Source organism: Thalassophryne amazonica, chromosome 19 (assembly GCF_902500255.1).
Source record: "Thalassophryne amazonica chromosome 19, fThaAma1.1, whole genome shotgun sequence".
Lineage (NCBI taxonomy): Eukaryota > Metazoa > Chordata > Actinopteri > Batrachoidiformes > Batrachoididae > Thalassophryne > Thalassophryne amazonica.
This window is the reverse complement of record NC_047121.1, coordinates 72,591,595-72,735,773: the sequence shown is the minus strand read 5'-3', so window position 1 is coordinate 72,735,773 and position 144,179 is coordinate 72,591,595. Positions and strand designations below refer to the sequence as shown.

Genomic DNA, 144,179 nt, shown 5'->3' with positions numbered 1-144,179 from the left:
CACTAGAAGTCTTTCAGAAAGCGCTGTAACTAGGTTTAAGGATATGATTCCTTCTTTATGTTCTCTAATGCCATATACCAACACAGTGCAGAGTAGCTGCCTAAACTCTGTGGGTGAGATAGAGTGTCTCGTCAATAGTTTTACATCCTCATTGAAGACAACTTTGGATGCTGTAGCTCCTCTAAAAAAGAGAGCTTTAGATCAGAAGTGCCTGACTCCGTGGTATAACTCACAAACTCGTAGCTTAAAGCAGATAACCCGTAAGTTGGAGAGGAAATGGCGTCTCACTAATTTAGAAGATCTTCACTTAGCCTGGAAAAAGAGTCTGTTGCTCTATAAAAAAGCCCTCCGTAAAGCTAGGACATCTTTCTACTCATCACTAATTGAAGAAAATAAGAACAACCCCAGGTTTCTTTTCAGCACTGTAGCCAGGCTGACAAAGAGTCAGAGCTCTATTGAGCTGAGTATTCCATTAACTTTAACTAGTAATGACTTCATGACTTTCTTTGCTAACAAAATTTTAACTATTAGAGAAAAAATTACTCATAACCATCCCAAAGACGTATCGTTATCTTTGGCTGCTTTCAGTGATGCCGGTATTTGGTTAGACTCTTTCTCTCCGATTGTTCTGTCTGAGTTATTTTCATTAGTTACTTCATCCAAACCATCAACATGTTTATTAGACCCCATTCCTACCAGGCTGCTCAAGGAAGCCCTACCATTATTTAATGCTTCGATCTTAAATATGATCAATCTATCTTTGTTAGTTGGCTATGTACCACAGGCTTTTAAGGTGGCAGTAATTAAACCATTACTTAAAAAGCCATCACTTGACCCAGCTATCTTAGCTAATTATAGGCCAATCTCCAACCTTCCTTTTCTCTCAAAAATTCTTGAAAGGGTAGTTGTAAAACAGCTAACTGATCATCTGCAGAGGAATGGTCTATTTGAAGAGTTTCAGTCAGGTTTTAGAATTCATCATAGTACAGAAACAGCATTAGTGAAGGTTACAAATGATCTTCTTATGGCCTCGGACAGTGGACTCATCTCTGTGCTTGTTCTGTTAGACCTCAGTGCTGCTTTTGATACTGTTGACCATAAAATTTTATTACAGAGATTAGAGCATGCCATAGGTATTAAAGGCACTGCGCTGCGGTGGTTTGAATCATATTTGTCTAATAGATTACAATTTGTTCATGTAAGTGGGGAATCTTCTTCACAGACTAAAGTTAATTATGGAGTTCCACAAGGTTCTGTGCTAGGACCAATTTTATTCACTTTATACATGCTTCCCTTAGGCAGTATTATTAGACGGTATTGCTTAAATTTTCATTGTTACGCAGATGATACCCAGCTTTATCTATCCATGAAGCCAGAGGACACACACCAATTAGCTAAACTGCAGGATTGTCTTACAGACATAAAGACATGGATGACCTCTAATTTCCTGCTTTTAAACTCAGATAAAACTGAAGTTATTGTACTTGGCCCCACAAATCTTAGAAACATGGTGTCTAACCAGATCCTTACTCTGGATGGCATTACCCTGACCTCTAGTAATACTGTGAGAAATCTTGGAGTCATTTTTGATCAGGATATGTCATTCAAAGCGCATATTAAACAAATATGTAGGACTGCTTTTTTGCATTTACACAATTAAAATCAGAAAGGTCTTGTCTCAGAGTGATGCTGAAAAACTAATTCATGCATTTATTTCCTCTAGGCTGGACTATTGTAATTCATTATTATCAGGTTGTCCTAAAAGTTCCCTAAAAAGCCTTCAGTTAATTCAAAATGCTGCAGCTAGAGTACTGACGGGGACTAGAAGGAGAGAGCATATCTCACCCATATTGGCCTCTCTTCATTGGCTTCCTGTTAATTCTAGAATAGAATTTAAAATTCTTCTTCTTACTTATAAGGTTTTGAATAATCAGGTCCCATCTTATCTTAGGGACCTCGTAGTACCATATCACCCCAATAGAGCGCTTCGCTCTCAGACTGCAGGCTTACTTGTAGTTCCTAGGGTTTGTAAGAGTAGAATGGGAGGCAGAGCCTTCAGCTTTCAGGCTCCTCTCCTGTGGAACCAGCTCCCAATTCAGATCAGGGAGACAGACACCCTCTCTACTTTTAAGATTAGGCTTAAAACTTTCCTTTTTGCTAAAGCTTATAGTTAGGGCTGGATCAGATGACCCTGAACCATCCCTTAGGTATGCTGCTATAGACGTAGACTGCTGAGGGGTTCCCATGATGCACTGTTTCTTTCTCTTTTTGCTCTGTATGCACCACTCTGCATTTAATCATTAGTGATCGATCTCTGCTCCCCTCCACAGCATGTATTTTTCCTGGTTCTCTCCCTCAGCCCCAACCAGTCCCAGCAGAAGACTGCCCCTCCCTGAGCCTGGTTCTGCTGGAGGTTTCTTCCTGTTAAAAGGGAGTTTTTCCTTCCCACTGTAGCCAAGTGCTTGCTCACAGGGGGTCGTTTTGACCGTTGGGGTTTTACATAATTATTGTATGGCCTTGCCTTACAATATAAAGCGCCTTGGGGCAACTGTTTGTTGTGATTTGGCACTATATAAAAAAATTGATTGATTGATTGATTGAAATAAACAGTCAGTCACAGATTTAATCTATCTGCTTCACTAATTCATTGTTTATTTATTATTCATTCATTCATTCATTGATTTTCTGTACCTGCTTCCATAGGGCGAGAGGCGGGGTACACCTTGGACAGGATGCCGGTCTATTGCAGCGCATTAACTTATTAATAATTTAAAATTAATAATAATTATATGATATTTTCTTAATAACATGAAATTCAACAAAATGCCTTCATATTTTTTTCCCCCCCACAAGTAATTTTAAATAAACATTTTTTGGATGAATTGTTGACTATCTGCCCGACTATTTGCTGTTATGCTAAAGTCCCCCTTTAGCCTGCTGGTCCATGAGGTGCTGTCAAACAGATTAAAGATTAATTTAGTACTGCAATGATGAGCTTGGGTACAGTTTGTAACAGGTAATGCTTCATGTCAGTCCAAGTGTGAATGTGACAGAATCTACATAACAACAAGATGTGCTTTTTGTCAGAAACGTGCACAAGTAGGTACCTGTAGGCTCTTGCATCATCCTGCAGACTGTTGTCTGTCTCACCAGGAGGAAAAGCCAGTGCTTAATTCAGACCGCGCCTGAGAGGTGACAAAGCATCCGTGTTGGCAGCAAGGATCATGTTACATGAAGAAATGGGTGACCGCTTCAGCATTTATTTTTTCCCCCCTGTCAGCATGATCCGTTTAGGGGTTGCTGATGTGTCGCCTCTGTCTGCAGAAGAATTTATGCATAAAGTGTTCAGCATTAGTCTGCAGTAAAATAAATAAATACATAAATAAAATAGATGTTTCTGGCAAAGTGACCCCAGCTCAGAGCTGACCAATCGGCACACGAGACTGCAGCAGCTGTTAAAATGTCAGTGTTGAAGAATTACAATTTTTAGCCCTCTCTTTGATGTCTAAAGAGGGCGGGTTTTTTGTTGTTGTTGTTTTTTTGGTGTTTCAGCTGTCTTTGACAGATGGGACTTTTGTTCATGGTGGTATGCAACTTTTTCTTTTCTTTTTTTTTTTCTTTTTTTTTTTTAAGGATGTACTGATCAGGTACTTTAGATCAGTATCTGCCCAATATTGACAAAAATGACTGGATTGGATATTGGAATTAAAAACCAAAACAAAATCTGATCCAGTCAGAGTCTTAATTTGCAGTTGTGGAGTCGTGTTGTGTTGTGTTGTGTATATTTTCCTTTAGTGGAGTAGAATATTTGTTCCATAGTTTCTGATGGCTTTTGCAGGGTGGCCAAATGGTTAGTGCGCATGGTTTTGGTGCAGAAGGTTCCCGGTTCAAATCCCACCCCTGCCATATTTGTCCATGTAATGTGGAGTTGCGTCAGGAAGGGCATCCAGCGTAAAACCCATGACAATTTAACATGCAGATCCACCTCGGATTTGCAGTGGCGACCCCACATGCAAAACAAGGGGCTTACTAGTTTCAGATGGCTTTTACTTTGGTCGCGAGATTAACAAAGTACATACAGATAAATATATTTTTGAACAAAATAGTTATTTCAAGATAGGGGAAAATGTATCAGAATGGTGTTGTATTAGTAGATACTGAAGGTTGCAGTGCTGGTATCGTATGAAACAGTGGTATCATGCTATTCCTAGTTTTATGACCCAGTTTAGAGCAATCTTAAACTTAAGTGCAGTTTAATTTGAAAAGAGTGATTATAAAGTGAGATTTTTACCCTCACCTAATCTAAATATTTCACTTTTAGCCAGCTCAACCTCACACCTTCATGATAGTTTCATCTATGGTATGCAAAATACTACTTGTCTCATCAAATATTGCTATTGTACTGTAGATTCTGTCACAACATTCAAGTTTTGGTTGGGGAAAGAGATCAAATATGAGCAACAAGGGTCTCTATGGAAACAACAGATTAGAAATGAAGCCAATCTGCATTTCTGTCGTCACAGTGGGCCTCATGTATCAACGTTGCGTACGGCGATATTTGAGCGTATATGGGGTGTACACCAAAATGGCTGCGCTACTTGGCATTTATCAATGTGGTCGTTGGCGTATGCTGCGCTGAAAATATACACCAGGTCGAGAGGTGGCGTAAATTATACACCAAAATGAACCAGCGCTGGAATCCACATAAAAATGAATATGATCAAAATGATAAACAGTGCCATCACACAAGTCAATGCATATGTTAAATAAATAACACTTTCTTGATTATACTACATAATAATTAATACAAATCCCGCTTTTGCGGGATTGTTGGTCTCGAGCACGATCCGTGACCACAGCGCTGACCGCAAAGAAAGCGCTGCTCGCCTTTTTCTCCAGACTTTGAGCCTGGAGCCAGAGCAGCGCTGAGCTTAACTTTATGTGGTGTGATCGTTTTAGACAATGGAATTGATAATTACAACTGTAGTGTTGTCATTCCCTTCGCCCGTGCTGCAGTCAGGTTTTGTTTTCTCCATTCGTTTGTTACAATAAAATAAATAAAGAAATACATTTTAAGAATAAAGAAATCTGAAAAATTAGGCGTGTCTTATTAATTGAGCGAGCAAATATCCACGTCAAGAATTATTGACATGAAAAGAATACAGTGGTCTCTCGCTATAACGAGGTTCACCTTTCGCGGCCTCGCAGTTTCGCGGATTTTTTTAGTCCAATTTTGCATGCTTTTTTTTACAGTGCATTGTGGTCTTCGTGTCTGTTTATAAGAATCTGCTCACCCAGAAGAAAAAAGAGCACCAACAACTACTCATAACTGTGTTCTTCACTCGGAAAAAGACACCTGCAGCGAGGTTTGACTCAGTGGAAAAAGGCGCGGCGTCAGGACGCAGAGATGCGATCTGTGAAATACTGGTCAGTCACTATTAATAATTTCTTATATGTGTCCAACCTCGTAGGTTTATCGTTAAAATTAAATTTGTTAGTTCTAAAAGCCATCATAATTATTTATAGGAAAACGTTCTATTTTTATTTCTCAAACAAATGTTTGGGCCTGAAAACAGGTTGGTCTTATTTTTCTACTAAGGTTTGAACTTTGAGAGTGTTTACACACGAGAGAAAAGTGAGAAAATGTTCATGCCTGATTGACAAAAGTGCCGCACCCGCCGCATTTATCAAGGTCACGTCGGGCGTACGCTGGAAATGGGCAGGTGCACACTGCTTGATACATGTCACGGCAGCTTTGGTGTACTTCAGATTTACACCGTAAATTTACGCCACAAGTGCGCAACATTGATACATGATGCCCAGTGCAACTATTCCAGTTTGTGTTATTGCTTTGATGGTTCTTTGTAGGCTCAAACCCCCTGACCCCTGACCTGCTCTCTCCCAATGACACAAGTATGAGCTTTTCTATGGCGCCCTTTGAGACGGCATCCTACCAGCCAGCTTCTACAGCTGCCGCGTCCTTTGTCATCAGTGATGTCACAGAAGAGGAGGAAGAAGAGGAGGAGGAGGAAGATGAGAAAGATGCGGTCTCAGTGGTGTCCGAGTTGGTCCCCGACCCTCTGCCGCCTGTCTCCATGACGGCATCAGCAACCTTTGACCTGGACAGGCCGAGCAAGGACTTCAAGCAGGCAGAGGAGGATACAGTGTCTCTGTCCAAGTCCACCAGCTTTGCTGACGTCATGGATATCCTGAAAGACATGAACCGCATGAAGATGAACAAAGACAGGTGAAAGACAGCAGTGGCCCAAACACGACACAGTGTTTCATCCAACGCAGATGTTCTTCTATACACTCTACTGGGCTTCCATACACAAGAGTATTCACAATTAAAGTTTAATTGTTTCCCTTTGGGAACTGCTTCATTGAGTGACAGGGTGCTTTCTTACGTTCTTTTGTTTCTGTAGGTATAACAGAGGCTGCATGTCTCTCAGAGAGGAAGACTCAGCCTCTCTGATATCTGAAGCTCTGAGAAAAAAGTTTGTCCTGAAGGAAGAAGATAGCGCCACTTTGAAAAGGAAGTAGTTTCAAAATGACCCAATCACCTGCTCCATGTAAGTGAAGACACAGATGATATTATTATTACTGCTTTTGTTATGTTAACAAATCAACATGGGGATCCATATCTGACCTGTTGGGGTGACCCTGTACAAAAAGAGAGAAGCCAAAAAAGCTGATTTTCTGTTGTGTGTACTTGTGGTTCTCTTGTTTACATTTTATAGAACATAACTGCTGTTAATAAGAAAACAGTGTTATTTCTGTTATTTAGTACATTTCTGTGTGGATGATCTCTTATCACAGACCCCATTAACTGTGCACATCGCTCCAACATCTGCCTCACTGGTTTGTTTTTTTTCAGTCACTGCTAAATTGATACAAAATTATTTTTGCAGCGTTTGTGTAGAGGTGTACGAGTATCATCGTATCATCATGTTATTTCAGTTTTAGTAAGTAATTGAAAATAACACCACTAGAATCTCGTGGCATTAATTCCAAAGTGTAGGGGGCCACAAAGATACACAGCAAGTGGGTCAGTGAGAGGTTGTTAATAAATGTTGAGTTCTTTTTTGGTTTGTCCCTTTTTGCTCAGGGTCACCACAGCGGATCCGACATGGATCTGGATTTTGATTTGGCACAAGTTTAATGCTATAATGCCCCGCCGGGTGCAACTTCACATTACATGGACAAAGGGCACAGGTGGTTTTGAACCCTGGATCCTTTAAAGTGAATGCTACGTTCTTGGAAATTGTTAATTTTCTGTTTCTGTCTATTTTTAGGCCTTTACCTGTGGAATTTGTCACCAAGGATCCCCAGCTTTGCTCCTTTGATCCAAATTAGAGAAAACGTGTTTTCTGAAAACCAAACATGAACTTGTTAGTGCCGGAGTGGTACAAGCAGGGAGCAACAAACGCCTGATGGTATTGTCATCACTGACCACATGTGATTTCTGGTTTTGTGAAAAAAGACTCTTATTCTTTTTGTGTGTGTGTGTGTGTGTGTCTTGACCGACTGTCCCACTGCTGTTCAGTCTGTTTGTGATGGCTGTTAAAGGTGCAGTTCTGTATTATGTTGCAGCATAGTGCTGAATGGGCTCACTTCCATAACATCACTACTATATGAATGCCCCTTTAAGGAACATTCATATAAAAACAAGTTTCCTGCCTAAATGCTTTTTTTTTTTTTTTTTTTTTCCTTCTGTTAAGTTTTCTTGAAAGGGGACAGAAGTCACCTCATGTACTTGAAAACCTCCAGGAAAGTGGAGTCGTGCAGATGCATTGTAGTTGTCGGTATGCATGAGCAAAATAACCTCAGAGCTTTGCCGTTAAATTTTCCACTACATCACTGAGAGTACAAATGTTCACAGCATCGTTTGCATAGTTTGCTCCGCCGTACCTGCAAAAGCTATGCCTGTCCTTCATTTGTGAGAAATGTGTATCGTCATCAAACAATGCAGTCATTTTAAAACCAGAACAATAAGTTTGACATGGTGTGAAGAGTGGATTTAGTGTTTTAGGAACTATGGAGTTGTTTTTTTTTTTTGTTTGTTTGTTTTTGGACATGTCATGATGTATGCAAGTAAAATGAGCATTTTGTTCTTTTTACAGCTGTTTTTCCCATGTGACTCTGTGCAGGTCTTTTAAAATGCAGATATTCCCGTGGTGTACAATGTGCCGCTTTATGATGGTGTGAGTTTAGTTAATGGAGAGATGTATAAATATCAGAACAGTTTAGGATTATTGTGTATGTGTGTGTGTGAGACTCGTGTTGAAACTTTTTTGACGCCTTACAGCGGATCTTGTTGCCTGATTTATTCCACACACTGTTTCACGTGCCATACGTTTGACCTCACCCCTGCTGCCTGTTCAGAATGTTTTTGTTTTTTAATTTGTTTTCTAATTGCATTCACCTTCCTCAGATTTAAGATTCCGATGTTTTCAGACATAAGTTAACCGTGTTCAATCTGTTGCTGAATGTGTGTTTAAAAAAACAAAACAAAATCCTCTTCAGAAGACTGTTTCCACAGCAAATGTGTAGTTGGTTTTCCAGAATAATTTACTGACTTTATTCTGAACTTCTCACATTACTACATGTAGGGTTTTTATTTTATTTTATATTACATCTTCTAAATAAAAGATGACCTGACAGTTTGAAGCCTTATCTTTTTTTTTTCTTTTTTTTTTTTTTTTGCTGCATGCCTTACAGTGCTCGATATCACCACATGGGGGTGCAACAGCTTCATGAAATCAATCGTGTTAGTTTATTTTATATTATAAGCTGGTACTGAATCCTCCTCGTCCACCCTTCATCACATTTCATCAAATGAACAGCATGTTTGCTAGTTAGTTTGAGTTATGAAGTTATGTAAGGGTTTATGTACCGTTACATTAGGCTGCTCCTACAGTTTAACATATGTTAGCCCTCACACAGTTGTTCAGGATAAACTAGCTTTCATGTCATCTGGTAGTTGTTTTATCTGGTAAGCAGAATAAGTGGAAGCTTTCAACCTTTTTTTTTGGGGGGGGGGGGGGTGCTTCACTTGTAGGTCTGTAGTTTTGAGGATCATTGTTAACCTACATTCTTTCCCATGGTGATCTGGCCCCTCGGTGACTCAGTCTATTTTCCATGTAGTCCTTGGCCTACTTTGTACCTCTTCACCTCCGCGGTGGACTTCCTGCCTATTTCAGAGACAGGAAGGTGTCTGTGGAGAGTTCAGTTAATAGGTCTCACTGTCATAATGGGGCTGTGTTAAATGTCCAAATATAGCTCTTTAGTTCCAATGATACTGACACGTGTTCTTAAGTCAGATTTGTTAAGCATAAAACATTTTCAAAGCAGGTTCATGTACTTGGGAATGATTAATTCCTGGAAGATCCCTGGAGTGCCTGAAGGAAGGTGTCTAACAACCAGACGAGTGCACTGTGCTGATTTAATAAAAAAGAAAAAAAAAAGCATTCACTCTGAACTTGTCTTTTTTTTAAACATGCTTTTTACCCGAGGCCAAAATATGACCATTGGGTATTGCAAAGGCTTTGCGTCTGTCTGTCTGTCGTCATATTGACAGAGAACATTCTTGGGACACAGACCTTGGACAAGTTCAAGATGGCTAAACCTGACCTATTTTAAGAGGTCAAAAGGTCACATTCTGTTTGCTGTTTTTATGCTCGTACGGCTGAGGGTATTTTAGCATTTCGTTATATTTTTTATTTTTAAACCTCCACTCCAAATTCTGACTTGAATTGGGACCTGAACTTGGCCACTTCAGGATATTAATGTTTGTTTCAACTATTCCTTTGTAAATTTAGCTTTTTTTCTTAGAACTATTGTTTTAGGATTATTTCAAGTTGCAGGTTCTTGCTGGCAGAATATATAAGGTTTACCATTGAGATTGCCATTGTTTTTTTTTTTTTGTTTTTTTTTCCTGCAATGGGTTTTTTCCCTTGATTCTGCAAATAGATTCTTTGAATCATTGTTAAAATAAAGAAATATTTTCATGGACCTTTAATGATTCTAAAGGCCCTCATGGCCCCCAGAAAAGGGGGGGGGGGGGGGTGGAAAGAATCACTGTCAATTTTGTCAAAAAGTATTCAACAAATTTGTCTGAAATTTGCTTCAGACATTCTTTGGGTGACTGACTGGCAAGTTGCATTTTCTGATTGAATCCCTGTGCCCCCCAGACAGCTAAGCAATTTCAGGAGGATGTATACAAATGAGTTACTTAATTCTACTTACCCATATCTGGTCAGAGTTATTCTTTGTCCAAAGGACCTCAAGGTTTCTTCACCCTGTTTGTAAGTAATTAGCCTAAATGAAATCTTTGTTGTTGCCTACATTCAGCGTTTGGTGATTCTTCATGAGGCACAGTGAAATCTGAGGAGCTGTGTCCACCAGCTCGCTATTCCACAGCCGAAAATGCTTAGACGCTTTGGTTGCTATGATACAGAATATCCACAAAAAGTAAAAATGAGTTGAAGCATGTGTTCTGGATGAATGAAAACAAGTTAATCCAAACAAAACGGAATGCAATGAACCCTGTAGATTGAGTGCAGTAAAGTGTTACCTCCATGTGCAGCTCCTCTCTGCCTGTGGTCACTCCACGGCTCCGTAGTGTCGAGTCTGATGATGAAAAAGGTCAAATTTGGTGTCATGGGACCAAAGTATCTTCCAGCTGACTTCAGAGCCTTCCCCATGCAGTTGGTTAATCTGAACCATCGAACCTCCTTTTGAATGTTTTTGTAGGTCTTTTCCACCAGAAAATGGGATGGACTCTCCCTTCTGGTTTGCACACCAAATTTTGAGCCGATCAAAGTGTTTTGACCAAAATTGTACTGAGTCTTAGTTGGTTTTTGTGTGCACAACATGACCCTCCTTTTGATGACATGCTTAATTACAATGGTTCTGCTCAAAAGGAGAAAAGCAGGGCACTTCCGCAGATGCTACCAAGGTTCGATTAACCCTGAACGACACCACTTCCAGATCTCATTTCCTATTGATGGAACAGGCCTATTGGTGACCTCCTTTTAGCAGATTATATGTATATTTAAATGAACTTTCAACAGGTTTTCACTGCACTGTAAGTTTTCTTGTGTCCATCCCCACTTAAAGGAGTTACATGTGATTTTGTTTTCTTTTTTATTGCACTGACTAGATTTATTTATACAGTACTACTGATGATAATTTCACTAATACTGACTTGTTAAATTCATTATACTCATTGCTATTGAGCTGATCAATGGGTGAGCCTTTGCCATTCTGGTTATTCTTCTACCCATTTTGATGGTTGTTTTCCATTTTCTTCCACGTGTCTCTTTTTTTTTTTTTTGTCCATTTTAAAGCATTGGAGATCATTGTAGATGAACAGCCTATAATTTTTTGCACCTGTGTATAAGTTTCAATCAACTTTTTAATCAAACTGAACACTCTGAACAATATCTTGAACGTCTCATTTTCCTCAGGCTTTCAAAGAGAAAAGCATGTTCAACAGGTGCTGGCTTCATCCTTAAATAGGGGACACCTGATTCACACCTGTTTGTTCCACAAAATTGATGAACTCACTGACTGAATGCCACACTACTATTATTGTGAACACCCCCTTTTCTACTTTTTTTTTTACTAATAGCCCAATTTCATAGTCTTAAGAGTGTGCATATCATGAATGCTTGGTCTTGTTGGATTTGTGAGAATCTACTGAATCTATTGGTACCTTGTTTCCCATGTAACAATAAGAAATATACTCAAAACCTGGATTAATCTTTTTAGTCAAATAGCACTACTATTATTCTGAACACTACTGTATGTACAGCTGTTACGTTTTGTAATTGCAATTCATTGAAATCACTTTTAAATAATACTCTGACATAATTTTTTTTCTGTTTCTCTTAAGTTGTGCATTTTGTGATGTACAGTAGCTTTGGCAAACCTTTCTTAATTGTCGCTTTAGGTTTGCTGGAAGCACTTCATAAAGAGACCTCCTGTTGAAAACATAAACATCATCTATACATGTTCTCTCTTGGTGCACATGTCCATTTATCACTTTCATATTTTTTAAATTGAAGAATGTGATGAAAGGAATTGCTTCCTTAGAGCAATAAGTATCTTATTCTGTGTAGGAATGTCAGAATGCGATGTGGATTCTTTACAAAAGTTGTCAAAGGTTTCTTTATGCACAGTGGCAAGTAAATCTGAATCATTTTATTTATTCATTTTTGTGAAACAAATAAGTTGACCCTAAGGGCAAGGGGCACAGCTGTAAATTGATATATTATTATTATTATTATTTTATTTATTTTTTATTTTTGGCTGCCAGCCAATCTTATTTTCACCAAAACTTCTCGAGTGAGTACCTTGCTGCACATTTGAGCAACGTTTGTCGCCATCTAGTGGGTGATGTGAGCATTTCAGGGGTTCTAGTACACTTGAAACACAAAATTTGGCTAAAAAACATTTATAAATGTCAGAAATGCATGATTTTTCAGCACGCTGAGCTATGATCACCCAGTATTAATGTACAAAAACTTTGTTTTTGAGAATTTTACGGTTCTTGAATTTTAAGTTACGAATGTTTGGCAGGACGGAGTTCCTCCTGACACACACAGCTTACAGTTGTAAATATGGCCTACCTTTAATATTTTTCCACATAGTAGGTGTGGGTAATATTCCCCCCCCCCACCTGCCCAAACCACCATATAAATAAGTAATGTTTGCAAGGAGGGAATAAATCCTCAAAATAGCAAGAATGCTTGTTAAATTTGAGCTTTGCTTCTCTCTCATTAATTATTCACCACTGTTACTGTGGAATTAATACATAAAACAAGAGCAAACAGAGATTTCTGACATCCGCCGATCCAGATTTGGATCGCATCCAAAATTCAGTAGAGTCTTCCATGACGTAATATCTATCTGTGGTGAAAATTTCATCAAACTCCATGCAGTAGTTTTGACATAATCCTGGTAACAGACAGACAAATAAATAAATGCAGGTGATTTTATTACATCCTTGGTGGATGTAAAAAAATTTCTATGATATGAATTTTTACGCTTGTGTGGTAGTGTATTTGCAGTGTATTTCAACTGCACCAGAGACTAAAACAGTTAATTGTGGTCTATTAAACATTAGATCTCTCTCTTCTAAGTCCCTGTTAGTAAATGATATAATAATTGATCAACATATTGATTTATTCTGCCTTACAGAAACCTGGTTACAGCAGGATGAATATGTTAGTTTAAATGAGTCAACACCCCCGAGTCACACTAACTGTCAGAATGCTCGAAGCACGGGCCGAGGCGGAGGATTAGCAGCAATCTTCCACTCCAGCTTATTAATTAATCAAAAACCCAGACAGAGCTTTAATTCATTTGAAAGTTTGACTCTTAGTCATCCATCCAAATTGGAAGTCCCAAAAACCAGTTTTATTTGTTGTTATCTATCGTCCACCTGGTCGTTACTGTGAGTTTCTCTGTGAATTTTCAGACCATTTGTGACTTAGTGCTTAGCTCAGATAAGATAATTATAGTGGGTGATTTTAACATCCACATAGATGCCGAGAATGACAGCCTCAACACTGCATTTAATCTATTGTTAGTTTCAGTTGGCTTCGCTCAAAATGTAAATGAGCCCACCCACCATTTTAACTACACTTTAGATCTTGTTCTGACATATGGCATAGAAATTGAAGACTTAACAGTATTCCCTGAAAACCCCCTGTTGTCTGATCATTTCTTAATAACATTTAAATTTACTTTAATGGACTACCCAGCAGTGGGGAATAAGTTTCATTACAGTAGAAGTCTTTCTGAAAGCGCTGCACTAGGTTTAAGGATATGATTCCTTCTTTATATTCTCCAATGCCATATACCAACACAGTGCAGAGTAGCTACCTAAACTCTGTGAGTGAGATAGATTATCTCATCAATAGCTTTACATCCTCATTGAGCACAACTTTGGATGCTATAGCTCTTCTGAAAAAGAGAGCCTTAAATCAGAAATGCTTGACTCCGTGGTATAACCCACAAACTCGCAGCTTAAAGCAGATAACCCGTAAGCTGGAGAGGAAATGGTGTCTCACTATTTTGGAAGATCTTCATTTAGCCTGGAAAAAGAGTCTGTTGCTTTATAAAAAAGCCCTTCGTAAAGCTAGGACATCTTACTATTCATCACTAATTGAAGAAAATAAGAACAACTCCAGGTTTCTTTTCAGCACTGTAGCCAGGCTGACAAAGAGTCAGCTGTATCGAGCCGAGTATTCCTTTAACTTTAACTAGTAATGACTTCATGACTTTCTTTGCAAATAAAATTTTAACTATTAGAGAAAAATTATTCATAACCATCCCAAAGACATATCGTTATCTTTGGCTGCTTTCAGTAATGCTGGTATTTGGTTAGACTCTTTCTCTCCGATTGTTCTGTCTGAGTTATTTTCATTAGTCACTTCCTCCAAACCATCAACATGTCTGTTAGACCCCATTCCTACCAGGCTGCTCAAGGAAGCCCTACCATTAATTAATGCTTCGATCTTAAATTTGATCAATCTATCTTTATTAGTTGGCTATGTACCACAGGCTTTTAAGGTGGCAGTAATTAAACCACTACTTAAAAAGCCATCACTTGACCCAGCTATCTTAGCTAATTGTAGGCCAATCTCCAACCTTCCTTTTCTCTCAAAAATTCTTGAAAGAGTAGTTGTAAAACAGCTAACTGATCATCTGCAGAGGAATGGTCTATTTGAAGAGTTTCAGTCAGGTTTTAGAATTCATCATAGTACAGAAACAGCATTAGTGAAGGTTACAAATGATCTTCTTATGGCCTCAGACAGTGGACTCATCTCTGTGCTCGTCCTGTTAGACCTCAGTGCAGCTTTTGATACTGTTGCCAATAAAATTTTATTACAGAGATTAGAGCATGCCATAGGTATTAAAGGCACTGCGCTGCAGTGGTTTGAATCATATTTATCTAATAGATTACAATTTGTTCATGTAAATGGTCTTAGTCTTCTTCACAGACTAAGGTTAATTATGGAGTTCCACAAGGTTCTGTGCTAGGACCAATTTTATTCACTTTATACATGCTTCCCTTAGGCGGTGTTATTAGAAAGCATTGCTTAAATTTTCATTGTTACACAGATGATACCCAGCTTTATCTATCCATGAAGCCAGAGGACACACACCAATTAGTTAAACTGCAGGAATGTCTTACAGACCTAAAGACATGGATGACCTCTAATTTCCTGCTTTTAAATTCAGATAAAACTGAAGTTATTGTACTTGGCCCCACAAATCTTAGAAACATGGTGTCTAACCAGATCCTTACTCTGGATGGCATTACCCTGACCTCCAGTAATACTGTGAGAAATCTTGGAGTCTCTGGTTTTTTGTCCATTTCAAAGCATTGGAGATCATTGTAGATGAACAGCCTATAATTTTTTGCACCTGTGTATAAGTTTTCCCCTCTCCAGTCAACTTTTTAATCAAACTACGCTGTTCTTCTGAACAGTGTCTTGAATGTCCCATTTTCCTCAGGCTTTCAAAGAGAAAAGCATGTTCAACAGGTGCTGGCTTCATCCTTAAATAAGGGACACCTGATTCACACCTGTTTGTTCCACAAAATTGACAAACTCACTGACTGAATGCCACACTACTATTCTTGTGAACACCCCATTTTCTACTTTTTTTTTTTACTAATAGTCCAATTTCATAGCCTTAAGAGTGTGCATATCATGAATGCTTGGTCTTGTTGGATTTGTGAGAATCTACTGAATCTACTGGTACCTTGTTTCCCATGTAACAGTAAGAAATATACTCAAAACCTGGATTAATCTTTTTAGTCACATAGCACTACTATTATTCTGAACACTATTGTAATTCAAACAGTTTGGTGTCTGTATGAATCAAAAATTATAGGTTGGGTTGTGTGCTGGTAAAGGGATGAAGTGATTTAATTTTGATCAATCAATCAATCAATCAATTTTTTTTTTATATAGCGCCAAATCACAACAAACAGTTGCCCCAAGGCGCTTTATATTGTAAGGCAAGGCCATACAATAATGATGTAAAACCCCAACGGTCAAAACGACCCCCTGTGAGCAAGCACTTGGCTACAGTGGGAAGGAAAAACTCCCTTTTAACAGGAAGAAACCTCCAGCAGAACCAGGCTCAGGGAGGGGCAGTCTTCTGCTGGGACTGGTTGGGGCTGAGGGAGAGAACCAGGAAAAAGACATGCTGTGGAGGGGAGCAGAGATCGATCACTAATGATTAAATGCAGAGTGGTGCATACAGAGCAAAAAGAGAAAGAAACAGTGCATCATGGGAACCCCCCAGCAGTCTACGTCTATAGCAGCATAACTAAGGGATGGTTCAGGGTCACCTGATCCAGCCCTAACTATAAGCTTTAGCAAAAAGGAAAGTTTTAAGCCTAATCTTAAAAGTAGAGAGGGTGTCTGTCTCCCTGATCTGAATTGGGAGCTGGTTCCACAGGAGAGGAGCCTGAAAGCTGAAGGCTCTGCCTCCCATTCTACTCTTACAAACCCTAGGAACTACAAGTAAGCCTGCAGTCTGAGAGCGAAGCGCTCTATTGGGGTGATATGGTACTACGAGGTCCCTAAGATAAGAAGGGACCTGATTATTCAAAACCTTATAAGTAAGAAGAAGAATTTTAAATTCTATTCTAGAATTAACAGGAAGCCAATGAAGAGAGGCCAATATGGGTGAGATATGCTCTCTCCTTCTAGTCCCCGTCAGCACTCTAGCTGCAGCATTTTGAATTAACTGAAGGCTTTTTAGGGAACTTTTAGGACAACCTGATAATAATGAATTACAATAGTCCAGCCTAGAGGAAATAAATGCATGAATTAGTTTTTCAGCATCACTCTGAGACAAGACCTTTCTGATTTTAGAGATATTGCGTAAATGCAAAAAAGCAGTCCTACATATTTGTTTAATATGCGCTTTGAATGACATATCCTGATCAAAAATGACTCCAAGATTTCTCACAGTATTACTAGAGGTCAGGGTAATGCCATCCAGAGTAAGAATCTGGTTAGACACCATGTTTCTAAGATTTGTGGGGCCAAGTACAATAACTTCAGTTTTATCTGAGTTTAAAAGCAGGAAATTAGAGGTCATCCATGTCTTTATGTCTGTAAGACAATCCTGCAGTTTAGCTAATTGGTGTGTGTCGTCTGGCTTCATGGATAGATAAAGCTGGGTATCATCTGCGTAACAATGAAAATTTAAGCAATACCGTCTAATAATACTGCCTAAGGGAAGCATATATAAAGTGAATAAAATTGGTCCTAGCACAGAACCTTGTGGAACTCCATAATTAACTTTAGTCTGTGAAGAAGATTCCCCATTTACATGAACAAATTGTAATCTATTAGACAAATATGATTCAAACCACCGCAGCGCAGTGCCTTTAATACCTATGGCATGCTCTAATCTCTGTAATAAAATTTTATGGTCAACAGTATCAAAAGCAGCACTGAGGTCTAACAGAACAAGCACAGAGATGAGTCCACTGTCCGAGGTCATAAGAAGATCATTTGTAACCTTCACTAATGCTGTTTCTGTACTATGATGAATTCTAAAACCTGACTGAAACTCTTCAAATAGACCATTCCTCTGCAGATGATCAGTTAGCTGTTTTACAACTACCCTTTCAAGAATTTTTGAGAGAAAAGGAAGGTTGGAGATTGGCCTATAATTAGCTAAGATAGCTGGGTCAAGTGATGGCTTTTTAAGTAATGGTTTAATTACTGCCACCTTAAAAGCCTGTGGTACATAGCCAACTAACAAAGATAGATTGATCATATTTAAGATCGAAGCATTAAATAATGGTAGGGCTTCCTTGAGCAGCCTGGTAGGAATGGGGTCTAATAAACATGTTGATGGTTTGGATGAAGTAACTAATGAAAATAACTCAGACAGAACAATCGGAGAGAAAGAGTCTAACCAAATACCGGCATCACTGAAAGCAGCCAAAGATAACGATACGTCTTTGGGATGGTTATGAGTAATTTTTTCTCTAATAGTTAAAATTTTGTTAGCAAAGAAAGTCATGAACTCATTACTAGTTAAAGTTAATGGAATACTCAGCTCAATAGAGCTCTGACTCTTTGTCAGCCTGGCTACAGTGCTGAAAAGAAACCTGGGGTTGTTCTTATTTTCTTCAATTAGTGATGAGTAGAAAGATGTCCTAGCTTTACGGAGGGCTTTTTTATAGAGCAACAGACTCTTTTTCCAGGCTAAGTGAAGATCTTCTAAATTAGTGAGACGCCATTTCCTCTCCAACTTACGGGTTATCTGCTTTAAGCTACGAGTTTGAGAGTTATACCATGGAGTCAGACACTTCTGATTTAAAGCTCTCTTTTTCAGAGGAGCTACAGCATCCAAAGCTGTCTTCAATGAGGATGTAAAACTATTGACGAGATACTCTATCTCCCTTACAGAGTTTAGGTAGCTATTCTGCACTGTGTTGTTATATGGCATTAGAGAACATAAAGAAGGAATCATATCCTTAAACCTAGTTACAGCGCTTTCTGAAAGACTTCTAGTGTAATGAAACTTATTCCCTACTGCTGGGTAGTCCATCAGAGTAAATGTAAATGTTATTAAAAAATGATCAGACAGAAGGGAGTTTTCAGGGAATACTGTTAAGTCTTCTATTTCCATACCATAAGTCAGAACAAGATCTAAGATATGATTAAAGTGGTGGGTGGACTCATTTACTTTTTGAGCAAAGCCAATAGAGTCTAATAATAGATTAAATGCAGTGTTGAGGCTGTCATTCTCAGCATCTGTGTGGATGTTAAAATCGCCCACTATAATTATCTTATCTGAGCTAAGCACTAAGTCAGACAAAAGGTCTGAAAATTCACAGAGAAACTCACAGTAACGACCAGGTGGACGATAGATAATAACAAATAAAACTGGTTTTTGGGACTTCCAATTTGGATGGACAAGACTAAGAGACAAGCTTTCAAATGAATTAAAGCTCTGTCTGGGTTTTTGATTAATTAATAAGCTGGAATGGAAGATTGCTGCTAATCCACCGCCCCGGCCCGTGCTACGAGCATTCTGACAGTTAGTGTGACTCGGGGGTGTTGACTCATTTAAACTAACATATTCATCCTGCTGTAACCAGGTTTCTGTTAGGCAGAATAAATCAATATGTTGATCAATTATTATATCATTTACCAACAGGGACTTAGAAGAGAGAGACCTAATGTTTAATAGACCACATTTAACTGTTTTAGTCTGTGGTGCAGTAGAAGGTGCTATATTATTTTTTCTTTTTGAATTTTTATGCTTAAATAGATTTTTGCTGGTTATTGGTAGTCTGGGAGCAGGCACCGTCTCTACGGGGATGGGGTAATGAGGGGATGGCAGGGGGAGTGAAGCTGCAGAGAGGTGTGTAAGACTACAACTCTGCTTCCTGGTCCCAACCCTGGATAGTCACGGTTTGGAGGATTTAAGAAAATTAGCCAGATTTCTAGAAATGAGAGCTGCTCCATCCAAAGTGGGATGGATGCCGTCTCTCCTAACAAGACCAGGTTTTCCCCAGAAGCTTTGCCAATTATCTATGAAGCCCACCTCATTTTTTGGACACCACTCAGACAGCCAGCAATTCAAGGAGAACATGCGGCTAAACATGTCACTCCCGGTCTGATTGGGGAGGGGCCCAGAGAAAACTACAGAGTCCGACATTGTTTTTGCAAAGTTACACACCGATTTAATGTTAATTTTAGTGACCTCCGATTGGCGTAACCGGGTGTCATTACTGCCGACGTGAATTACAATCTTACCAAATTTACGCTTAGCCTTAACCAGCAGTTTCAAATTTCCTTCAATGTCGCCTGCTCTGGCCCCCGGAAGACAATTGACTATGGTTGCTGGTGTCGCTAACTTCACATTTCTCAAAACAGAGTCGCCAATAACCAGAGTTTGATCCTCGGCGGGTGTGTCGTCGAGTGGGGAAAAACGGTTAGAGATGTGAACGGGTTGGCGGTGTACACGGGGCTTCTGTTTAGGGCTACGCTTCCTCCTCACAGTCACCCAGTCGGCCTGCTTTCCCGGCTGCTCGGGATCTGCCAGGGGGGAACTAACGGCGGCTAAGCTACCTTGGTCCGCACCGACTACAGGGGCCTGGCTAGCTGTAGAATTTTCCACGGTGCGGAGCCGAGTCTCCAATTCGCCCAGCCTGGCCTCCAAAGCTACGAATAAGCTACACTTATTACAAGTACCATTACTGCTAAAGGAGGCCGAGGAATAACTAAACATTTCACACCCAGAGCAGAAAAGTGCGGGAGAGACAGGAGAAGCCGCCATGCTAAATCGGCTAAGAGCTAGTAGCTACGCTAAGCTAGCGGATTCCTAAAAACACGCAAAGTGAATAATGTGTAAATAATTTAGAGGTGATTCAGCAGAAGGAGTGCTTTAGTTAAGGCACGTAAAGATTACACTGGGAAACAAATCGTAATCTAGATAACTAGATCAATCTAACTGCGCAGATTAAACAGCTAACAGATACAGAAAAACACCGCTGTGCTCCGGAACAGGAAGTGATACAATACCGCAGTGAGAGCCAACCACCAGTAGAGGCAAGCAAGCAAAGGAAAAGAAAATAATGATCAGAAATAATGGAATGTCAAGGCGCTATAATGGTATTACTTAATAGTGAAGAATGGCCAGATTCACTTGACTGTCAGGAAAAAAGGTTTTAGGGAATGTGTCACAGGGTAACACGTGAATGACAATGGAACACACATTTTGCAGCAGAATAATGTTTTCGGAAGCCACACGATCACTCAGGTTGCCAAACAGAAAGCATCAATTTTATTTTTAATATGTACACCATCCCACCCAAAAGCACCACAATCAAAAAGGGGAAAAAGAGAGAGAGAGAAGACATGCCAGAAGCTACACGACAACCTGAAGGAAGACTGTCTTAGGAATTAGTGCAAATATACAAAAGACCATCTTACAACAATGGTGCCACCATTATGCATATGTTGTGTGACGGTGTCTTTGTGACCACTGCGAAGTACTTATATATATATATATATATATATATATATATATATATATATATAGATAGATATATGTCTGCAACAGTTTTCTGTTTTATTTTTTTTGGGGGGGGGGGGACTGCGATGGGTGGAGACTGTCGGTGACTCTCCCAAATTGCCCACGGTTGCGGTGTGACTTGGCCTTAAATGAGCAAAATCTGGCAATGATAATAATGTGTTGTTGTTATACGAACTCTGCCTCTCGCCTAGTGACCACTGGGATACGTTCACAGAGCCATATACGACTCTGGATAGGCTCCAGCCCCCCCGTGATCATTAACTAGAATAAACAGGTTAAGAAAATCATTCGTTCACCATTCGTGGCTGCTATCGCCATACTTAAAAATAAGAAAAAAGTTACGTCATAACTATACACTGAACCAAAGTGAAAAAGAGCTGATGCCTCCATCCTTTCCGATTAGTAATAATAGTTTTTCTTGCCTGAGTGGTTTTTGCAGTTTGGAAGCATCTCAGGAAATACCAGAAGCAGAGTTCAGGCAGGAATATATTAAGTATCACGGCTCACATTTCTGTTTTCCTCATCAGCAACATCCTGAGAGCAAAGTGGGAACATAGCGCTCTCTCCACGATCGGTGACAATATAAATGCTGTCATTCCTTTTTTTTGATGTGAAAACACTGAATTAGTGACAGTGACACACTGCAGTCTGGGAAACAGATTACTTAAAAATGATCTGGTTTGACTTCATGAGCAATGTTGGCTTTGATATCGACAAAGATATCTGATCTCTTCTCCCCCCCCCCCCCAAAAAAAAAAAAAATAGAGAGTCTGCGCGTGTCTGGTTTAAGCATCATCCATGTTGTATCATAGCAACAGGAAGCCGAGGCTGAATGGGTGACACAGGGTCTAAGGGGAAACGAACCCATGCATCTGCTGCATCCACCCACCAACTTTCCCCCCAAGTGTCACCCACGAATCCGCCCACGTCATTAAGACACAAAACTAACACTTATGAGTCACAACAGGAACAGCTCGACAAGCGGCTGCAGCTCCGCAGAATTCACTCCGTCCTTTCTATTTTTAGGGCTCTGCCGTGTTCCTGCTTAGTTGCCGGGATTGCCCACTGCACCTCCAAGCATTTTGATGCAAATTAAATTGTGCACATAAGTGGGCCTGTTGATGGCACTTTTACGCTCAGTGTCATACTGCCTGTCTCCATGGCACTGAGGCAAACAGAACCTGGAGATGCTTTTCATGCAAAGCATCTCCAGCGCCACAGGTCAGCTGTCTGTGCCTGGAAACGGACAGATCGATCAACTCGGTATCATTAGCAGCTGGTTATCTGTTAACTTTGGGGTCAGTAGGTCAAAGATGCTGGAACTAGAAGCATTTTTAACCCCACCAAAAAACACAAAACAGCACAACCTCTACAAAGTTTCCAATTCCACAAATTTTTAACTCGGAAAAATTTTCAAGGCCAAAGTCCTGTTAGAAGTAGCTTTTCATAAGATAAATTATAAATCAAAAGGGCTTTTCAATGTTGAAATCAAATACTCGCTAAATCCGCAATACAGATAAGATGCGGCTCAACTCACTAAGAGTGCCAGTTTGCACCTCAGTGTCACAAATAAGAGTGATTGAGGCAGTTTTGATTGAGATATAATGCAAAATGTTCACCAAATGGACTTTTCAATATTAAATTCAAATGTCCACAATCTGGATCAGATCCAGATCAAACTTTGTTAGGTGCCAGTGCCAGTCTGCACCTCAATTTTAAATATGAGAGTGATTGGGGCACGTTTGTTTAAGATATAATGTAAAATATATATTAAATGGGGTTTTCAAGGTCAAATTTAAATGTAAAAGATGAAAATCAGTGAAAATATAAATGAATTTATTTTTCCAAAAATTGCTTGCAGATGTGATGAACTCAACTAGTCCAAGTCTAAAAACCAGAATGAGCTTGGGGTTATAAAGTCAAATACAAAGGCCACTGGAAGTATTTTAAATTTATCCAAACATTCCTTGTAGGAACAATAAGCTCTGCAGTACATGCGTAATAATACTGTTTTCCTAATGACTGATGTACATGAAGTCCAAGACATAGCCAGTGACTTGGAAATGCTCATGTATCGATCCCCTGACTTGTCTAAAGAAAACTGGCTGTAAAAGTGATGATTTACTTGTTATATTTAATGGTGTTCTTACTTTGTTTGACTTTTATAGTTTTATTTACATTCTGTCATGTTCTTGAGCTTTGTTGACACTGTGACTTTGAGAGGCCAAATTTTATAAATTTCAATATCAAGAAGCCAGAATTTAGTTTTTAAGCTCTGATGTTGTCAATAAATAAAAATGTGGAAAAGTCCAATGGTTCTCAAAGTATTGCATTTCACTGTGTGTGTGTGTTTATTTGTGAAGAACAGAAAAAAGCAGCATGCCATGTACAGCATGTCCTAAAAAAGACAAAAGTCTGGCTTTGACAGTGGGTCAGTAACTTTAAACCCGACTTGCTGTTCCTCTCACAGATGCCGTCTGAGATGCTCTCAGTGAGGCAGAGGATCAGCTGCTCTCTGCTGTTTTTAGACTCTATTGTCTCATTAGCCCCAACTGGCACATGTGCAGATTTAGAAATGACCAGCTGGAGACAAGCTGTGTGGTATGACACACAACTCACTAAACTATCCATAATTAGGTTTTAGACTGTGAGAAATGTGCATTGTGATTGGTCAAAATTACAACAGAACCAGCAAAAGAATAATTCAAGAGATTCACTGATATCAGGTTGGCGCTCACTATACACACAGGGAGCACCTCAGGGAGTAAGGACCTTGCCTAAGTGCCCTGAGTGATTGTTTGGTTGGGGTTTGAACTGAGCATCCTCTGGTCTCCAGCCCAATGCTTAATCACGAAACCATCACCTCTGACTAAACATATGGTCTTTGGTCCAACTGCTTAGGTATAGATCTCCACTATCATCATGAAAACAGTTATGAGGGGCTTCTTTTGGTTGAATGGTGTTTGTCAGTAGAGTTCCTGCCATGATGCCTTGATAATGGATTTTTGCCCTAAAAGTTCCTGTTTAAGCCCCATTCTTACTTTTCCAGATAAGTATCCAGGAAGCTCATGGTTTGAAACCTTGTTCTTAAGGTATAAAGCCTTAGATCAGAGCAGAAGTGTGCCATGAAGATCCAACACAATCCAGGTTTTCTGTATAACAGATCACATCAAAAGATAGTGTTGCTGATAAGCTTCTCCCTTAACTTAAAGTCCTGATTAACTGGAAAAGGTGATCAGTAGCAAGGAAAACCTGGACCATCTTGGACTTTCATGTCCGCCACTGCCTTAGAGGATCCAGGAGGGATGCTCCGTCATTGTGGCGTGGTTATGGTTTAACCATGACAGAATTTTCAAGACATTAGAAAGTTTATTTTTGTCCACTGTGAGTTTTGATGTACTTAAGGTTTTTTTTTAAGCCCATAGCATTGTCATACATTGTTGTACATACTGTATGATACCATGTAGTGTAACATTTTCTGCATATTCCTGTGAATGTCCACATACACCCGCAATACATGTTTTGCATTGCATACCTTTGTATTTTGGTTATGGCTCCTCCACAAAAGTGCTCAAAAACTGGCTTTTGTACTGTGTGACAACATTCAGCTGGTTGAACGAAGTCAACCGAAAGGCTAACGTTACAAAAACTAAGCAAACGATAAGCAACTGTCAAAAACGACAGCAAAACGAAATACGGATGAATTGAGATTGTCGTTGCCCTTCGTTCAAATTTTTCGAGAGTTTAAAAATCCTGACGAAGTGACCACTGCAGGAACGAAGCTGAGCGAAGGTTAAACGATGCCAATGAAAGTCCAGATTTTTTGTTTCTCTAGGGCTTCGTTAAGTGCCGTGTGACTGGGCCTCTTGGAATAGTAATTATTATAATAACTCTAAGTTAAAGACTATTCACCACATCCCCCCCCCCCCCCCCCCCCTCAGATAATCGGCCTCTTGTTGTCAGTGATGTCATCGCAACCTCCCAACTAAGAAATAGCTGGGATATGAATTTGACTGGAAAAAAAGTAGCAATGTGTACAAATGTGTGTATATTACTTTTTCACACCTTTTGCTATGAATTTGTCAGGATTAGAAAAAAATATAACCCCAAACGCTGTCATCATCTTTATCAAAAGCAGCAAACTGCAGTATTAGAAGTAACAGTTTATCTCTATATTATATATTTGTAAACTGTTAACGGAGCTACGGCTCACCCGTGTTGCGTTCACAAACACAAAACAAATGCACAAAAAGAAATAAATAAAAATACTGACTTTTGGAGAGGTGATGTCCTAGTGGTTAATCACTAAGGGCCCTTGGGCAAGGTCGTTAATCCGCAGTTGCTCCCGGTGTGTATGGCAGCACCCTCACATTGGGGTGAATGTGAGGCATTATTTGTAAAGCCCTTTGAGCGTCTGATGCAGATAGAAAAGCGCTATATAAATGTAGTCCATTTACTTTTGAGTTGCATACCGTTTTTGTCCACAGAGTAACTGCTTATCTTCTGACCAGTGCTTGTGTGCTTTGACCTGTGAACCCGAAGTGTTAGCTAGCTATCTGCGTTCATAAAGAGGAACTAACAGGAACAGGAAATAAACAGAAACTAACGTGTGATTTTAGGGTTTTTGTCTGTTAAATTTACTCCCTTTACAAGCAAAAAAAAAATGGACTGAAAGTTAGCAGAACTACATTTAGCAGAAGCTAATTCATCTGCTGATGGTTTTCAAAGTTAGCTGCAAAGTTAATCTGCTAACATAAACTTTAGCCTAACTAATTAGCAGTTAGCGGATTAGAACTGTGCCCACCACTGACTACATCACATCCTCGGATAGCCATGGCCTTCACACGCTGGTTTGTTATGGTTATAGGCCATAACCTTTTTTTGTTGTTGTTGTTCCATTGAATTTACATTCTTCTAGATGTGTGTTTACAATTATCAGTGGTAATCAACATCAAAAACCATTAATTTGTCCCGCAGTATACATGCCTCCAACATTCATTTTCATTCTTTATCATTTGTAGCTGCTCCAGACACCTTTATTGGTTAATTTGGAGTTAAATCTGTCCTCCTGTCTCTCATTACTTTGCGATGGACCCTGCAGAGACTATTCCTAGGATGTCTCATAATAAGACGGGCTAATTAGCCTTGGTTCTTGGGGAATCCATTTGCCCATTACTCCACGGCACGCTGTGACGCACCGCGTGTGTGTGAGCTCTGTAATGTCAGGTTGGGTCATTGCTAATTGCTAACATTTTCAGGTTTTGCTTTGAGCTGAAAGCAGAAAATAAATTGATGTTCTGTATCCATCTCAGTGACGGGGACATTTTAAACCATTAAATATAATTTTATACAGCCGTAATGTCAAAAATTGTGCTCCACTTTGCTCCAAAATGAATTTAAATTTACATAAAAATAGCTCACGACTCTTGATCCATATAAATGATGGAACAACTGCAATGTCCAAAGTATAGATTTCATTCAATTAATAACAATTTCCCCCCTCAAAGTAGGATTTTCCCCCCATTTTCCCTCGAGTGTTATTAAAATGTCACCGGGGTGCAATAATGACAAATATAGATGGGTCATTATTTCTAATGGCATCTGTTATGTCAGCTGGTCCATAACTTCTGTCCTGATTGTGAGAACACTGATGACAGGATTCAGCCCAGATCGTGTGTTCTAAAAAGGAAAACAAAGCATGCGCAGGAAACGCCACAAACAAGTGACTGACACATTTGTGCAGCCAGAGAAGCCGAGAACTAACCAGACAAAGATAAACGTGGAATCTGGCACGTGTGATAAAATTTGAAAGGGGGGTTGGCACTTGAGAAACAATGAGTGGAAGCAGCATGGATGCGCCTGAAAAACGTAGCCTAAATCAAGTCCCATCTGATGATATCTTTACAGCCCACATCAATGCCCTTCTTATGCAAATGACATCATTTGATGACAATGCTTCTGCAACTGCGATAGATCATAACTACAAAAGTGCAGATCTTAATCGTGAATGAACCAGCATTATTAGCACTGCACATCATCACCACGTCACATATCGAGAAAGCGATTAAGTTTCAAGATGCGTTTATGTGTGATAATTGGCTGAGACATTGTGGTGCGAGGCTGTTCCAAAGTCAAGGAGCAGCGCCACCAAAATGTCACTGTTAGAACACCTTGAACTTCCTTGAGAACTCTTAATACGGGTGTGAGGAGTAAAAATTCAAGATGCTGCCTAAACTTGACAAAGACACTTTCGACAGGTTGGAACTGATGTAATCTGTACTGAGCTCAAAAGTCTCAACCAGTTGGAACCAAACTGGGTAACATTTGCAGAGGTGGTTGAAAAATGTGCAACAGGAGTCAAGGTCATGATAATAAATGTGTGAAGTTAGAGATCTTAGGGTTGAAGGAAAGGTCTAATTTTCCACAGTATTTGCCAATTGTAAAATTAGAACTGAACCTCTTTGTTACAGAGTTTTAAGTTAAGGTTGGGATCCAGGATTGTCAAGTTTTAGTGGTTGACCAGTGACCATAATGATATCTGTTCAAAATAAAATCTTGGCTTTTGTCCAATATCGGCCCTGAGAAATGTTGGTGCCTGTGCTTATCCCCACTTTCTGGAGGATGAAATGAATGAGAGTGACAAGTGACAAGTGACAAAGTTTTTTATTCGGCACACAAAATATTCAAATAGAAAAAAATGAACAATTCCACAAACAAACACAGACAAAACTAGTGAGTCCGAAAGGGTGTGGGCTGAAGCAAAGCTTATTAGCGCCCACCCCTGCTAGTACAAGTCCAACAATTCTAATCAGTCATATTTACATAAATACAAATTCACTACTACATGTCGACACACAGACATACACATCAATATACTATTCACTTATATTTATATAGTACCAGATCACAAGAAAGTCGAATCAAGGCACTTTACACCAGTAAGGACTAACCTTACCAACCCCCAGAGCAAGCACTAGGCAACTGTGGTGAGGAAAAACTCCCTATAAGGAAGAAACCTCAAGCAGACCAGGCTCTTGGGGGTGACCCTCTGCTTGGGCTGTGCCATATATACCTATATACATACGTATATACTTTACAAACATAAATATATACATACATATACACAGTCACTTATATACATATACACCTACCCATATCTATATATCTACATACGCATACACATACCCACACATTCAAATATACAGTAAGTCCCACTTATAAATTGAACATTCCATAAATCAAATTATATTTGCTTCTTTATGATACTTAGACATGATGTTCTTTTTGAGTAGTTTCTTAAATCTTACTAAGGTACTACTCATTCTAACCTCTGTTGAACATTTGTTCCATTTCCTCACCCCAACCACAGACACACAAAAACCCTTTACATTTGTTCTTACTGGTGGTTTCATAAAAATTGCACAACCTCTTAAACTATATCTGGATTCCCTCAATCGGAACAGACTCTGCACATGTCTCGGTAAGGCTTGTTTTTTCGCTCGAAATAAAGTTTGAATTGTAATGTAATCGACCAAATCTATGAATTTTAATAAATTTAAAGACACAAATAGAGAATGAGTTGGTTCACGATATTGTTTATTGCAGATGATTCGTATGGCTCGTTTTTGCAAAAGGAATATTGGATTGGTATTTGATTTGTAAGTGTTTCCCCATGACTCAACACAATATGTCATATATGGTACCATCAGAGAATGATATAAAGTAAGTAACCCTTCTTGCGGCAGTAGGTCTTTGGCTTTATACAAAATGGCTATAGTTTTTGACAATTTTGATTTCACATAATTTATATGTGGTTTCCAGCTAAGTTTATTATCAATTATAACACCTAAAAATTTATTCTCTGTTACTAACTCAATTTCCTTATTGTTTATAGTTAATTTTTTACATTTGGGTGCCTGTTTATTTCCAAATATAATACATTTAGTTTTCTCAAGGTTGAGTGACAACTTATTAGCGTCAAACCAAACCTTAAATTTTTCCAGTTCTTTCTCCACTATGTCCAGAAGCTGTTCAAGATTTTCACCACTACAGAACACAGTTGTATCATCCGCAAAAAGGACACATCTCAGTGAACTCGACACCCAACTTATATCATTTATATAGATTATAAACAACAAAGGACCCAGCACTGAGCCCTGCGGCACCCCACATGTGACATCCCTGAGTTCAGAATTTGTATTATTGAATTGAACATACTGAAATCTGCCTTGTAAATAACTAGCTATCCATTCATATGCCAGACCTCTGATTCCATATTTCTGCAGTTTAATTAATAGTATTCCATGGTTAATTGTGTCAAACGCTTTCTGTAAAAAAAAAAAAACACCTATTGCGTATTGTTTATTGTCAATTGCAGTTGCTATACTTTCAGTATTAAGTCCATCAAAGCATGTGATGTAGTTCGAGACCTTCTGAATCCATATTGTTCTTCACAAATGATGTTATGCTTCAGTAAATAATCATTTAATCTTTTAGCAAATATTTTTTCCAAAATTTTGGAAAATTGTGGCAGGAGTGATATAGGTCTATAATTAGAAAATGTGTGTTTGTCACAAGTTTTAAATAGAGGAATTACTTTGGCTATTTTCATTTGAGAAGGAAATTTACCCGTACTTAGTGACATATTGCAAATATAATTGAACGGTTTTACTATACAAAGCCATATCCTAATTAAAATTAAATTAAATTAAAATCAGTCGATTTCTTACTTTTTGAACCATGAACCAGATCAAGTATTTCCCTTTCATGAGTACCACCAATGAACATTGAAACAGATTTGTTAAACGTTGAATTATTTACCCAGAAGTTATTAGTTGATGAGTCAATTTTACTGGCAAGATTTTTACCCACATTAACGAAGTATTCATTAAAGTGTTCAGCAATAGACTCGTCGTTATCAATCATGATGTAGTTGTTACTCTGAAAAAATGACTACGACTCCCCTGGATGGGATGCATATCTCTCCTGTGTGGAGACAAATAAACGTTCCACAAGGACAACCATCTCTGCAGCAATCCACCAATCAGGCCTGTATGACAGAGTGGCCAGACCAAAGCCACTCCTTAGTCAAAGGCACACGGCAGCCTACCTGGAGTTTGCCAAAAGGCACCTGAAGGACTCTCAGACCACGAGAAAGAAAATTCTCTGGACTGATGAGACAAAGATTGAACTGTTTGCCGTGAATGCCAGGCGTCACGTTTGGAGGAAACCAGGCACCATCTCTACAGTGAAGCATGGTGGTGGCAGCATCGTGCTGTGGAGATGTTTTTCAGCAGCAGGAACTGGGAGACTAGTCAGGATTGAGGGAAACATGAATGCAGCAAAGTACAGAGACATCCTGGATAAAAACCTGCTCCACAGCACTCTTGACCTCAGACTGGGGCAACGGTTCATCTTTCAGCAGGACAATGACCCTAAGCACACAGACAAGATATCAAAAGAGTGGCTTCAGGACAACTCTGTGAATGTCTTTGAGTGGTCCAGCAAGAGCCCAGACCTAAATCTGATGGAGCATCTCTGGAGAGATCTGAAAATGTCTGTTCACTGACACTCCCCATCCAACCTGATGGAGCTTGAGAGGTGTTGCAAAGAGGAATGGACAAAACTTCCCAAAGATAAGTGCGTCAAGCTTGTGGCATCATGTTTAAGAAGACTTGAGGCTGTAATTGCTGTCAAAGGTGCAAAAAAGTATTGAGCAATGGTTGTGAATACTTATGTACGTGACGTCTTTTTTTTCTTTTTCTTTTTTTCAAATTTATTTTCATTTATATGGTGCCAAATCACAACAGAGTTGCCTCAAGGCACTTCACACAAGTAAGGTCTGACCTTACTAACCCCCAGATCAACAGTGGTAAGGAAAAACTCCCTCTGAGGAAGAAACCTCAAGCAGACCAGACACAAAGGGTGACCCTCTGCTTGGGCCATGATACAAACATAAATTACAGAACAATTCACATAAACAATTCACCAAACGAATATACAGGAAATGCTGTTGGTGCACAGGACAGGAGGGTTTCCAGCACAAATACAATTCCCATCTCTGGATGGAGCTGCACCTTAAACAGAGATAAAAAAAAAACAGAACCAGGCATCAGAAAGACAAGAAACACTGTATAATTTGTCAGCATTAAACAACAACAACAATTTTCTTTTTCTTTTCTTTTTTATTGTTTAATACATTTGCAAAAAAAAAACATTTTTCATGTTGTCATTATGGGGTGTTGTGAGTAGAATTTTGAGGCAAAAAAAATGAATTTACTCCATTTTGGAATAAGGCTGAAGAGCTGTGAATACTTTCTGGATTCACTGTATATAACAGTGTGTCATCAGCTTAGCAATGATATAAAGTACAAAAGTGACAAATGCATAACAAATAGCAGCACATTAAATAAATTCCAAGATATAATGGAAATGATTAAATTATACACAGTTTTAAACCAGCTCCACCACTAATTGCTGACTTTTGATCCTGATCATTAAACTTCATTCCCCAATCCTTGAACTTTGGTAATGAACACTGACCTTTGATCTTGATTGGCAACTTTTGATCCTGATTTTTGACCTTTAGTCTCGATTCTGAGCCTTAGTTCCTGATCTTTGAGCATGACTTCTGATCTTAAATCTGAATTGCTAATTGGAGATTGCTTTGATTCTGTAATCAAAATCAAAGGAATCACGATCAAAGATTAAATGCAGTAAATGAAAGAAACAAACAAAACATGCTGAACTACCAAACAAAAAGAAAGAAGGTGGTGGGCTGATAATTGTATTTATTTATTTTCATCTTTCAAGAGGGGGCATGACCGATTCAGGTCAGTTTTCCTTTTCAGTTTTGACAGCTGGAACAACATGCTTTTTAATCTTATAAACCATAACACTTTCACATGTGAAGTCATTAAATATGCAGTGATGCACTTAATCAGTTTAACGAGCATTTGAAAGTCTGCCAGAGCATCCTGCAAAGAGCTGCACAGCTACTCCAAAGGAATATTCACACCTGCTTCAGCACGTCCCAAAATAAATGCACTAACGAACAAGTTAAACACACACACGCACTTCCAGGTCTAATGTTGACAAAGTTACAGATTACTTTTGGAAATAGATATTACATTTTAATCACTTTAGATTATGTGATTATTGCCAACACCAGTATGATCACACAGTTTTGCTTACTTGTCATAGATTTGTGATAAAGTGCCAAACTGTTTGTGTTTCTTAATGAGAGATGTAAAAGAAATCCAAGACATATTCAGTGACTTGGAAATGCTCATGTATTGGATTAAATAGAACTTTATTGATCCCTTTGGAAGACTCCCTCAGGGAAATTGAGCTTCCAGCAGCATTGTATAGCAGCACACAGGGCAGGAAGCACAAAGAGTATCAAAAGTGAAAGTTAAAAATAAAAACAGTTTGCATTATAAATACACAATATAAATAAGTATAAATACACAATATAAATACCAGACATGCTGATCAATACTGGTTTACTGGCTACTACTGTGTCTGTATGTGATGTATGCCTAACATGTCTAAAGAAAACTGGCCGTAAAAGCAAGGATGGAAGCAACTAATGAAGGAAAGGGAAAGGAAGAAATGTAAGAAAGAGTGACTGTGATGTATTCAGTTGCACAACTTGGCTTGTCACATTTCCCGGATGAAACCTTTCATTTGGAATAATGAACCCCTATCGTTCCAGTCCTCTGTCCTGTCCTCCTCTATCGCTCCATCTTCCTCTCATCCTTTCACGCCCTCCTTCCTCTCCAGGAAGCAAGTAGAGTTTAGAGTGTTCTCTCTAAACTGTTATACACACACAGTTTGCCTCTCTTGTTCTTAACTCTTGCTGCTTCTTCTTCTTGAATGAAGATACCATGCGTTGGACTTTTGCTTCGGGGACCACACTCACAAACACAACATCCACTCAGGTGCCGGCTGAGCCTTGGTTGCACTATTAATGTTTAAATGAAGATTTCAGCAGATTTTTGTGATGTTCACACCTTATTTACACCTTCTGAAATGAACAGACACGCTGTGACGATCAGTGCAGCACAAACTCACAGCACTAATTCATGCCGTCAACAAAACACAGTTATTTTATTCATCCAGCAGAGCTTTAAATCACACACCTACAGTTCCGCTCATTCATTTTTATGATGCTGGAAATTGGGAAGAACTTTTATTTCTTGTTACTGAGCAGGTGTCAAAAATAACACAGCCACATGTTTTGGAAAACTATTGATGGAGATGAGAAAAAGATGTTGAAATTTTTTGAAAGGAACTGATCTTGCTATGTGAAACTGTATTAACTGGTTCTCTCCTACCATACACTGAAGAAAGTTTTCCCAAGAGTTTCTAGTCACAGGCCCGATCTTAATACTCTCCCTACCCTTTCAGGGCAAAAGGGGTGGCTGAAGGAAGAGTACTGGGATTGGGCCACACTGCTCCTTTCGTGGATGACCCAAAGACATCAAGCAAAAAATGCTGATAGGTGTGAAAGTAGCCTTATTGTTTGCATGTTTGAGTCCACCCCTCAAATGTTAGTCATGAAAAGACTGTGCACTGTTTAAAACTGTTAATTTGTGCATTCTTTGTTTAGATTTAATCTAACTACATCAGCATGGAACTGATATTATTCACTCACTTACTCACTCGGGGGAGGAGGAGTAACAGGAAGACAGACGACGGGAAGGAGAGGAACAGTTGTAGCATCTCCCATACTACGCCAACAGATACCCCTTCACAGCAGCGTGATGTCAACCTCTCAATAGGGGATTTTCACGCACATGCTCTGTAATTTCCAGGGTATAAGCCGCTACTTTTTTCATATGTTTTAAACACTGCAGCTTAAACAATGATGTAGCTAATTTCTGGATTTTTGGGGGAGTAAATTCACACACAGAGTAAGTAATAAAGTCTTACCTGTTTCAGTGGAATTCATCATCACATGATACTGAAGAAAAATAATCCACATAAAGCCTCTTGAGTTTGGAAAACAACATCTGAAAATACTTTAATTCCTTGTTTTGGCTGAAAAAAGTTCCTCCGTGACTTCGGTAATTTGCGCCACAGTTTCTCCATCAGAACTCAGATCACAGTTTCAGTGGTGGAGATTGTCCATCAGGTTGGTGACTTTTAGCCCTTGGTCTTAGTGCTCAGACTGATGGGAGCCCGGGTTGGTCCGCTACAGGTGTAATCCATTCATTGAATGTCTGTGGCGCTGTGTTTGGACCCTCCGCTCGTCCTCCACAGGCTGCAATTTGCGCCAGAAGTTGAATCACTGCTCTTCGTTAATGGCTCATTTACCACAGGCAATGAACGGGCTGTTCTGCCTGCACGCAAGGAAATTATCCCATGATCCACAAAGAAAAAAAATAAATAAATAAAATAATGTTAAAATTACTCAGTTTTGCCTCTGTGTGTTGCAGAGATGCCACGCAACACCATGTGTGCATCTGCACGCACGCCGTGCTCCTCCAATATTACATGTTCCACCATCAGGGAAAAAAAAAACATTTACAGTTTGTATTTGTATATGTTACCTGTGCATATTTGATAAAAGTAAAAAAAAAAAAATAGTGTGGAGAGTGAAAGGCTGTTTAGCTCAGTGTCACACATTGTAGATGAAAAGAGAAACAGGTTCACAGCTGATAACACAGAGAAGCTTATTTTCATCAAAAAGAATCTGCCCTCACATTTAAAAAAAAAAGGCTTAGTGCTCACAAACATAAGTAAAATTAGTGATGGACACTTTCAGTTATGCTCCTGGTGTTGTATATTTTGTAGTGCTGAAGTCCACAGGTTACATTTAAGTGAGATGTTTGCCACTGTCATGTTATTAAGAAACACACGGTTAATGTTAAAGGACAATTTGTTGTAGTCAACAGTGAAGTTACATGATTTAAGTGAAATGTTTGTAAATCAAAACAAAGCTAATGATATTGGTAGCAGTTACAGTGAAAAGTAAGGAACAGCTGATTAATTAAAAACATGTTTTCAAAGTCATCATAAAACTGTAATGGTATTATTAAATCTTCGCTATAATCGCTCACTATGCCTTCGCTGTCCGTATCTGCCGTATTGATAAACAGAGCCGCGCTGCGACACATTTACTCGAATGACGTCACATCCGTCACAGTGATAAAGTAGGTCAACTCGGAGGCGGTAAATACAAATTCTCATATGGGTAACAAAACATCTAAATCCTTGTTCAGTGTATAATTTTATGATTAAAAAAAAAACAAAGACAACATGTGGAAAAAGCTTTTTTTATTCAAGAATATGTAAAAATATCATGGCGTGGCAGGGACACTTTAAGTATTTGTATCGGTACTTGGTATTGACGAGTACTTGTACTCAGTCTGGAAAAAAGTGGTATTGGTGCATCCCTAGTATTCATATTTTGCAAATTGTCTCTTACTTCCACTTCTGATTCTCTGTGTATCCAGTGCTACTGAAACCTCAATTTCCCTGAGGGAGTCTTCCCATTGGATTAATAAAATTCTATCTAATCTATTCATTATTTGGAGCAAGAAGGATACAAAATTTGATATATTTTGCTTCTGATTTACGTGATGTGTGCTTTTTACAATATTAAAATGTATCCTGTTATGTAGTGTCAGAATAGCTCATCCATGCTCCCCCCTTTCTGCTGTCTTGTGCACCACTTGAGGCAACCTTGTGCAGGCTTGCTACACATCGGGGTTCTTGTATGGAAAGAATCACTCAGAAATGTCAGGAGTTGGACAGCGCGTACACAGCATCTTTCTCACACTGTACTGAGCTGATTCTGGATGGGCCCATAGTGGCTGGGAATCAACAATCACATGGGGTGTGGTGAGTCGTCCCTGGCACTTTGTACTGAGATAGAGGATTATTTTAAAATGTTACTTTTTAAGCACTGGACACCTTGTTTTAGTTCAGACCATATGCAGAACTGCATTGTTTTCATTATCCCTTAAGCTCTTTAATAAATGGAAAGAAGTTATATTTGTCCTGTCCCTTTTTCTTATTGCTTATCCAACAAATGATCCAATCCCTGACAACAGCAACAACAACAAAAGTGCTCTGATTCGAACTGAGTGTTGTGTTCTATTGCACTTGTACTATTATATTTGATCATATGATGATTTGTGTTCAAACTATCTTCTAAAAAAAAAAAGTGTGCAGCGCCCCACCGCCCCCACAGACACACCACACACTTCCTCAGTTATCCTGGCGCACACCTTCAGTAAACCAGGGCTCCTGGTGGAATTGTACACTTTAATGAGTGCCTTTGTTGTTTCTAAGTGTCATAATTCGACAAAACGAAGCTGAAGCATGCAGGGACATTTCATCTTCAGTGACTTCAACTTGACAATCGGATCCTTCCTTCCGTGTGAAGTCGTCACAACGTGTCACGTTTCACCTCCTTCCCTCCCAGCAGCAGCCCCACCCCCCTGATTAAGTGTGTGGCGCACGGCGTGGACTTGGAGACGTCTTGGCAGTTTTACGCACAATAAACGCCAAACGCTCCCGTGGTCAGACAGGAGACTTTTAAAACCCAGTTGGACGGCTTTGCACTTTGGGATCGGGGAAAGGATCCGCGCACGTTATCTGTCCCCGCAGACGCTTTTCTATCTTTTCGGCTACTCCTTGGCCGTGGATGACTTTATATCCTCGGGTCACTACAGAGGAATGGAAACGATGTGAGGGGCTGGAACCAAACGGAGAGAAGAGGATGATCCCGCCGGCCAATATGATTCAGGACGAAAGTGGGGGCAAAGAGGGGGAGCGGGACCAGAACGAGACACCAAAATCCCCGACGGGGACTGCAAGCCAACAGGAAACCAAGGTAGGACGGCCCTACTCCTTTCTTCTTCTTCTTCTTCTTTTCTTATTATTCTTTCATTTAAACCATCATCAACCTGCTCATATGCAGGATGATCGCTTTGTGAATCTGTCCAAACTAACATAACAACTTGGGAGACTTTGCGCATCTGTTGACGCACGATCGACTCTGTGACCAGCAATAAAAACAGAACAAAAACTATCATTAAATTGAAGAGATTGTAACAAAACCTTTCAAATATGACTCATTACCGCAGGTAGTTAATTTGAATATGATGATGTAAAAAAAAAGTTTCATATGACCCCCATAAAGTGACAAACGCGCACTTATCCAATCTTTTTTAATATCATTTTTATTTACGAGTTGGAAGGTAACTGCCATAAATCCAATTCACGAGGCTCCTTTTGTGGCGATAAAATTAATATTTAGTGTACATATAATATCCAAAAACAGAGCAGATTTTTAACATTTCACAGATTTTGTGGTTGTCTAATGTGGGCGGAAATATAAAGCTTGCGTTGTTTCTAATGTTTCTCATTGTTAAAGAGCATTATGAGTATATGTTAATAAGCAGGTTTTGGAGGTTGTGGTTGATGCAGGAGGTTGTGTGGTCCACATGCACAGCTGCCATCTATGTGCGCCACATGTTGCACAGACTGCGCTACGATCTGCGTAAAATACTGTCATTTGTGTCTGGTTCTGTCCCGAAAGTGCTGACACAGTAGGCATGTACACGTCGTATTATTTCAATAAATAAAGATGGAAATTATAGTTTTTTCTAAATACAGGGTTTTTTTTTTGCCAGTTTGGATCAGGTTCTGAGAATAATTTGCATTGTGACTTTTAAAGGAGAGGTTCACGTTTATCTTTTTTCCCCATTGTTAACTATGGTTTTTTTGTTTATTTGTTTGTTTATTTGTTTGTTTTGACTGGTATTGTGGATTTTTTTTTTTTAAGTGAACCTGTCTTTGCTGAAAGAAGAATTCAGTCAAAATATAGAAAATGCAGTGTAAAAAATTGAGAAAACATAAAAAATCAAGACAAGCTGCATTTGTGTTTATTTATAGCTGAGTTTACTCAACCTGTAACATCTACACTGAAAAAAGAACAGTTTGAACCAACTTAAAAAAGCATTACAATTGATAAAACCTGAATGCATTAAGTTGTTAACTTAACTTACAAAGTTTGCAAGTTAACTTAAGTTTGAACAACTTAATTCATTCAGGTTTTACCAGTTGTAACGTTTTTTTTAGTTGGCTCTTTTTCAGTGTAACTAAAGTTTTTTTATTTCAGTAAATTCAAGTTTATTGCAGCTGCATGCCTTGAGTTTTTATATTTTCATAAAAAACAAAACAGTGTAATAGTGGCTAAAAGGCGTTTAATCTTGCTTCTGTTGTGGAGTAAGTTCCTCAGAAGCTGAAAAAGTTGTTTTTAAGTTGAGTAAACTCAAAAATTTATTGCGCCTGGTTTCTTTGAGTTTTTACATTTTCACTCTTTGTTTTAAGTGTAAAAAATGTTAACAATTTGTAATCTTGCTTATAGTTAGTAGAATGAGCTTAAACAGTGTAATCGTAGCTAAAAGGGTTTTAGTCTTGCTTCTATTGTGGATCAAGTTCCTCAGTAAATTAAAAAAGTTGTTGGGCCATCTTAATAAAGTCCTTCATTTGGTAACAGTCAAATTAATTAGGTTGATCCAAATGGGCAATTAATAATTGTGCTAGCAATTAAATCAATGTAATTAGATTTTCTCAAGGCGGTTGGTCAGCTGCACAGATTTGAGTTTACTCAACCCGATAACATAATGTTTAATATTTTTAAGTTGAGTAAACTCAAAAATTTATTGCAGCTGGTTGCCTTGAGTTTTTACGTTTTCACACATTTTTTTTTTACAGTTTAAAAAAAATGTTAAAAATATGTAATTTTGCTTAGATGGTAGAATGAGCTTCTCAGTACACTGAAAAAAAGAGAGTTGTTGGCCAAATCAAATTAAGTGTTTCAATTGTTAACACTCAACCTATAACATCTAACTAATACTTTTTATTTGCGCAAACTCACAAATTTTTTGCAGTCAGCCAAATGAATTGGACTGATCCAGATTAACAAGTAATATTTACAGAATTGTCAACTTAATTTGGTTACACTTAAATCATTTGACTGTTTCCAACTAAAGTAATTTAATTAGGTTTTCTCCTTTTTTGTCAGTGTAGTCTGATTACACCAGTAAGCATACAGTAAAGCTATGTTTGTGTTTTTTGTTCCTCCTTAAGAACACTGTGAGGCCTGAACTTCACAAGCGCAAGGTGAGGCTGCACTCTGGTGCAGATTGTAGAAGTGATTCTAGTCCATCATAACAGCATGCATGTGCATATATAGCATATATATATATATATATATAGAGAGAGAGAGAGAGAGAGAGAGAGAGAGAGAGAGAGAGAGAGAGAGAGAGAGAGAGAGAGAGAGAGAGAGAGAGATAAAAGTTGTCTGGCATTGCAACTTTTGCTGCTTTAAATAAAAAACCCCATAGATCTTACAGAAATCAATGCCCATGCAATGCAGTTTAAGAACGCCATCACCCATATGGCAAGAAGAGATTTTTCTTCAAGGCTGCATCACATTTTAGCTCAAATGATACATGGTGTATCTAAACTGGCTGTTATTTATGTGTTTTGCATCACACTGCACAGTCCCCATTAACTCTTACTGCTTTAATAGATCACACATCTTATTGATTTCATGCCATCAAGTGCAACATGGTCGTTTGCATGCATGCACACATTCCCACACTTTGTTCTGACTTATCAATAAGCCTTATTTAAAAAAAAATACTTATACTGGTATTGGATTGTAGGATTTAATTTTTTTACAGCCTTTATATATTTATATTTAAAAACAAATTTTTCCACAGTATTTGTCGAGATGCAACTATTAATATAACTGTGTTGCTTTTTGTTTTTGTCTTTGGCATGTGAAAGTCAAGCAGGTAAATAGGATGCAAGAAAATTCTTACACGTTTGCTTATTGATGCTTGTGTGCACAAGTGATGGCGCTAATGGCAGAGAACGGGTTCAAATTGATTGTTCCAGACTGACCCATAGAATGGATTGATCTTCACCATGTGAAAGAGACACACGCTGCAGCTGCACAGACGAGTTGCTGGAACAGTTTTCTCAGGCATGATAGCTGAAATGTTCACGGTAACAATCCATGCATGTTGTTCTGTATGCACCGTAAAACATGTCAGTTTAAAGAGACTCTATTTGGCAAAAATGGCACCATCAAATCATTGCTCCCACAGCATCACTCTGTTTTGGATGCAGTGAAAATGGACATGCCATAAGACTGAAAACAAAATAAAAGAATATTTATTTCAAAAAAATTAAATATGTTTTTCTGAAGATAGTTTCTCAGACTCAAAACTGATACAAATATGTGGCTTTGGATATTTATGCATTCAGTCCCTAAAAAAACCTACATAATTCCTTGAGGTTTACATTATTATTATTATTATTATTAGTAGTAGTAGTAGTAGTAGTAGTAGTAGTAGTATTTAGAATTATTAATCAATTTATTACATCAAATAAGAAATATGACTTGTTCTTGCAAAACATTTCAAAGACTTAATCTCAGCATAAAAACAAATTTCTACAACATCTCAATCCAATAAAAGTCTAACAATAAGGGTTGTGAAATGGTTAAGAAATAGAAACAATATGGCACAGTATTGTGAATTTGTCTAGACTAACTCACATCAGGGTGAATGTGAGGCATTATTTGTAAAGTGCTTTGAGCGTCTGGTGCAGATGGAAAAGCGCTATATAAATGCAGTCCATTTACTAAAAAGGACTGACTATCAAGCACTTTGTTTGTTTATATAACACATTAACACCCTGCACATAAAATCAAGTGGTTGACGGAATAAAACAACATAATATCAATGAATAAAACACAATAATTAAAAATAAGAAAATAAATAAAGTACAGGAAAAACAGTATATAACAGCAGAAATATAACATGAACAATATACATTTTCTACTGTTGACAATTAAAAGTACCTCACAACTAGTGTGTCTGTTGGGAAGGTGTCGTAGCACGGACCCACAACAGGGGGCGCAAATGAACGGACAATGAGTAAGCCAAAAGGTAACAATTTAATGTTGTGACAACACACAACTAAACACACAAAATTTGTAAAGCCAATTAACACCAGGTGACATGTGGGCAGGCTCGAAGATAGAAGACCCCCGACGAGAGAGAAGCCACGTCCCACACGGCTTCCACCACCAACGGTCTGAAGAACACCGGAGCCGCCAAGTCCCGTATCCCCAGGTGGCCTCTGTCTTCGGCTGTCGACCCTGGTACTGCTGGCAGAAAGCAGAGACAAGATGAATGAGTGTAAGTCCGCACACTCAGTGGTCCACGGTCTGTACACAGTTAGGAGGGAGAACCTCCACCTCCAAATCACACACTCGTGCAGCTCTTGATTAACCACTTATCTGTTTGGAGTGTGAGGCGCAGTCGTCGCAGTCACACCAAACGCCAAAATCCCAGATAAGGCAACAACCACAGGACAACGGCTGCAAATGAGATTAGATTAGTACACAACGTTTTAGTCAGCAGAGAAAATTACCTCTTGGTAGTCGATTTCTCAGCGGGGAGGTGGAGTTACAGTCCGGCTTATGTAGTGGTGTAGATGAGTGACAGCTGGTGCGATGAGTGACAGCTGTCACTTCTTCTGGGTCTGGCGCCCTCTCGTGCTTGGAGCCCACACTCCAAGCAGGGCGCCCTCTGGTGGTGGTGGGCCAGCAGTACCTCCTCTTCAGCGGCCCACATAACAGGACCCCCCCCCCTCAACGGGCGCCTCCTGGCGCCCGACCAGGCTTGTCTGGGTGTCTTGCGTAGAACTCGGCCAGGAGGGCCGGGTCCAGGATGAAGCTCCTCTTCACCCAGGAGCGTTCTTCAGGTCCATACCCCTCCCAGTCCACCAGGTATTGGAACCCCCGGCCCTTACGACGGACGTCCAGGAGCCTGCGGACCGTCCAAGCAGGCTCCCCATCGATGAGCCGGGCAGGAGGCGGCGTAGGTCCAGGTGCACAGAGGGGCGAGGTGTGGTATGGCTTGATGCGGGACACGTGGAATACAGGGTGGATCCGCAGTGAAGCCGGGAGTCGGCGCTTCACTGCGGCCGGGTTGATGATCTTGAGGATTTGAAATGGTCCAATGTATCTGTCCTTTAACTTAGGGGAGTCCACACAGAGGGGGATGTCCTTTGTTGAAAGCCACACCTCCTGCCCGGGCTGGTATGTGGGGGCCGGGTAACGTCGGCGGTCCGCATGGGTCTTAGCCCTCGTCCGGGCCTTTAACAGGGCAGAGCGGGCGGTCCGCCACACCCGGCAGCACCTCCTGAGGTGGGCCTGGACCGAGGGCACACCGACCTCTCCCTCCACCAGCGGGAACAATGGGGGCTGGTACCCCAAACATGCCTCAAAAGGGGAGAGGCCGGTAGCAGATGAAACTTGGCTGTTGTGGGCATACTCGATCCAGGCCAGATGGTGACTCCAGGCCGCCGGATGCGCGGAGGTGACACACCGAAGGGCCTGCTCCAACTCCTGGTTGGCCCGCTCTGCCTGGCCGTTGGTCTGGGGGTGGTACCCGGACGAGAGACTCACGGTGGCCCCCAGCTCCTTGCAGAAACTCTTCCACAACTGTGAAGAGAACTGGGGACCACGATCTGATACAACGTCCGATGGTATCCCATGCAGCCGCATGATGTGGTGGACCAGGAGGTCTGCCATCTCCTGGGCCGTCGGGAGCTTCGGGAGGGCCACGAAGTGGGCCGCCTTGGAGAACCGGTCCACTATCGTGAGAATCACGGAGTTGCCCTGGGACGGCGGGAGGCCCGTGATGAAATCCAGGCCGATGTGAGACCAGGGGCGATGAGGCACTGGCAGGGGTTGGAGGAGGCCCGTCGTCCTCCGATGGTCTGCCTTGCCCCTGGCGCAGATGGTACAGGCCTGGACATAGTCCCGGACGTCGGTTTCCAGGGACGCCCACCAGAAGCGCTGCTGGACTACTGCCACGGTCCTACGCACTCCGGGATGACAGGAGAGCTTGGACCCGTGACAGAAGTCCAATACGGCAGCTCTAGCCTCTGGTGGGACGTACAGTCTGTTCTTGGGGCCAGTCCCCGGGTCCGGGCTCCTTGTCAGGGCCTCCCGGACGGTCTTCTCCACGTCCCAGGTGAGGGTGGCCACGACAGTGGACTCGGGGATGATGGTCTCGGTGGGGTTCGACAGCTTTGGCTTCTTCTTCATGCACCCGGGACAATGCATCTGATTTTTGGTTCTTGGTCCCGGGGCGATACGTGATCTGGAAGTCAAAGCGCCCGAAGAACAGAGACCAGCGGGCTTGCCTGGGGTTCAGCCGCTTGGCGGTCCGGATGTACTCCAGGTTCTGATGGTCCGTGAAAACCGTGAAGGGCAACGATGCCCCCTCCAGCAGGTGTCTCCACTCTTCAAGAGCCTCCTTCACCGCAAGAAGTTCCCCATTGCCGACGTCATAGTTCCGTTCAGCTGGGGTCAACCTGCGGGAATAAAAGGCACAAGGATGGAGAACTTTATCAGCCTCCACGCTCTGGGACAGCACAGCTCCTATCCCTGAGTCAGAGGCGTCCACTTCTACTATGTACTGGCGATCAGGATCAGGCTGCACCAGAACTGGTGCAGTCGAGAACCGGCGTTTCAACTCCTGGAACGCGGCTTCGCACCGATCCGACCAGGCGAAGGGGACCTTGGTGGAGGTCAGGGCAGTCAGGGGGCTAACTACCTGACTGTAACCTTTAATGAACCTCCTGTAAAAATTTGCAAAGCCGAGGAACTGCTGTAGTTTCCTGCGGCTTGTTGGTTGGGGCCACTCTGACAGCTGTCACTTCTTCTGGGTCTGGCGCCCTCTCGTGCTTGGAGCCCGCACTCCAAGCAGGGCGCCCTCTGGTGGTGGTGGGCCAGCAGTACCTCCTCTTCAGGGGCCCACATAACAGTGTCTTTAGTCTGTTATTAAAACCTTTTCATATGTACACTGAAAAAAGAACCAACTTAAAAAATTGTTACAACTGGTAAAACCTGAATGAATTAAGTTGTTTGAAGTTAAGTTTAAGTTAGAGTTGATCTAACTTACTTAAGTTCAAACAACTTAATTCACTCAGCTTCTTTTTTGTTGGTTCAACCATTCTCTTTTTGTCAGTGTTGGCTCAGGGAAAACGTTAGCTCAAAATCTTCATAGCAGTTTATCTGCCTCATCTGCCAGTAAAATTGGTCATTTCATTGTCATCTATGTACTAAATGGAGTGAGCACTTATAAAAGTTACATTTTTATAAAATTTGTGCCGTATTGTAGACATTTGGTTTCAATTTCAGATTAAAGAGAGTCATTTTGTAAATTTTTGCACTAGTTCCATTCAATACATATGATACACTTACATCACTGTTCACACTAATTATATTAAAAGTAATTTGTGGTGAATGTTTTAACTTTAAATAAACAACTTGCTCTGAAGTACAAGCAGTGGTGGGCACAGTTCCGATAATCCGATAACAGATAATTATCGAAGATAATGTTTTCATTATCGGATTATCTTTTTAGATAACTTTAAAAACCATTATCCGACCAATTATCTTCCGATTAACCTTTGTCTGATAACTTTTAGACCGATAAACAAAGCTTAACAGCAACAAGCATTTCTAAAATTTAAAATCAGTTCAGCATCTACCTGTTAAAAGTTTTGTAACAGACGTACAATTATACTCTCTGCAAACAGAAGAGAACTGCTTCTATGAAAAGCATCCCTATCCTCTGCAGACAAAGGAGAAGTAGCCACAAAAAAAAAAACATTTCCTTTTCCGCCATACCGATATGCTGGCAATATCACCTAAGTCATCCAGAGGCATACATTTTTAACTTATGGTTCAAATTTTACCAAACTAATTTTGGACAAGTTATTTAAAATTACTGTCATGTCTGAAGTTTTATAAAGTGAAAATATCAGATATATGTTTTAGTTTTAAAGTAATGTGCTAATTTTTAATGTTTTGTGAGCACATGCTGAGCCCAGCAGTGCATTATGGGTAGGATGACGTAATCTCATGTTCACGACAGGACAAATGCATTTCAGACACTCTCTTCAGGCTCCATGGACAACAGCATTAAACTCTAGTGCCTAAAACTCTCTTGAATATATTCTCTGGGTTTATAGACGTTGTTATTGTATTTGCGTTTGTTAATTAAATTCCATGCTTTTTAAATGTAGCAGACAGGGATTATCTGGAATTTTGTTTTCAAGGCCTCTGCTGCCATCTACTGGCCAGTAGTGTTTATGGCAGTATTCGCCCTAAGTACTAAGCATCTGGGAACCAGTAGATGGCAGTGTTGTATTTGTTTTAACCCCAGTTATATCAGATGATTGTCAAATCAACTTTTTGGCTTTGCAAATGGCTTTTTTTTTTTTTTTTTTTTTTTTTTACAAATGAAGTTTAAAAACAAAACAACAGCAATAATAATAATAATAATAATAATAATAACATTACAAGACAGCTCTGCACCTCCGCCTGACCAGAGTGTTGTAATTGATAGAGAGCTGGCTTTAGGGCTGCTCTCAGAATGCCTCTGTCTTGGGAGCTCTGTAGTAAACAAGAGCTTCCAGCAGGGGCAGAATGTTCAAAGACAAAAGTGTGGTCTCAGTGTGTGGGTCTGTTACTTTTAATATTAGTAGAAGTTATTGTGGCATTAAAACTTAAATTAGTTTAAATGTACCAAAGACAATATTGGAATTTATCTGTTATCGGTTATCTGTAACTTCTGATACATTTTTGGGTGGTTTATTGTTTTATCTTAATCGAAGATAACTTTTCAGTTATCTGATTATCTGTTATCGAAGTTAATTTTTGGTTATCTGTGCCCACCACGGAGTAGAAGTTGTAATCCTTGATGCTATCTGTTTTTGATTTGCACATTTTATAATTCATTTAGGATTCTTCTGCAAGGGTTCATTGTTTCTTCTGTGCAGTAGTTGATTATTCATGGTATCACAATACTCATTTAAAAAAAATGCAATTTGATATGATTATCACAATTCATGATGCATTGTTACATCCCAGGATGTTATTAAAAGCAAGAAAAATCAGGAAAAACCCAGGGGGTCAAATACTTTTTGCAGGCAATCCGTGTTTTAAATAAACTTTAAAATGCCTAAACTGACCTTGACAAGGCAGGCTGTCAACACAAACTCTCCACAGGTGCTTACGTGCAGTTACAGAGGTGATGACATGTAATGGATCATTAGAGAAGAACACACCGTCTTCCATCAGATTCCTGCTGTCGGCGCACAACCAGAAACCACAACTTAAAAGTATGTGCAATGAATGAATCAATCAATCAATCAATCAACTTTTTTCTTGTATAGCGCCAAATCACAACAAACAGTTGCCCCAAGGCGCTCCACATTGCAAGGCAAGGCCATACAATAATTATGAAACACAGTCTACGTCTAAAGCAACATAACCAAGGGATGGTCCAGGGTCACCCGATCCAGCCCTAACTATAAGCCTGAGCGAAAAGGAAAGTTTTAAGCCTAATCTTAAAAGTAGAGAGGGTATCTGTCTCCCTGATCTGAATTGGGAGCTGGTTCCACAGGAGAGGAGCCTGAAAGCTGAAGGCTCTGCCTCCCATTCTACTCGTACAAACCCTAGGAACTACAAGTAAGCCCGCAGTCTGAGAGCGAAGCGCTCTAATGGGGTAATATGGTACTACGAGGTCCCTAAGATAAGATGGGACCTGATTATTCAAAACCTTATAAGTAAGAAGAAGAATTTTAAATTCTATTCTAGCATTAACAGGAAGCCAATGAAGGGAGGCCAACACGGGTGAGATATGCTCTCTCCTGCTAGTCCCCGTCAGTACTCTAGCTGCAGCATTCTGAACCAACTGAAGGCTTTTTAGGGAACTTTTAGGACAACCTGATAATAATGAATTACAATAGTCCAGCCTAGAGGAAATAAATGCATGAATTAGTTTTTCAGCATCACTCTGAGACAAGACCTTTCTGATTTTAGAGATATTGCGTAAATGCAAAAAGGCAGTCCTACATATTTGTTTAATATGCGCTTTGAATGACATATCCTGATCAAAAATAACTCCAAGATTTCTCACAGTATTACTAGAGATCAGGGAAATGCCATCCAGAGTAACGATCTGGTTAGACACCATGCTTCTAAGATTTGTGGGGCCAAGTACAATAACTTCAGTTTTATCTGAGTTTAAAAGCAGGAAATTAGAGGTCATCCATGTCTTTATGTCTGTAAGACAATCCTGCAGTTTAGCTAATTGGTGCGTATCCTCTGGCTTCATGGATAGATAAAGCTGGGTATCATCTGCGTAACAATGAAAATTTAAGCAATACCGTCTAATAATACTGCCCAAGGGAAGCATGTATAAAGTGAATAAAATTGGTCCTAGCACAGAACCTTGTGGAACTCCATAATTAACTTTAGTCTGTGAAGAAGATTCCCCATTTACATGAACAAACTGTAATCTATTAGACAAATATGATTCAAACCACCGCAGCGCAATGCCTTTAATACCTATGACATGCTCTAATCTCTGTAATAAAATTTTATGGTCAACAGTATCAAAAGCAGCACTGAGGTCCAACAGAACAAGCACAGAGATAAGTCCACTGTCCGAAGCCATAAGAAGATCATTTGTAACCTTCACTAATGCTGTTTCTGTACTATGATGAATTCTAAAACCTGACTGAAACTCTTCAAATAGACCATTCCTCTGCAGGTGATCAGTTAGCTGTTTTACAACTACCCTCTCAAGAATCTTTGAGAGAAAAGGAAGGTTGGAGATTGGCCTATAATTAGCTAAGATAGCTGGGTCAAGTGATGGCTTTTTAAGTAATGGTTTAATTACTGCCACCTTAAAGGCCTGTGGTACATAACCAACTAACAAAGATAGATTGATCATATTTAAGATTGAAGCATTAAATAATGGTAGGACTTCCTTGAGCAGCCTGGCAGGAATGGGGTCTAATAAGCATGTTGATGGTTTGGATGAAGTAACTAATGAAAATAACTCAGACAGAACAATCGGAGAGAAAGAGTCTAACCAAATACCGGCATCACTGAAAGCAGCCAAAGATAACGATACATCTTTGGGATGGTTATGAGTAATTTTTTCTCTAATAGTCAAAATTTTGTTAGCAAAGAAAGTCATGAAGTCATTACTAGTTAAAGTTAATGGAATACTCAGCTCAATAGAGCTCTGACTCTTTGTCAGCCTGGCTACAGTGCTGAAAAGAAACCTGGGGTTGTTCTTATTTTCTTCAATTAGTGATGAGTAGAAAGATGTCCTAGCTTCACGAAGGGCTTTCTTATAGAGCAACAAACTCTTTTTCCAGGCTAAGTGAAGATCTTCTAAATTAGTGAGACGCCATTTCCTCTCCAACTTACGGGTTATCTGCTTTAAGCTACGAGTTTGTGAGTTATACCACGGAGTCAGACACTTCTGATTTAAAGCTCTCTTTTTCAGAGGAGCTACAGCATCCAAAGTTGTCTTCAATGAGGATGTAAAACTATTGACAAGATACTCTAACTCCCTTACAGAGTTTAGGTAGCTACTCTGCTCTGTGTTGGTATATGACATTAGAGAACATAAAGAAGGAATCATATCCTTAAACCTAGTTACAGCGCTTTCTGAAAGACTTCTAGTGTAATGAAACTTATTCCCCACTGCAGGGTAGTCCATCAGGGTAAATGTAAATGTTATTAAAAAATGATCAGACAAAAGGGAGTTTTCAGGGAATACTGTTAAGTCTTCTATTTCCATACCATAAGTCAGAACAAGATCTAAAATATGATTAAAGTGGTGGGTGGACTCATTTACTTTTTGAGCAAAGCTGATAGAGTCTAATAATAGATTAAATGCAGTGTTGAGGCTGTCATTCTCAGCATCTGTGTGGATGTTAAAATCGCCCACTATAATTATCTTATCTGAGCTAAGCACTAAGTCAGACAAAAGGTCTGAAAATTCACAGAGAAACTCACAGTAACGACCAGGTGGACGATAGATAATAACAAATAAAACTGGTTTTTGGGACTTCCAATTTGGATGGACAAGACTAAGAGACAAGCTTTCAAATGAATTAAAGCTCTGTCTAGGTTTTTGATTAATTAATAAGCTGGAATGAAGGATTGCTGCTAATCCTCCGCCCCGGCCCGTGCTACGAGCATTCTGACAGTTAGTGTGACTCGGGGGTGTTGACTCATTTAAACTAACATATTCATCCTGCTGTAACCAAGTTTCTGTTAGGCAGAATAAATCAATACGTTGATCAATTATTATATCATTTACCAACAGGGACTTAGAAGAAAGAGACCTAATGTTTAATAGACCACATTTAACTGTTTTAGTCTGTGGTGCAATTGAAGGTGCTATATTATTTTTTCTTTTTGAATTTTTATGCTTAAATAGATTTTTGCTAGTTATTGGTGGTCTGGGAGCAGGCACCGTCTCTACGGGGATGGGGTAATAGGGGGATGGCAGGGGGAGAGAAGCTGCAGAGAGGTGTATAAGACCACAGCTCTGCCTCCTGGTCCCAACGCTAGACAGTCACAGTTTGGAGGATCCCAAAAAATTGGCCAGATTTCTAGAAATGAGAGCTGCTCCCTCTAAAGTGGGATGGATGCCGTCTCTCCTAACAAGACCAGGTTTTCCCCAGAAGCTTTGCCAATTATCAATGAAGCCCACCTCATTTTTTGGACACCACTCAGACAGCCAGCAATTCAAGGAGAACATGCGGCTAAACATGTCACTCCCGGTCTGATTGGGGAGGGGCCCAGAGAAAACAACAGAGTCCGACATTGTTTTTGCAAAGTTACACACCGATTCAATGTTAATTTTAGTGACCTCCGATTGACGTAACCGAGTGTCATTACTGCCGACGTGAATTACAATCTTACCAAATTTACGCTTAGCCTTAGCCAGCAATTTCAAATGTCCTTCGATGTCGCCTGCTCTGGCCCCCGGAAGACAATTGACAATGGTTGCTGGTGTCGCTAACTTCACATTTCTCAAAACAGAGTCGCCAATAACCAGAGTTTGATCCTCGGCGAGTGTATCGTCGAGTGGGGAAAAACGGTTAGAGATGTGAACGGGTTGACGGTGTACACGGGGCTTCTGTTTAGGGCTACGCTTCCTCCTCACAGTCACCCAGTCAGCCTGCCTTCCCGACTGCACGGGGTCTGCCAGGGGGGAACTAACGGCGGCTAAGCTACCTTGGTCCGCACCGACTACAGGGGCCTGGCTAGCTGTAGAATTTTCCACGGTGCGGAGCCGAGCCTCCAATTCGCCCAGCCTGGCCTCCAAAGTTACGAATAAGCTGCACTTATTACAAGTACCGTTACTGCTAAAAGAGGCCGAGGAATAACTAAACATTTCACACCCAGAGCAGAAAAGTACGGGAGAGACAGGAGAAGCCGCCATGCTAAAACGGCTAAGAGCTAGTAGCTACGCTAAGCTAGCGGATTCCCAAACAGGGAATCCGACACTAGACAGGCTGTGGAGCAGCACAGGTAACGCACGACAACAGTGCTAAAATAAAATAAAAATCCACTAGACAGGCTGTGGAGCAGCACAGGTAACGCACGACAACAGTGCTAAAAAATAAAATAAAAATAAAAATCCACTGGACAGGCTGTGGAGCAGCACAGGTAACGCACAACAACAGTGCTAAAAAATAAAATAAAATAAAAATAAAAATCCACTGGACAGGCTGTGGAGCAGCACAGGTAACGCACGACAACAGTGCTAAAACAAAATAAAAATCCACTAGACAGGCTGTGGAGCAGCACAGGTAACGCACGACAACAGTGCTAAATCAAAATCCACTGGACAGGCTGTGGAGCAGCACAGGCAACGCACGACAACAGTGCTAAATCAAAATCCACTGGACAGGCTGTGGAGCAGCACAGGTAACACACGACAACAGTGCTAAAACAAAATAAAAATCCACTAGACAGGCTGTGGAGCAGCACAGGCAACGCACGACAACAGTGCTAAATCAAAATCCACTGGACAGGCTGTGGAGCAGCACAGGCAACGCACGACAACAGTGCTAAAACAAAATAAAAATCCACTAGACAGGCTGTGGAGCAGCACAGGCAACGCACGACAACAGTGCTAAATCAAAATCCACTGGACAGGCTGTGGAGCAGCACAGGTAACGCACGACAACAGTGCTAAAACAAAATAAAAATCCACTAGACAGGCTGTGGAGCAGCACAGGTAACGCACAACAACAGTGCTAAAAAATAAAATAAAATAAAAATAAAATCCACTGGACAGGCTGTGGAGCAGCACAGGCAACGCACGACAACAGCGCTAAACAAAAATCCACTGGACAGGCTGTGGAGCAGCACAGGCAACGCACGACAACAGCGCCAAAAAAAAATAAAATCAAAATCAAAATCCACTGGACAGGCTGTGGAGCAGCACAGGCAACGCACGACAACAGCGCTAAACAAAAATCCACTGGACAGGCTGTGGAGCAGCACAGGTAACACACGACAACAGTGCTAAAAAAAAATAAAATAAAATCAAAATCCACTGGACAGGCTGTGGAGCAGCACAGGTAACACACGACAACAGTGGTAAAAAAATAAAATAAAAATCCACTGGACAGGCTGTGGAACAGCACAGGTAACACACGACAACAGTGGTAAAAAAATAAAATAAAAATCCACTGGACAGGCTGTGGAACAGCACAGGTAACGCACGACAACAGTGCTAAAAAATAAAATAAAAATCCACTGAACAGGCTGTGGAGCAGCACAGGTAACGCACGACAACAGTGCTAAAATAAAATAAAAATCCACTAGGCAAGCTGTGGAGCAGCACAACAACAGTGCTAAAAAATAAAACAAAAATAAAAACGAAAGCGTTAGCAAGCTAGTTAGCCTGCCAACGCTGATGAAGGCCAGCTGATAAAAGAGCTCCGTCGCGATGCTTCGACCGTTAGAGGTCTTCCTTAGGCGTTGGAGCACGGTGAAAAAGTAAAAAAAAGTAAAAAAGTCTTGAAAAAGACTGTTAATTCAAAGAACTCAAACAGCTCATGAAGTGGGTTTCATGGAGAAGAAGAAAGTACCACAAGGTTAAATGAGCAGTTGTGAGTCTGCGCAGCTTTATGACGAGCATTAGGAGCTGAGTGAGACCGATGGAAGCTGCAGCACAGTTTGTCAGTAATGCTGTTGATGTGACTCATTGTCCAAACCTGGAAATTACATGATTGCTCGAACCTCAAAGGGTTTCCAGGGGAAAAAAATTGTAAATTGCACCTACAAACAGTCTTTTTAATTGGCCATCATCATTTAACAGCAATGGAGGTATGTAGAAATAAAAGAAGTGAGTAGAATCTGTACAACTATGACCCCAATGAACAACATGGGTTATGTGCCAAAATTTCTGTCCATGACAAACAACCCAGAAATGACTACGCCTCTTATCCTGAGTGGTATTTCAAATACAGCTGTATTTTCAAAACGGCAGTGGCTATAAATTTTCCAAGGTACTCAAAATGTTCAGAATGACCAATACATCTTTGGGACGGTCACAGAAAAGTGTAAAATTTCTATTTTGATATTTTAAGAGAAAATGGCTAAAATAAGTGGGTCAGGTTATTAATGTAGTACATCGAAAGAAAACAAACACTTGCCAAATATGATGACATTTTATTTTCAGTCATACTGTTATCGATGGAATATTGATTTAAAGTGAAAAATACAAAACAAAACTTCTTCAGCAGACAGCAGTATCTAGAGACAGTAAATGTTTTAAATATTATTTTCCCAACATGTATGCACATAATTTAAACCCAGAAAGTTTTAAGTTACTAAATATGTGGTGATTCCGGACTGTATGTAGGATGTTTGACCTAATGTTTTCCAGTGGTTTTGTCTTAAAATATCTAAATTAGAAATTTTACACTCTTCTATGACCTTTCTGAACATGTACTGGTCATCCTGTATATATTGAGGCTGCTGCAGTTTAGAAAATACAGCTGTATTTGAAGTAAAACTCGAGATGAAAAACAGCCTGGTCATTTACGGGCTGTTCGTCCCAGATAGAGATTTTAGCACATATCCCACGTTGTTCATTTGGGGTCATATTAGTCTAGAACAGCTGAGTTATCCACTCCTAAATGATGTGCATACATGTCTCAGCTAGGTCCTAGACTAGTTTGCCTGAAGGTTTGAAGGCTTGAGCTCAACTTCTAGCTTCTGTTAAACCGTGTCACTGAATTGTGATTTTTTTTTTTTTTTCTATTTCAGCTGCAGAGGTTGAAACGTTCCTTGTCCTTCAAGACTAAAAGCATCCGAAGCAAGAGCGCCGACAACTTCTTCTGGTCCAGTATCGATACCAAGACGGAGCTCCTGTCGGATGTGAGCAGCAGCACGGGTTATCTCTGCAACATTGGGATGGCCCCACCGCATTCGACCAGCCTCCCCATCCCGCCGGTACCTCCGGCCATTCCTTGTGCTCCTCCACCCACGTCACGTGCCCCGTCGCGCAATCCGCTGCAGGTGGACTCGGCGGGACACTGCTTCATGGAGCATATCTTCAAAAAGCCCACGTTCTGTGACGTCTGCAATCACATGATCGTAGGTATGGTTAAGACACCAGCTCATCGTTGAAACAACATTTCTTTGTTGAGATTTTTACACATAACTGGATTCTTTATTGCAAATTTAAAATTTAGCCATTAGCTGTATTTTTTGTTCAGTTTGTACACAGTCTTTTTCAGAACTGTAACACATTGTAGTTAATTTGCAGTCTGTAATGGTGCTGTATGCTAACTGTAGCTACCTAGTGACTTGCTAGCTAGGGCAGCAAGAGCGAGTACTTTTTAAAGTTCTTGTGAAGCACTGACATTATCAGATAATGGAATGTTGAAAAGTGTAATCTGGTTCACCAAATCCAACAAGAAAAATTTAGCATTACGACCCTAAACGGGAAGTATTATATACAATTATAGACTTTTGATGAGGTGTACCCGTGATTATGCGGACCTGGTCAGGATGAAGGCCGAGGTGAACCCCATCCTGACCAGGTCTGCATAATCACGGGTACACCGAAATCAAAAGTCTATAACTGTTTTATTATATGGTAAACAAGAAAACTGGGAGTTTGTCAAACATACTAAAACTGAAAAATCAATCTGAAGTTTCAGCTCTTAATTATTACTGTCACACTGCACCAACAGGTCCAAAATACTTCATGAGCACAATCTCTAAAGCCCCTTTCACACCGGGGCTGCCTCGAGCTTCCTGTGGTGTCATGACGACGCAGGAATGTCTGTGTAAGGTGCGCACTGCAGAGAGACTGTGCACTCTGATTTATCTTATAGTTTATATTTGTTATTGTGCTGAGCTGCAGGGCTGCACTCTTCTGTTGTAGTTTATCTTTCCTATTTTGACTGCGAGATGCGCATGTGAGATGCGTGTACGCACGTGCGCGAGATGGGTGTACGCACACGTGCGAATGAACCATCTGTGAGTACAACCCCTGGCAAAAATTATGGAATCACCGGCCTCGGAGGATGTTCATTCAGTTGTTTAATTTTGTAGAAAAAAAGCAGATCACAGACATGACACAAAACTAAAGTCATTTCAAATGGCAACTTTCTGGCTTTAAAAAAACACTATAATAAATCAAGAAAAAAAGATTGTGGAAGTCAGTAACAGTTACTTTTTTAGACCAAGCAGAGGAAAAAAATATGGAATCACTCAATTCTGAGGAATAAATTATGGAATCACCCTGTAAATTTTCATCCCCAAAACTAACACCTGCATCAAATCAGATCTGCTCGTTAGTCTGCATCTAAAAAGGAGTGATCACACCTGGGAGAGCTATTGCACTAAGTGGACTGACATGAATCATGGCTCCAACACGAGAGATGTCAATTGAAACAAAGGAGAGGATTATCAAACTCTTAAAAGAGGGTAAATCATCACGCAATGTTGCAAAAGATGTTGGTTGTTCACAGTCAGCTGTGTCTAAACTCTGGACCAAATACAAACAACATGGGAAGGTTGTTAAAGGCAAACATACTGGTAGACCAAGGAAGACATCAAAGCGTCAAGACAGAAAACTTAAAGCAATATGTCTCAAAAATCGAAAATGCACAACAAAACAAATGAGGAACGAATGGGAGGAAACTGGAGTCAACGTCTGTGACTGAACTGTAAGAAACCGCCTAAAGGAAATGGGATTTACATACAGAAAAGCTAAACGAAAGCCATCATTAACACCTAAACAGAAAAAACAAGGTTACAATGGGCTAAGGAAAAGCAATCGTGGACTGTGGATGACTGGATGAAAGTCATATTCAGTGATGAATGTGGAATCTGCATTGGGCAAGGTGATGATGCTGGAACTTTTGTTTGGTGCCGTTCCAATGAGATTTATAAAGATGACTGCCTGAAGAGAACATGTAAATTTCCACAGTCATTGATGATATGGGGCTGCATGTCAGGTAAAGGCACTGGGGAGATGGCTGCCATTACATCATCAATAAATGCACAAGTTTATGTTGATATTTTGGACACTTTTCTGATGTTTTGGGATGATGAAATCATTTTTCAAGATGATAATGCATCTTGCCATAGAGCAAAAACTGTGAAAACATTCCTTGCAAAAAGACACATAGGGTCAATTTCATGACATAGGGTCAATGTCAACGAGAAGATCTGATTTGATGCAGGTGTTAGTTTTGGGGATGGAAATTTACAGGGTGATTCCATAATTTTTTCCTCAGAATTGAGTGAGTCCATATTTTTTTCCCTCTGCTTGGTCTAAAAAAGTAACCGTTACTGACTACCACAATCTTTTTTCTTGATTTCTTATATTGTTTCTTAAAGCCAGAAAGTTGCCATTTGAAATGACTTTAGTTTTGTGTCATGTCTGTGATCTGCTTTTTTTCTACAAAATTAAACAACAGAATGAACATCCTCCGAGGCCGGTGATTCCATAATTTTTGCCAGGGGTTGTAAATGTGGAGATGTCAAGAGTTCTACTTGATGTGGACATGTCCTGTCTCTGGCAATCAGTCTGTGAGCAGGACTTATGTCCTTTCTTTAACACAGTGATGAGAGAGTTTGTGGAGAGCGAGGAGTGCAGGCAGCCTTTTTTTCTTTTAATTGTTCACATGTGCGTGCACAAACGAATCCTCCGTGAGTGGACTGGAGATGTCCGGACTTTTTACTGAACGTGGACATGTGCTGTCTCTGGCAATCAGTCTGTGAGCAGGACTTTCATGGACTGTATTTAAACACATTTGTGAAAGAAGATCGAGGACCTGCTGCAGCCAGCAGCATTTTTTTTTTTTCTGTGCCCTTAGTTTTTACTGCATTGTGTACACGGCGTCGTCATGATGACACACGACGCAACTCGAAGTGGGCCAAAGTAGGCATTGCATTGTGTTATCTGATTGGTCGTTATCGATAGAAGGCGTCGCTCGATTGGCTAGCGGTACGCTGCATGCGAGGTGTACTCGGCTCCACCAGCGGTCAACTCGGCATGTGGTACAGCTCAGAAAGTGGCGAATGGGCCAATCAGAAGTTGGCAAAATCACATACCATATAATAATGCAAATTGTTGCCTGTAGTTGGCAGAGGAAACCCAGCTAGAAGAAGAAAAAGTTCCAGTTCCTTGACTGGGTGCTTGAGACTAGCTCCAAAAACAAGAAAGTTCCCATTCAAGTCCATGTTAAAATGTCCAACATTAGAGAAGAAATAAACGTGTTTATAGCCTGGTATAAAATGTCAGCTCTCACTGCCTGGAACGATGAGATTTATATACCAAACTGACCTGAAATGAACCTGTACATTAAGTTGACTTTATTGACAAGTCAGACCCCTTTGAAAAGTGACCAAATTACATGTTTGTATTGGGTTCGGCGACATTTTCACCGACAAAACCGCTCCTCAAGATTAAATGCCCGAATGACCAAACTCGAGAATTGATAGTTTCCTCCTCTATGATAACTGTTCGGGGGTGAATTTTTCTCCTAACTTCATAGTTTAAGAGGTTTTAAGCCACAAAGATATGTATAATTGGGGGTGTGGTCACTTTGAGTGACAGCGGCTGAGGCAAGCGCCCCCAACTCACATAGCATCTTTAGCTTAGAGGTGGGCTATATTGGTTGCGACTGCACCTTATTTCTATTTAAATCAACGTGCAGAAATATGTAATTCTTGAGAGACCTGTCTTTTTTTGGTGATGGTGGTGTGTGTGTGTTTGGGTGGGGGGGGGCGATATTACAATATGCTCATTTGGAGCTATTTTTCTGTAAAACATGTAATATTCCAGTCATACTAAGTATGAGGTGGATAACATGACCTTAAAGATAACCTGATAAAAGTTGAAATAAATATGTTTCTGGCATCTAAATTATGGAGCTTTTTTTATATTTACAATAGTGCCAGACATTCACACAAGCACCATGCAAGGTGCTCAGCTGCACAGTGGGAGCAGCTTGGGGATTAAGGACCTTGTCGTAATGGGGAATTGAACCGAGCATGGTGTAATTAATATGCGGTGATACACACAGATGGTAGGATGTAAAAGGGTGTAGTCTCCAAAAGATCTGACCTGGTTTATACCCACTTGTTTTTAATAATAGTGAGAATGGCTTGCATTGTTCAGAGCAAGTCTGACACACAAACCGTGCCAGATGGAGCACACAGACCGATAAATAATTGGACAATTGAGTACTCGCATTGGCCTGTTGATGTATGCTGGGAGCAGATCCTGGTTTCTCCATCTGTCTGCTGAGGTCAGACTGTGTCTGACAGCAGACGTCAGCACAACAGCAGTGCTGGGTCCTCTACCTGTTCACCCTCTGCCAGATGTTCCAGGTTCTCTGGCTGCTACCCTCCATGTCAGACATCAATGCCGAGGGTCCACTGAGTGTTTAATAATCAGAGGCTATGCAGCTCAAAGCATCTGCTCAGCCAGATCCCCAATATCACATTTGGCAACAGTAAAGAGATGTCAGACTGTAAGTGCAAGGAAGATAAGTTAAATGGAGCAAACATGGAACATCTGAGTGGAAATGTCCATTTTTTAACATTTTGCCAGTATATCATTATGTCTAACTACCTCAAGAGATTCTGAAAACCCAGATGACATCAGATTTTCCACACATTATTCAAATGAGGCAAAGATTAGCTATGCGTTTGATTATAAGTTGCTATGTCCTTCTGCCAAACTGTGAAACATTTAGAGTATAATTTCACTTTTTGCAATGGTAAACACACTAAAACATGGCTTGGATTTTTTTTTCTGCTTGAAAACTCAAGCAGAAATTCAGTGCACCAATATATTAGACTTGACATCATAATAACTACAATCATGGTGAAGTATGTTGTGTCTCTTAAGTATTATGCACTCAAAAAACTGATGCATTGGATGAACCTAATTCAAGTATAAGCAGGATTTCCATAGAGAATATATATATATAGCCCCAGCTCAAATAAAGCACATTCATGCAAGATAATTTAATAAAATTTAGTTGGGACTACATATATTTATTAGATGGAAATCCCAGAATTGAGTTCATCCAATGAGTCATTTGTTTGTGATACTCTCAAAAAACTGACTCACTGAATTGGATTTCCATCTAATAAATATATGTAGTCCCAACTAATTGAAATTACATTATCTTGCATGGATGTGCTATATCTGAGTTGGGGCTATATATATATATATATATATATATATATATATATATATATATATATATATATATATATATATATATATATATATATATATATATATATATATATATATATTCATAACCATCCCAAAGACATATCGTTATCTTTGGCTGCTTTCAGTAATGCTGGTATTTGGTTAGACTCTTTCTCTCCGATTGTTCTGAGTTATTTTCATTAGTTACTTCCTCCAAACCATCACCATGTCTATTAGACCCCATTCCTACCAGGCTGCTCAAGGAAGCCCTACCATTATTTAATGCTTCAATCTTAAATATGATCAATCTATCTTTATTAGTTGGCTATGTACCACAGGCTTTTAAGGTGGCAGTAATTAAACCATTACTTAAAAAGCCATCACTTGACCCAGCTATCTTAGCTAATTATAGGCCAATCTCCAACCTTCCTTTTCTCTCAAAAATTCTTGAAAGGGTAGTTGTAAAACAGCTAACTGATCATCTGCAGAGGAATGGTCTATTTGAAGAGTTTCAGTCAGGTTTTAGAATTCATCATAGTACAGAAACAGCATTAGTGAAGGTTACAAATGATCTTCTTATGGCCTCAGACAGTGGACTCATCTCTGTGCTTGTTCTGTTAGACCTCAGTGCTGCTTTTGATACTGTTGACCATAAAATTTTATTACAGAGATTAGAGCATGCCATAGGTATTAAAGGCACTGTGCTGCAGTGGTTTGAATCATATTTATCTAATAGATTACAATTTGTTCATGTAAATGGGGAGTCTTCTTCACAGACTAAGGTTAATTATGGAGTTCCACAAGGTTCTGTGCTAGGACCAATTTTATTCACTTTATACATGTTTCCCTTAGGCAGTATTATTAGAAAGCATTGCTTAAATTTTCATTGTTACGCAGATGATACCCAGCTTTATCTATCCATGAAGCCAGAGGACACACACCAATTAGTTAAACTGCAGGAATGTCTTACAGACATAAAGACATGGATGACCTCTAATTTTCTGCTTTTAAACTCAGATAAAACTGAAGTTATTGTACTTGGCCCCACAAATCTTAGAAACATGATGTCTAACCAGATCCTTACTCTGGATGGCATTACCCTGACCTCCAGTAATACTGTGAGAAATCTTGGAGTCATTTTTGATCAGGATATGTCCTTCAATGCGCATATTAAGCAAATATGTAGGACTGCTTTTTTGCATTTGCGCAATATCTCTAAAATTAGAAAGGTCTTGTCTCAGAGTGATGCTGAAAAACTAATTCATGCATTTATTTCCTCTAGGCTGGACTATTGTAATTCATTATTATCAGGTTGTCCTAAAAGTTCCCTGAAAAGCCTTCAGTTAATTCAAAATGCTGCAGCTAGAGTACTGACAGGGACTAGAAGGAGAGAGCATATCTCACCCATATTGGCCTCTCTTCATTGGCTCCCTGTTAATTCCAGAATAGAATTTAAAATTCTTCTTCTTACTTATAAGGTTTTGAATAATCAGGTCCCATCTTATCTTAGGGACCTCATAGTATCATATCACCCCAATAGAGCGCTTCGCTCTCAGACTGCAGGCTTACTTGTAGTTCCTAGGGTTTGTAAGAGTAGAATGGGAGGCAGAGCCTTCAGCTTTCAGGCTCCTCTCCTGTGGAACCAGCTCCCAATTCGGATCAGGGAGACAGACACCCTCTCTACTTTTAAGATTAAGCTTAAAACTTTCCTTTTTGCTAAAGCTTATAGTTAGGGCTGGATCAGGTGACCCTGAACCATCCCTTAGTTATGCTGCTATAGACTTAGACTGCTGGGGGGTTCCCATGATGCACTGAGTGTTTCTTTCTCTTTTTGCTCTGTATGCACCACTCTGCATTTAATCATTAGTGATTGATCTCTGCTCTCTTCCACAGCATGTCTTTTTCCTGATTCTCTCCCCTCAGCCCCAACCAGTCCCAGCAGAAGACTGACCCTCTCTGAGCCTGGTTCTGCTGGAGGTTTCTTCCTGTTAGAAGGGAGTTTTTCCTTCCCACTGTCGCCAAGTGCTTGCTCATAGGGGGTCGTTTTGACCGTTGGGGTTTTTCTGGAATTATTGTATGGTTTTGCCTTACAGTATAAAGCACCTTGGGGCGACTCTTTGTTGTGATTTGGTGCTATATAAATAAAATTGATTTGATATATTTATAAGATGGATATCCTGCACTTAATTGAATTGATTTCATCTAATGAGCCATTTTTTTGAGTGTGAATGCTATTTAATTGTTTTTAATATATAATTTGTATGTGATATGTTTGCATTCTTTATATAAGGTGGTTCAGTGGTTAGCACTGTTGCCTCACAGCAAGAAGGTCATGGGTTCGATTCCCACCTGTGGCCTTTCTGTGTGGAGTTTACACGTTCTCCCCGTGTTTGTGTGGGTTTCCTTCGGGTGCTCCACTTTCCTCTCACATTTAAAGACATGCAGCTTAGGTGAAACTTTATAACTGTCTGGGTCTCTCTTGCAAAAGATGTCTCAATCTCAATGGGACTAATCTGGTTAAATTAAAGTTAATAATATAAAGTAACGGTGAAGTTGCCAGTTTTTTTGGAAAGATGTCAGTGATCTTGTCACAAAGTCAAGACTGCACAATACAAATACACCCATCCATTTTCTGTCTCACTTAGCCATAGCCAAAAACCTTCATAACGTGTATATATATGCTTCCTGTAAAGAAACGACAAAGTGCAAATATGTTACTGCAGGCATCCACATGGGTTTCCATGTTGATTCAGTGATTTTTGGAATTTGGAAGTTTCCGAATTGGGTTTTACGAGTTTACTATGAACTTGAACACAGCATAATTGTTAATCCTACTTGGCTCTTACTGTAATACTGTCCCTCACGAAGTACAAAGTCTAACTATTTCACACTTTTAATTTATTCAAAGTCACGGTGGAAAAACAGGCCTGGATTCTGAAAAAACTTCTCTCTCACAGGAGATCCATCCGTTCAGAATCATAAAAAATGGACTAAAGCAGTTTTTATAAAAGCACAACACGGGCATGACAAAGGCGGACCTTATTTAGCAAAATCCTTATTGGTCTCCGTGGGCATTCAGGGGAGGTCCCACCCCCTGCCCATAACCCGCGTGATAACGGGACATATGATTTATATTGTAAATTGAATCTCTTTGTTATAAGTGATATAACCGGTTCAACTCAGTTTGACATGCACATTTAAACAAATAACAGACTAAAAGTATATCAAACTAAGAATATAATCATTTACATAAGGTAATTACTTAATACCAAAACAAACAGCAAAGAAAACAAAATAATAGATAAACACATGAATCTAACATAATGCTAACATTGTTCTTCTTCTTCTACTCTTACTTAGCAGACTAGATGCATCCAAGGCACGGTGCTGCCATCTGTTGCCAGCATTGTTTAGCAATGGAAGCAAAGCAAAATTATAAATTGCCCTTTTAGGGATCAATAAAGTTGTTTGAATCTTGAAAGCAAGAGAAAGGATAGCACCACCAACAGTTATGGGGTGGTAACGATCACAATAATATAAACACATTTTATTTTAAGTATGAATTATTGTTAAATCAGCATTTGCAGTTAAACGTTTTTTATTGCTCATCATCATGTAGCGCCTGTAGGGGTTTGATAGAACATAATTTACAGTAAGGAAATTTAATTTTACAGCAAGACAATGCAGTTTTACTCTTGTGACACTTTAAAGATCATACAAAAATGATTTTCACTGCAAGACTACTAAGTAAATTCCACCTCAACATGAAACATATTTATGTGTTTTGCACATCGCCACCCACTGTTCTGGTTAATGTGGCGTGTCCAGTGAGTGGAGTTTTAAATGACCCTCTGGTGGACTGGCGGTAATGAAAGTGTAATGGCAGTTCAGAATGACCTGTCCTCTGGTCCACTCATGAGAAAATACGCTGCCCTCCACTTAATTTGTCCAGATTTAATGAGATCACATTGTTGCCAGCTGCGGTGCTTGTAGAGAGGGAGGGCAATACGGTGAAAAGTAGGCATTGTACACAGTACAGCATTCTGGTAGTTGCACAGTATTTCTGTTTTGTACTTCAGATCTGCAGAATAACCACAGCAAACCCTGACCTGGAGTATAAACAGGTCCCAGCTTTTCAAACACATTTATCAAGTTATTTTTATATTCCAATTATTTTTCACTTCTGTGACTCTGTTTTATATCTGCAGACATTCTGCTTTCTAGCTTCCTTTATAAAATCAAAAACTTCATCTGAGGTTAATTACAGGACAAGACCTACATAAAAAAAGTCAGAACAAATGATCATTTTAAAATCAACACTTGTCACTTAATTATTATATTATTGCACACAGAAATGCACATTTTTGGCATTGAAACAGGAAATTAAAGCTGAAACTGTTCCCTTCTGGGGCTGTTTGATGTCTGGGCTGCACAGAAAGACACACCAGCAGGGCTCTATTAAGTTTATATGCACTGCTTTGATTTATTATTTACTGCTAATTTGACTAATTACTGTACAAAACACACCTTTATATATAAATACATTTTCTTGATTAATAATTCATTATCTAACAGTGTAAAAGTCATTAATTTACCTCTGCATTGATGCCTCATAACATTGATTCCCAAAGGGGGCCATAAAGTTACTGCAGGTTGGCCATAAGAGTTCATTCATTCAAAATAAATACAAACGTGAATTTCAATTTTGTTATAAACTTTAAAATTACCCCAAAATTATTTCTGATTAAAAAAAAAATTGAAAGAAGTTCAAAAATGAGATTTGAATTATGTCATTCTTCATTTATTTGACCTACTTTAATACATTAAATACATTAAAGTCCTGCATGCTGTATGCAGTATAACATGTGTAACAATAATTAACCCTCAAGTGACCAAGCTATTTTAGCGATGAATATGGTAGGGTAATTATAGTATCAAATATAGAAGAACCGGCCACAAGCAAATATGCCAACACTAACACAAATTTCAATGAACCCATCAGTCATCCTTTGTGACAATCATGAGCTTTTTTCATCCTCACTCTGGGCATCAAGAATCAGTCTCGATGCTTGTGCAGCTGTAACTCTTGCTATTTCAGGTCTCTTGGCCATGCTTCCCTGCAAAACAGTAAAATATAATGATTAGAGTTGGCAAATCTCCAATCTATCTATTTAGCATTCTAGTGCAGCATGTCCATTTTGTATCTGCTGCGTACTGTACTACTGCACTTAGCACTTTAACAAGCCACTGCTGAGTCTATGTTTGCACTTGACACTTTAACCTGACTCAGGTTAAGGGGGTCTTTTTTTTTTCTTCTTCTTATTCTTCAGATATAATGTGTGTGATTTTATGTGGAGTATTGTGTGTATGTTTATGCTTCTTATGTCTCTTGTTTCCGAGTACACTGAAACAAATCCCTAGCAACTTGCATTGGTTGCATGGCAATAAAGTACTGAATCTTGAATCTTGAAATTACAATACCATCTGACGCTATAATGTCAAAAATCTCATTGAGCTTCTCGGGGTCATAAGTGACCCCACACAAGTTGGATTATACTTTGGCCGATCCTTGCAAAATTCAGTGAACAAATGCAGGACAAATAGATTAACAAATTCATGGTAGGAAACATTTTCCAATTAAAATTAGAAAAATGGTGTGCAAAAATATATGCCCAGGGTCATGAATGACCTCACTCGGTTGCTTGAGGGTTAACATAAGATATTGATGTGATGTTCAATTCCTTAATACTGTATTTTTACACATGCTTGTGGTAGCGCATGTGGGGGTATTGTTTTTGGTCTTGTGTGTCCACCCGTCTTTGTGTGAACAAAATAGCAAAGAGTTGTGATCCAAGTTGACCTAACCTCGTGGTACGATTGCTAATCAACCAAGGATTATGTGATTTGAGTTTGAGAAAATCAGTTAAAAGACACAGTCAGAGAACAATGTCAAATTCTGGGTTCAGTACCTATGTGTATACTGCATAGAGGATATTTAATGTAGAATGGATATTTTATGGGATGAGTTAAAAAAATACACCTGTGTTACTTTTGAACACTATTATGAAGTAACACATCACCCTTATATTGGTGACATGTTCTTTCACCTTGGGGATTGTGAAAGGCCCCGCTGCAGTTTGATTTACTTTAATTGTGATGGAATGTTTCAGTGAAAGACATCTCCCACTTGTGGCCATTTATTAAAAGCTGCCCTAGGTTTTGTTACTTTATTCATCCATGCATGTTGCTTGACCTGATGTGGATTTAAAGGGTTTTAAACATTAAATAACACATCTGAATTTATGATCGCCTCATACCGAAGCACAGCAAATACACAGAAGATGAACACCTACATATAAAACACCCACCTTCATTCTACAAGGAGATGCTTTATTTAAAGGTCTGCACAAAAATTAATGTATTGTATCATCATAATTAAGAGCTGTAATTATGTTTCAGTACTTGACATAAGTATTAGATTTGCTTTAGATTAATGTTTAGCTGACTTAAATGATAAAAACCTGACTATATTTCAAAGTCAAGCTGAACCACTGCAGCTAAGAGACTAATTCATCCAGTGTTAAATGAATGTGATTGTGTATTTGAGCATAAACAGTAAATATGTCAGAGTGTGTGCAGTAAAACTATAAATCATTCATAAATATTAGTGTTATGAATGTGCACCGATGGTATTAATCAGATTCACTGTTGGTTATTTTGGCAGTGTGCTTAATTCTTTTTAAATAATTATTATTGTTAGTGCACAAAACTCAGTGTTTGGTTTATTTTCTGCTCAGATCACTTCAATCCTGAGGTCAAACATGAATTGTTTATTTGCATCAAATGTATTGACAAAAGTTACACAAGTATGAATTTGAAAATCATACTGGTTATTTTCGGGTAGCATGGTGGATTAGTGGTTAGCACTGTTGCCTCACAGAGAGAAGGTCGTGGATTCAATTCCCGTGGCCTTTCTGTGTGGAGTTTGCATGTTCTCCCTGTGTTTGCGTGGGTTTCCTCCGGGTGCTCCGGTTTTCTCCCACATCCAGAGACGGGTTAGGTGGATTGGAATTGTCCTTAGGTGTGTGTATGTGGGTGTGTCTGTGTGTGTTTGTCTGTTTGTGGCCCTGCAACAGACTAGCGTCCTGTTGTGGGTGTACCCCACCTCGTGGCCTATGACTGCTGGGATAGGCTCCAGCCCCCCGCAATCCTTAATTGGACTAAGCGGTAGAAGATGAGCGAGTGAGTACTGGTTATTTTCATTTAACTGCATTAAATCCATAATTAAATCAAGTCTATTATCTTCAGGTTCTAAATCTTTCAGCAAACTATGCAACACTGTCACCATAATAAAGATTAGGTCCTTGAATAAAACATTCAGTGGCGAAAATAAAACATATTAATGTCACCTTTATTGCATTTTCAAAATAATAATAAAAACATTATTTTATAGTTTTCTTCTAATTTGCAGGCTGTCAATCTGAAACACTAAATAGTACAGAGAAAGCTAAAAACCACTTAAGAAGTATATTCACTGTACACCTTAAGCGACATTTTCCAACATGTTTTTCAAGGTTACTCACATTTTTTTTAGTGATGTTTTATAACTCATTATGGACTAAATAAACTGCACAATTTTTGTTCACAAAAAGTTGTTTTGCCCTTGCTGCAGGATTGTCAGTGAATTAGTGTCAACGATACTTTAAATGATTCACGACTGTCTGATTCCAACATATTGATTGCAAGCCTCTGGAGCAAAGAGTATTAAATAAATGCCTACATGGAGGAATGGGACCATTATTTATGGTTGGTGACAGAGGTGGACTATAATTCACTGTGTCTAAAGTTAGAACATTATATCTGCATCTGACAATGTTTTCTTGACTTTAATGGAAATGCAGAAGATTGTTTCTTTTTTTTATGATGTTGAATGATGATTTTAGCAAATGTTCGAGAACGTTCAAGTTTTCCCATCTATAAATGTATTGCGGGAATGTCTGGGACCTGAATAACCGAAGTCGTAAGGTTCATTAGGCTCATATGAAGCTCTCCCCGAAGAACAGGTTGCAGTTCCTTGACTGGCCTCTTGAGGTTGGCTCCAAAAGGGAGCAGGTTGCCATTCAAGTCCATGTTATAATGTCAATCAATCAATCAATCAATCAATTTTTTTATATAGCGCCAAATCACAACAAACAGTTGCCCCAAGGCGCTTTATATTGTAAGGCAAGGCCATACAATAATTATGTAAAACCCCAACGGTCAAAATGACCCCCTGTGAGCAAGCACTTGGCCACAGTGGGAAGGAAAAACTCCCTTTTAACAGGAAGAAACCTCCAGCAGAACCAGGCTCAGGGAGGGGCAGTCTTCTGCTGGGACTGGTTGGGGCTGAGGGAGAGAACCAGGAAAAAGACATGCTGTGGAGGGGAGCAGAGATCGATCACTAATGATTAAATGCAGAGTGGTGCATACAGAGCAAAAAGAGAAAGAAACAGTGCATCATGGGAACCCCCCAACATTAGAGCAGAAATAAACATGTTTACAGCCTGTTACAAAAATGGGTTTGGTCTGTATAGGTAGTTTCCCCCTCTATGACACCTGTACGAGGGGTGAATTTTTTCTAACTTCTTAGTTTAAGGTGTTTTAAACCATCAAGTTTTGTATAATTAGGATTGTGGTTGCTTTGAGTGAGAGTAGCTGACAGGAATGCCTCTGACTTTCACAGAGTCGATAACTCAGAGGCCGCTCGATGCAGCTGCTAGCTGTTGTAGAGGGCCGTGCTTACAGTTGTGAGCATTTTATTACAAATACATGGAATCATGTAGCTTATTGTGTGGTGAAACGTCCTATCATCCAAGATGTCCCTGCTGCAATATTCGTGCTAATAACATTGTTGTCTTATTTAATGTTCTGTGCTAACAGCATTAGCACTTTTAGCAGCTTTCGGTAGCTTGAACTGTTAGTTCCCATTAATGTTAGATTACTGAGAAAATAAACTGCTCATAATTTTTAATGCCCACACCAAAGAAAACTGTTGTGAGAACATGATTTGATAAACACCCAAATCAAGGTTATCGTGTTAGATTAGCTGGTTCGTATTCGAAGTTCAAGCTTCTTTCATCACACACTAAGCCACCCACATTCCACCTCTTTATCCATTTATGGGTTCATTGTGATGTAAACAGAGTAAGCACTGCCACCAGATGCCAACATGGCAACACCCAGATATGGGCTTCATATTGGCTGTTTGTGGTGTCTACAGAAGACCTATGGGTGACACCCACAGGCTTTGTCCATTTGTCCAGCGTGTATACGTCCATGAATATATCATTATGGGAATATTCTCGGAACCCATTTTTTTTTTTTTTTTGGTGGTTATACAACTGTATTTATAGTCCTATTTGGAACATCACAATAACTCAACTAGAAAACTCATTCGTGGAAGGATGGCCTGCACCACAATCTAAAGGTTCTTTTCTGCTCTCACAGTACCAAACCTTTTGGTACTTATTTAGCACTAAAAACAGAAACTTTGCTTTATTTTCCCACAGATAAGGCGTCCTGTTGTGATTCCAGCTTCATTCTTAATCTATGTTCAACATATGTAACTTCCAGGGAGGCGGGTGGGGACACTTCTGTTTCCAATAAAGTTGATTAAAATGTAAACTCAAACTGGATCTACTGTCAGGTCTTGTTTACGCCCTGATGGTGTAGCTCGATTTTTTTGGATTTTGGTCCTTGCCCAGTGGAAAAGGGACTTGACTGAACCTATTCCAGAGAGAAATCAGTTCCCTCATATGTGATTAATTGTGATAACAAGCCAAAAAACACATGTGGTTATTCAGCACACCATGTGGATGTGATTAGGTTAGTCTTTTTGTTTGGTTGGTTGATTTGGAAGGTTTGTGGCAATGATTGCAATGAATACATGTATAATAATGAGGGGATAGAAAATGTGACAGCAGTCTTGTCTTTTAAGGTGTATTTTTCATTTATACTAAAGGAAAACTCGAGTAACAGTGTCATTTTCTCCAAAACTGTAATGCTGTTTGAGCTGGGGTCTGAAACTGGCTGCCCAGTGGCTGGATAAGGCCCACAAACTACTCTACTACTAAACTCTAAACCCAATCATAGATATGGAAAAAAGAACTAGAGTGGGCAATGTGCTCATTTCTACAATATGTTCATCTACCATCTTGTACAAGGAATTGTTGAAGTTTTCAGTATGCTTGCGTTTTTGGGTGAAAATTGCTTCTTGTAAATCTATTTGGTTGCCTTCACTTTAAATGACCCTACATTAGGTAAATGATTTTAATAACTGTTTTTGTGCATTGAAATTGAATATTTATTGCGATGATCGTGTCAGACTTTCAGTTGCTGCTGTTATCACCCAGGCAATGGATGTGACATTGTTGAGATTCTGAAGGAATTAGTAGTTAGCCAGTAGACCGCAAGATCAGCTGTCCCCATCCCCAAACATTTGTTGCGTAAGTAGTAAGCACATTTCTTTGTTTATATTGACAACTTGCATTTAATTCCAAAAATAAGATGGCAGCCTGAGCTACTTCTTACTGCCTCAATCAGGTAGTGACCATGTCCAAACTTGTCTTGTTTTTTTTTTTTTTTGTTGTTGTTGTTGTTTTACCCAAGGCCATAAAATATGGCCATCAAGTATTATTAAGACTTTGCGTATGTCTGTCCGTGATCAGCATAAACCCAGTCCTATTACTGCCAGAGTCTTCAAATTCACAGGGAACATTTTTGGGACACAGACCTTGAACAAGTTCAAAGATTGACTAACCTTGACCTATTTTTAAGAGGTATTTTAAGAGGTTAAAATGTCGCATTCTGATTTAATTGGTTCCTTTTTTTTGAGTGGTGGAGTTGACAGCCAATCAGAGTAGAGCAGCACCGTGACATCAGTGGCAGGTCTCTCTAAAACCCCTTCACTTATGTGTTTATATAACATGCTTGAGCTGCTGCCCCCGGGACCCGACTCCGGATAAAGCAGAAGAAAATGGATGGATGGATGGATGGATGGATGGGTTCTCATATATTCTGTAAAAACTAGCAAGAAATAAACACTTCTAAAACTGAAAACACTGCTTTTGGAACTTGATAACACCTCTGAAGGCAATAACAAGACATTTAGCTGACGTTAACGTGGTGACGTCATACGCTGGTAGCTAGCTGAAAACTGTTTTGTTTTTGTGTTAATATAACTTCTTTGTCATAAATTACATAAAAGCTAGCGAGAAATAAACACTTCTAAAATGAAAATGTTGTTTTTGTAACCTGATAACACCTCTGGCATGGTTTAAATTACATTTCATGGAAGTCAGCGTGCACGCTAACTTCCGCTAACTCAAAGCTAACGTCTGCTCTTGTCAACAGCTCATAAATGTAAATATTGTTTATGACTGATTGATTGATAGAGGGGCTTTATTGAACATGTACAAATTGTAAGATAGACAATAGGATCTTAATAATTAATGTAAATAATAAATGTGTATGTATGTATGTATAAATGTTATATGTATTTGTGTAGTTATATGTATATATATATATATCCATCCATCCATTTTCTTTTGCTTTATTCGGAGTCGGGTCGCGGGGGCAGCAGCTCAAGCAAAGCCGCCCAGACCTCCCGATCCACACACACCTCCCCCAGCTCCTCCGGGGGAACCCCAAGGCGTTCCCAAGCCAGCCAAGAGATGTAGTCCCTCCAGCGTGTCCTGGGTCTTCCCCGGGGCCTCCTCCCAATGGGACATGCCCGGAACACCTCTCCAGCGAGGTGTCCAGGGGGCATCCAGAAAAGATGCCCGAGCCACCTCAACTGACTCCTTTCGATGTGGAGGAGCAGCGGCTCTCTCTCTCTCTCTCTCTCTCTCTCTCTCTCTCTCTCTATATATATATATATACACTTTGCACTGGCATACCAATTAAACAACTGCAAATTCTAAAGAAGACAATGAGTTACGGCTGAGGGTATTTTAGCACTGTGTTATATTTTTGATCTCTGGCAGTCTGATTGGGTAGCCATATTGTTTTTAGAGCAATCAACCAGAAAGCAGAGATGGAAAGTGAGCAAAAAATAAACCTTCTACGCATTGTAGAAACATAGATTCTGGACTTTATAGTTGCCATATGGTCATTCACAAAATACTGGTACACACACCAGCCTGGATAGTTTCTTTGAATCTATATGGAAAAACACAAGCTTGTTTATTTCTTTATTAATTTTTCTAAAGATTGCTGAGTGTCACCTCTCAGGAGAGCAGAAATGTTACAGTTGCACTCTGGTAATTTACGTTTTGGACCACTGTTTTATAATCTGGAGCCATGTCTGATCCTGGAATAAGTCAGACATGACATAAATGACATAAATGACATTTACAGATGACATAAATACGCCATCTGTTTGCCCAACTTGAACATCAAACACAATCTTGTCAGTTGGCTGCATGGGAATCCTGATGAGCATTGATCATATATCCTCAAAGTTCCCTTGATTTCCACTGAAGAAGATGGATTAGCCCTTCAGATTTCCACATTTTCACACACACAGCCAGAACACAGCATGTGCTATTTTATTAATCAGTCAAAAAAAAAAAGAAGTGTGTATTGCTCTTAGTTAACAATGAGTAACAGCACTAAGACTTGATGATCTCTCTTCTTCACATAGAATGACAAGTGATACCCTGGTGATAGCTGTTACTGATATTTTTCTCCTGATACTCAAAAGATTCCACCTGACTCATAAGAAATACCCTCATATTCTGGGGATTTGGTCATTATTAATTAGTCATGGTTAGAAAGGGTTAGAAAGAGTCAGGCATGGACAAGTCATGGTTAGCCACTGCCATTAATAACATCTGTGTCATCACCCTAAGGTTTTCTGGAGTGCAACTTTAAAGCTCAAATGGGGTGGGACTAGATGGCACCATCTTGGTATCACCTGACTCAGTGTAATTCAAGGTCAGTCCATAAATGGCTAAAGTGATGGAGTGTGGGCAAGACCATTGTGACCTGGGTGAGACAAATGAAGCCCAAACATGCCCACCTGTCACCACGTTACCAAGCTAGCTAAGCCTAACAGGCTAGGTCACATGAATTCAGATGATTGATTAGGATATATATTTGCAGACTGGGTGGTGGTTCTACAACTAGCATATTTCCTCATTAACCAGGGCAATGTCACCAATGTAATCAAGTTATTGATACTCACTAGAAAGAAGAAGAAGGACATTTATTGTACGTATAATGACATTTGTTTTGTCCATTGAATTACAATCCTAATTACAGAAAGATGGATTTGAACCCCAGTCCTTCTTTCTGTGAGACAAAGTGCTAACCACTGTGACACCATGCTGCCCAATATGTTACTACCGTTAGCGCTAACAGTGCTAACATACAGATGAGCTATTAAAATTTCACTCATTGGAAATACTTGAGCACAGAGTTCACGACTTCACAGCAGCTAGTGGCCACCGTTAGCAGCCTGTGCTAGCAGGACCCACTAGCTGTCACTCAATGTGACTACATCCCTAATTATTCATAATTTTATGGCTTAAAATAGCTTAAACAGATGAGTTATGCGGTCATGAATAATGAAACTAGTCATAGAGACCAAAAGTGTTGTAAATATGTTTATTTCTGCTTTAAAGTTTGACAAATTAATATAGGTTACTACAAAGATCAACTAACTTGTGGCCATTCAAGGAACAGCAGGTTGTGGCACTTCTCCATTGGCTTTCTTTCTTTCTTTCTTTCTTTCTTTCTTTCTTTCTTTCTTTCTTTCTTTCTTTCTTTCTTTCTTTCTTTCTTTCTTTCTTTCTTTCTTTCTTTCTTTCTTTCTTTCAACACATAGAGATTGCTGTTTGTCCAAACGTAGCCACATTTGATATGAGTGCCCGAGTTTTGGCTCACCAAATAGAAAATTGTAGAGATACAATATTTCACAACATTTAAATCAATTAAGGAAATATCATCAGACATACAACCCCTGGAAATAATTATGGACTCACCGGCCTCGGAGGATGTTCATTCAGTTGTTTAATTTTGTAGAAAAAAAGCAGATCACAGACATGACACAAAACTAAAGTCATTTTAAATGGCAACTTTCTGGCTTTAAGAAACACTATAAGAAATCAAGAAAAAAATGTGGCAGTCAGTAACAGTTACTTTTTTAGACCAAGCAGAGGGAACAAAAATATGGACTCACTCAATTCTGAGGAATAAATTATGGAATCAGCCTGTAAATTTTCATCATTTTCAAAACTAACACTTGCATCAAATCAGATCTGCTCATTAATCTGCATCTAAAAAGGAGTGATCACACCTGGGAGAGCTGTTGCACCAAGTGGACTGACATGAATCATGGCTCCAATACGAGAGATGTCAATTGAAACAAAGGAGAGGATTATCAAACTCTTAAGAGAGGGTAAATCATCACGCAATGTTGCAAAAGATGTTGGTTGTTCACAGTCAGCTGTGTCTAAACTCTGGACCAAATAAAAACAACATGAGAGGGTTGTTAAAGGCAAACATACTGGTAGACCAAGGAAGACATCAAAGCGTCAAGACAGAAAACTTAAAGCAATATGTCTCAAAAATCGAAAATGCACAACAAAACAAATGAGGAACGAATGGGAGGAAACTGGAGTCAACGTCTGTGACCGAACTGTAAGAAACCGCCTAAAGGAAATGGGATTTACATACAGAAAAGCTAAACAAAAGCCATCATTAACACCTAAACAGAAAAAAACAAGGTTACAATGGGCTAAGGAAAAGCAATTATGGACTGTGGATGACTGGATGAAAGTCATATTCAGTGATGAATCTCGACTCTGCATTGGGCAAGGTGATGATGCTGGAACTTTTGTTTGGTGCCGTTCCAATGAGATTTATAAAGATGACTGCCTGAAGAGAACATGTAAATTTCCACAGTCATTGATGATATGGGGCTGCATGTCAGGTAAAGGCACTGGGGAGATGGCTGTCATTACATCATCAATAAATGCACAAGTTTACGTTGATATTTTGGACACTTTTCTTATCCCATCAATTGAAAGGATGTTTGGGGATGATGAAATCATTTTTCAAGATGATAATGCATCTTGCCATAGAGCAAAAACTGTGAAAACATTCCTTGCAAAAAGACACATAGGGTCAATGTCATGGCCTGCAAATAGTCCGGATCTTAATCCAATTGAAAATCTTTGGTGGAAGTTGAAGAAAATGGTCCATGACAAGGCTCCAACCTGCAAAGCTGATCTGGCAACAGCAATCAGAGAAAGTTGGAGCCAGATTGATGAAGAGTACTGTTTGTCACTCATTAAGTCCATGCCTCAGAGACTGCAAGCTGTTATAAAAGCCAGAGGTGGTGCAACAAAATACTAGTGATGTGTTGGAGCGTTTTTGTTTTTCATGATTCCATCATTTTTTCCTAAGAATTGAGTGATTCCATTTTTTTTTTCCCTCTGCTTGGTCTAAAAAAGTAACCGTTACTGACTGCCACAATTATTTTTTCCTGATTTCTTATAGTGTTTCTTAAAGCCAGAAAGTTGCCACTTGAAATGACTTTAGTTTTGTGTCATGTCTGTGATCTGCTTTTTTTTCTACAAAATTAAACAACTGAATGAACATCCTCCGAGGCCGGTGATTCCATCATTTTTGCCAGGGGTTGTATTTGAATATGCTCATGCATACATACATACATACATTTCAGAAGAGAATATAAATTGCTATTTTAATATATTTGGCTCATTAGCATTAATGCCACCTTAAGTGTGAAAATGTTGGATTCCAATTTATTGACATGCCTATCTCGGCTTTCAGTGCTTACCAGTCAAGTGAGTATAAGATAAATTGTGGAGAGCTGGGCATGTCCCAACTTGTCCTCTAACACTCCGAAATGAATCGGTCGTGATGCGCGAAGCCTCTGCGCGGCTTTCCATGACAAAATCTCTTGTTAAAAGTGAAATCTGCTGGAAAATTGCTGATGTCCAGCTCTTGTGATAACCAGAGAAATTGCACACGACAGTCCCGGCTCCACACAGCCATCCGTTTAGAAATGATGTGGTGGCTTCTGCCTCTCGATTGCGGCTCGGAGCGCGGCACACCGTGCGCCATTGTGGCCCGTCCTTAAAGCTGTAGTAACACTCCTTATTCTCTGTGAGCTCCTCTTTTCTCCTCCTCTATTCTCCTCTTTTTTAGAGGAGCTGTAGCTCCTCTAAAAAAGAGAGCTTTAAATCAGAAGTGCCTGACTCCGTGGTATAACTCACAAACTCGTAGCTTAAAGCAGATAACCCGTAAGTTGGAGAGGAAATGGCGTCTCACTAATTTAGAAGATCTTCACTTAGCCTGGAAAAAGAGTCTGTTGCTCTATAAAAAAGCCCTCCGTAAAGCTAGGACATCTTTCTACTCATCACTAATTGAAGAAAATAAGAACAACCCCAGGTTTCTTTTCAGCACTGTAGCCAGGCTGACAAAGAGTCAGAGCTCTATTGAGCTGAGTATTCCATTAACTTTAACTAGTAATGACTTCATGACTTTCTTTGCTAACAAAATTTTAACTATTAGAGAAAAAATTACTCATAACCATCCCAAAGACGTATCGTTATCTTTGGCTGCTTTCAGTGATGCCGGTATTTGGTTGGACTCTTTCTCTCAGATTGTTCTGTCTGAGTTATTTTCATTAGTTACTTCATCCAAACCATCAACATGTTTATTAGACCCCATTCCTACCAGGCTGCTCAAGGAAGCCCTACCATTATTTAATACTTCGATCTTAAATATGATCAATCGATCTTTGTTAGTTGGCTATGTACCACAGGCTTTTAAGGTGGCAGTAATTAAACCATTACTTAAAAAGCCATCACTTGACCCAGCTATCTTAGCTAATTATAGGCCAATCTCCAACCTTCCTTTTCTCTCAAAAATTCTTGAAAGGGTAGTTGTAAAACAGCTAACTGATCATCTGCAGAGGAATGGTCTATTTGAAGAGTTTCAGTCAGGTTTTAGAATTCATCATAGTACAGAAACAGCATTAGTGAAGGTTACAAATGATCTTCTTATGGCCTCGGACAGTGGACTCATCTCTGTGCTTGTTCTGTTAGACCTCAGTGCTGCTTTTGATACTGTTGACCATAAAATTTTATTACAGAGATTAGAGCATGCCATAGGTATTAAAGGCACTGCGCTGCGGTGGTTTGAATCATATTTGTCTAATAGATTACAATTTGTTCATGTAAATGGGGAATCTTCTTCACAGACTAAAGTTAATTATGGAGTTCCACAAGGTTCTGTGCTAGGACCAATTTTATTCACTTTATACATGCTTCCCTTAGGCAGTATTATTAGACGGTATTGCTTAAATTTTCATTGTTACGCAGATGATACCCAGCTTTATCTATCCATGAAGCCAGAGGACACACACCAATTAGCTAAACTGCAGGATTGTCTTGCAGACATAAAGACATGGATGACCTCTAATTTCCTGCTTTTAAACTCAGATAAAACTGAAGTTATTGTACTTGGCCCCACAAATCTTAGAAACATGGTGTCTAACCAGATCCTTACTGTGGATGGTATTACCCTGACCTCTAGTAATACTGTGAGAAATCTTGGAGTCATTTTTGATCAGGATATGTCATTCAAAGCGCATATTAAACAAATATGTAGGACTGCTTTTTTGCATTTACGCAATATCTCTAAAATCAGAAAGGTCTTGTCTCAGAGTGATGCTGAAAAACTAATTCATGCATTTATTTCCTCTAGGCTGGACTATTGTAATTCATTATTATCAGGTTGTCCTAAAAGTTCCCTAAAAAGCCTTCAGTTAATTCAAAATGCTGCAGCTAGAGTACTGACGGGGACTAGAAGGAGAGAGCATATCTCACCCATATTGGCCTCTCTTCATTGGCTTCCTGTTAATTCTAGAATAGAATTTAAAATTCTTATTCTTACTTATAAGGTTTTGAATAATCAGGTCCCATCTTATCTTAGGGACCTCGTAGTACCATATCACCCCAATAGAGTGCTTCGCTCTCAGACTGCAGGCTTACTTGTAGTTCCTAGGGTTTGTAAGAGTAGAATGGGAGGCAGAGCCTTCAGCTTTCAGGCTCCTCTCCTGTGGAACCAGCTCCCAATTCAGATCAGGGAGACAGACACCCTCTCTACTTTTAAGATTAGGCTTAAAACTTTCCTTTTCGCTAAGGCTTATAGTTAGGGCTGGATCGGGTGACCCTGGACCATCCCTTGGTTATGCTGCTTTAGACGTAGATTGTGGGGGGGTTCCCATGATGCACTGTTTCTTTCTCTTTTTGCTCTGTATGCATCACTCTGCATTTAATCATTAGTGATCGATCTCTGCCCCCCTTCACGGCATGTCTTTTTCCTGTTTTTTTCCCTCAGCCCCAACCAGTCTCAGCAGAAGACTGCCCCTCCCTGAGCCTGGTTCTGCTGGAGGTTTCTTCCTGTTAAAAGGGAGTTTTTCCTTCCCACTGTTGCCAAGTGCTTGCTCATAGGGGGTCGTTTTGACCGTTGGGGTTTTTTTATAATTATTGTATGGCCTTGCCTTACAATATGGAGCGCCTTGGGGCAACTGTTTGTTGTGATTTGGCGCTATATAAGAAAAAAGTTGAGTTGAGTTGAGTTGAGTCTTCCGTGCCCTAATATCTATGTGTGGTGCAAACTTGGCAAGAATCCATGAAGTAGTTTTGACGTAATACTTCAAAGCATATATAAAGTAAAATCTTGATCCAGAATCTGGATCACCTCCAAACTTTCATGTAGTCGTCCATGTCCTAATATCTATACGTGGTGAAAATTTCGTCAAAATCTGTGCAGTAGTTTTGAAGTAAGTAAGTCCCTTCGGCTGCTCCCTTGTTTTGCACTCGGGGTCATCACAGCAAATCCAAGGTGGATCTGCATGTTGAATTGGCACAAATTTTATGCCAGATGCCCTTCCTGACGCAACTCCACATTAATGGAGAAATGTGGCAGGGGTGGGATTTGAACCGGGAACCTTCTGCACTAAAACCAAGTGCATTAACCACTTGGCCACCACCAGTTTTGAAATAATCCTGCTAAAAGACAGATAAATAAATTAATTTGAAATTGAATAAATAAACGCCAATGATTTTATTAGGTCCTTGGCGGCTGTAATTAGTTAGTTTCTACCCCAGAGTAAAAACATGACAGCAACTTCCTTGCAACTAGGAACAAATGGTTAGTTGCTGGTGATTACAGTGAATCATGTCACTGACAGCAACCGACTGCAAGAAGCTGCGGTGACTTACTGGTCACATGTAGATTGAGCATGCATTACCCTTAACCTCCACACGACTGTGTTCCATTGCAAGGTGACTGTACAGGTTGCACTGAGAGGCACACTGTCTCCAAATGACCGTGGGCCAACTTGGATCGGGTGCCTTCACTCTCAGACAAATTGTTGAAGGTTGCCAACAATTGCTGGTTCTTTTATAAATGCAAACATATTTCCCACATGTTGCAATCAATTGGAGTCACCCTGCAACCTGCTGCAAACTATGCATATATGAGTGATGCACAGATCAGCTTTAATGTTATTTGAACCCATATCTACAGATAAATCATCTAACTGGTACCTCTGGTCATTATTACAATGATTCTAATTCTCTGATATTCTAAGAATAGTGGCATTGGGCTAGTTTGTCAATGAAATGTGTCATTCTCTGTCCATGGGTCTGCCTGCCTGCCTGTCTGTCTGTCTGTCTGTCTATCTATCTGTTTTTCTTTGCTGAACCTATATGTTGACATGTGGCAAGTGGAACAGGCAGGATGGATGCAGTGAGAATGTGGTAATTTGTGTAGTGTCATGTGATTGTAATAACTAATTTGAAGTGGTACACATGTAATCATATGTCTGGTGGGAACATAATATACAAATAATGGATGGTAAGGAGTCCAACATAGAGAAATACTGGATGAAGAAAAGTTATATTGGACGAGGTGTAGCTGAGTAACTTTTCTTCATCCAATATTTCTCTATGTTGGACTCCTTACCATCCATCAATTGTTATGTTCTCCACCCCCCTCCCAAATTAAGCACAACTACAAAGAGTCAAGTAAATTAGATCAATTTATTTTGTTGTGAACAGCAGATGAATGCTTCTAAAATGTCAGTAGCGTGCTTGTCTACCTTCTTAGTGTTTTTGGCATCCTTGGAGTTCAATATTTCCACCAGTTCTTCCTCTGTGAACTCAGCAAACCTCGCTGGCAGACGATTTTCTGCTGTTTGTTGCCATTTTTTCAACCAGCGTCTGTCAGCAAGTTACTGACCTCCGCTACGTCATTAGTGATGTCATCTCATGAATAATTGTATGCCGCGCTCTGATTGGCTAGCTGTTGGCAGTAAGCTCTAACGCTGTTGGTCAGTGGGAACCGATCCAATATAACTTTTGGTCCTGGCCTTTTTGGATCCCTTTGGATCTAACATAACTTTCTGGTGCCAAGCATGCCAAAATACAGGTAAATGATGGACAGAAAGGCTAATCTGTGATTGGCTATTGCAATCTGAGTGGAGAACATTGGTAAATAAATGGACTGCATTTATATAGCGCTTTTCCATCTGCATCAGGTGCTCAAAGCGCTCACATTCACCCCGATGTCAGGGTGCTGCCATACAAGGCACTCACTCCATACCGGGAGCAACTAGTGGATTAAAGACCTTGCCCAAGGACCCTTAGTGATTTGAACCAAGGATCCTCTGGTCTCAAGCCCAATGCTTTAACCACTAGACCATCACCTCCATGATATATTACATCCAGCTGTCAGAATGTTTTAGGTTTTTTTGTGTTGCTTGGGCTGATGACACATTCTTGTCTTCTTTCCAGAGAGCCGTGATGTGATGTGATGAGATCCAGGATCAGCCATAATAAATACCCTCAAACCGAATTTACTGCATCGACGGCAATCGGCAGCAACAGATTTGTACTGTTCCCCTATTTGTTGCAGTCATTCGCTGTATTATTGCATGTAATTGCCAACTTGCCTCGTTCACTTGCACACCGACAGGAGAACGCTCCCACACCCACTTCATCTTATGACTGTTTTATCGCCATCTAAATGCACAACGGACCGCGGAGGGTGACAAACCACATCGCCATGTTGGACGAACCCTTTTCAGGAATTCATGGTTGCAACGTGATAGCAAAGTGATTACATGCAGTCCCGTTAATTTGGGTTATGCCGCAGTCTCCAACCACTGTTTTTTTTTTTTTTTTTTCTGGTGTGACTGAGGCATTCATGGGACTTTGCCTGTAACTTTACTTTTTTAGCGGATGATCTTTTAATCTTGACTCTGTCTAGTTCTGCAGAAATGTATTGCATTCTTGTCACTGCTAAAATATGTCATGTTACAGATTTGACTAGGTGGATGCTGGGAAATGCTCCAGAAAAGACAATGATTAAATGCATTAAGGGCATTTTTAATAACATTTTCCATTTACTCTGCCATTTTTTTTTCTGTGTGTGTGTACTTTAGAATGATTGTTGCCTGTTTTGCATGTGTTTATCAGGTACCACAGCCAAGCATGTGGTGTTCCTGGCGGGGAACACGGCAAAACACGGCCTGCGCTGCAAAGCCTGCAAAATGAGCCTCCACCACAAATGTGAGAATGGAGTGGGACAGCAGCGCTGCATGGGCAAACTGGTAAGAAGCGCAACATCAAACCTCAGTGACAAACAGAAAAATACAAGCTATAAAGACAGTATGGTATGTAGTAGGCTTCACTTTACCAGGCTGTGAAAATCTAACCTCCAATAACGTTATTGCTGATGTAATTTTGAGTAAAAAATATTGGAGTTAGCTGATTGTTTCCCATCAGAATGTGCTTATTCAGATATCACACTCTTATCTGTGAGGTTGCTGGTACATCTGTGACCACCATCCATCCTCGTCATCAGCGTTATATCATAGTTCTGTCGCTCGCTGTGTTAAATATTAATTATTCAGCACACACTTTGTAAAATACTAACTGCTTCTTCAGCATTGTTGAGTTTTGTCAAGCTTTGCTTGCCAAGCAGTGTGATCCAGTGACCTCGCCATCCAAAAAATGTAAGATGTAACAGGTGGTTGTCAGTGCTCTGTCCTAGATAACGCGACATTAAAAAAAAAACAAACATTAGTTTATCATCCTTGACATCAGAAAAAAAATGATGAGGGTGGGCATTTGTTTTTCTTCTTACAAACAGGTACATACGTCATTTCAAACCTGCAAAATGACACATACAGCACTTGCATGCCAAGTGAGGAATTGAAAATATCGTGGAGAAGCTTGAATCTTCGACTAGACTGGGTTGCTTGATGCGAGGACTTCTGTCTTGACTCTTGTAGACAAGAAATCCTTTCTTGTCTACAAGAGTCAAGACAGAAGTCAGACTACCAGAGCAACAATTTTAGCTGAGGAAGCTTCTGCGATTTGAAGCAAAACGTCCTCGCGTCAAGCAACCCAGTCCAGTCGAAGATTCAAGCTTCTCCACTATGGAAACCACCTGGACAACTGAGAGCCTTCACAGAAAAATTGAAAATATCACCTATTTTTAAAATAAACCAATTTGATTCAATTTATTTCATTTATATAGCACCAAACCACAACAAAGCTGCCTAAAGGTGCTTCACACAAGTAAGGTCTAACCTTACCAAATCTTATTTCCATGTTAAATACAGTCAGTGTACTGCACACTAGTAGCATGATATACATGCATACTGTGTGTAAGACGGACCAACTGACTGTGTGGTTGTCAATGACAACAAATGACAAATTCCAGGCCCAGTTCTGTAAACTTCGGCGGTCTTCTGCAAAAGCATACTTGTCACCTAGTGGATGTGCTGTTTTTTTCTCAGCTGTACTGCCACCAATGAAATTCTGCAAAAATAAAAAATGAAATTGATGCAGGCTGATTTTGGCATATGGGTGGGGATGATAGACTAATGGCAATGGGGCCTAAGGTGGGATGTTGGATTAAATGTTTCTAAAGTGGGGATTGATAGGGCTGTAGCCCCTGCAAAAATTTCAGTAGTCCATTCAGCCATTTTCTATACCTGTATAGTGGCTGCACACTGCGTTGTGTTGTTTTGACTCTGCCTATTCGCTCCCCTTAGGACCCCAACTCACGATCCCTGGCATGGGAGGTGGACTCTCTAACCAGAAGGCTAAAACCCAGGGCACTGGCCTTGTGACCAGATTCCAGGTGGGAATCAAACCCACGACCTTCTTGCTTTGAGGCAACAGTTCTAACCACTAAGGCACTGTGTTTCAATAGTTGCATCACACAAGAAACTTTCAAATAAATGTGCAGCATTAATTTCTAACCAACAGCACCGTTCTCTGATTGATCCAGTCGTATAAGGCCCCCATGGTGCAAAAACGTAATAATAATATTGAGAATATAAATCTGTATCATGGATCGCAGACTCTTGTCTCTGCTGATCAGTTCCCCACTTCTTCAGATATACATCTTGTCGCTACCATACTGCTGGTGCTGGTGCTCTCTGGTGCTCAAAATTTAATAACATTTCCTCAAAATGCATCTTGAAAAGCTTAGATATTGGACATGTATGCTTCAAACAATATTATAGAAGTTCTATCAGTCAATTTTCTTGGTCTGTATTTCATTACCTAAAGGCTAAAAGTCTGGAATTAGATTACCAACCCCTTCCACTGGCGCTTGAAACATCACAATAGCTCGATCAGCTTTGCACAGATGGAAAAGCACATCCCTGCCCACCAGATTGGGTTGACTCAGTGATCCCTTCTTACATAAATTAATGAGCGGATGAGGCCTCTGTTCAGCTACAGCTCCCTGGTGACCTGCAGCAGGATGAAGCAGGTACAGATAATGGATGGCTGAATTATTATTATTTTATTTTAGGATCAGGCATATCACTTCAAGAAATAAACTGTTAAAAAATACAGTAAATACTCTCTGACATATGAAGTGGCATCCAGATTTGGCTGATACTGGAGGAAGTCTAAGCCATGACGACATGACACCATACCATGTGCAAACAGGAGCAATTAAATATATATAATCAAATATCGCTCCACTTGTCAAATCAAATCAAATCAATCTTATTTATATAGTGCCAAATCACAACAAACAGTTGCCCCAAGGCGCTTTATATTGTAAGGCAAAAGCCATACAATAATTACAGAAAAACCCCAACGGTCAAAACGACCCCCTATGAGCAAGCACTTGGCAACAGTGGGAAGGAAAAACTCCCTTTTAACAGGAAGAAACCTCCAGCAGAACCAGGCTCAGGGAGGGGCAGTCTTCTGCTGGGACTGGTTGGGGCTGAGGGGAGAGAACCAGGAAAAAGACATGCTGTGGAGGGGAGCAGAGATCAATCACTAATGATTAAATGCAGAGTGGTGCATACAGAGCAAAAAGAGAAAGAAACACTCAGTGCATCATGGGAACCCCCAGCAGTCTAGGTCTATAGCAGCATAACTAAGGGATGGTTCAGGGTCACCTGATCCAGCCCTAACTATAAGTTTTAGCAAAAAGGAAAGTTTTAAGTCTAATCTTAAAAGTCGAGAGGGTGTCTGTCTCCCTGATCTGAATTGGGAGCTGGTTCCACAGGAGAGGAGCCTGAAAGCTGAAGGCTCTGCCTCCCATTCTACTCTTACAAACCCTAGGAACTACAAGTAAGCCTGCAGTCTGAGAGTGAAGCGCTCTGTTGGGGTGATATGGTACTATGAGGTCTTCACTTCACTTTATTATTTATTTGAGCAAGTTAAAAACATTTATCTATTGCGCACATTCATCTTTTAGAGTCCGTACATTACTCAAAGGGAGTAGGATGAAGTAAAACTTATATTTTCTACCCCCTTTCACATGTATTATTTTCGGCTGTGCAGACAAGAATAAATAAAAAGATTTGAGATCATACATACCTATATAAACACACACCTTGCATTATACATATCAACATATATTTACATAAATACATTACTTCTATACACAAATACCCTTGCATACACCAATACACACACTAGATTCAATGAGATTTGATAATATAACAATTTTAACCCACATACATGCACCCATGGGCACCCATGTACCCCCATGCACCCATGCAGATCCCTAAGATAAGATGGGACCTGATGATTCAAAACCTTATAAGTAAGAAGAAGAATTTTAAATTATATTCTAGAATTAACAGGAAGCCAATGAAGAGAGGCCAATATGGATGAAATATACTCTCTCCTTCTAGTCCCTGTCAGTACTCTAGCTGCAGCATTTTGAATGAACTGAAGGCTTTTCAGGGAACTTTTAGGACAACCTGATAATAATGAATTACAATAGTCCAGCCTAGAGGAAATAAATGCATGAATTAGTTTTTCAGCATCACTCTGAGACAAGACCTTTCTAATTTTAGAGATATTGCGCAAATGCAAAAAAGCAGTCCTACATATTTGCTTAATATGCGCATTGAATGACATATCCTGATCAAAAATGACTCCAAGATTTCTCACAGTATTACTGGAGGTCAGGGTAATGCCATCCAGAGTAAGGATCTGGTTAGACACCATGTTTCTAAGATTTGTGGGGCCAAGTACAATAACTTCAGTTTTATCTGAATTTAAAAGCAGGAAATTAGAAGTCATCCATGTCTTTATGTCTGAAAGACATTCCTGCAGTTTAACTAATTGGTGTGTGTCCTCTGGCTTCATGGATAGATAAAGCTGGGTATCATCTGCGTAACAATGAAAATTTAAGCAATGCTTTCTAATAATACTGCCTAAGGGAAGCATGTATAAAGTGAATAAAATCGGTCCTAACACAGAACCTTGTGGAACTCCATAAATAACCTTAGTCCGTGAAGAAGACTCCCCATTTACATGAACAAATTGTAGTATATTAGATAAATATGATTCAAACACCGCAGCGCAGTGCCTTTAATACCTACGGCATGCTCTAATCTCTGTAATAAAATTTTATGGTCAACAGTATCAAAAGCAGCACTGAGGTCTAACAGGACGAGCACAGAGATGAGTCCACTGTCTGAGGCCATAAGAAGATCATTTGTAACCTTCACTAATGCTGTTTCTGTACTATGATGAATTCTAAACCCTGACTGAAACTCTTCAAATGGACCATTCCTCTGCAGATGATCAGTTAGCTGTTTTACAACTACCCTTTCAATAATTTAAGTAATGGTTTAATTACTGCCACCTTAAAAGCCTGTGGTACATAGCCAACTAATAAAGATAGATTGATCATATTTAAGATCGAAGCATTAATTAATGGTAGGGCTTCCTTGAGCAGCCTGGTAGGAATGGGGTCTAATAGACATGTTGATAGTTTGGAGGAAGTGACTAATGAAAGTAACTCAGACAGAACAATCGGAGAGAAAGAGTCTAACCAAATACCAGCATTACTGAAAGCAGCCGAACATAAAGATATGTCTTTGGGATGGTTATGAATAATTTTTTTCTCTAATAGTTAAAATTTTATTTGCAAATAAAGTCATAAAGTCATTACTAGTTAAAGTTAAAGGAATACTCGGCTCAATAGAGCTCTGACTCTTTGTCAGCCTGGCTACAGTGCTGAAAAGAAACCTGGGGTTGTTCTTATTTTCTTCAATTAGTGATGAATAGTAAGATGTCCTAGCTTTATGGAGGGCTTTTTTATAGAGCAACAGACTCTTTTTCCAGGCTAAGTGAAGATCTTGTTGTGTGGGCCGCTGAAGAGGAGGTACTGCTGGCCCACCACCACCAGAGGGAGCCCTGCCTGAAGTGCGGGCTCCAGGCACCAGAGGGCGCCGCCGCCCCACAGGAGCAGCCTCGGTAACAGCTGTCACCCATCACCTGAGACAGCTGACGGCAATCATCAGTGGGGTATATCAGCAGGACGGCATCTCCACCTCATCGCCGAGATATCGTTTCTACCGGAGAGGTAACATATCGAAGCAAACAGAGTACATATTGTTTGACTGAGCTAGTTTATTGGATTACTGTTCCAACGAGAGGTGGAGGTACCTTTCCTGCCGTTCGGAGTTCTGGGTGCAAACGCGCCCCCATCTAACTGTTCTTTGTTCCTCGCCATTAGTACCAGGTCCGACACGCGGAGGCAGTGGCCACCTGGGAGTTCGGGACTTGGCGGCTCCAGTATTCCCGGGGACCTGTGGCGGAGGAAGCCGTGTGGTTCCGGTCTTACCTTGGAGAGGCGTCTCCTATCTTCGAGCCTGCCCACACGACACTTTTGTGAATTGACTGTTGTCCATTTCTGTAATTGGTTGTATTCGTTGTGCACATTCACAACAGTAAAGCGTTGTTATTTTGGCTTACTCCATTGTCCGTTCATTTGCGCCCCCTGTTGTGGGTCCGTGTTCCTACACTTTCCCAACAGGATATCTCGGCCAATCGTCATGGATCCCGAGGGGCGTCAACCGGCTGTTGAACGGCCAATGGAAGAACAAGGCGCACAGGCGTCCGCAGGAGGGGTAATCGGTGAGTTGCAGCGGATCCTCACCACTTTCACGACTCGGTTGGACTTGATGGCCGAGCAGAACGCCCTCCTGAACCGCAGGGTGGAGGCTCTCGCCGCGCAGGTGGAAGCGCGCCCTCCGGGCGCCGCTGCGGCTCTCCCTCCCGTAGACCCTGTGCGTGACAGCGACGTTCCACTGGTTGTCCAACGACCCCTCCCACCTTCCCCTGAAGCATACATAAGCCCCCCAGAGCCGTACGGAGGCTGTGTGGAGACGTGCGCGGATTTCCTTATGCAGTGTTCGCTCGTCTTCGCACAGCGTCCCGTCATGTACGCGACCGACGCTAGCAAAGTAGCTTATGTGATAAATCTGCTTCGTGGTGAGGCACGCGCTTGGGCTACAGCGCTCTGGGAGCAAAGTTCACGGCTCCGTCTGACATATGATGGGTTTGTGAGGGAGCTCAGAACGGTGTTCGATCACCCTAATAGAGGAGAGACCGCTTCAGCCGTGCTGCTGTCAATGAGACAGGGGCGCCGGAGCGCAGCTGCCTATGCAGTCGACTTCCGCATCGCGGCTGCGAGGTCCGGCTGGAATAGCACTGCCCTCCGCGCCGCCTTCGTAAATGGACTGTCGTTGGTCCTCAAGGAGCACCTGGTGGCTAAGGACGAACCGCGGGATTTAGATGGGCTTATCGATCTTGTCATACGATTAGACAATCGGTTAAATGAGCGCTGTCGGGAACGAGACGAAGGGCGTGGCCAGGCACGCGTCGTCCCTCTCCCTTCCGGTTCCGACCGCGTTCCGCCCTCCCCACGCTCCACGGCCCCTGCGCTCCGTGCGATCACAGCTCCCCCTGCTGACGAAGCTATGGACACGAGTAGGGCAACATTTAGGGCACCGGTCACACAAAGGAGGCTGGCCCGCGGAGCGTGTTTTGTTTGTGGCTCGATTGAGCATCAGGTAAGAGACTGCCCCGAGCGGTTAAACACCAACGCCCGCCCCTAGACACTGGGCTGGGGGGGGCCGAGACGTTCACGTGGGACACACCCACATCGCCACACGACTCCCAGTTACAATCCTTTATGAGGATTTAACCTTGAAGGCCCCAGCACTGGTGGACACGGGCTCAGAAGGGAATTTGCTTGACAGCAAATGGGCCAGGGAGATAGGGTTCCCTCTGGTGGCGCTTACCTCGCCTGTGCAGGTACGGGCGCTAGATGGCTCCCTACTCCCTCCAATCACTCACAAGACACCACCAGTAACTCTGGTGGTGTCGGGGAATCACCGGGAGGAGATCGAGTTTTTTGTGACTCCGGCCACCTCCCGTGTGATTTTAGGTTTTCCCTGGATGTTGAAACACAATCCCCGGATCGATTGGCCGTCCGGGGTAGTGGTTCAGTGGAGCGAGACCTGCCATCGGGTATGTTTAGGTTCCTCGGTTCCTCCCGGTTCCCAGGCCAGGGAGGAGGTCAGAGCCCCGCCCAATCTAGGGACGGTGCCGGTGCAGTACCATGACCTTGCGGAGGTGTTCAGCAAGGATCTGGCACTCAACCTTCCCCCGCACCGCCCGTATGATTGTGCCATTGATTTGGTTCCAGGCGTTGAGTTCCCGTCCAGCAGGCTGTACAACCTCTCACGACCTGAACGCGAATCAATGGAGACCTACATCCGGGACTCTCTGGCTGCCGGGTTGATCCGGAATTCCACCTCCCCGATGGGTGCGGGTTTCTTTTTTGTGGGGAAAAAGGATGGCGGATTACGTCCATGCATCGATTACAGGGGGCTGAACGAAATCACGGTTCGTAACCGATACCCCTTACCCTTGTTGGATTCGGTGTACACGCCCCTGCATGGAGCCAAGATATTCACCAAGCTTGATCTTAGGAATGCGTATCACCTGGTTCGGATCCGGAAGGGAGACGAGTGGAAGACGGCATTTAACACCCCGTTAGGTCATTTTGAGTACCTGGTCATGCCGTTCGGTCTTACAAATGCTCCCGCGACGTTCCAAGCATTGGTTAATGGTGTCTTGTGGGACTTCCTGCACCGATTCGTCTTCGTATATTTAGACGACATACTCATCTTTTCTCCGGATCCTGAGACCCATGTCCGACATGTACGTCAGGTCCTGCAGCGGTTATTGGAGAACCGGCTGTTTGTTAAGGGCGAGAAGTGTGAGTTTCACCGCACCTCTTTGTCCTTCCTGGGGTTCATCATCTCCCCCAACTCCATCACTCCTGATCCGGCCAAGGTTGCAGCGGTGAGAGACTGGCCCCAACCCACAAGCCGTAGGAAGCTGCAACAGTTACTCGGCTTTCCGAATTTCTACAGGAGGTTCATTAAGGGCTACAGTCAGGTTGTTAGCCCCCTGACAGCCCTGACCTCACCAAAAGTCCCCTTCACCTGGTCGGATCGTTGCGAGGCCGCGTTCAAGGAGTTGAAACGGCGCTTCTCGTCTGCTCCCGTTCTGGTGCAGCCCGATCCTAGTCGCCAGTTAGTGGTTGAAGTGGACGCCTCGGACTCAGGGATAGGAGCTGTGCTGTCCCAGAGTGGGAAGACCGATAAGGTCCTTCATCCGTGTGCCTATTTTTCCCGCAGGTTGACCCCGGCTGAACGGAACTATGACGTCGGCAACCGAGAACTCCTTGCGGTGAAAGAGGCTCTTGAAGAGTGGAGACACCTGTTGGAGGGAACGTCCGTGCCATTCACGGTTTTCACTGACCACCGGAACCTGGAATATATCAGGACCGCCAAGCGGCTGAATCCCAGGCAAGCCCGCTGGTCACTGTTCTTCGGCCGTTTTGACTTCCGCATCACCTACCGGCCCGGGACCAAGAACCAGAAATCGGATGCCTTGTCCCGGGTACACGAAGACGAGGTCAAAGCGGAGTTGTCGGATCCACCGGAACCCATCATCCCGGAGTCCACTATCGTGGCCACCCTCACCTGGGACGTAGAGAGAACTGTCCGGGAGGCCCTGGCACGAAGCCTGGACCCCGGGACTGGACCAAAGAACAGACTTTATGTCCCACCAGAGGCAAGGGCTGCAGTCCTGGACTTCTGTCACGGCTCTAAGCTCTCCTGTCATCCAGGGGTGCGAAGAACCGTGGCAGTTGTCCGGCAGCGCTTCTGGTGGGCGTCCCTGGAGGCCGATGTCCGGGACTATATCCAGGCCTGTACCACCTGCGCCAGGGGCAAGGCCGACCATCGCAAGGCTCCGGGACTGCTACAGCCGCTGCCCGTGCCTCATCGCCCCTGGTCCCACATCGGCCTGGATTTTGTCACGGGCCTCCCGCCGTCCCAGGGAAACACCGTGATCCTCACGATAGTGGACCAATTCTCCAAGGCGGCCCACTTCGTGGCCCTCCCGAAGTTCCCAACGGCCCAGGAGACAGCGGACCTCCTGGTCCACCATGTCGTCCGCCTGCATGGGATACCATCAGACATCGTCTCCGATCGCGGTCCCCAGTTCTCCTCGCATGTCTGGAGGAGCTTTTGCCGGGAACTGGGGGCCACGGTCAGTCTCTCGTCCGGGTATCACCCCCAGACCAACGGGCAAGCAGAGCGGGCCAATCAAGAGATGGAGCAAACACTGCGTTGTGTGACAGCCGCGCACCCGGCGGCCTGGAGTACTCATCTGGCCTGGATCGAGTACGCCCACAACAGTCAAGTGTCATCAGCCACCGGCCTCTCCCCCTTTGAGGTGTGTTTGGGGTATCAGCCCCCGTTGTTCCCGGTGGTTGAGGGAGAGGTCGGTGTGCCCTCGGTCCAGGCCCACCTGCGGAAGTGCCGTCGGGTGTGGCGTGCCGCCCGTTCTGCTTTGTTGAAGGCCCGGATGAGGGCGAAGACCCATGCAGACCGGCGGCGGACCCCGGCCCCTGCGTATCGCCCCGGGCAGGAAGTGTGGTTGTCCACAAAGGACATCCCGCTACAAGTGGCCTCCCCAAAACTACAGGACAGGTACATAGGACCGTTTAAAATCCTCAAGGTCATCAATCCCGCCGCAGTGAGGCTTCAGCTTCCAGCCTCACTGCGGATCCATCCAGTATTTCATGTGTCGAAGCTCAAGCCCCATCACACCTCGCCCCTCTGTACACCCGGTCCGGCACCACCTCCTGCCCGGATCATCGATGGCGAGCCGGCTTGGACAGTGCGCCGGTTGTTGGACGTCCGACGGATGGGCAGGGGCTTTCAATATCTGGTGGACTGGGAGGGGTATGGTCCCGAAGAACGCTCCTGGGTGAAGAAGAGCTTCATCCTGGACCCGGCCCTCCTGGCCGACTTCTACCGTCGTCACCCGGACAAGCCCGGTCGGGCGCCAGGAGGCGCCCGTTGAGGGGGGGGGTCCTGTTGTGTGGGCCGCTGAAGAGGAGGTACTGCTGGCCCACCACCACCAGAGGGAGCCCTGCCTGAAGTGCGGGCTCCAGGCACCAGAGGGCGCCGCCGCCCCACAGGAGCAGCCTCGGTAACAGCTGTCACCCATCACCTGAGACAGCTGACGGCAATCATCAGTGGGGTATATCAGCAGGACGGCATCTCCACCTCATCGCCGAGATATCGTTTCTACCGGAGAGGTAACATATCGAAGCAAACAGAGTACATATTGTTTGACTGAGCTAGTTTATTGGATTACTGTTCCAACGAGAGGTGGAGGTACCTTTCCTGCCGTTCGGAGTTCTGGGTGCAAACGCGCCCCCATCTAACTGTTCTTTGTTCCTCGCCAGCAGTACCAGGTTTGACACGCGGAGGCAGTGGCCACCTGGGAGTTCGGGACTTGGCGGCTCCAGTATTCCCGGGGACCTGTGGCGGAGGAAGCCGTGTGGTTCCGGTCTTACCTTGGAGAGGCGTCTCCTATCTTCGAGCCTGCCCACACGACACTTTTGTGAATTGACTGTTGTCCATTTCTGTAATTGGTTGTATTCGTTGTGCACATTCACAACAGTAAAGCGTTGTTATTTTGGCTTACTCCATTGTCCGTTCATTTGCGCCCCCTGTTGTGGGTCCGTGTTCCTACACTTTCCCAACAGATCTTCTAAATTAGTGAGACGCCATTTCCTCTCCAACTTACGGGTTATCTGCTTTAAGCTGCGAGATTGTGGGTTATACCACGGAGTCAGGCACTTCTGATTTAAGGCTCTCTTTTTCAGAGGAGCTACAGCATCCAAAGTTGTGCTCAATGAGGATGTAAAGCTATTGACGAGATAATCTATCTCACTCATGAGTTTAGGTAGCTACTCTGCACTGTGTTGGTATATGGCATTGAAGAACATAACAAAGAAGGAATCATATCCTTAAACCTAGTTACAGCGCTTTCAGAAAGACTTCTACTCTAATGAAACTTATTCCCCACTGCTGGGTAGTTCATTAAAGTAAATGTAAATGTTATTAAGAAATGATCAGACAAAAAGGGGTTTTCAGGGAATACTGTTAAGTCTTCAATTTCTATGCCATATGTCAGAACAAGATCTAAAGTGTGGTTAAAGTGGTGGGTGGGCTCATTTACATTTTGAGCGAAGCCAACTGCTAATCCTCCACCCCGGCCCGTGCTACGAGCATTCTGACAGTTAGTGATTACTTATTATGCAGATGTTTCTATGTTTCTGGCTGTCATTATTCCTGAGCATTTCAACAGGAAACACCTAAAGCAATCAGTCACAGGTTTGTTCACAGGTGTAGGTGAAAAATTGCTGTTTTTCCATGTCTGCAGACACAGTGTGCTGGGCCAGGGTCATCCCTTGCCTGCTTGCCTACGCTGATAGAACACATTGTGTTTCTCCAAGTTCACAACTAAACATTTGATCATAGCCCAGACTAGCCAAAATCCATGTTTGTAATATGGATTTGTTTTTATTATAGCAAGGGTCCTTAACGCGGCTCTCGGAGTGTGTGATGCAGAAGGCTCTGTGGGTATGTTTGCATGTGGTATCAGTTGGGGTCTCCTCCAGGTGTACCTGTTTTAATTTTTTCATTTATATAGCGCCAAATCACAACAAAGTTGCCTCAAGGTGCTTCACACAAGTAAGGTCTAACCTTACCAACCCCCAGAGCAAGTACACAGGTGTCAGTGGTAAGGAAAAACTCCCTCTGATGATTTGAGGAAGAAACCTCAAGCAGACCACAATTAACAAAACAATTTACAAAATGAATGTACAGGAAATTTTGCCAGTGCACAGGATGGGAGGCTTGCAGAAGAAGACACCACTCCCATCTCTGGATGGAGTGGCACCTCAAACCGAGAGAAAAAAAAACAAAATCAGGCATCAGAAAGACAACAAATGCAGTATAATTTGTCAGCATTAAGCAGCAAGAAAAACAAAAGAAATGCTAAGGTGACTGCCGGCCACTAGCCCTAATGCTGCGTTTACACATATTACACATAGGCAGGATGCGCCACTCCATGGCACAGAGCCCAACTAAGCATGCAATCACAGAGTTCTTCTGCTGTGGATTAATCTAGATTTTGAGGAGCAAACTGGAGCGATCTGAATTGTTCAGCATCTGATCATAAGATGAATATGGATGTGTGTGTGGAGAAAATTTGCCTCATTCACAACATGACAGAACGATGTTATGCGCAATAGCGCGCAACAGCGCAGAACATTATTCTTGACTGTGCATAATGGTTCCTGATAATTTGCCAGCATCACGTGCCATTAATCGTAATGTGTGGTAACAGGTTGCAGCAGTTCCTGAGGAGACCTGATGCCTCTGCCCTGAATTATCACGTTCGTGATCAGCGGCTAAGAATGTATACTTCATGGCATACGTGACTTGTCGTCATTATGTGCAAACGCAGCATAAGCTTCACTAAAAGACCCAGACTTTAGATAAAGTTGAGGCCGCGGCATGCTCTGTTTACTAATAAAATTAATTTAAAAGGGTAAAAACCATAGTAACATACTATGCCAGTATGCTAGCCATACGAAAGGGAGAATAAGTGCATCTTAAATCTGAACTTGAAAGTCTCTACAGAATCTGACAGTTTTCTGCTTAAACTGTAAATAAATTTCTCTCTGCATTGTATGACTGAATCCTGGTGGTCCTTGCTCAACGGTCTCAACTCAAAAATTCCACAACAACAGATGTGTAGTTTTTTCACTTTTAGTGAGGTCAGTATGCACATTTACCTCCTTTATACAACACACACATACATACATATACACACAAGAGAGGTGATTGAGAAGTTTTGAGCCTGACCCAGAAAAAAGTAGGGCATGATTCTCCATGTTTTGCATTCTGAGAAACCAACATTTCTCAAGGATGTGTGAATTTTACTCACTGGGTGCAATGTTGAGAAATGTTGGTTTCTCAGCATGCAAATATACTATTAGGTACGCCTGTGCAATTGCTTGGTAACACCAATATTTAATCAGCCAATCACATTGCTGCAACTCAATGCATTTAGGCGTCTAGACATAGTAAAGACGAGTTGCTGAAGTTCAAATCAAGCATCAGAATGGGGAAGAAAGAGGACTTACATGACTTTTAATGCGGCATGGTTGTTGGTGCCAGACAGGTTGGTCTGAGTATTTCAGAAACTGCTGATCTACTGGGACTGTCATGCACAACCATCTCTTGGGTTTACAGAGAATGGGCCGAAAAAGAGAAGATATCCAGTGAGCAGCAGTTGTGTGGATGAAAATGCCTTGTTGATGTCAGAGGGCAGAGAATGGGCAGACTGGGTGAATGAGCGACTGTGTGATGCTATCATGTCAATAAGGACCAACATCTCTGAGGACTGTTTCCAACACCTTGTTGAATCTATGCCATCAAGAATGAAGGCAGTTCTGAAGACATAAAGTCCAACCTGGTACTAGCAAGGTATACCTAATAAAGTGGCCGGTAAAAGTGGATTTGGGCTTGGGCTATGTTCTTTTTGTTATGTGTCAACGCGGGTTGAGGAGCGGACCTGCGTCTGACGGAACCCAGCGCCAAAACAACCAGAAAGCGGTTCCAAAAACAAAACAATTTTATTTTTCCCCCTTCTGTGCAATACAAAGTGTACAAAAGTAAACTGCGTCAGTCTGGCGGAGTGAAGTACGGCACGCTCTCCAGCGCCCAAAAGGATCGAAGCCCGGCGCTTCTGGACCCACGTTCACCGCCAAACACCCCCAGGTGGACACGACAAACCGACTCTGCGAAGGATAGAAAAGGTGAGGTAAGTCAGCAGCTACAACTAATATCCTTCAAAGGCACACACTATCAGCAACACATTCAGGTCTGAATTTAAGCTTTATATAAATGAGCAGCTTCTCACAACAGGTGGAGGATCATCAGTCCGCATGCCACGGCCGTAAGAAGCGAGCTGCACAATTCTCATCAATGTTCACATATACTGCATAACAAAATACCAAGTTACTGTTAACAATTATTCAGACAATCAATTCACCTCTGATGTGTGCTGACAGCATGTGTCCCTCACCCATCCTCCTTCACAGGCACGATGTGTCAAACCCAGGCGCGGTCCTCAGCGTCTCACAAATGAACATCACAAGGTCGAGTTCCCGGCAATTCTGCTTGAATCACACATGGCTTAAATGCAGAACGCCATCTCATTATCTGCTTCAACTGAAAGTCTTTAAAGTTGCACGTGAGCACCATCCACAGGTGCTGCACATCACGTTGATGAGGGTGAAGGACTCTTCTGCCAGCACCTTCTCCACAGACAATAAATCAGTTTGCATACCACCTGGAGAGCAAAGAAAAGAAAAGAACACCAAAATGTCCAGCCAAACCCCCCCAACACACAACACTTTTGACTATATGTATAAGCAGTTATGCATAGCAACAGTCAGTTTTCACAACGTTTATTGTTCAAATTAAAAGCAGACTATCCCTGTGATTGCGGGTGTCTAACATGAAGTCAGATTCCCTGACAGCGATGGTGGGCGACGTCTTGTATGTGCATCCAAATTAATCAGATCGGCTCTTGACAACAGTGTTTCAGTTACTGAGACGTACCTGAAGAAGTCAAGGTTCACTTATCTCAGCTGTGTCATTATCAGTACTGACCAAAAATTAAAAAAACAAAAACAAAACAGATTCAGATGGTCTTTTATATGAAAACCTGGAACATAACCAGAATAATTCAGTATTATAGACATGTAGTAGCAGTATAGCATTTAATGAAATAACATTCATCGTGCGAAAAAATACATATCGTCCATTACAAACTGACCACTGTGTGAATGTTTATCTAAGCTCTCTGAGAAAGTGGACGGAAAAAATGCAAAAAATGAAAATACATATTTCATAAGGACAGCTTGCATTAATCATCACACTGTGAGATGGCAATGAGGTTCACAGAGAATATCTATTTTGCTTTATGTTTTGATTTGTTTATGAAACGGATAAATTAAGGATCCATACTGATGGAAAAACTATTGATTGACCAGAACACGTGCAGGTAGAGATGGATGTTTGATAAGCTTTGGAGAAGAGAGCAGGATCTGCCAATAAGACTGTGAGTTTGTCAGAATTGGCACATGACAGAGCAGCAGCTCAGAGTCATCACAATTTTGTCCACTCACGCATGTCAGGATGTCAGATGTCTGTGTGGTATAACTGCTTAAAGGGAAACTGACATTTTTTTAAACTTTGGCTCTGTTTTTAGATGTTTTGGGGTTCATTTCTTAAGTCAGAACAAAAACAAGTTTAAGTGATGCGATATTGATTTAGAACGCAAACACTGTCACTGGCTAACTGGCAACATAGTGTCTTTGTATGGGGCAACTAAAAGCTGTCAGAGTAAACCGCTTCTTATTGCCATTGAACAGGTTAAAACATCCTTAGAATTGTCTGGTAGCATAGAGAGGATCCATACAGAGGTAAATGTGCATGTTGACCTCACTAAAAGTAAAGAAGCTATCTTAAGATGACTGGTTATACAGTTAGCAACTTACCTTAGCCTCCAATTCATTTGGTGGCGCTGCGCTTTACTGACTTACTACAAGCTGATGCCAGTGAGTTTGCATTATAAATCAATGCAGCACTGATTAAATGTGGTTTTGGCTGAAGTGAATACATAAACCCCAAAACAGTTAACTTCTGGAATCTTCTAGGCCGTTTCAAAAGGCATTCATCTTGGTGTATGTACGAGTAAATTGATAAGCTGACATTGTGATAAAAACTGAAATAAATCAATTTCTAAATTGTTATTGTTATAAAAGTATGTTTATGGAATTAAAGTTGATATGTAAAATGGAATATGTACAGTTGGGAAAAACTGAGTTTGACATTTTTTTTTTTTTAACCAAACTGCTTGTTAATTTGTATGGGACTCTGTATGGGGCAATAACAAAATTATTAATGTTTGAAATGTTATTTTTTTTCTTGTTTACATTTTGTTTATTTGTCTTTTATGACATTTTTTAAAAACTGAAAAAAATTCCGAATTTTAAATAAAATTCTGATAGTGTATTAACAACAACAATATTATACAATTATAGACTTTTGATGAGGTGTACTCGGTGAACCCCATCCTGACCAGGTCCGCATAATCACGGGTACACCTCATCAAAAGTCTATAACTGCTTTATTATATGGTAAACAAGAAAATTGGGAGTTTGTCAAACATACTAAAACTGAAAAATCAATCTCAAGTTTCAGCTCTTTATTATTACTGTCACACTGCACCAACTGACATCCCATCGATCGACTGGAGACGCCTGTTAAGTCTGTGACCAAGAGTCATCAGGCTTGTTTTCTTATAAAGTTCGCCATTCACCTGTCTAGCTTCCGCGTAAAATCGACCGAGTACTCCGTCAAGCATCCATCTGTCATAAGTTTCAAAGTTGGGCGCATGTCTCTTTTCAGTGACATACTTGTGAAACAGGTTGGCTGCTGACTGTGTATTTCTGCGGGTGTTCTTTGCATCTCTTTCGTGTAAAATTCGTTTTAAGTCAGCGTCACTAACAGACGCAAACCTGTCTTCTGCTGTCTTGTCAACAAACTGACAGCCAAAGTAGGCGTTGATTGGTTGTTATCGATAGAAGGCATCGCTCGATTAGCTAGCGCTACGCTGCAGGCAAGGTGTACCCCTTTCGCACGCACGGTCTACTCGGCTCCACCAGCGGTCAACTCAGCATGTGGTACAGCTCAGAAAGTGGCGAATGGGCCAATCAGAAGTTGGCAAAATCCCATACCATATAATAATAATAATCATTATCATCTTTCCTTGCTTTAAGCTGTTCTCAAAATTTAAGCATGATCATAATAAATGGGAGATACTATAAATATTTTGTATGAATGGGTGTATTTTTCACAGTGGTGGTTATTAAGGTTGCGCATGTTTTCACGCATTGATTACAGTCTTTCTGAATGTTGGCACATTCTGAATCACTGAACGTTGTAGCGCACATTGATAATTCCACCGTGCAGCTGTGTGTGAGCTGTGCACATCCACACACACAGCAGCAAGTCATCTACATTTGGCTGTAGTTCCAATTTTTTTTTTTTCCTTTTTTCTAGGCATTCATGGAATCTGGCACAGGATGGATCATGTGATAATTCTTCTGATTCTTGCTATCTGATTAAACAGTGATGCTGTATAGTCCACTCAAGCAATTTTTTTTATTGATTTCTCTCTCTCTCTCTGTCTCTCTCCAGCCAAAAGGTTTTCGCCGGTACTACAGCTCTCCGTTACTGATCCAGGAACAGTACGGCTGCATCAAAGAAGTCATGCCCATCGGTGAGCAGTTTAAATCTCCTGGCAGCTACTTGATTATCGTACATGTTTTTGATTAAGTTTCTGTTGATCGACTAATCATTGCTGCTTTAAGTTTGTAAAGCGGTTAAAATGACCATCTGACTGATCTAAAATCCAAGAACATGTTGTGATCAGCTTCTCTTGTTCATCCTATTATTCATTTCTAAAGCTTGCGGCAATAAGGTGGACCCCGTGTACGAGGCCTTGAGGTTCGGGACGTCGCTGGCACAAAAGGCGAAGAGGGCCAGTGGCTCAGATTCTCCGCACAAAAACTCAGTAAGGACCAAAATATATAAAAATTCAGTATATAAAAGCTTGTGTTTTTAGGATAAACCCATTAAATTGTATGGCATCTGTGAGGATTAACAGTCACCAAGGGCATTGTGGTTTTGATCTGGATAGCGATCCAAATCTAGTGCCTTTCAAGAAGTATGCACTTTAAATGTTGCTCTAGAAAGCCATGGAATGAGTTCCCACAAAGTATTTGTACAATATATGGGCAAGATCACAATCACGTTATCAGTGCACATACAGAAATTGTTCATATTGTAAAATAATTCATGTAAATGAAGAGAAACTCATCTGTAGTGGAGGTGTCAGAGAGGAGGATGTTGAGGAAACTGCTCAGCATGTGGGACAGCACCTCCCACCCCCTGCATGTCACACTGACGTCCTGTTAGAGCACCTTCAACCATAGACTGGGTCCACCGAAATGCACCACATAACACCACAGGAGGTCTTTCCTGCCTGTGGCGATCAGACTGCATAATTCCTTCCCCCTCTGCAGGATAAATACATAATGAACAGAGTTATTTTACTCAGTTTTGTGCAATATTGTCGAACATCTTATGCAGATGTCTTAAAAACAAAAAACATTGTTCACTGTTTACTGTCACTGTTTCGGTACTCTGGCAAAACCATTTCCTTTGGGATAAATAATGTTAATCTTATTCTTATCTTATTTTGACAAAACCCAGACCCCAAGCAGTCATTACATGAATATGTGGATCCAACTTGACAATCACATAATGGGATAAAAAAGCTTTTCAGCCTACCATCCCTGGTTCTCAAGATCAGGCACCTCAGTGGCTCTGCTCCCTTGCGGAGCCACTGAGGTGCTCCGTTAAAGCACCAGGTCCGCAGGGTGGCTGGGCGCTCCCTTAGAGATAGGGTGAGGAGCTCGGTCACTCAGGAGGAGCTCAGAGTCGAGCCGCTGCTCCTCCACGTCGAAAGGAGTCAGTTGAGGTGGCTCGGGCATCTTTTCCGGATGCCCCCTGGACGCCTCGCTGGAGAGGTGTTCCGGGCACGTCCCACTGGGAGGAGGCCTCGGGGAAGACCCAGGACACGCTGGAAGGACTACATCTCTCGGCTGGCTTGGGAACGCCTTGGGGTTCCCCCGGAGGAGCTGGGGGAGATGTGTGTGGATCGGGAGGTCTGGGTAGCTTTGCTTGAGCTGCTGCCCCCGCGACCCGACTCCGGATAAAGCGGAAGAAAATGGATGGATTTATCTGTACCTTAGTAAACACTAGTAAAGTTCCACCTCAAATATGGAATGTATAATAGAAGATACACCTTACTGAATTTTCAGAAAAATGTATGAACTCATAACAGTCTTTTAGGAGATGTTAAATGAAATGTGATGATGTATGATGTAGAGAGATTGAATCATAAAGAGTGTAGGGAACTGCAGCTGAAATTTCACGTTCTTTCTTTTACCACTTCATGATGATTTATTCCTTATATTTAGAATAAATTGTCCCACTTTTTTAATGTGTTGCAGGCCTTAAATGTAGGAATGGATGTATAATAACAAATGAAATTAAGTTGAAGACACAAAACATGAAATAGCTTGCGTTAATACCAAGGTTGGGTAGGATTACTTTGAAAGAATACATGTGGATTACATGTATGTATGTACATACATTTGGATTACTTGTAATCTGATTACTTTTGGATTACATTTCAGAGTAATCCTACCCAACCTTGGTTAATACTGTGTGCAATGAAATACACTCATGGGCCACTTTATTAGGTACACCTTGCTAGTGCTGGGTTGGACCCCCTTTTGCCTTCGTAACTGCCATATTTCTTTGTGGAACAGATTCAACAAGGTGTTGGAAACAGTCCGCAGAGATGTTGATCCATACTGACATGACAGCATCATGTCCATTCTCCTATGACCTCTGACATCAACAAGGCATTTTCATCCACACATCTTCCGCTCACTGGATATCTTCTCTTTTTCTGACCATTCTTTGTAAATCTTAGAGATGGTTTACGTGAACGACCAACCCATCTGGCACCAAAATGTTTTGAAATTTTAGTTCAGTCATTAATTTATATTTTGTATTTAATATCATGAGTATATATGTATGTCTTTATATACATATGTATACATTTTTATTTTTTTGGTTAAAGTGGTGGGCGTTTATAAGCTTTTGCTTCTGCCTACACCCTTTCGGGCACATGGGTACATTGTTAAATTGTTTTATTTATGAGTTTTCTTTGCTATTTTGAGTCTGTGTGTGCTGAATAAATTAATTCATCCAGCAACTGTATCACGTTCAAAGTCATTTAAATCCTCTTTCTTCCCCTATTCTGATGGGTTTGAACTTAGCAAGTCGTCTTCACTACGTCTAGATGCCTAACTGCATTGAGTTGCAGCAGTATGATTGGCTGATTAACTATTTGCGTTAACAAGCGAGTGAGCAGGTGTACCTAATAAAGTGTCCGGCGACTGTCAAAGTCAATATGAGGATCAGCGGTTTCTTTTATTTTTTATTTATACTATTTTAAATATTTATTTATTTATTTATTTATACACACTACCAGTCAAACGTCTGGACACAGTAAAAACCGACCATGAAAGGTTTAGCGTATTGTCACAGCTCAGTTTAGATATTAAGTTTACTGTGCAGTATTTTGTCTGCAACATGCATAGCTGATGGCTTCATAGATATGTCACTGCAGAACAGTAAACACTACCAATAAAGGCAGTCTGATCCACGCAGCGATGAAGGAAGATGTCAGCCCAAATGATTGCGGTACAGCGCTGAAGATGGACTGGACTGATTGTCTTGAGCTTTTCTACGTCTGTGTTTTTCACAGCTTAACACCTTTAACGTAAAGTGAAGCGTGTCTGCCATCTGGATTCATGCCTCCTTAAGATGACAAGGGAAAGCTGTTGGGGGCTGAACCGTGCCGTCCGGTCCAGCTGTTAGTCAGCATTAAGCGAATGGTTGAGAGGCTCAACACAGACAACGTGATCTCAACAGGGGTTTATGATAATAGTTTCCAAATGCACACTGAGAAACGCGTCCTGTGCTCTCCAAAAGAGGTTAAGCTTCACAGTAATTATTGTTTTTTCTCTTATAGTCAGTCTCTTTCTATCTTGCAGACCAGTGACTTGGATAAGGTTCCAGAAGAAGTGTCCGCTCACAGCAGTAGGCAGCAACTGTCGCGAAAGCACAGTGATGATGGTGAGTATCTGTTGCAGTACATTTTGTACATCGGGAATGCAACCAGGTAGCGAAATGAGAAAAATGATAGTCCTCTTCCCACAAGATAGTCTGAGGCAATTGTGCCATCAAATTTTCTTTTGATGAGCCATCAAATTAAGGTAATCACAATTTGCGACTGAGTTGTTTTACTTTGAGGCCAGAGTGCTTCTTAACTCTTTCTTGGGACACCCTGCTTATGTATTATCCATCCGTACAACTGTTCTTATTTTTTTATTAGCAGTTCATAGCTGTTTTTATAATTCAGCTGAGTGGAGCACAGTGAAATGGAAAATATAGAGAGCAGAGGAAGCCTGAAGACAAGAGGTCACTGAGCTCTGGAATATCCAAGAGTTAAAAATTCAGGTTGCATTGAAATGACACCTAGGGCCCTATCTTGACAAGCTATACTACATCACCTGTGGCGTGTAGCGCATGTGTATTTGGGGTGTGTCCAACTCCGCTTTATTATTTAAAGGGCAAAAAATGTGAGCACAAACTATGGTTGGATTTATTTGTTAAATTAGTCATGAGCATGTTTTGTACATGACGTGAAATAAACTAGTTGGACTGTAATTGTTGTTATTTGTCTTTCAGTTGCCCCCAGATATTCAGTATCACCACAACAGATCCGGGACAGATTCATAGTGGGATTTGTCCTTAATGAGGCACAACAGGAAGAAGAAAAAGTTGCATTTCCTTGACTGCCATTTGATGCTGGCTTCAAAAAGGAGCAGGTTCCTGTTGAAGCCCATGTTAAAATGTCCAACTTTAGAGCAGAAATAAGTGTATTTACAGCCTACTACAAACAACAGTTTTGGTGTCTGTAGGTAGCTCCCCCCTACATGACAACTGGACTTGGTTGATTTTTTTTTCATATAATTCCTTTGTTTAACCCTGTAGAGTCATTTGACGAGGACGTCTTCCTCTTTTGTCACCTCTGGGTGGGGTGTGGGAGAAACGTCTTCCCCTTTATCATTGGTGGAAAAACACATGATGTAAACCAAAGAAAACCACTGACCCCACGTGGATTGATCAGCATCCCCATGTGGGGGTATTGTTGAGAAAAAAAGCCTCCAAAGACAAAACTGTGGTGCCAATGCTGCCTCCAGGTGGACAACAGGAGGAGTGACACTCCTGTGGGTGAGACCTGTGGCCACTGTCTTGTTTTGGATAGGAATTGTTATGAGTGGAACAAGTAATTTTTGTGGCACCTTATTGAATTGTAAATAGTTGTACAAAAACACCTGGAGCATTTCCTGCATTTTAATGTAAATAGTTGTATATAACTTTGTTGTTTGCTACATTTATACATATGTTTTTGAAATTTACAATTTATATTTGCATTCTAAGTTATAAAAATGATTTGTTAAACATATTTGTGGGTTTAACAGTAAAAAACAAACTTTTTTCTATTCGGATTTTATGTTTTTAGGCTTAAAACTTTCCTTTTTGCTAAAGCTTATAGTTAGGGCTGGATCGGGTGACCCTGAACCATCCCTTAGTTATGCTGCTATAGACTTAGACTGCTGGGGGGTTCCCATAATGCATTGAGTGTTTCTTTCTCTTTTTGCTCTGTATGCACCACTCTGCATTTAATCATTAGTGATTGATCTCTGCTCCCCTCCACAGCATGTCTTTTTCCTGGTTCTCTCCCTCAGCCCCAACCAGTCCCAGCAGAAGACTGCCCCTCCCTGAGCCTGGTTCTGCTGGAGGTTTCTTCCTGTTAAAAGGGAGTTTTTCCTTCCCACTGTTGCCAAGTGCTTGCTCACAGGGGGTCGTTTTGACCGTTGGGGTTTTTCCGTAATTATTGTATGGCTTTTGCCTTACAATATAAAGCGCCTTGGGGCAACTGTTTGTTGTGATTTGGTGCTATATAAATAAAATTGATTTGATTTGATTTGATTTGAATTTAGGTTCACTGTGTAAATACAATATGCCAGCATGAATGAAAACTGTAAAGTCATACAGGTGAGGTTGTGCTGAAAACCATGACACCAAACAAGGCAAAGTGAATAGTTTTTAAATGTAAATTATGAAGGTAAAACCAAAAGTAGTCAAAAATGGCCAATTATAGGGGGTTAAGATGATTTAAGCCATTGAGCCAAACTCAGACCTCCGGTCATTCAGATGCTGCCAACTGTAGCTGCTGTGGAGAATTGTGTCTGTCCGTTCTCAACATTTTATTACAAATACCTGTAATAATATGGCTTGTTGTGTGGTTAATTTTCCCAACGAATCATGTAAAACATCTGTGCTCCAGTATTTCTGTAGAGTGACATTTTTATCATAATTTTCAATGCCCACACCAAAGCAAACCATTATGAAAGCATTGCCCAGTCCTCAAAAATATGATTTAATAAACACCCAAACTAAGGTTAACCTGTTAGCTTAGCTTTTTCTGTAACTTGAGTAACAGCTCAAAAAATAAAGTTCCACAGTGATTCTGCAGAGTGCAGTCAAAACTTGTTCCACATTTCATTTACATGAGCTTGCACAAACAACTTACATTTCAGAAGTCATCAACCAGCAAACCCCAACCATATTCAACCATAAAAAGTACATTAAAACCAATTTTGGCAAACTCTGACTTATTTAATTCTGTGCTTTTGCACCGTCTCTGGTACTTGTTGATTTAGTAGCGTTTTCTTTGCTGTACAATAATCTGTAGCGCAACCCAAATGAACCCCAGCAGATAAACTTTGAATGACACTGTGATCTTTCCTCAAGAGCCAACTTCACAACAGCATTACAGCTGGGAAGCAGCTAAGAATAGCCACATGATTTTCATCATGTCCAACACTTTACTCTTTGGGGTACTGAAATATTTAAAGGAGAAAGCAGTATCTTAGACTCTATTTCACTTTTAACCATTAAAACAGATATTCTTGATGTTATTTACTTATTTTTATTTTTCAGTATTTACAGTTATGGAGAATGGGACAGAGCCATACCACTACCTGGAAAGAAAACCTGATTCTCCGGTGAGAAACCTTCAGAGACAATACGATAATTTTTTTAACATAATGCAAATGAAACACTGTATTTGTTTGTGTACAAATAAAAATACCAGAGATCTTACTATAAATTATCATATAATTTGTGTTTCTTTTAATACTCTCTCTCAAAGTTTATTGACCAAATTTGGCATGTAGATTTATTTTTGTTCCTTGATTGCCCCAATCAAGGAACAAAAATGTTTCCCTATATTGTACATTTCTGCCAAGTCCTACCATGGTTTGAATTACAAGGGGTAATGGGGGTTCTGACCCTCCCCCAAAAAGATTTTTAAAAATGGGGCGGAGTCAAAACATATATTCTTCTTATTAATATTAAGGTATATTTCCCATATTCATGCCTGGAAGAAACCCCCAAAGTGGACCATACCATTTCATAATGTTAACTGAATGACTCATCTGCACAGTGTTGCCAGTTTTGCTTGCCAATCTAGCAACTTCGTCATTACACTTGGCAACTTTTTGACCTTCCCTGGCAACTAAAGAATCTGTTGAGCTTTGATCCACACAACCTGGTCAGTTTTTAATTTGGTAGTTGAATATAATAACATTACCAAAACAACAACAACAACAAAAAAATTTAAATAATTGCATAAAATAAAAAATTTAAAAAAATGCAACCTTCAACAGAATAGGATGCTGTTCACCTTCCTTCATATGAAAATTAAATGTGATTACGTCTTTTAACAACATTTCAGAGAGAAAATAGCACTTCTGGTGAGGTTTTTTTTTTTCTTTTTGGGCAACAGTATGTCTGCCTGCTTCACTCCCGTCATTGCCATCACTCCGTACTACAGAGCATACATGAACATACATAACTAGTGTGTTTAATAGACTTTACTTTCTTACATTCTGAGTCAAGTGTATACAGATGAATGCTAAACTTGGCTAGTTTTTAACTTCTGTTTTACATTAGAGTTTAACTAACGTTAGCTAGCTAAAATTAACGTTTATCTTATTCCCGACAGGCAAAGCCCTTATTGTCATTGTTTAACTGACATGCTGAGTCATACTTCCGTAGAATGAGTATGTAGGGCAATTTCTATGACTAAATAATGGTGGTTAGCAGGCGCTGTGCAGTGAGTAAACCTCACACAGTGATATCAACCAAAGCTCTAGCAATGGAAACTAGAAGCTGAGGGTGTTGGGGACGGATCATTATTCCGAAAGTCCATTGGTCTTAAGGGCCTTAAAGCAGGTCGGTCAGCTAGTTAGCTAGCAGGCTAACAGTATGCAGCAACAGTAGTTCTACAAAACAAAACAAAAAACTTTTCAAAACAGCCAGTGACATCTTCCCGTTCTCTAAACTTCCTCTGGATTTGAAAGTGTCTCTGTGGCACATCCTCGTTCAGCTTCAGGCCTGGCAGTGGGGAAGTGCTAAAGCTCTGGGTGTCCACCTGCACGCTCCTCCGTTGCTCAGGGGCTTCTCTATCGGGCATTACACCATCTTTACATCCAGCCTGGTGGACCATCAGACCAATGGGCCTCCAGAGTAGTGGGCCTTCGGAATATTGAATAGTCACTGAAGGTTTTAGCCTCCTTGCCAGAGAGTCTGGTTCCTAGTTGTGAGTTTGCTGCCAAGGTGGAACACACACAACACGGGTTTTCCAGCTGGTCATCTCAGTTTTAAATCATATTTCTATCCTCATTTCTCAGCCTCATTGGCTTTTGATCACAAAACATCATATATTAAAATGTTCATAATGAAAAATGACAGTGCTTAGCCTTAAAAATGGCCAGATTCAGGAATACAGCATTTTTATTGTAATTTTAGAAGCACCAAGCCAATACTGTATTTCTGATCACACCACCAGCAGAGGATTAATATTCAGGAATCTTCTGAAAAACCCATCGCTGACCAATGCTTGAACTCTGACTATGTTAGTATGAGAACTGATATGAAGGAACTCTGTACTGTATTCATTAGCAGGCTGCCTTCTCCTCTGTGTTCACTGCTGAATTTCCCAGACAAGCTTTTCTTCTTGCAATAATAAATCATAGTCAACTGACAGGACCACTGGCCTGCACTGATGGAAAGAAAGTGACATTAATGCCTCCTGCTCTGAGGGTTTGTATTTATTCTGTACAGCGCTCATGATGATGATGGTTCACAATACAGGCTTTAGAAAGAAAAGGAAAATAATAGTAACAATCAAGATGTAGACTGTCAGCTTTAATCAAGGGGTGTAACAAATATATTGCATTAACAATGTAGGAGTTACAGCCATTTTTATACACAATACCTTTGTTGCCAGAAAGTATATGTAATTGGACAAACCGAATATAAGGATCATTTTAAATACAAATCATTTCTTTTACAGTCTTGGGATGGATACATTTTCAGGTTACAGAATAAGTCTTGGATGTCATGTTCATCAATTGTGAAGAAAATACTGTAGAAACAGTATGGTACTATATGGTCAATTTGTCTGGAGTAGACATTTCTCAAAAACTGGGTGACGTTGGAGCAAGGAGCAAGGAGACAAGAGAGGGAAGCCACAACATTTTAAGAACATCTAATTTCATCTTGATCAAACCTGGGATGTCTATTAGGCCTATGGATGGGAAGAAGTGATTTGATTTTGGTTAAGATCAGTCAACAATCAAGGTCAGAGTTCAACATCGACTATGGCAGCTGACCCTCTACTTTCCTAGAGATGAATATGAACTAGTTTTGTACAATCTAACATAGAAATAAAATGTATGTCCCTATGTGTTTAAGTAACAAAATATTCCTATTGCAATATCACAGATTTGGTTTTCAAAGGAGAGATTTATGGCGCTTTCTAACTTTTTCAAATTACTCATTAAAACTGAGGGATAGTGATGCTAGTTGTGGGTCAGTTGTCTCTCCTTTCTGGGAGGTATTACAACAATGCCAATCTTGTCTTTGTTTCATTTTACAAATTTGATGCATTAATGCAGCTTAGAGATTATTGATAGGAATGAAGGACTCAACAAATTGTGAGATGTATAATTGCATGTCATCAGCGTATATGCATGATATCATGTATTGTTCAGAGAAACCTTTATTTTTATAGTATTTTTTCAGATTAGCAATGTATTTCAAAGTGTTTTACAGTTCTTTAATGTTCTAGTTGATCATCACAACTTTTAGGTGTAGGCATCTTCCCCCTGGATCCCTCGAAAATAAACAACAAAATGATCACTAAGATTTAAGAATTCTTGTTCATTCATCTTAGTGCTTTTTCAGAATATTGGCAACTCCTTTAAATATGTTGTTGTGTCTTTGGCAATTAAATATTAACTGATTGTAACTGATTACCAACTGGATACAATCCAGAGCTTGTGTTGATTTGTGTGAATTGAGGGCACACCCCCACAGGAGACCTGGGCCTTTCATTTTACACACTTGTGTGTGACAGCCACCTTTTGATACCCTGCGGAATACTCTGAACTTGATATGTTGGTGATTTAAATTGATGTTGTGGGTCTTTTGCAACTACTTTGTTTTTTGCATTTCTAGGTGTTAATTAAAATCAGAATGCATTGCTACAGTTTTTCTAATATAGGCTATTAGGTGTTTAACATTTCTGATTATTCACTACTATTCTGGCTTCATTTTTCCAGTTAAGCAATACATTTTCTGCTAATATCTTTTGTAATTCATGAGTAGGTTCTGAAATGCTTTGTTCCTACATTCTGCCTTTTAATGTGTTTTGTGGAGGAGGCATTCAGTTTACCACTGCAGGCTTTATCATTTGGGTATTCTCTGTCCAGCCCTCTATCCAGATTACTTTATTTAGCTTAACTTGTTTATATCTGTTGTCAACAGTGGAAAAAAAGACCTCAGATACTTGGACAAACACAAAAATGAACAAATAACCCTACAAGGCAAACATACATTCACTCACACAAATACACACACACACACACACACACACACACAAACCTTGCAATCTATCCCGGTCCAACTGTGCTATCAGGCTGGATTGAGCAACTGGTAGTGGGCGGTTTGTCCGTCAGCTGGCAGATCCATTAACTCCGGCTTCAGGACAGACAGACAGAGACTCTGAAGGGTAACAAGCAGAGAAAAATGCTTAAACCGCCTCACCGTTAAAGACAGAACTTCCCATTTGTGATGAGAAGCTCACAAATGGGAACACATGCAGGCGCACACAGGGTTACCATCTGTTCATAGATTTCAGGTGTATAAAGTCCCACACATCAGCTGACAGTAAAGCAGCATGTCTATGATTTCTTCTCTACGGTAGGTATGAGTAGACGATGTGTTTTCTCTCTCTCTGTTGATCCACATTTCTTCTCTTATTCTTCCAACCCTCAATACAGTAACTAATTTTTGCTGCAGTTAAAGTATTACAATATTCACAAATTGGGGAGATGATGGTCTCGTAAGCATTGGGCTTGAGAATTGTGAATTGTTTTGTAATTTGTGTTGGTAGCATGGCCCAAGCAGAGGGTCACCCCTTTAAGTCTGGTCTGCTTTAGGTTTCTTCCTGAAGAGGGAGTTTTTCCTTACCACTGTCGCCTGTGTGCTTGCTCTCGGGGCTGGTAAGGTTAGACCTAGTTGTGTGAAGTGCCTTGAGGAAACTTTGTTGTGATTTGGCGCTATATAAATTGAAAATGTAATTGAAAATTGAAATTGAGACCAGACGATGCTCAGTTCAAATCCCAGCCTGACCGGAAAATCACTATTGGCCCTTGAGCACGGTCCTTAATCCCCATGTTGCTCCCGCTGTGTAGTGAGCGCCTTGTATGGCAGCACCCTGACATCAGGTGAATGTAAAGTGGTTTGGGCATCTGATGCAGATAGAAAAGCGCTATATAAATGCAGTCCATTTACCATTCTAGGCCACTGCTATGATTTGTTTTTCACCACATTGTTTCTACTGCATTGCGTAATCAATGGATGCCCTGAAGATCCATGCTTTTAATAATCACTGAATCTCATCTGCTTGAGGTTTCTTCCTTTAATCAAAACAACTGAGGGAGTTTTTCCTTACCACTTTTGCCATTGTGCTTGCTCAGGGGCTGGGTAAGGTTAGACCGTTCTCTGTGTAGCACCTTGGGACATCTTATGTTGTGATTTGTTTTTGTATAAATAAATTGACTTGATTTCATAATGACCTGGACTTAACCATCAGAAGTGTATGTGTACGCGGTGAAAGTGTTGAGGTTGTAGAGACATTAAATTATCTTGGCAGTGATGTTCATGTCTTTGTTGGGATGTGCTAAGGGAGTCATGAGGTTGCTCTATAAAGGTGTTTGGCAACACTGATACCTTTGCAGGAGAATGAAGGTCCAAGTCTTTAGGATCCTTGTGCTCCCTGTATTACTGTATGGTTGTGAGACTTTGATGCTAACCTGCAAATTAAGGTGACGACTGGTTGTCTTTGGTACTGTCTTTTCAGAGGATCCTTGGGTACACCTGGGATGAATTTATGTCAAACAAACAGACACTTAGGGAGACTCAGATGAGGCATATCACTTGGACTGTGAAGGAATATCAGCTTCAATCTTTTGTCCATGTGGCACATTTCTCTGTGCATGATCCAGCATGGAGGTGCCCCACTGTTGAAGACCCCAGTGGCTGTAGAACCCCAAGGGGACACCCACGCTTCACATGGCTGTGGCAGATAGATGGCTACTTTTGAGTTGAGGATGGAGTAATTGTCTGCCTGGCTGGTTGCCATCCAAGACCCAAAAGGGCTTTGGTGGATGCCAGGATGTATGGCAGCAGTGCCTGCTCCCATACCTGGCATTATTCCCACTTAAGAACATCTTTGTCTCCCACATTTCTTATTTTTGCAGCGTCGACAGGCTCCCAAAGCCTCGTGAGCAGCTCCTAGATTGCCTTTACTTGATGATGTTCTTTTCACCTCGAGGCCGCAGACAGTTTGCCTTGTAGCTACAGTTGACTCAGGTCATCCATCAGCAACGTTACCAGTCCACTAAGACAATGCTTTGGAAACCATAAAATACTATAATGCACTGCTTTAAAGCACCACGGCCACCTCTGAGCAGTCAGACTTCCCTGCTTGCAAAAATAGCCATTTAAGTCATTCTCATTACTTTTAGCAGAATTTCTCTGCAGATAGCAAAAATAGATATTTTATGTGTGTTTGGAACCCTTTCAGGGACACAGTCAGAAGGTTTCAAATGGGTGGTGATGAAACAGGAAAATCCGCACAGTTTCCTGAACAGGTGTGACCAACACCACAACACTGACTCTTTATTAAGGGGGCTCACACGTTTCTGACGATATCTGCCGCCACCTACGATCCAACAGATGCAACTAAAGATCAGATCCAACTTCTCCCACTCATGTTGTGTGTGTGGATTAAAAGGGAACAGATTGCAGAACTGCGCTGTTCCTCAGTCCTCCTCAGAGCTGCTTAAGATGCTCCTCAGTCCATCAGTCTGCTGTTAACTCACTCGATGCCATTGACTCTAAAACGCATCTTTTCCAATAGTAACGCTCCGCGTCAAAGATGCGTCATCGAGCCAATTTCTTTTCCTCTGTTTTCTTTTCTTGTGGTATGTTTGTTGTTGACATGGACATAGAACTCAATTTTCTGTGGGTCTTGAAAAAACACTCAAATGCTGAAGAAATCCTGGCACTGGGATGTTCTGAACTTTGAAAATGGCTGGCACTCAATGTGTTAACAAGGGCTTCTTGCATGTGTCTGAAAGATACAACTGCAAAGAAACATGCAATAGAGAATATGGTGTCATCTATTGAATGTGCAAGTTTGAAGCAGTTTAACTTATGAACATTTTTTTCTGAGAAAAGCCCATAATCATAGTAGATTTTACAACAGTACAATTTTACAACCCCTGGCAATAATTATGGAATCACCGGCCTTGGAGGATGTTCATTCAGTTGTTTAATTTTGTATAAAAAAAGAAGATCACAGACGTGACACAAAACTAAAGTCATTTCAAATGGAAACTTTCGGGCTTTAAGAAACACTATAAGAAATCAGGAAAAAAAATTGTGGCAGTCAGTAACGGTTACTTTTTTAGACCAAGCAGAGGGGAAAAAAATATGGACTCACTCAATTCTGAGGAATAAATTATGGAATCACCCTGTAAATTTTCATCCCCAAAACTAACACCTGCATCAGATCAGATCTGCTCGTTAGTCTGCATCTAAAAAGGAGTGATCACACCTTGGAGAGCTGTTGCACCAAGTGGACTGACATGAATCATGGCTCCAACACGAGAGATGTCAATTGAAACAAAGGAGAGGATTATCAAACTCTTAAAAGAGGGTAAATCATCACGCAATGTTGCAAAAGATGTTGGTTGTTCACAGTCAGCTGTGTCTAAACTCTGGACCAAATACAAACAACATGGGAAGGTTGTTAAAGGCAAACATACTGGTAGAAAAAGGAAGACATAAAAGCATCAAGACAGAAAACTCAAAGCAATATGTCTCAAAAATCGAAAATGCACAACAAAACAAATGAGGAACGAATGGGAGGAAACTGGAGTCAACATCTGTGACCGAACTGTAAGAAACTGCCTAAAGGAAATGGGATTTACATACAGAAAAGTTAAATGAAAGCCATCATTAACACCTAAACAGAAAAAACAAGGTTACAATGGGCTAAGGAAAAGCAATCGTGGACTGTGGATGACTGGATGAAAGTCATATTCAGTGATGAATCTCGAATCTGCATTGGGCAAGGTGATGATGCTGGAACTTTTGTTTGGTGCCGTTCCAATGAGATTTATAAAGATGACTGCCTGAAGAGAACATGTAAATTTCCACAGTCATTGATGATATGGGGCTGCATGTCAGGTAAAGGCACTGGGGAGATGGCTGTCATTACATCATCAATAAATGCACAAGTTTACGTTGATATTTTGGACACTTTTCTTATCCCATCAATTGAAAGGATGTTTGGGGATGATAAAATCATTTTTCAAGATGATAATGCATCCAGATCTTAATCCAATTGAAAATCTTTGGTGGAAGTTGAAGAAAATGATCCATGACAAGGCTCCAACCTGCAAAGCTGATCTGGCAACAGCAATCAGAGAAAGTTGGAGCCAGATTGATGAAGAGTACTGTTTGTCACTCATTAAGTCCATGCCTCAGAGACTGCAAGCTGTTATAAAAGCCAGAGGTGGTGCAACAAAATACTAGTGATGTGTTGGAGCGTTCTTTTGTTTTTCATGATTCCATCATTTATTCCTCAGAATTGAGTGAGTCCATATTTTTTCCCTCTGCTTGGTCTAAAAAAGTAACCGTTACTGACTCCCACAATTTTTTTCCTGATTTCTTATAGTGTTTCTTAAAGCCCGAAAGTTGCCATTTGAAATGACTTTAGTTTTGTGTCATGTCTGTGATCTGCTTTTTTTCTACAAAATTAAACAACTGAATGAACATCCTCCGAGGCCGGTGATTCCATCATTTTTGCCAGGGGTTGTACATCTGACATGAATCTGAATTATGCATGACCTAAACCTGGCATGCAAACATTATTTTAAAGGCGGGGGGGGATAATTATTTAGTATAACAAATATCAGAAAATATTTTTTTAAATGATGCCCGTCACTATTTCAGAATACGTCAATGTCTTTAAATGGCTTGTTTTGACCATCTGCAAGCACAAAACCCAAAAATGTTCCATATGTGAAACTAGAGCATCGCGCTTGTAGAAATTCTCATGCAAAGCATCTCCAGCACCACAATACTGGTGAGGTCAGCTGTCTGTGCCAGGAAACAGACTGATCGATCAACTCAGTATCTTCAGCAGCTGGTTATCGGTTAACTTTGGAGTCAGTAGGTGAAAAGCTGCAGGAATTTTAAGCATTTTTAACCCTTAAAAAAAAGAAAAAAGAAAAACTAGAGCACCGCGCTCACAGAGCTTAAACTTCTACCAACACTAGTTTCCAAATCCACAAATTTTTTACCTTCAAAAAACTTTTCAAGGTCAAAGTCCTGTTAGAAGTGGCTGTTCATAAGCTAAAATATAATACAAAATATAAATCAAAAGCGTGTTTCAATATTAAAATTGAATATCTGTTAAACCTGCAATATGGATCAGATGTGGATCAAATTTAGTCTATTCATTCAGAGTACCAGTTTGCACCTCATTGTCACAAATGAGAGTGATTGAGGTGCATTTGATTGAGATATAATGTAAAATGTACAACAAATGGGGCTTTTAAACAATAAATTCAAATGTCCACAAAATCCACAATCCGGATCAAACTTTACCAGGTGATAGTGAGTGCCATTCTGCACCTCGGTTTCAAATATGAGAGTGATTGGGGCACATTTGATTAAGATATAATGTATATAATATATACTAATGGCCACAAAATCTGTAATCTGTGTCAAATCAGGACCAAACTTTGTCAGTCAATAAAGGATACCATCCTACACAATGCTCTCAAATATGAAAGAAATGTGATTTTTTTGTCAGTTATGAATTTTTGAAAATTTATTCAGTGTTAAAGATAGGGATTTTTCTGACTTTGACCTATGACCTTGAAAATTGAGTCACTTCTTGCCTATCAGCATATGAATCTTCAGTAAAAAAAAAAAAAAATCATAACAATATGTGAAAAATGGTGGGCTTCAGGCTGTTCACAAACAAACAAACAAACAAACAGACAAAGAAACGGGAGAAAACATAACCTCCTCCAACTTCGTTGGCAGAGGTAAATATAACAGAAAAGCAAAGATGCTGACACTGGTGGCACGGTGGTTTAGTGGTTAGCACTGATCTTTCGCAGCAAGAAGGTTGTGGGATCGCTTCCCACCCTTTCTGTGTGGAGTCTGCGTTCTCTCCCTGTGTCTGTGTAATTAATAATCCTAACTGTAATTAGGATGGGTTAAATTCAAAGGACAAATCTCATTGTATGTTTTACAATGACAAATAAAGGAAATTATTAATATAGCAGCTTACACTGATAAATGAAGGAAGTGATCAATTGCTTTTTATACTATTATTATTATTATTATTATTATTATTATTATTATTTTATTATTTTATTATTGTGTTATTGATTTTGACGTGATTTTGCATGATGACTTTATGGTGACAGACTTACTTTTCAACATCATTTTTTTTTCTGCATTTTATAATTCAGAAAAACACATCATCAAAAAAATGTAAAGACACTCAAGAGTCAACACCCGCTCCTTACATGTGACACTGAGCCATGCAGATACATTCTTTTGTGACACTGTGATACATGGTGATGGGTGCTTTTGTGTGGCCTTGACATTTGATCAATTCTGTCTAAGATCAAAGCAATTTATCTTTGACCAGCACACATTTCCACAATGTTTAATCCATACTGGAACCAAACTGCTTGATTTAAACAACTATGGCCTTGAGTTTGTCGCCCAAGGTCAAAGGTCATGCCATCAAAAAAAAGATGATCTATGACTTCATATTAGTGTTCATTAGTAACCACTGGTCTATCTTTGATTTTCTCAAAATCATGTCATTCTGTCCTTGCTTTACTTTCAATCATTCTAACACATTTGGCCCAAATTGGTTCAAACGCTTCAAACACGTTCAGACATACAGGACTGAAATAATATGTTCATCTACAAACAAACAGAAAACATGATAAAAAAAATAGTGACAGCATGTCCTCGGCGTAAGTCCTGGGTGGAATGGCCCCCCCCGCAACAAAAATGAAGAAAAAAGAAAAGAAAAACTTGATATCTGGCATCCACTTACGAGAAACAGAGATGTAACATTTCTATTGTGTGTGTGTGTGTGTGTGTGTGTGTGTGTGTGTGTGTGTGTGTGTGTGTGTGTGTGTGTGTGTGTGTGTGTGTGTGTGTGTGTGTGTGTGTGTGGTCTAGCCGGAGCACAGCCACGTGCACCAGGATCTCTTCAAGCTTAACAGCTATGTGGCCTTGTACAGCTTCACACCCCAGGAAAGCCACGACTTGGAGATGAGGTTAGTTTGTATACACACACACACACACACACACACACACACACACACACACACACACACACACACCATCGTCATCATCATCATTCAGCACTGCTCCTACAGTTACTATGGATGAAATCTAACTGGGTGAAAATGATTTGTTTTAGTTCCTGATTTGTTGCTGTTCAAATCTACCCCTAACCCTAAGGTTTGTAAATGGTAAATGGACTGCATTTATGTATATAGCGCTTTTCCATCTGCATCAGACACTCAAAGTGCTTTACAATAACGCCTCACATTCACCCCGATGACAGGGCGCTCGCTACACACTGGGAGCACCTAGGGGATTAAGGACCATGCCCTTTTCCGGTCAGGCTGAGATTTGAACCAAGGATCCTCTGGTGTCAAGCCCAACGTTTAACCACTAGACCATCACCTCCCTGTAACCCACAATTTTTCATATATTGTTATGAAATTTTTACTTAAGATTCATATCGTGATGGAATGGAATACACAATTCCATGTAATGTGGAACACATGAGTCCAAAAGCTGAAACATGGAGACAAAAGTTAGTGCAACAAAAGCCGAAATAACAAGAGCTAAACACAGAACTGAGGCCAGATACCCCAAAGGCAAGCTGAAGTTCCAGCGTCTGAGTGGGTGAAGAGCTGAGGTATGAATACAGGTGACGTTGACTGCAGGCAGGCGTGTCCAATCAGCTCCATGATGCAGCCCAGAAAAACAGGAGGGGAGGAGGAGTGAGGCAGACAGCTGAATCACAATTACAGATTTTGTGGTCATTTAAATTTAACATTAAAACCACCTTTAATCTATATTTTAAATTATATTTTCATCAAACACACCCCAAAGTGAGGTGTATTGTTGCTGGTATTTAATCTCGTCATGTAGACACACACAAAGAATGCTTCAAGCATAAACAAGAAATGTGTGACATGTTGTAATGTACAGCAAGAATGTTTGTACCTTTTCATGTAATTTAAAGCTACAGTGTGTAGGATTTAGTGTCATCTAATGGTAAGGTTGCAAAAATAAATTATGGCATTTCCATTTACAATTTTATTTCCCTTTATATTGTCGCTTCTTTGGCAATGAGGATTTATGCTCCACTGCCTTCTCTTATAATAATCTAGCCATGCTTAGGGTGCCTTCACACATAGTGCGAATTTGGTCAAATTGCGCATTAAGTACGCATGAAGCAGGAATCGTATGCAAACCGTGTAATTTCGTAGCTGCTTCTAATGCCTGGTACACCTATTGCTACAACTATCTGCACACACCAGCGGCTGAAAAGACAGAGTGTGCGCTGTGTGAGCCCATCAAACTTCTCGCAGTAGGTGTCAGCCAAATTCCAGGTGACACACGCAAACATCTAACAGTGCTCGCATGGCACTTAGAAAATGTGTGGCCATTCGAACTCTTGGCATGACAACAGTCTGCAGACAATCGCTGTCGTACTTGCAGTGAAATTTGTCTAAGTGCCCCACGAGTGTGGCTTTGGTGTGTACACTGAACTGACAGGTGTGGCTATAACAGAAGCAGCTGTGGAGATCTGTCATTCTGGACATCCCAGCTGGACAGTACTGTGTTTGGACAGACATGGACTAACAACTGATCACTGTGATGTGCGTGTGTCTGTTTGCTGTCATCAAGTGGACAAAAATAAAAACATATATCACTGTGGCAACGGGTTGCAGCTCACAGCGTGCACATGGACAGGCTGCACCAGGTTAAAACAGACCGTCGGATCATAACATGCAGCAGGCGATCTGACTGTCACGTTACCCACATGAGCTCGGTTTCACAACACACAGTATCCTGCGGTGCACCATCCACAAGACACGTATGTCGGCAAGACGTGTGCGGGCCAGCAGGACACGCGCCAGCAGATGTGGACATGAATGAGACAAGCAAACTGCTTCTCATTCATGTGATTTCATGACTGTACGTCAGTGACCATGGGTCATCTACAGAGGAACAGATGGATCATATTTGTATTGCCCACTTGATGAGAGGGATTTAATACAATGCAATGTTTTTATATGGTCGCCCATGTGCTTCCTGATATAAGCCAGTGTTCGGCACCTTTTATAGGACAGTGATGATAGCTCACTTGGTAAAGTTTCTGGATGCTGTCAGAGCTTTTGGAAGGCACAGGTTCGAATCCCGTGGGTGACATATTTTTTTTCTTTTTTCCAGGGAACACAGTGCCACCAGCTGCTGGGGAAAAAGCTGCTGTGTTTCCGCATGCACGGAACCATCGCAGCATGTATTTTTTTATTTTATTTGTTATTTATTTTTTTCTTCACACCAGGTGGCACTGTGTTCCCGCGTGCATGAACCATTGCTCCAGCATTGTGCACGCCTGCCCGTCGGCGCGATGTTTCGTGCTGTGCACATACTAGCTGCTCCGATGGGTGTCGCCCCGGAGTTGTACATAGTCGCACTATGTGTGAAGGGGCCTTTAAATATGTGAAAGATAGAGTAAATGTGTCCATTTTGGGCTACTGTAGCAACATAGCTGCTTCTATGAGGGGGTCCCCTCCCATGTAGATATATGAAGGGCTTATCCTAAACATATATAATAAAACAAAAACATTTCATTGTTGCAAATAATTAATGCATTATGGAATACAGCATTATGAATGTTGTATTCCATTTCTACTAATAAACAACCCTAAATCCTGCACACTGTAGCTTTAACTTTGTCCCTCACTTTTTCATTTTTATGCATATGACACAGTAAGTTGCTGCAAACACACAGCTGTAAAATGTCAGCTTTTTTCATTCCCCCAAAAACATGATTCTATGAATTTTATCTCGACGGACTGCAGTGGCATCATCACACTCTGAAATTGGCCTGGTGTATCGTGAGCAGTCCGTCAAACTAAGCCATTTATTCCTGCTTCTCATAGAAATCCTCTGAGGATTTATGGACATGAGTGTGCACTTGTTCTCTCACTCTCCTACGCACACTCAGGGGTTTCCTTCTCTTCCTCAGGCCAGAAACACATCAGCCGTCAGGATTCATTTGAAATTCATTGACTACTTCTCTAGGATTCCCTGTGTAACAGCTCAAGTTTTGGTTTAATCTCATGAAAGCCTGCATCAGTCTTGTTGTCAGGATTAGGAATTTTTGTTTAATCCTTATTTTAAGGAGTATTGCATTTATTTTTAGTCAATTCACTTTTTCTGAATAATCAATTTGGTCGATCATTTTTTACACATCAAAATGTTCACGTTTTCACCCAAACAAAACTACATAAACGAATCAAGGTTTATATTTTAGAAGAGATGCACATGTGTCTAATCAGATCAGCATGTTTCCACTTTGTTTTCGCCACATTGGAAGGTTTTTCTTGTCAGGCGATGTTTGTTTTTTTCATGCATAAGCACTGTTTTACGGTTCATGTTGATTAGTCCGGTGCGAATGACGGGCAGTGTTCTAACAACACCAGAATGAGGCAAAACAATAAGGAAATGATGCAAACCACATTTTGGCTCAGCTGCACTGGTTCTTTGGATGTTTATTGGTCAAAATGCAGCTGCAGGATTTGAACAGATGCTTGTAATTACAGCATGTGGCTTGACAGCAGACAGTGATTCATTGATGAACAACAAACACCTTTGTAATTTTATTTTACTTATTTTTCAGAACTCAGAACTCAGAAGAAGTTTATTGCCATTGCCAATGAACAGGATTCACAGACTAGGAATTTGCTTTGGTATAATGGTGTAACATTAAACAGAGAGCAATATAATCAATCAATCAATCAATCAATTTTTTTATATAGCGCCAAATCACAACAAACAGTTGCCCCAAGGCGCTTTATATTGTAAGGCAAGGCCATACAATAATTATGTAAAACCCCAACGGTCAAAACGACCCCCTGTGAGCAAGCACTTGGCTACAGTGGGAAGGAAAAACTCCCTTTTAACAGGAAGAAACCTCCAGCAGAACCAGGCTCAGGGAGGGGCAGTCTTCTGCTGGGACTGGTTGGGGCTGAGGGAGAGAACCAGGAAAAAGACATGCTGTGGAGGGGAGCAGAGATCGATCACTAATGATTAAATGCAGAGTGGTGCATACAGAGCAAAAAGAGAAAGAAACACTCAGTGCATCATGGGAACCCCCCAGCAGTCTACGTCTATAGCAGCATAACTAAGGGATGGTTCTGGGTCACCTGATCCAGCCCTAACTATAAGCTTTAGCAAAAAGGAAAGTTTTAAGCCTAATCTTAAAAGTAGAGAGGGTGTCTGTCTCCCTGATCTGAATTGGGAGCTGGTTCCACAGGAGAGGAGCCTGAAAGCTGAAGGCTCTGCCTCCCATTCTACTCTTACAAACCCTAGGAACTACAAGTAAGCCTGCAGTCTGAGAGCGAAGCGCTCTATTGGGGTGATATGGTACTACGAGGTCCCTAAGATAAGATGGGACCTGATTATTCAAAACCTTATAAGTAAGAAGAAGAATTTTAAATTCTATTCTAGAATTAACAGGAAGCCAATGAAGAGAGGCCAATATGGGTGAGATATGCTCTCTCCTTCTAGTCCCCGTCAGTACTCTAGCTGCAGCATTTTGAATTAACTGAAGGCTTTTTAGGGAACTTTTAGGACAACCTGATAATAATGAATTACAATAGTCCAGCCTAGAGGAAATAAATGCATGAATTAGTTTTTCAGCATCACTCTGAGACAAGACCTTTCTGATTTTAGAGATATTGCGTAAATGCAAAAAAGCAGTCCTACATATTTGTTTAATATGCGCTTTGAATGACATATCCTGATCAAAAATGACTCCAAGATTTCTCACAGTATTACTAGAGGTCAGGGTAATGCCATCCACAGTAAGGATCTGGTTAGACACCATGTTTCTAAGATTTGTAGGGCCAAGTACAATAACTTCAGTTTTATCTGAGTTTAAAAGCAGGAAATTAGAGGTCATCCATGTCTTTATGTCTGTAAGACAATCCTGCAGTTTAGCTAATTGGTGTGTGTCCTCTGGCTTCATGGATAGATAAAGCTGGGTATCATCTGCGTAACAATGAAAATTTAAGCAATACCGTCTAATAATACTGCCTAAGGGAAGCATGTATAAAGTGAATAAAATTGGTCCTAGCACAGAACCTTGTGGAACTCCATAATTAACTTTAGTCTGTGAAGAAGATTCCCCATTTACATGAACAAATTGTAATCTATTACACAAATATGATTCAAACCACCGCAGCGCAGAGCCTTTAATACCTATGGCATGCTCTAATCTCTGTAATAAAATTTTATGGTCAACAGTATCAAAAGCAGCACTGAGGTCTAACAGAACAAGCACAGAGATGAGTCCACTGTCCGAGGCCATAAGAAGATCATTTGTAACCTTCACTAATGCTGTTTCTGTACTATGATGAATTGTAAAACCTGACTGAAACTCTTCAAATAGACCATTCCTCTGCAGATGATCAGTTAGCTGTTTTACAACTACCCTTTCAAGAATTTTTGAGAGAAAAGGAAGGTTGGAGATTGGCCTATAATTAGCTAAGATAGCTGGGTCAAGTGATGGCTTTTTAAGTAATGGTTTAATTACTGCCACCTTAAAAGCCTGTGGTACATAGCCAACTAACAAAGATAGATTGATCATATTTAAGATCGAAGCATTAAATAATGGTAGGGCTTCCTTGAGCAGCCTGGTAGGAATGGGGTCTAATAAACATGTTGATGGTTTGGATGAAGTAACTAATGAAAATAACTCAGACAGAACAATCGGAGAGAAAGAGTCTAACCAAATACCGGCATCACTGAAAGCAGCCAAAGATAACGATACGTCTTTAGGATGGTTATGAGTAATTTTTTCTCTAATAGTTAAAATTTTGTTAGCAAAGAAAGTCATGAAGTCATTACTAGTTAAAGTTAATGGAATACTCAGCTCAATAGAGCTCTGACTCTTTGTCAGCCTGGCTACAGTGCTGAAAAGAAACCTGGAGTTGTTCTTATTTTCTTCAATTAGTGATGAGTAGAAAGATGTCCTAGCTTTACGGAGGGCTTTTTTATAGAGCAACAGACTCTTTTTCCAGGCTAAGTGAAGATCTTCTAAATTAGTGAGACGCCATTTCCTCTCCAACTTACGGGTTATCTGCTTTAAGCTACGAGTTTGTGAGTTATACCACGGAGTCAGGCACTTCTGATCTAAAGCTCTCTTTTTTAGAGGAGCTACAGCATCCAAAGTTGTCTTCAATGAGGATGTAAAACTATTGACGAGACACTCTATCTCACCCACAGAGTTTAGGCAGCTACTCTGCACTGTGTTGGTATATGGCATTAGTGAACATAAAGAAGGAATCATATCCTTAAACCTAGTTACAGCGCTTTCTGAAAGACTTCTAGTGTAATGAAACTTATTCCCCACTGCTGGGTAGTCCATCAGAGTAAATGTAAATGTTATTAAGAAATGATCAGACAGAAGGGAGTTTTCAGGGAATACTGTTAAGTCTTCTATTTCCATACCATAAGTCAGAACAAGATCTAAGATATGATTAAAGTGGTGGGTGGACTCATTTACTTTTTGAGCAAAGCCAATAGAGTCTAATAATAGATTAAATGCAGTGTTGAGGCTGTCATTCTCAGCATCTGTGTGAATGTTAAAATCGCCCACTATAATTATCTTATCTGAGCTAAGCACTAAGTCAGACAAAAGGTCTGAAAATTCACAGAGAAACTCACAGTAACGACCAGGTGGACGATAGATAATAACAAATAAAACTGGTTTTTGGGACTTCCAATTTGGATGGACAAGACTAAGAGTCAAGCTTTCAAATGAATTAAAGCTCTGTCTGGGTTTTTGATTAATTAATAAGCTGGAATGGAAGATTGCTGCTAATCCTCCGCCCCGGCCCGTGCTACGAGCATTCTGACAGTTAGTGTGACTCGGGGGTGTTGACTCATTTAAACTAACATATTCATCCTGCTGTAACCAGGTTTCTGTAAGGCAGAATAAATCAATATGTTGATCAATTATTATATCATTTACCAACAGGGACTTAGAAGAGAGAGACCTAATGTTTAATAGACCACATTTAACTGTTTTAGTCTGTGGTGCAGTTGAAGGTGCTATATTATTTTTTCTTTTTGAATTTTTATGCTTAAATAGATTTTTGCTGGTTATTGGTAGTCTGGGAGCAGGCACCGTCTCTACGGGGATGGGGTAATGAGGGGATGGCAGGGGGAGAGAAGCTGCAGAGAGGTGTGTAAGACTACAACTCTGCTTCCTGGTCCCAACCCTGGATAGTCACGGTTTGGAGGATTTAAGAAAATTGGCCAGATTTCTAGAAATGAGAGCTGCTCCATCCAAAGTGGGATGGATGCCGTCTCTCCTAACAAGACCAGGTTTTCCCCAGAAGCTTTGCCAATTATCTATGAAGCCCACCTCATTTTTTGGACACCACTCAGACAGCCAGCAATTCAAGGAGAACATGCGGCTAAACATGTCACTCCCGGTCTGATTGGGGAGGGGCCCAGAGAAAACTACAGAGTCCGACATTGTTTTTGCAAAGTTACACACAGATTTAATGTTAATTTTAGTGACCTCCGATTGGCGTAACCGGGTGTCATTACTGCCGACGTGAATTAAAATCTTACCAAATTTACGCTTAGCCTTAGCCAGCAGTTTCAAATTTCCTTCAATGTCGCCTGCTCTGGCCCCCGGAAGACAATTGACTATGGTTGCTGGTGTCGCTAACTTCACATTTCGCAAAACAGAGTCGCCAATAACCAGAGTTTGATCCTCGGCAGGTGTGTCGTCGAGTGGGGAAAAACGGTTAGAGATGTGAACGGGTTGGCGGTGTACACGGGGCTTCTGTTTAGGGCTACGCTTCCTCCTCACAGTCACCCAGTCAGCCTGCTTTCCCGGCTGCTCGGGATCTGCCAGGGGGTAACTAACGGCAGCTAAGCTACCTTGGTCCGCACCGACTACAGGGGCCTGGCTAGCTGTAGAATTTTCCACGGTGCGGAGCCGAGTCTCCAATTCGCCCAGCCTGGCCTCCAAAGCTACGAATAAGCTACACTTATTACAAGTACCGTTACTGCTAAAGGAGGCCGAGGAATAACTAAACATTTCACACCCAGAGCAGAAAAGTGCGGGAGAGACAGGAGAAGCCGCCATGCTAAATCGGCTAAGAGCTAGTAGCTACGCTAAGCTAGCGGATTCCTAAAAACACGCAAAGTGAATAATGTGTAAATAATTTAGAGGTGATTCAGCAGAAGGAGTGCTTTAGTTAAGGCACGTAAAGATTACACTGGGAAACAAATCGTAATCTAGATAACTAGATCAATCTAACTGCACAGATTAAACAGCTAACAGATACAGAAAAACACCGCTGTGCTCCGGAACAGGAAGTGATACAATACCGCAGTGAGAGCCAACCACCAGCAAGAGGCAAGCAAAATGCTAAGATAAAATATGTGCTAAAATAAGATAAAATATAAGATAAAATATGAAATATGAAAGGCTATGTACAACGACACAAACAGAAAAACAGTGCAGTGGGAGGAGTACAATTAAAAACCAAAGTACATTTGTCTAAAGTGACCTGTGATAAAATGATAAAGTGACAGAGTTAAGCTTAAGGTGACTGAGTTATGAGGAGTTCATGAGTCTAACGGCAGAGGGGAAGAAACTGTTCTCACTACTCAAGGACGCGGCCATTTTTTTTCTTCTTCTTCTTCTTCCTCTTGCTTGCCTCTACTGGTGGTCACGCATCACCTGCAACAGCTGTTACCAATCATCTGATCGGCAGGGGTATATCAGCAGGACGACGTCTCCACCTCTTTGCCGAGATATCGTTCTCCCTGGAAGGTAACGTACCTCAGCTGACTGGTTGACAGTGCTATTTTTGTGACTTTGTGCGTTGTAGTGTGGACTACTTTTCCAACGAGAGGTGGAGGTAGTTTTTCCTGCCGCTGCTGCGGCTCTCCCTCCTGTTGACCCTGTGCGTAACAGTGACGTTCCACAGGTCGTTCAACGACCCCTCCCACCTTCCCCGGAAGCATACATAAGCCCTCCAGAGCCGTACGGAGGTTGTGTGGAGACGTGCGCGGACTTCCTTATGCAGTGTTCGCTCGTCTTTGCACAACGTCCTGTCATGTACGCAACTGATGCCAGCAAGATAGCTTATGTAATAAACCTGCTTCACGGTGAGGCACGCGCTTGGGCTACAGCGCTCTGGGAGCAGAATTCACGGCTCCTTCAGACATATGATGGGTTTGTGAGGGAGTTCAGAACAGTGTTCGATCACCCAAATAGAGGAGAGACCGCTTCAGCCGTGCTGCTGTCAATGAGACAGGGGAGCCGGAGTGCAGCTGCCTATGCAGTCGACTTCCGCATCGCGGCTGCGAGGTCCGGCTGGAATAGCACTGCCCTCCACGCCGCCTTTGTAAACGGACTGTCGTTGGTTCTAAAGGAGCACCTGGTGGCTAAGGACGAACAGCGGGATTTAGATGGGCTTATCGATCTCGTTATACGATTAGACAATCGGTTAGAAGAACGCCGTCGGGAACGAGACGAAGGGCGTGGCCGGGCACGCGCCGTCCCTCTCCCTTCCGGTTCCGACCGCGTTCCGCCCTCCCCACGCTCCACGGCCCCTACGCTCCGTGTGGTTACAGCTCCCCCTGCTGACGAAGCTATGGACACGAGCAGGGCCACATTTAGGGCACCAGATAGACAGAGGAGGCTGGCTCGCGGAGCGTGTTTTGTTTGTGGCTCAATAGAGCATCAGGTAAGAGACTGCCCCGAGCGGTTAAACACCAACGCCCGCCCCTAGAAACTGGGCTAGGGGTGGGCCGAGACATTCACGTGGGACACACCCACATTGCCACACGACTCCCAGTTTCAATCCTTTATGAGGATTTAACCCTGAAGGCCCCAGCACTGGTGGACACGGGCTCTGAAGGGAATCTGTTAGACAGCAGATGGGCCAGGGAGATAGGGCTCCCTCTGGTGGCGCTTACCTCGCCTGTGCAGGTGCGGGCACTAGATGGCTCCCTACTCCCTCCAATCACACATAAGACACCACCTGTAACTCTGGTGGTGTTAGGAAATCACCGGGAGGAGATCGAGTTTTTTGTGACTCCTGCTACCTCCCGTGTGATTTTAGGATTTCCCTGGATGTTAAAACACAATCCCCGGATCGATTGGCCGTCCGGGGTAGTGGTGCAGTGGAGCGAGACCTGCCATCGGGTATGCTTAGGTTCCTCGGTTCCTCCCGGTTCCCAGGCTAAGGAGGAGGTCAGAGTCCCGCCCAATCTAGGGACGGTGCCGGTGGAGTACCATGACCTTGTGGATGTGTTCAGTAAGGATCTGGCGCTCACCCTTCCCCCCCACCGTCCGTATGATTGTGCCATTGATTTGGTTCCAGGCGTTGAGTTCCCGTCCAGCAGGCTGTACAACCTCTCACGACCTGAGCGCGAATCAATGGAGACCTACATCCGGGACTCTTTAGCTGCCGGGTTGATCCGGAATTCCACTTCCCCGATGGGTGCAGGTTTCTTTTTTGTGGGGAAAAAGGATGGCGGACTACGTCCATGCATTGATTACAGGGGGCTGAACGAAATCACGGTTCGCAACCAATACCCATTGCCCTTGTTGGATTCAGTGTTCATGCCCCTGCATGGAGCCCAAATGTTTACCAAGCTCGATCTCAGGAATGCGTATCACCTGGTTCGGATCCGGAAGGGAGACGAGTGGAAGACGGCATTTAACACCCCGTTAGGTCACTTTGAGTACCTGGTCATGCCGTTCGGTCTTACAAACGCCCCCGCGACGTTCCAAGCATTGGTTAATGATGTCTTGCGGGATTTCCTGCACCGATTCGTCTTCGTATATCTGGACGACATACTCATCTTTTCTCCGGATCCTGAAACCCATGTCCGGCATGTACGTCAGGTCCTGCAGCGGTTATTAGAGAACCGGCTGTTTGTGAAGGGCGAGAAGTGCGAGTTTCACCACACTTCTTTGTCCTTCCTGGGGTTTATCATCTCCCCTAACTCTGTCGCTCCTGATCCGGCCAAGGTCGCGGCGGTGAGAGACTGGCCCCAACCCACCAGCCGTAGGAAGCTGAAACAGTTCCTCGGCTTTGCTAATTTTTACAGGAGGTTCATTAAGGGCTACAGTCAGGTAGTTAGCCCCCTGACAGCCCTGACCTCACCAAAAGTCCCCGGCCTCTCCCCTTTCGAGGTGTGTCTGGGGTACCAACCTCCTTTGTTTCCGGTGGTTGAGGGAGAGGTCGGTGTGCCCTCGGTCCAGGCCCACCTATGGAAGTGCCGTCGGGTGTGGCGTGCCACCCGTTCTGCCTTGCTGAGGGCCCGGATGAGGACGAAGGCCCATGCAGACCGTCGGCGGACCCCGGCCCCTACGTACCGGCCAGGGCAGGCAGTGTGGTTGTCTACTAAGGACATACCCCTTCAAGTGGACTCCCCTAAACTGCAGGACCGGTATATCAGTCCGTTCAAGATCATCAAGGTCATCAGTCCAGCTGCAGTGAGGCTTCAGCTTCCGGCCTCACTGCGGATCCATCCCGTTTTCCACGTGTCCCGGATCAAGCCCCATCACACCTCACCCTTCTGTACTCCCGGTCCGGCACCACCTCCTGCCCGGATCATCGATGGCGAGCCGGCTTGGACTGTGCGCCGGCTCTTAGATGTCCGTAGGATGGGCCGGTGCTTCCAGTATTTGGTGGACTGGGAGGGGTACGGACCTGAAGAATGCTCCTGGGTGAAGAGGAGCTTCATCCTGGACCCGGCCCTCCTGGCCGATTTCTACCGCCGCCACCCAGACAGGCCCGGTCGGGCGCCAGGAGGCGTCCGTTGAAGGGGGGGTCCTGTTGTGTGGGCCGCCAGAAGAGGAGGTACTGCTGGCCCACCACCAGAGGGTGCCCTGTCTGGAGTGCGGGCTCCAGGCACCAGAGGGCGCAGCCGCCTCACAGGAGCAGCCAGGGTGACAGCTGTCACGCATCACCTGCAACAGCTGTTACCAATCATCTGATCGGCAGGGGTATATCAGCAGGACGACGTCTCCACCTCTTTCCCGAGATATCGTTCTACCTGGAAGGTAACGTACCGCAGCTGACTGGTTGACAGTGCTATTTTTGTGACTTTGTGCGTTGTAGTGTGGACTACTTTTCCAACGAGAGGTGGAGGTAGTTTTTCTTGCCGTACGGATTCCTGGGTGCAAACGCGCCCTCCTTTAATTGCTTTTTGTTCCTCGCCAGCAGTACCAGGTCCGACACGCGGAGGCAGTGGCCACCTGGGAGTTCGGGACTTGGCGGCTCCAGTATTCCCGGGGTCTGGTGGCGGAGGAAATCGTGTGGTTCCGGTTCTGCTTTGGACAGGCGTCTCCTATCTTTGAGCCTGCCCACACGACACCTTTGTGAATTGACACCTGTCTATTGTTGTAATCTGTTGTATTTGTTGTGCACATTCACAACAGTAAAGTGTTGTTATTTGACCTACTCCATTGTCCGTTCATTTGCGCCCCCTGTTGTGGGTCCGTGTACCTACACTTTCTCAACAGGACAGCTGTGATCCGACCTGCTCGGCCCAGAGTCCTGGAGACGTGTAGGTCGTGGAGAGATGGAAGGCTACAGCCGATCACCTTCTCAGCAGAGGCCACAATGCGCTGCAGTCTGTGTCTGTCCCTGGCTGTGGCCCCGGCGTACCACACCATGATGGAGGAGCAGAGGATGGACTTGATGATGGCCGTGTAGAACTGCACCATCAGCTGGACAGGCAGCTTGGCCTTCTTCAGCTGCCGCAGGAAGTACATCCTCTGCTGGGCCTTCTTGATGAGGGAGCTGATGGTTGACTCCCACTTGAGGTCCTGGGTGATGGTGGTGCCGAGGAAGCGGTGACAGACCACAGTGGTGATGGGGCTGTTGGTGAGGGCGAGGGAGGGTGGGGGGGCTGTGGCTTTCCTGAAGTCCACGATCATCTCCACTGTTTTCTGGGCGTTGAGCTCCAAGTTGTTACTGCTGCACCAGGTCACCAGCCGGTCCACCTCCCTTCTGTAGGCAGACTCATCCCCATCCGAAATGAGTCCGATGAGGGTGGTGTCGTCCGCAAACTTGATGAGCTTTACAGAGTCGTGGCTGGAGGTGCAGCAGTTAGTGTAGAGGAAGAAGAGCAGAGGGGAAAGGACACAGCCCTGTGGAGATCCTGTGCTGAGAGCCCGAGTGTTCGAGACGTTCTTTCCCAGCCTCACACGCTGACTCCGGTCCATCAGGAAGTCTGTGATCCACCTGCAGGTGGGGTCGGGCACGTGGAGCAGAGAAAGCTTGTCCTGGAGCAAAGCTGGAAGGATGGTGTTGAATGCAGAGCTGAAGTCCACAAACAGGATCCTAGCGTAGGTTCCTGGGGAGTCCAGGTGCTGCAGGATGGAGTGCAGGGCCAGGTTTATGGCGTCATCTACAGACCTGTTGGCTCTGTAGGCAAACTGCAGGGGGTCCAGGAGGGGGTCGGTGATGGACTTCAGGTGGGATAAAACCAGGCGTTCGAAGGTCTTCATGACTACAGGCGTGAGAGCCACAGGCCTGTAGTCATTAAGTCCAGTGATGCGTGGTTTCTTGGGGAATGGAACTATGATGGATGACTTGAAACAGACTAGAACATGGCATGGCTCCAGGGAGGTGTTGAAGATCCCTGTGAATACTGGGGCCAGCTCATCAGCGCAGTGTCTCAGGGTGACAGGAGAGACACAGTCTGGGCCCGGGGCCTTACGTGGATTCAGCCTTTTGAAATGTCTTCTCACATCCTCCTCTTGGACCAAGAGGGCAGCGGGGTGAGGGGGGGCAGCGATGAGAGGGGGGAGGTCCAGAGTGTTTGAATATCCAGTTGTGTGGGGGGTGGGGAGGTGTGAGTACATGACTTCAAAACGTGAATAGAAGATGTTCAGGTCATTGGCCAGCTTCAAGTCGTCAATAGAACGAGGTGCTTTGGGCTTGTAGTTGGTGATTTCTTTCAACCCCCTCCACACAGAGGCCGAGTCGTTGGCAGAGAACCTTTGATGCAGACATGAACTGTACATGGATTTAGCCTTTGCCACCTCCTTGCTAAATGTATCCTCCTTATTGAAATGTATGTGTGTGTATGTTGATTTTCCTTTATAAATCATTGGTTGTCTGGATCAGAAATGTCTGTTAAATATATCATATAGCAAACAAACACACTGATATTTGAGAAGTGAAATGAAGTTTCTAGTATTTACAAAAAGTGCGCAATAATTATTTAAACAAAATCGGGCAGGTGCCTAAATTTGGGCACCCTTGTCATTTTATTGATTTGAATATATTTAGCACTAATTATTGGAACACAAAATTGATTTGGTAAGCTCACTGACCCTTGACCTCCTTACACAGGTGAATCCAATCATGAGAAAGGGTATTTAAGATGGCCATTTGTAAATGTTTCCCCTCTTTGTGTCTCTTCTCATAAGTGGCAACATGGGAGCCTCTAAACAACTCTCCAATGACCTGAAAACAAAGATTGTTCAACATCATGGTTTAGGGGAAGGATACAAAAAGCTATCTCAGAGATTTCAGCTGTCAGTTTCCACTGTGAGGAACATAGTGAGGAAATGGAAGACTGCAGGCACAGTACTAGTTAAGGCCCTAAGTGGCAGGCCAAGAAAAATCTCAGATAAGCTGAAGCGAAGGATGGTGAGAACAGTCATAGTGAACCCACAGACCTGCTCCAAAGACCACACACAGTGCACTTTGCACAAGAAGATGCTGTAATGCAGAGGAAGCCTTTTCTGCATACACGCCACAAACACAGTCACTCGAGGTATGCTACAGCACATTTGGACAAGCCAGCTTCATTATGGAATAAGGTGCTGTGGACTGATGAAACTAAAATTGAGTTATTTGGACATAACAAGGGGCAGTATGCATTGCTGGAAAAGAACATTCCAAGAAAAACACTTTCTACCTACAGTACAATTTGGAGGTGGTTCCATCATGCTGTGGGGTTGTGTGGCCAGTGCAGGTACTGGGAATCTTTGTTCAAGTTGAGGGTCACATGGATTCTCGTCAATATCAGCAGATTCTTGAGAACAATGAATCAGTGATAAAGTTGAAGCTGCACCGGGGCTGGATCTTTCAACAAGACAATGACCCTAAACACTGCTCAAAATCTACTAAGGCATTCATGCAGGGGAACAAGTATAATGTTCTGGAATGGCCATCTCAATCCCCAGACCTGAACTAACATGAACCACAATAACAACATTTAAAACCCTGAACTCCCATGGTGCATTGCAGCACAATGTCTATTGTTTACTGTTGTTAGCTAATATCGCTAATTTCTCAAAAAATATTAGTTCTATCAACTTTCTGGTTTCGTAGCATTCATCTTTGACCAAAAATGTATAAGTACACCATATACTTAATGTGAAAAGAGGAAGCTCATTAAAGGTATTTGATAGAGTTCATGCTACCACTGTCAAATTAATGATTTACAACTTGTGCACCTTTGACCAGATCTACCCAAAAATTTAGTGTTCTCTGTTCCAGCTCATTTTTTTTCACCCATCTTCATGATTTATTTATTTATTTATTTGCCTGCTTACTTACTTTTTGGAATAATCTTGCCTGGCAGACATAGTCATTGATACCTTGTTTTTGCTGTTGTTGTCATCTCACATTGTTGTAATCACATTTTAAATGCACTTTCATATATTTTGAAAAATAAAAAAGATTTGAAGTAATGTCTTCTTTCTTTCTTTGCTTTTTTCTACTATATTTGTTGCAGAGCGGGAGACAGAATTTTACTGGCTGACGACTCCAATGATGACTGGTGGAAGGTAGCATTATTGTTATTGTTGTTTATTTTTCTGTCTGTAAAATGTATAATATGTTCAAATGTACATAGAATGACAGCTTGGGGCTTTTACACATTTAATACTTTTATGACACTAAATTTCAAAAATTTATTTAGGTTTTTCTGCCTTACAGTTTCAAATTTTAGGCCTTTTATACTGACAGTGAATGCAAATGTCTGCATGATCTAAATCCATGAAAAAGTCCAGGACAAAACAATAGAACACATAAATATGGGCACCCTTTAGTATTTCCATCTGAGACAAGTGCTCAAAGCACTTTACAATGATGAATCACATCCAGTTAATACATAATAACATTAGTTTTTATTTTATATGTTGATGAATTTCAGAAAAATTGAGAAAAATATTGTGTCTGTTTAGAATTTAATTGGCTATATCTCTAGGCTAAAACATATGAGTTAAGATAACTAATTCATGACTGGAATGTACAGTCTCTCCATATCTGTATTTTTTTTTTCTTTTGGTCACTCCAGTTTCCTGTTACCATCAAAATCACACTCGGTTCATCTCCCACAGGGGTTTGCTGAGGCAGCAAATCACAGTTAATGTGCACCGCAGTCAGAATAGGATTGTTGGGAAAGTGTAAGTACACGGACCCACAACAGGGGGCGCAAATGAACGGACAATGGAATAGGTCAAATAACACACTTTACTGTTGTGAATACGCACAACAAGGACAACAGATCACAATAAAGGGACAAAGTCAAATTCACACAGGTGTCGTGTGGGCAGGCTCGAAGATAGGAGACACCTCTCCAAAGTAGAACCGGAACCACACGGTTTCCTCCGCCACCAGACCCCGGGAATACTGGAGCTGCCAAGTGCCCGAACTCCCAGGTGGCCACTGCCTCCGCGTGTCGGACCTGGTACTGCTGGCGAGGAATAAAGAACAGTTAAAAGAGGGCGCGTTCGCACCCAGGAATCCGAACGACAGGTAAGCTACCTCCACCTCTCGTTGGGAAGTTCTCTCAGAGTAATGCACAAGTTACAAAGATCACTGTTAATCAGCTAGCAGAGTACGTTACCTACTCGGTAGAAACGATATCTCGGCAAAGAGGTGGAAATGTCGTCCTGCTGATGTACTCCTGCCGATCAGATGATTGGTAACAGCTGTTGCGGGTGATGCGTGACAGCTGTCACCCTGGCTGCTCCTGTGAGGCGGCTGCGCCCTCTGGTGCCTGGAGCCCGCACTCCAGACAGGGCGCCCTCTGGTGGTGGGCCAGCAGTACCTCCTCTTCTGGCGGCCCACACAACAGGACCCCCCCCTCAACGGGCGCCTCCTGGCGCCCGACCAGGCTTGTCCGGGTGGCGGCGGTAGAAATCGGCCAGGAGGGCCGGGTCCAGGATGAAGCTCCTCTTCACCCAGGAGCGTTCTTCAGGTCCGTACCCCTCCCAGTCCACCAAATACTGGAAGCCCTGGCCCATCCTACGGACATCTAAGAGCCGGCGCACAGTCCAAGCCGGCTCGCCATCGATGATCCGGGCAGGAGGTGGTGCCGGACCGGGAGTACAGAGGGGTGAGGTGTGATGGGGCTTGATCCGGAACACGTGAAAAACGGGATGGATCCGCAGTGAGGCTGGAAGCTGAAGCCTCACTGCGGCTGGACTGATGACCTTGATGATTTTGAACGGACCGATATACCGGTCCTGCAGTTTAGGGGAGTCCACTTGAAGGGGTATGTCCTTGGTAGACAACCACACTGCCTGCCCTGGCCGGTACGTAGGGGCCGGGGTCCGCCGACGGTCTGCATGGGCCTTCGTCCTCATCCGGGCCCTCAGCAAGGCAGAACGGGCGGCACGCCACACCCGACGGCACTTCCGTAGGTGGGCCTAGACCGAGGGCACACCGACCTCTCCCTCAACCACCGGAAACAAAGGAGGTTGGTACCCCAGACATACCTCGAAAGGGGAGAGGCCGGTGGCTGACGACACCTGGCTGTTATGGGCATACTCGATCCAGGCCAGATGGGTACTCCAGGCCGCCGGGTGCGCGGCTGTCACGCAACGCAGGGCCTGCTCCATCTCCTGATTGGCCCGTTCTGCTTGCCCGTTGGTCTGGGGATGATACCCGGATGAGAGACTCACCGTGGCCCCCAGTTCCCGGCAGAAGCTCCTCCAGACGTGCGAGGAGAACTGGGGACCGCGATCGGAGACGATGTCTGTTGGGATCCCATGCAGCCGGACGACGTGGTGAACCAGGAGGTCCGCTGTCTCCTGGGCCGTCGGGAGCTTCGGGAGGGCCACGAAGTGGGCCGCCATGGAGAATCGGTCCACTATCGTGAGAATGGTGGTGTTGCCCTGGGACGGCGGGAGGCCCGTGACAAAATCCAGTCCGATGTGGGACCAGGGGCGATGGGGCACGGGCAGCGGCTGGAGCAGTCCCGAAGCCCTGCGATGGTCAGCCTTGCCCCTGGCGCAGGTGGTGCAGGCCTGGATATAATCCCGGACATCGGCCTCTAGGGACGCCCACCAGAAGCGCTGCCGGACAACTGCCACGGTTCTTCGCACCCCTGGATGACAGGAGAGCTTAGAGTCGTGACAGAAGTCCAGGACTGCAGCCCTAGCTTCTGGTGGGACATAGAGTCTGTTCTTCGGCCCAGTTCCGGGGTCCGGGCTTCGTGCCAGGGCCTCCCGGATGGTTCTCTCTACGTCCCAGGTGAGGGTGGCCACGATAGTGGACTCCGGGATGATGGGTTCCGGTGGATCCGACAACTCCGTTTTGACTTCATCTTCATGTACCCGGGACAAGGCATCCGATCTCTGGTTTTTGGTCCCGGGACGGTAGGTGATCCGGAAGTCAAAACGGCCGAAGAACAGTGACCAGCGGGCTTGCCGGGGGTTCAGCCACTTGGCGGTCCTGATATACTCCAGGTTCCGGTGGTCAGTGAAAACCGTGAATGGCACGGACGTTCCCTCCAACAGATGTCTCCACTCTTCAAGAGCCTCTTTCACCGCAAGGAGTTCTCGATTGCCGACGTCATAATTCCGTTCGGCCGGGGTCAACCTGCGGGAAAAGTAGGCACACGGGTGAAGGACCTTATCGGTCTTCCCGCTCTGGGAAAGCACAGCTCCTATCCCTGAGTCCGAGGCGTCCACTTCAACCACTAACTGGCGACTAGGATCGGGCTGCACCAGAACGGGTGCAGACGAGAAGCGCCGTTTCAACTCCTTGAACGCGGCATCGCAACGATCCGACCAGGTGAAGGGGACTTTTGGTGAGGTCAGGGCTGTCAGGGGGCTAACTACCTGACTGTAGCCCTTAATGAACCTCCTGTAGAAATTAGCAAAGCCGAGGAACTGTTGCAGCTTCCTACGGCTAGTGGGTTGGGGCCAGTCTCTCACCGCCGCAACCTTGGCCGGATCAGGAGCGATGGAGTTGGGGGAGATGATAAACCCCAGGAAGGACAAAGATGTGCGGTGGAATTCACACTTCTCGCCCTTCACAAACAGCCGGTTCTCCAACAACCGCTGCAGGACCTGACGTACATGCCGGACATGAGTCTCAGGATCCGGAGAAAAGATGAGTATATCGTCTAGATATACGAAGACGAATCGGTGCAGGAAATCTCGCAAGACATCATTAACCAAAGCTTGGAACATCGCGGGGGCGTTTGTGAGGCCAAACGGCATGACCAGGTACTCAAAGTGACCTAAGGGGGTGTTAAATGCCGTCTTCCACTCGTCTCCCTTCCGGATCCGAACCAGGTGATACGCATTTCTAAGATCTAGCTTAGTGAATATTCGGGCTCCATGCAGGGGCGTGAACACTGAATCCAATAGGGGCAACGGGTATCGATTACGAACCGTGATTTCGTTCAGTCCCCTATAATCAATGCATGGACGAAGTCCGCCGTCTTTTTTACCCACAAAAAAGAAACCTGCACCCATCGGGGAGGTGGAATTCCGGATCAACCCGGCGGCTAAAGAGTCCCGGATGTAGGTCTCCATTGATTCGCGCTCAGGTCGTGAGAGGTTGTACAGCCTGCTGGACGGGAACTCAACGCCTGGAACCAAATCAATGGCACAATCGTACGGACGGTGGGGGGGAAGGGTGAGCGCCAGATCCTTACTGAACACATCCACAAGGTCATGGTACTCCACCGGCACCGTCCCTAGATTGGGCGGGACTCTGACCTCCTCCTTAGCCTGGGAACCGGGAGGAACCGAGGAACCTAAGCATACCCGATGGCAGGTCTCGCTCCACTGAACCACTACCCCGGACGGCCAATCGATCCGGGGATTGTGTTTTAACATCCAGGGGAACCCTAAAATCACACGGGAGGTAGTAGGAGTTACAAAAAACTCGATCTCCTCCCGGTGATTTCCTGACACCACCAGAGTTATTGGTGGTGTCTTATGTGTGATTGGTGGGAGTAGGGAGCCATCTAGTGCCCGCACCTGCACAGGCGAGGTAAGCGCCACCTGAGGGAGCCCTATCTCCCTGGCCCATCTGCTGTCTAACAGATTCCCTTCAGAGCCCGTGTCCACCAGTGCTGGTGCCTTCAGAGTTAAATCCTCATAAAGGATTGTCACTGGGAGTCGTGTGGCAATATGGGTATGTCCCACGTGAATGTTTTGGCCCACCCCTAACCCAGTGTCTAGGGGTGGGTGTTGGTGTTTTAACCGCTCGAGGCAGTCCCTTACTTGATGCTCTATTGAGCCACAAACAAAGCACGCTCCGCGGGCAAGCCTCCTCTGTCTATCTGGTGCCCTAAATTTGGCCCTGCTCGTGTCCATAGCTTCATCAGCAGGGGGAGCTGTCACCACACGGAGCGTAGAGGCCGTGGAGCGTGGGGAGGGCGGAACGCGGTCGGAACCGGAAGGGAGAGGGACGGCGCGTGCCCGGCCACGCCCTTCGTCTCGTTCCCGACGGCGTTCTTCTAACCGATTGTCTAATCGTATAACGAGATCAATAAGCCCGTCTAAATCCTGCGGTTCGTCCTTGGCCACCAGGAGCTCCTTCAGGACCAACGACAGTCCGTTTACGAAGGTGGCGTGGAGGGCAGTGTTATTCCAGCCGGACCTCGCAGCCGCGATGCGGAAGTCGACTGCATAAACAGCTGCGCTCCGGTGCCCCTGTCTCATTGACAGCAGCACGGCTGAAGCGGTCTCTCCTCTATTTGGGTGACCGAACACTGTTCTGAACTCCCTCACAAACCCATCATATGTCAGAAGAAGCCGTGAATTTTGCTCCCAGAGCGCTGTAGCCCAAGCGCATGCCTTGCCGCGAAGCAGATTAATTACATAAGCTATCTTACTAGCATCAGTCGCGTACATGACGGGACGTTGTGCGAAGACGAGCGAACACTGCATAAGAAAGTCCGTGCACGTCTCCACACAACCCCCGTACGGCTCTGGAGGGCTTATGTATGCTTCAGGGGAAGGTGGGAGGGGTCGTTGAATGACCTGTGGAACGTCACTGTTGCGCACAGGATCGACAGGACGGAGAGCCGCAGCAGCGCCCTGAGGGCGCACCTCCACCTGCGCGGCGAGAGCCTCCACCCTGCGGTTAAGGAGGACGTTCTGCTCGGTCATTAGATCCAACCGAGCCGTAAAAGCGGTGAGGAGTCGCTGCAACTCACCGACCATTCCTCCTGCAGACGCCTGTGCGCCCTGCTCTTCCATTGGCCGTTCAACAGCCGGTTGACGCCCCTCGGGATCCATGACGTTGGCCGAGATATCCTGTTGGGAAAGTGTAAGTACATGGACCCACAACAGGGGGCGCAAATGAACGGACAATGGAATAGGTCAAATAACACACTTTACTGTTGTGAATACGCACAACAAGGACAACAGATCACAATAAAGGGACAAAGTCAAATTCACACAGGTGTCGTGTGGGCAGGCTCGAAGATAGGAGACACCTCTCCAAAGTAGAACCGGAACCACACGGTTTCCTCCGCCACCAGACCCCGGGAATACTGGAGCCGCCAAGTCCCGAACTCCCAGGTGGCCACTGCCTCCGCGTGTCGGACCTGGTACTGCTGGCGAGGAATAAAGAACAGTTAAAAGAGGGCGCGTTCGCACCCAGGAATCCGAACGACAGGTAAGCTACCTCCACCTCTCGTTGGGAAGTTCTCTCAGAGTAATGCACAAGTTACAAAGATCACTGTTAATCAGCTAGCAGAGTACGTTACCTTCTCGGTAGAAACGATATCTCGGCAAAGAGGTGGAGACGTCGTCCTGCTGATGTACTCCTGCCGATCAGATGATTGGTAACAGCTGTTGCGGGTGATGTCACCCTGGCTGCTCCTGTGAGGCGGCTGCACCCTCTGGTGCCTGGAGCCCGCACTCCAGACAGGGCGCCCTCTGGTGGTGGGCCAGCAGTACCTCCTCTTCTGGCGGCCCACACAGCAAGGATTGGTTTTTAGTTCTGTTCCATGTGTTGTCTGTTAGGATGTTTAATGATTTTTTTTTCTCTCTCTCTCTCTATCTCACTAGGGGGTGATTGAGGACCGGATTGGTTTCTTCCCAGCCTCATTCGCTCATCAGTTGCGGGCCGGAGACCAAGTATTCAGGTGTAATAGGACGTTCATCGGCTGTAAAGAACAAGGACAGATCACGCTGAAGGAAGGACAGGTAGTGTTCTGCCGACTCAAAATAATAATGGACCTCATTTTAGAAATATTGATATATCTATTTATTTTGATAACTCCATTAAGGTGGGTAAGGTTAGACCTTACCTTTGTGAAGCACCTTGGGACAACATATGTCATCATTTGGTGCAATATAAATAAATTGAATTGAACTCCTGTGCTGGATTTTGAAACAGTCTCAGTGTAAACTGACCCGAATCTCTTTTTACCTTCATCACCTCTAGAGTGGTGGACATGCTTTCACCCGTCTGCTTTATTTCTTTGTCACTAGAGCTACTTCAAAACAGTGCATAGTCATTCTACCAACTCGCCCACTCCCAAGTCGTCTTCTTTTTTTTTTATCTCGTCCCGCTCGTAGCTTTTGCTGATTTCTGCTCAAAAATGAGTGCAAACACAATATGTATAAGTCAAGACAGTCAATGAATGCATAAAATGATCTTCAATGATGATTTCATGATGTGTCATCTTTGGCGAGTAATTGAAGCGAGTGTGCGACTTTTCGGTTGGCTGTAGTAACCAGCGGGTTCGTCCAATCCTACCGTGTACAATGTATTTAATTACTCACATGAATTTCTTTCACCATTATGATCTATCTTCGGGGGCGACTGCACGGAAAAATATAGCATAGAAGTATACTCGAAGCCTTTTGGGTATCAGACGAGATTAAAAAAAAGGCGACTTGGGAGTGGGTGAGTTGACTAGAATCCTTCAAAACATATGGACATTGTGGACCACAGTGTTTATTGGTTCACACATCAGAAGGTTGGAGTATGAGTTGGAGTTGATGGAAGCACCTATTGGGCTTTGGTTCAGGAATGCTTTCTCATGCTCCTCTAGTTGCTTTGTGTGCTTGTTAGCAGGCATTACTTGAAAAGCACTTATGTGAATTTCAAGTGAATTCTTGTAAAATTTGTAAAACCTTGTAATTATTAGAATGACCTAAGCAGTGGGTCACCCCTCTGAGTCTGGTCTGCTTGAGGTTTCTTCCTCATTATAACCAGAGGAAGTTTTTTTTTCCTTACCACTGTGGCCTACATATGTGCTTGCCTCCAGCGGGTTGGTAAAGTTAGGCCTTACTCGTGTGATGCGCCTTGGGGCAGCTTTATTGTGTTTTGGCGTTATATAAATAAAATAAAACAAATTGACTTGAATTGAAATGAATTGAATTCATCAAGTTATGCAATATATTTGTAAGATCCAGTTAAATTTAAAGGCTGATGGTGCAGAGTTAATCAGCAGTTTCTTTCAGCATTGCAAGATTAGGATGTCAGGATTATTATTTTGTTTTATTTATTATTTATTGTGGTTCATAACTCAAAAATAGTGCAACTGTCTTCATAGCATGTGCTTCACTAATGGTTCCCAAACATTTTTCATTGTATATAAGGCAAGCTAAGCACCCCCCCCCCCCCCCCCCCAACAAGAGTTTTTTTTTTTTTCTTCTTCTTCTCTTTCCTTTTGTTGTTGGACAAAAAAAAAAAAAAACTTTAAAGCTACAGTGTGTCAGATTTATTTTCACCTAGTGGTCAGGTTGAAGATTGCATTATGATGTCAAGATGCCATGCAAATGGCGGTCTCCATTGAGGAACCCACTCCTATGTAGATATGGAGGGCTCATTCTGAGTTTATAAAAACACGTGATTCATTGTTGCAGGTGCTTATACACTAATGAATAGATGGTTATGAATATAGTCCATTTCTAGAAATAAACACCCTTAGATCCTACATACTGTAACTTTAACACATATATAACTTTAATTATAGTTTATTCCCTCCTTTCTCTTCGGTTCATCCAAAGAAAAGATATTTTGTCCAGTCAGTATGTTCTTATTGGTTTAATATGCACTTTTAATTTGGAAAACCTCACAGCAGACCAAACCTTGCCTCCCCACCTACCCGTGTTGGACCCCAGATTGGGAACCAGCATCCTACATCAATGCATTTTGACAAATAAAATTTCTCAGTGTACTAAGATTGTCTTTTTCTTCAGATCCACTAACATTTGCTGGATGGTTGGTCCTTGCTGGAGACATGCATGTTCTATTTTATAGTTTGACTGGAAATCTCCTGGGTTTTGATATGTTGATTGTGAATTTTTTTTTGGAAAATGCATTTGAACACTGTGCACTTTAAATGACAGAAAAACTCAACGACCCTCATGTGAGTAAAAGCCTTTTAACGCCCCGTTGGATTAATTCAGCCATTAAGAGAAAATGCTGGTTTTCTTGTTTTATGTGTGATTCACATTTCGGGAGAGGTTTTTCTTTTTTTTTCTTTTTTTTTTGATCCTGCCAGAAATATGTTTTTTGACTTAACTGGCAGTCCATGGAGGCACAGCGAGACACACGGAGGATTCATTTGGCAGCAGCGTGGCTATTAGCCATCATCAGGGGTTGGAAGGTCGCAGACGTTTATCATGGTTATTAAAATTTCTACATTACACATGTGAGTAATTCAAACTCACACCTCAAAGACTATAGAACATTGGCTTCACATTATCCTGAAGCTTCTTGCTCATATTACAAAGCTCTCTATACCTCCCACAACTCTTCCTGCACATGCGTTTGGTCACTGACTGGGTTTTGGATCCCTCTCAGTAGTCACCGTTAAAAGTCTGTAGTAAGATCAGGACCTCTTATTTCCCACAATGTTTTCAGAGCATGCTGGGACTCACAGGGTTAAAGCAAGCAACCCCCAGCGGGGATGAAACCACCGAACACGAGAACACTGTGTGACCTGCTCCCTTTCTTTTTCCATTCACTCAAACCCACGGGAAGAGCGCAGAGTATTAAAAACAGCGTCCACCACAGAGTCAGCTTTCAGGGTCAATCAATGAACTCACCATATACACCAATAATCAATTATTCCTGAAAACACCCCTCCCTTATCCTTTTGGCAATGGCTCTAATAATTTTGGAGATTTCTCACATCTATAACACATATTACAAAGAGTGGTTTGATAATTACAAAAAAAAAAATGCAGTGATTCATTTCAGTCATTCTGAAACATGGTTTCCCCACTGATCATTCTAGGTCACTATTGTAGTATATCAAATATTTTGAATCTTTGTTCTGAATGGACTCCTTCAGTGTTTTCAGTGTTTCACAACAGTGAATTATTTTCTGAAGCATTTGTTTTGTTTACATTTTTTCTGTTTTTCAACACAAAGATTTGATTTCTAAAGCAATTCAGTGTTTCAAGTGTTATGAAACACTGAATTGGTTTGTACAGCTTTGGTGATGCAAGGGCTTCAAAACAGTGAGACACATTTGGTTCATTTAGCATTGTGAGCCTTTCAAAACAGGGAATACTTTCCTGAATGGTAATTGTTTCATTTTCTGTTCTGAATAAAACGCTGAAAGAATTCCTTTCTGAAGCAATTGGGTTTCTTGAGTGTTTTGAAACAGTAAGTTGCTTTGTGGTGCAATTATTTGAAATGGTGAAAAAACAGTGAATCATTTTGTGAAGCAGTTGATGCATGTATTGACCTTTCAAATGAATGAATACTTATTTCATTGTCTGCTCTGAACATGAACACTACGGCATTTTCTGTGGCAATTATTTCATTCATTTCTTTGAGCATTTCAAAATAGTGAATTATTTTCTGACACAATTGTTTAGAGTTTTGTGTGTTTCAAAATGAAGAATCATTTTTGATGCAAGCTTCATTGAGTTTTTCATGGCAACACTGCAATAGAGCAAGAAACAATGTGGGAGAAAATTGCTGAATGAGTCAATGAATGTATTTATATTTATTTAATATTAAATCACAATATAATACTACCAATCAAAACTGGTAGAATAAACTTAAAATGTATTTAATTTAGGTGCAATCTTATGTCGAAAAAGGATGTGGAAGCAGCTGAAAATGAAATAGAATATAGTTCAATCTGGTAGGACTGAAGCTGCATTCACGTCGGAGGCAGAAAGACTGTCACAGTGGTCATCATAGCAGAATTTCTGTCATCTGCAGTGATAGGCTGCAGGTGATGACAATGAGGCGTGGCCATTCTTCAATGCTAACAACAAGGACAATATTGACTTCACTGAATGATACAACAGAGTTTTAGTGTGTTGTCCAGTGTTATGTTAAAACAAGAAGCCCAGGCTCTGATGACATAAATAATACATTTGCAAAAATAAAAATAAAAAACTTTTTTCACATAGTCATTATGGGGTATTGTGTGTAGATTTTGAGGGGAAAAAATTAATCTATTTTGGAATCAGGCTGTAACCAACCCAGTTTCAGGGATTGTTGTGATTCAGCAGCATGAAATATACATTAATCTATTGGTTCATCATATTGTCTTGAAACGTGTAAAAATTTTCATCATGGCAGCACGAATTCATTCTAATTCATTCTGTGATGGCTGCATGTAATTAAAAGTGCAGCAGAGGGTTCGGGGGTGGTTATGGTTAAGGTTAGGGTTGGGGGTAGGAGTAGGGTTAGTAATAGTGAGTTTAAAAAAACCCTGTCATGAAAATTTGAATCATTTTGTGACAGGAGGACGAAAAAAAAAAAACACGAGACTGGGCTGGCTGTAACATAACGTGGAAAAACTGAAGCGATGTGAATACTTTCCGGATGCGCTTTGTGTGTCTGTCCTGCGATGGACTGGCAGCTTGTCCAGGGTGAAATCCACCTCTCACCCAATAATTGTTGGAATAGGCTCCAGTCAAATTTTGGAAAACGTGCAAATGAATGAAATTGAAAGATGTTAACTTTATATGGATTTTCAACTACTTTTCATGTTATCTGTAGCTTATTTATTTTCCCTCATGGGCACTTAGCCAATCAAGGGACTAAGTGGAACTTTGCATTCTTTGATTTTTCTTTTTCTTTTTGAAGTATAACCATTTAATCTGATAAATAATCCAATGAGATCATTGGGGGAAGGGTGTGTGCGTGTGTGTGTGTGGAGGGGGGATTCCAAAAAATATTGTCAGCATATAAACATCGCGATATTTGGTCAACATTCTGTACTGTCTGCTTTGAGCGTTTTGTTCGTTTTTGCCGTCAGATCTGTGTGAGCAGCGAGGGTGAGCGAGGCGGCTTCATCAAAGTGGCGAGCGGAAAGAAGCGAGGCTACGTTCCCTGTGACGTTCTGGAAATCATCTGAGGGAAGAGAAATACTCAGAGAAACAGAGTGAGGTGGAGATTATTACCATCAGCCTGGAGGTCAGAGGAGGAGGAACACTGAACCAAAAAATAAACAAACAAACAAACTTTGACATGAGGGAGTTCACTCAAATTTGAATGAGGGTCTGGACTGGCAACCTCATTTCTCTGGAGGTCACAAGCCCTGTGGATGTTGAGAAGATGGAATGTGTTGTGGTTCCAAAGAGACTGTATCACTGGATTTGATTAAATTTATAGAGCCAAGTTGCTTTTCCTCAGTTTTGTTCTGCTGTGAGCTGTTTATTTTTTGAAAGGCTCGCAAACAGAGTGAATAAACCGTCTGTACTGATTACTTTTCCACACACACAACATTCCACATATAAATAGATGACCATTTTTACAAGGGATTTGACTCAAAAACATCAGATTATTTTTAATTAAATAATCCCTGTTGATGTGTTACAATAATCAGCCTCTGTAATTAAACAATCAGTCTATATAATTAAACAAAAATGATTTCGTCATGTCATTCTTTTAAAAAACAAAATTAGAAAAGTGTCCATGAAAAATGTTTTAAACTTATTTATTTACTGGAAATATATAAGATTTTAAAAAGAAGGTGAAGTGCAAAATCAGCTTTAAAAAACTTTAACAGTTAAATATTTTGGGTATTTCATGCTAAACATCATCTAATTTGCATCATTTTAAAACTTCAGGGCCTTTCATAGTGAACGCATCAGACGCATCAGAAGCATCAAAAATCGGTCTAAAAAGCATTATTGTCAATGAGACGCGTTGCTTTTTAGACGCGTCAGAAGTGTCGCGTCAAAAGCCGAGCTAAAATGATGCTTCTGACGGGAGCGTGCATTGCCGCTTGTCAGCAGGCTGACCGAGTCAAACTTCAATCCAAACCAACTTTCGACACTCTGAGCTGTGACGTATCTTCGCGTTGTCCAATAGGAACAACGCGTTGGGCCAAAACACAGAAGACGAGTGGCAGAAACCACTGATCTGTACAAAATGGATTGGTGCAGAAACCACTGATCTGTACAAAACATTAACATGTCACAGGACTGCTCATTTATAGAGCAGTTTTCTGAAGAAAAATCATTGGAAATGTTTTTTTGTTGTTGTTTGTTACCTCAAAATTTCTGATTACTGTTAAAAAAGTTTAGAACACTTGTAATTAAAATAGCTAAATAAATCAATAAATGGTTCTTTAGAAACCTTTCA

General features: G+C 41.8%; 2 protein-coding genes across 4 annotated transcripts in view; both read left to right on the top strand.

Moving 5' to 3' along the window:
• Nucleotides 1-8,667, top strand: part of mtfr1l (mitochondrial fission regulator 1-like) — a 14,685-nt gene extending 6,018 nt beyond the window's left edge. For both annotated transcript variants that reach the window (XM_034159685.1, XM_034159684.1), the window contains exons 6-8: nt 5,869-6,247; nt 6,426-6,572; nt 7,296-8,667. In XM_034159685.1, the coding sequence (XP_034015576.1) occupies nt 5,869-6,247; nt 6,426-6,543 (497 nt within the window). In that variant the 3' untranslated portion in view covers nt 6,544-6,572; nt 7,296-8,667. The remainder of the gene's footprint in view (nt 1-5,868; nt 6,248-6,425; nt 6,573-7,295) is intronic.
• Nucleotides 8,668-36,430: 27,763 nt separating this feature from the next.
• Nucleotides 36,431-143,210, top strand: stac (SH3 and cysteine rich domain). Of its 2 annotated transcripts, XM_034195662.1 has the most exons (12): nt 36,431-36,943; nt 39,208-39,240; nt 53,318-53,651; nt 80,303-80,436; nt 97,828-97,909; nt 98,097-98,203; nt 101,325-101,406; nt 104,344-104,408; nt 115,264-115,361; nt 131,140-131,191; nt 137,672-137,809; nt 142,849-143,210. In XM_034195662.1, the coding sequence occupies exons 1-12, from the start codon at nt 36,755-36,757 to the stop codon at nt 142,945-142,947; spliced, it is 1,413 nt and encodes a 470-aa protein (XP_034051553.1). In that variant the 5' UTR covers nt 36,431-36,754; the 3' UTR covers nt 142,948-143,210. The 2 variants fall into 2 exon arrangements, with proteins under 2 accessions (XP_034051553.1, XP_034051554.1); XM_034195663.1 differs by lacking the exon at nt 39,208-39,240 and having other exon boundaries at nt 36,445-36,943.
• Nucleotides 143,211-144,179: the final 969 nt, after the last annotated feature.

What these genes read in the sequence shown, in the direction of transcription:
- stac (XM_034195662.1), top strand. Translation starts at nt 36,755, where the DNA reads ATGACTTTATATCCTCGGGTCACTACAGAGGAATGGAAACGATGTGAG. An exon ending in GCGAAAGCACAGTGATGATG is followed by an intron (nt 101,407 to 104,343) that starts GTGAGTATCTGT and finishes TTTATTTTTCAG; the next exon opens with TATTTACAGTTATGGAGAAT. An exon ending in TCACGCTGAAGGAAGGACAG is followed by an intron (nt 137,810 to 142,848) that starts GTAGTGTTCTGC and finishes TTTTGCCGTCAG; the next exon opens with ATCTGTGTGAGCAGCGAGGG.